The sequence below is a fragment of the Sminthopsis crassicaudata genome, chromosome 3, assembly GCF_048593235.1.
Source record: "Sminthopsis crassicaudata isolate SCR6 chromosome 3, ASM4859323v1, whole genome shotgun sequence".
Classification (NCBI taxonomy): domain Eukaryota; kingdom Metazoa; phylum Chordata; class Mammalia; order Dasyuromorphia; family Dasyuridae; genus Sminthopsis; species Sminthopsis crassicaudata.
In genome coordinates this window covers 371,807,603-371,951,781 of record NC_133619.1, presented here as the reverse complement: position 1 = coordinate 371,951,781, position 144,179 = coordinate 371,807,603, and the positions used below count along the sequence as shown (strand labels likewise).

The 144,179-nt window shown below is 33.7% G+C and overlaps 1 protein-coding gene and 1 pseudogene across 3 annotated transcripts; one reads left to right on the top strand and one right to left on the bottom strand.

Moving 5' to 3' along the window:
• Positions 1-12,010: 12,010 nt before the first annotated feature.
• LOC141562160 (fructose-bisphosphate aldolase A pseudogene) lies at positions 12,011-18,753 on the bottom strand (annotated as a pseudogene).
• A 30,374-nt stretch (positions 18,754-49,127) lies between these two features.
• Positions 49,128-116,981, top strand: ACTR3 (actin related protein 3). Of its 3 annotated transcripts, none has more exons than XM_074301858.1 (12): positions 49,128-49,489; positions 89,868-89,923; positions 94,700-94,824; positions 96,191-96,301; positions 97,433-97,528; positions 99,802-99,909; positions 103,110-103,253; positions 105,602-105,775; positions 110,260-110,352; positions 110,543-110,668; positions 112,897-112,980; positions 115,621-116,981. In XM_074301858.1, the coding sequence occupies exons 1-12, from the start codon at positions 49,446-49,448 to the stop codon at positions 115,714-115,716; spliced, it is 1,257 nt and encodes a 418-aa protein (XP_074157959.1). In that variant the 5' UTR covers positions 49,128-49,445; the 3' UTR covers positions 115,717-116,981. The 3 variants fall into 3 exon arrangements, with proteins under 3 accessions (XP_074157959.1, XP_074157958.1, XP_074157960.1); XM_074301857.1 differs by having other exon boundaries at positions 49,191-49,489; positions 89,868-89,978; positions 94,679-94,824; XM_074301859.1 differs by having other exon boundaries at positions 49,353-49,489; positions 89,868-89,969; positions 94,654-94,824.
• The last annotated feature ends 27,198 nt before the right edge of the window (positions 116,982-144,179 follow it).

Below are 144,179 nucleotides of genomic sequence, written 5' to 3'. Positions count from 1 at the left end.
TGAGCTCTTGGAGATAGAACAATGTAAGCTGTTCATCTAGCCATTGACTCCCTACTTCTTGGACTCTGTTCTTGTTCATACACATGGAAACCTAAGCCTTTGTTACAATTATCATTCCCTAAATGTTATTATATGCTGTATTGCTGCCTAATTGTAATATTTGATTTGCTGGAAAAATCAGCTAAAGATGTCCTATATCAAGTTGGATAATGTAAAAGTAACCTGTAATCTAGATTGGATTCTGGAGGTACATATGGAGAAAACAGTATTATGGGCCAGAACTCTGAACTTGAAATAAAGATTCTTACAAGGTACTAATTCAATGGAATTGATAAAGACAATGTGTTTAACTAATGGTTGTTGCTTAATAGTTATCTAGTTCAGTACATGTACTTAGTACTTAATATAGTTCTACAAGATTCACACCTATAATAAGAACACATATAAGGTGGGACAAACTCAGCCAGATTTAGAGTCAGAGAAAACAAGAGAACTGGAGGCAGGAGCTTAAGCTGTCAGAGGCAAGGAGAGAGAGAGCTACAGAAGACAAGAGGACTGGAAGCATAAGCCCTTGGACTCAGATTCATTCATCTCATCTCATACCACCTTGGTGGCAGGCTCTCCTCCTTTATTTTCTCCACTGAAACCAAGACTCTGGAAGGCCTTTAAGAAAGTTAACTGGGCCTCAGGAAAGGAGACAAGACTTTGAAAGAGATAATAAAGGATTTGGACTTTAACGCCTGGATACTCTTGTGGTGATCTACTCTGGCTACTCCAGAAAACTGAACCAGAGAACATTACAAAATAGCTCTTCTCAAATTGGTCAGTGTAGTATACATTGGGCCAGTTAGACTGAGCATCTTCCTAAAAATGTTACAATTTATCAACTTTATTTTTCAAAATCTGTTGATCCATAAAGTTGTCATTTACCTTGATAACATTTTCACTTACTCTAAAAACTCCATTCAGCATTTCCAGATTGTTCAGTCTTCAAGTATTCATATCAGTCTCAGTCAAACACCAAAATGGAAAGATATTAATTTCAAAGGGCAAAAATTAAATGCCTTAAAATATCTTATAGACTAATAGAGGATAAAAATGGGTCAGTAGAAAGTAGGTTCTCTCTTACATAATTGACTTCAACTGTAATACTAAAACATGTATAGCATAATCTTTATATATGGTCTAGAATTTTTCAGATATTATTATTGATTCATCCAACATTACAATTCCTTGGTGTTCCTACCAAAATATCCCAGAATGTCTCACTGAACAGATATGAAAATACTTTCCAGTGATGCTTTCCCAGACTCTCACAAATCCTTTGTCATGGAAATTTTTATTTCTAATATCATGAGCTGGGTTATCTTTTCTCAAATTTTCATTCAATCTAACAAAGCTCTGTGTCAACATCTTAACAAATTAACTTCAGAAGAACAAAATTACAGCATTTGGATGAGATAACTCAGTTCAGGTAATTTACATTGTTTCAGTGCCCCATATTCACAAGGCCTGAAATCCCCAAGAGAATGCAAATGATAGAACACAAAAACTTAAAACTTCTCAAAAATCTCTTGTAAATGCAAAGAAGTGGGACCTACTTTTCAGTCATTTCCTCCTCCCCCCACCTTTTCCTATGTCCCACATTGTGGAATTTATAAGTTGATGTTTTGTCCTAAAACCTTGACTTTTGTTCTGGCCAGATACCACCACAATCACTCCTACCCCTAACCCTGTGGCTAAGCCAACTAAGTAGACTTCCTACACCTGATCTGTCAGTTGCCAGGTTGACTGGCAATAGTTAACTGGCTGCTCTTTACACTACCACAACCTTCACTCCCAGAGGGGGATTAGTTTACAGCAGATTCCTGTAATATCTATTTCTAGTTCTTTATGCCTGGTCAAAAACTGAAAGGGATATGTTCTGATAGATTGGCTTTGGAGAATAAGATGTGGTTTCCGGTCCTGCATAGTTACTAGGATTTCTGACAGTCCCGGGTTAGGAAGGACCTAATATCAATTTGCTTTGTAAGAGTCTATAAAACTGGCTCTGTGTATAGGAACCTGTATGAAAATCATCAGCATTACCACAATCCCTTCCAAGGATCTTAAAGTTGTTAGTGAAATCATATCTGTGGCAGACCTCAGACCTGTGTTCAGCATTCAGTTCTTTTGCAAACGAGTCTGGGTTTCTTGACTAAGATAAAAAATTTTAAGTTTATTTCAGACTCAGCTCTCAGTTTCCTCCTTCATCTCATCATCCTTATAATAGTTATTTTAGAAGAGATCTGAGCCTTCATTTGGTATTAGGGTCTTGATTTTTTTTCCCTGTTTCTTTTTTTTTCCTTTTTAAAAAATTAATTTTATAATTATAACATTTTTTGACAGTACATATGCATAGATAATTTTTTACAACATTATCGCTTGTACTCTCTTCTGTTCCGAATTTTTCCCCTCCTTCTCTCCACCCCCTTCCCTAAATGGCAGGCATTCCCATACATATTAAATATGTTATAATATATCCTAGGTACAATATATATGTGCAGAACCGAATTTTGTTGTTGTTGTTGTTGTTGCAAAGGAAGAATTGGATTCAGAAGGTAAAAATAACCTGGGGAGAAAAACAAAAAGTACAAACAGCTTACACTCATTTCCCAGTGTTTCTTCTCTGGATGTAGCTGATTCTGTCCATCATTGATCAATTGGAACTAGATTAGCTCTTCTCTATGTTGAAGATATCCACTTCCATCAGAATACATCCTCATACAGTATCATTGTTGAAGTGTATAGTGATTTCCTGGTTTTACTCATTTCACTCAGCATCAGTTGATGGAAGTCTCTCCAAGCCTCTCTGTATTCCTCCTGCTGGTCATTTCTTACAGAGCAATAATATTCCATAACCTTCATATACCATAATTTACCCATTCTCCAATTGATGGACATCCATTCATTTTCCAGCTTCTAGCCACTATGAAAAGGGCTGCCACAAACATTTTGGCAAATACAGGTCTCTTTCCCTTCTTTAGTATTTCCTTGGGATATAAGCCCAGTAGTAGCACTACTGGATCAAAGGGTATGCATAGTTTGATAACTTTTTGGGCATAATTCCAGATTGCTCTCCAGAATGGTTGGATTCTTTCACAACTCCACCAACAATGTATCAGTGTAGGACCTTGATTTTGGCCCAATACTCAATCAATGTTGCAGGACTTTTACTCCATCTCATTCTGCATTACCTTGATCCTTAGTACCTGTTTCTGGATCATGTTTGTATATTCCAGATCCTTATCTTTGTTGTCTTTTTCCCTGTATATCACAGAATATCCATATAGGCTGGTAAAAAGATATTGAATTTACTGAAAAGGGAGGATGGTCCTGACATCCTGAGTTTAATTCCATAATTCAAAAAGAAGCTCTCCATTCTGGGGATCATCTACTGGAAGTTGAAAGATTGAAATATGAACATCCTCAGCCTCATTTTTGTGAGGAACCAAAAATGGATTTGGCTGGAGGGGAGTATGAATAATCAATAGAAAACGTAAGGTAGGCCTTGAAGTAGCTACCCTCACTGTAGGAGGTGGGTGGGCAAAGATGACCACTTTCCAGCCATACAGATCATCCCATCTATTAAGTTTACTTGGAAGTCCTTGATCAGCTTTTCTCACAGCCACTGCATATATACAAAGACACTGGGAAAGACTTCTTCTTTTTAATAGTATTTTTTCTAAATACATATAAAGACAGTTTTCAGTTTCATTTTTTTAATGTCTTTTTTTTTTTTTTTTTTTTGAGGCAATTGGGGTTGTGTTTTACCCAGGGTCACATGTCTAGGAAGTATTAAGCGTCTGAGACCAGATTTGAACTAAGGTCCTCTTTCCTGACTTCAAAGCTGGTGCTCTAGCCACTGTACCATCTAGCTGCCCCTCAACTTCATTTTTTGAATGATTTTGAGTTAAGATTTTTCCTCCCTTCCTCCCTTTCCTCTTCCCTCTTCCTTTCTCAAGACAGAAAACAATCTGATATAAAATATACAAGTGCAATCATGTAAACCTGTTTCCACATTAGTCATGTTGTGAAAGAAGAAATAAAACAGAAGGAAAAAAAAAACACAAGAAAAAGAAAATGCGGGGAAAAGTGAAAATAGTATGCTTTAATCTGCATTCAGACCCATCACTTCTTTCTCTGAATGTGTATAGCATTTTCCATTATGAGTCTTTTATGATTTTCTTTAATCATTATATTGCTGAGAAGAGTTAAGTCAATCATAGTTGATCATCATATAATGTTGTTATTACTATGTACAATTTTCTCCTGGTTCTGCTCATTTCTCTCAGCATCAGTTCATATATGTCTTTCCAGGTTTTTCTGAAATTATGCCATTTATCATTTTTTTTAATAGCACGTAGTATTACATTATAATCATATACCATAACTTGTTCAACCTTTCTCCAAGTGATGGGCCTTCTCTCAGTTTTCAGTTCTTTGATACCTCAAAACAACTGTTATAAATCTTTTTTGCATATGTAGGTCCTTTTTCCTTTTTTATGATTTTTTTGAGATATAGACATGGTAATAATACAGCTGGATCAAAGGGTATGAACAGTTTGATTATTCTTTGGGTATAGTTCCAAATTGCTCTTCAGAATGGCTGGATCAGCTTACAACTCTTCCAAAAATGCATTACTGTCCTGGTTTTCTAGGAAAGATTTCTTGAAAGTTTAAGAAGTATGCTTCAATCTACATTCAGACTCCATCAGTTCTTCCTCCAGAGGGGAATAGCATTTTTCATCATGCATCCTTTGAAAGTGCTTTGAACATTATATTGCTGAGAATACTAGTTATAATCGTGGGTTTAAAATTTATTTATTTATTTATTTTTTAGTTTATGAAATAAAACAAGCATTCCCAATTGTAAATCTACTATGTACATTTACTATTGCTTTAAAATATATATTATCAAATACATTGCTTTTTAAATTTTTTTCTTCTTTTATCTCTTTCCCCCAGCCCTAGAGATAGCTATATAGTTATATAGTAGTCACTGACATCCTGAGATGTCATGCTCCATTTATTGTTGCTAAAGCCATTCCAACAGTTCCTCTGAGTAATTCTTTGTTCTACACAGATTCCTCAATCACCTCACCTTTATTGGAATCCCCAATTAACTTCACCATGTTTTTAATACAATTATTATTTAATAGTTTCTGACTTTTTATGATTCCATTTGGGGTTTTCTTGGCAAGTGATACTAGAGTCATTTCCTTCTACAGTTCATTTTACAGATAAAAAACTGAGGCAAATAGGGTTAAATGACTTTCCCAGGATGATACAATTAATAAGAATTTGAGGTCATATTTGGACTCAGGAAGATGAGTATCTCTAATACTTCATCCACTATACTGCCCAGGCTGCCCCTGCTCTGCACTGTTAACTACCTTTCCATATAAAGGCTTATTTCTCCTCTGCATATTATTCCCAGGATTTTGAAAAATATTTACTCAAGTGCTGCTTAAAGTCTTACATGACCTATCTCCAAGATAACTTATTGTATTTATTAGAAATGGCTGAATTTTTCCATATAAAGTCACTTTATATTGACAACATAAAGTTCACTGCTACATCTGTAATATCCCATCTCACACAAATTCTTGTTTCTCCCCTAACCTCACTCCCAACATTATAGTTATAATAGTAAACAGTTTTTAACTGGAATTATTGAATGACACCCAGTGTGACTTACAAACATCCTTCCAGAGAGCAAAGTCTACATGAAAGCAAGGAGTTTATGTGCATACCCTTGCCCCCAGCTTATATCCCAAAGAAATCTTAAAGGAGGGAAAGGGACCCACATATGCAAGAATGTTTGTGGCAGCCCTCTTTGTAGTGGCCAGAAACTGGAAATTGAATGGATGCCCATCAATGGGAGAATGGCTGAATAAATTATGGTATATGAATGTTATGGAATATTATTGTTCTGTAAGAAATGATCAACAGAGGCTTGGAGGGACTTACATGAATTGATGCTAAATGAAATGAGCAGAACCAGGAGATCATTATACACAGCAACAAGAATACTATATGAGTTTCAATTCTGATGGATGTGGCTCTCTTCAGTAATGAGATGATTCAAACCAGTTCCAATTGTTCAGTGATGGAGAGAGCCACCTACACAGAGAGAGAGGACTATGGGATCTGAGTGTGGACCACAACGTGGCATTTTTACTCTTTCTGTTATTGTTTGCTTGCATTTTTGTTTTCTTTCTCAGATTTTTTTTCTAGATCGGATTTTTCTTGTGCAGCAAGATAACTGTATAAATATGTATTCCTATATGGGATTTTAACATATATTTTAACATATTTAACATGTATTGGAATACCTGCCATCTAGGGGAGGAGTGGGGGGAAGGAAGGAAAATTTGGAACAGAAGATTTTGCAAGGGGTTAATGTTGAAAAAATTACCCATGCATATGTTTTTAAATAAAAAGCTATAATAATAATAATAATAAAGAACATAAGGAGTTTGTCAATACCTTTCATGTTGGTAGGTAGACTAGAAAACTGTAGAGCCCAGAAGTAAAAAAGACACAGGTGGTTCTTGGCACACACATAGCAAACAAGAATTTTAGCTGAGTATCCCATGTCACCAGGGTTATGGGAAACAGCTGTATATAAAGAAAGCTGATGGTATCAGCATCTCCACTAGAATATTTACGGAGGCTGATAATGAGAAGAGGCTAGACTATCGTGGATCAGACCAGCTTATATGTGGTGATGAATAGAGCATCTGGAAGGAGTGAAGAAGAAAATCTTCTTGAAATTGACAGTTTAGCTATCTTCTCTAGGTTCTCCTCTTGCATTTCTTTCCCTTGAATCATCAATACTGTGAATGTTGTGTCCATGGTCATCTAGAGGAGTGGCTCTCAAAGTCTGGGCTGGGGATCACTCTGAACTCTGAGACCCTTTTAGGGATTTATGAATTCAAAACTATTTTCAAAATAATACTAAACTGTTTTGATTTTGATATGGTAAATGTCAATAGATATAACCTATCTAAATAAAAATTCTTTGGGGGCTCTTGATAGTTTTTAAAATTCTGAAAGAGTCAAAGACCAAAAAGTTTGAGAGCCCTGATTTTGAGTATGGGTATGCAGAACCTGTAGAACAGAGTCAAAGCTTATACTTTTCAGGAGCTCATATGCTATTTACATCAGTTAGGAAAGTAAGCTATTAAAAATTAAATCTATTGTCTGATCATATCTAGCACTTCTTTGAATAGTACTCGAGTTTATCCACTAAAGTAGGTAAGCAATGGCTTCGTGATTATATCACTTGTCCAGGAAGAGATTATAAGTTGAAAACTACCAACAGTAGTCTTTATTTAGATTTGTTCTATTTTCCATAACTTTCGATCTTTAACCAGTATATTTGGAAATCAGTCTATATTTGTCATGATTGTGGTTTTTCCTGGGAGGAAGCAATTTTTGGCTTTCAGAAGCCAAGGAACTGGGAGAGCTGTGGACCAAGGAAGTAACCTAGGAGTCTATATGTAAACTTTGGAGTTTATGAAACAAAGCTTACTCCACTAAACCAAAATCTGCAAGCCTGTAGGTTTCCAATAAGCAATTGTAATAAATATTTATTTAGTGCCTACTGTGTGCCAGGCATTCTGCTAAGTCTTGGGGATATAAAAAGAAGCAAGAATGATAGTTCCTTTCCTTAAGGCAGAGGGGCTACATCAGAGCTGATTATAGCACAGCAAAGAAGAGCAAAAACAAACAAGAGGATCTAAAAACCTTTAATGCAATGCTAAATTTGAAGTCAGAGTACTTAAGTCAAATCCTGGTTCTAGGTCTCCCTCTCTTAATTTGTAAAATGAAGGGGCAAGCCTTTAGTTGTTGTTCAGTGTTGTTTTTTTTTTTTTTTTTCAGTCACATCTGACCCTTTGTGACATCATTTGGGGTTTTCTTGGCAAAGATACTAGAATAATTTGCCATTTCCTTCTCCAGCTCATTTTACAGAAAATGAGGCCAACAGAGTTAAACAATTTGTCCAGGTTCAAGTAGCTAATAAGTATCTGGGGCCAAATTTGAACTCTGGAAGATTAGTCTTCCTGATTCCTGGCCTGGTTCTCTATCTACTACATACTTAGTTGGAATAGAAAACTCTAAAATCTCTTCCAGTTCTGAAGCTAGGATTCTATTAAAGGGAGGAAAGTATACATTCATCATATGAACAGATGCTTGTAGCAGCTGATTGTGACTCAGGAACTTCTTGTTGCTGTGACACTATGAATTTTGCTTAAACCACTGAGTTTCCCAGAAATTCCATTTCTGTTGATATCTTGGTCTTTTCACTAGGAAAAATTTTATTCTAAATTCTTTTTGCCTTACTTAAATTTCTTTCCTTCAGGGTGGAGTCCTATAACCTGCACTCAGGGCTTATCTTACTAAACTCTGATCGCTTTATCATAAAGACTGAGTTGAACTAGGAAATTATGAAATTTTGTTGTCAGTTCCTCTCAATTGGTTCTTGAATTTCAGAAGAGATACTACCATTTAGACCTACTTTTGGAAAGCAGTATTCCTTATCCTCAAGACACAGAGTAGGACCTGTCTTACATCATATTCTATTTTCCTTTTTATGGAGTATGCATTTGTTGGAACTAAAGATCTGAGTTTTATTCCCATGTAACCAACTAACTATAATCTTCTTTAAAAATCAGTAGGACAAGGATGCCCACTATCACCATTATTTTTCAACATTTACTAGAAATGTTGGCTTTAGCAATAAGAAAAGAAAGAGAAATTAAAAGAATTAGAATGGGCAATGAGGAAATAAAACTGTCACTCTTTGCAGATAATATGATGATATACTTAGAGAATCCTAGAAAACCATCCAAAAGCCTCCTGGAAATAATTAACAGATTTAGCACAAATCAGTAGAAAAGAATAGCAAAGCTTACATGTGAAGCCCAAGGACTTTATACAAGAGAAAATTATTAAACTTGAGAGAAATCTCAGAATAAACCAATGGAAAAAGGGGTAAAAGATATGTATTGTTTTTCAAGTCTCAGTACATATTGCCCCAACTTAAAGAATTTCTTTTATTCTCTCCCTAAAGTCCAAAATATCTTCAAAGAAGTTTTCCTTTTTTTTTTCCCCCTCTTTTCCTCCCACATTAGGTCTACAAGCTTCCCCTTTAAATGTTCAGCATACAATATCTCACCATTTCTTATTGTCCAAATTCCCAAATGCTTATAATTACATTTCTCTTTTAAAATTTAGCTCTGGCTCAGTAGGGTACAAAAAGCTTTTGATGGAACACACTGATTTTTTTTTTTTTTTTTTTAAGATCATGCAAAGTTAATGGTATATCAAATAAGCAGCTAAAATATGCACAAACTTGTGTCAGAGGCTCCCTTCTGACTCCAAGGCTCCAGCTGTACTTGAAATATCTTCAAACTTCTTTGACTCATTTATTTTTGCACCAAAATTAGCCTGGTGGATGCCAAAGTGTGGTATTACTTGTAAGAATGACCATGGACTACACTTAACAAGCACTCAGGCTACAAGGTTCTATTCACTTAATACAGGACACTATTTGTGTAGTACAAAAGTTATACCCAAGTTAAAAAACAGCCAAGGGAATCTCTTTCTTCCCTTTCAATGAGTGCTTTCTCCTCTTATTTTCAGAGAAATATGTAATTTCTATAATTCAGTATTACTCAGGGTGAGGCTCAAGCAAGAAAGTCAGGGTTTCTCCTCCCATAACTGAATATAGTATCTCTGTTCCCAGTCAGCATTCCTAATCCATCTTGATTCCTCTCTATTCCTTTATTGACTTCTCTGTAGTCTTTGGTACTGTTGATCTTTCTCTTCCTTTATACTCTAATCTTTCTAGTCCTTTGAGACAACATTCTCTCCAGATTCTCCTCCTACCCATCTGACCACTCCTGCTCTATCTCTTTCTGATTCTTTTTTCAAATCACGTACTCTAACTATAGGTACTCTAAAAGTTCCATCTGGAGCCTCTCCTTTTCTCCCTCTATACTGTTTCACTTGGTGATCTTATCAGTTACTATGAATTTAATTACCTTCTCCAAGTTTCCTCTCCTGCCTTGTCAAAATGGAGGGCATTGCAAAGCTCAATGAAACTATGAGCTATGCTATGCAGACAGATCATAATGGAAAGTTCTGACAAAAGGTGATTCATTGTAGGGAAAAATGGAAAACCACTTCAATAAAGCCAAAACACTCCCAGAAAACTCCATAAGCAGCATTAAAATGGTAAAATATGACACCAGAAGATAAGCTTCTCAGGTTGGAAGGTTTATAACACGTGACTGGGGAAGAATGGAGGACAATTACAAGCAGCTCCAAAAAAAATGAAGTGGCTGTGCCAAAGCCAAAAGGAAGTTTATCTGTAGATGAAAAAGAAAAAGTCCAGTAATGTAAAGGTCAATATTGCATAGGAATCTAGAATGTAAGATCCATGAACCAAGGTAAACTTGATGTTATCAATTGGAAAATGGAAAAATTAAGCCTCAACCTCTTGGGTGTCAATGAACTTAATGAATGGGAATGGGTGAATTTAATTCAGGTAACCACAACATATACTACAGTAGGCAAGAATTCTTTAGAAGAAACAAAGTAGACCTCATAGTCAATAAAAGGGTGAGAAAAAACAACACTGAAGCATAATATCAAAAATGACAGAATGATATCTGTTTGAATCCAAGGTAAGCCATTCAATATCACATTAACACAAGCTTGTGCTCTAACTGCTGATGCTGAAGAGGTCAAAGTTGTTCAGTTTTATGAAGATTCACAACATTTTCTAGAAATATAAAAAAAAAAAGATGTCACATTCATCATAGAGATTAGGAATGCTAAAGGAGGAAATCAAAAGATAATTGAAATAGCAAGCAAGTTTGGCCTTGGAGTAAAAAAATGAAGCAGGGCAAACCATCAGATCACATAAGTATGACCTAAATAATATTGCTTATGAATATGAAGTATAAGTGCTGAATAAATTCAAGGGATTATGTTTGGTAGATAGGATGCCTGAAGAACTATGGACTGAGGTTCCAAATATTGTACAAGAAGCAGCAACAAAAAACATTCTAAAGAAAAAAGGGGGATCAAGGAAGTAAAATGGATGTCTGAGGAGGTTTTACAAATTGAGAAAAGAAGAAAAGCAAAAAAAGTGAAGAGATAGGGAAAGATATGCCCAACTGAAAGCATAATTCCAGAGGACAGCTAAATGAGCAATGCAAAGAAATAGAAGAAAATAATAAGAGTGTAAAAGACAAGAGCACTCTTCAGGAAAATTTGAGATAGCAAGGGAATGTTTCATGCAAAATGAGAATGACAAAAGTAAAAATCAGAGTCCTAAGAGAAATATAAGTGATTAAGAAGAAATGGCAAGAACAAACATAAATATACAAGAAAGATCATAATAACACTGATAGTCACAGTGTTATGGTTACTGATCTAATACCAGACATCCTGGAGAATGAACTCAAGTAGACCTTAGGAAGGCTAACAATAAGGCAAATGGAGAAGATGGAACTCCAGCTGAGCAATTTAGAACCCAAAAACGATGGTGTTAAAGTGCTGCATTCAAAATGCCAGTAGATTTGGAAAACTCAACAGTGGTCACTGGATTGGAAAAGAACAATTTAGGTCCTATTCCTAAAGAAGAGCAATGCTAAAAGAATGTTCAAATTACGAAACAATTGCACATACTTTCATTTGCCTGAAAAGTTATGTTTAAGAGTTAGGCTTCAGCAACATGTGAACTGAATATTACAAGAGCAGGCTGATTTTTGAAGAGGCTGACATTCTCTGGACAGTTGTTTATTGGGGAAAAAAAAAAGTTGCTTATTGGAAAAAGTAGAATGAGGAGGGGTCAGTAGATTCACCACATAAGTTAGGAATGATGGGAAGGGTCAGCACAACGCTCTAGGATCTCAGCTTCTTCCTGGACTATGAAGGATGGCCTAGAGTGTTAGGGCATATCCAGGTGAAAGACCTTGATATAGTAGGCGTGGTTAGAGACAAAAAGCAATTCGATGGCTGCAGCTTCTGACTTTCCACTTGGAGTTTACTTGCCTTGGGCAGCTTGGCTGTTAGTCATGACCTGCACAATATATTCTTCTTGGGCAGCTTGGACATTTTCATTCTTTCCATCCCAGGTCTTAAGGGCAGATGCTTTTAAGGCTCAGCCATAAAAAAAGGTCAGGGCCCATGGCTTATGCAAGGGGCAAGTATTGATGGCACTGAGGCTAATGGAGGCATCCTCCTCCCTCTGATCCCCAGTAAGGAAGGTGATACCAGTGACTGCAAGAAGCACATTCTGGTGAAGGACAGTTATAATTGCCATTGCCATCTCCTCAAGTGAATACGTCTAGGTGCAGCATGGCCAGCAGAAACCATGTTAAGCTTCAGCAAGGTCCCTTCCAGATAAACATGGTGGTCACTCCATGTTGAAGAACATTCTTAGTGAAATACTGAGAACATTTCAGATCATGATCTCCATCAGGGAGGATCTCTGGCTCCACAATGAGACAATACCATTTGGTTGACAAATGCTGGCATATCAGACCAATCTCCATGGTAGCAAGTGGGGAAGGTGTAATATACCAAAGACAGCTTCATCCTTCTTATACTGGGCATAGTGCTCATTCAAACCATCCAGAACTTAGGTGATAGCTTCATCATTGGTCCCTGCCAATAGTGGGGTATTGATGCCCACAATGTCCCCCTTTGCCTTTATGACTTTGGGGAAGGGACGACCATCATCAGCTTTTGGGTAGAATGTCTCATGGAAAAGGATAACACCTTTTAGATCATAAAAGAGAGAGAAAGATTCACATGTGTAAAAAATGTGTGTAAGCAGATCTTTTGGTAGTGGCAAGAAACTAGAAACTGATGGAATGCTTATCAATTGGGGAATGGCTGAAAAGTTATGGTATATAAATGTAACGGATTATATTGGTTTATAAGAAATGATGAGCATGCTGATTTCAGAAAAGCCTGCAAAGACTTACATGAACTGATGCTGAGTGCAGTAAGCAGAACATGGCAAAAATTGTACACAGTAATAAGATTATGTGATGATCAATTGTAAAGGACTTGGCTCATAGCAACAATGAAGTGATTCAAGGCAATTCCTATAGACTTATATTGGAAAGTGCCATTACATCCAAAGAGAGAACTATGGAGACTGAATGGGGATTAAAGCATAGTATTTTCACATTTTTGTAGTTGTTTGCTTGTTTTTTTTCCCCTTTTCTTGTAGTATTTTTTTCTTTTGATCTGATTTTTTCCTTTATAACATGACAAATATGAAGATATGTTTTTAAAAATTGAACATATTTAATCTATATCAGATTGCTTGCTATCTTGGGGAGGAGGAAGGTAAGGGAGGGAAGAAGAAAAATTTGGAACACAAAGCTTTAAAAAATGAGTGAATGTTGAAAACTATCTATTGAAAACATATATGCTATTGGAAAAAAATGGCCTAAAGCTTATTTAATATTAAAAATATAAAAAAAAAAAAACAGATGACAATTGGTTCCACCATTTCCTTGCAAATTGAGAAAGAAAAAATGGAAGCAATGTCAGATATTATATTTGTAGCCTCAAAAATCACTGCCAATAATGCCTACAATCAAGAAATTAAAAAATTCTTACTTTTTAGAAGGAAAACTATGACAAATATTGAAAAGCAAAGACACCACCTTGCTAACAAAGGTCCAAATAGTCTAAGCTATGGTTTTTCCAGTAGCAATGTATGGCTGTGAGACTTGAACTACAAGGAAAGCTGAGTGCCACAGAATTGACATTTTTTAATTGTTATGCTAAAAAAAAAAAAAAAAAAAAAAAAAAAAGACTTTTGAACTTTTGAAGGTCCTTTGGACCAGATAAACATGGTGGTCATGTTTAGGAGATCATTTCAGTGACTACATTGAAAAAAAAAAATTAATTCAGACAAATCCTGAAGCTAAAGCTTAAATACTTTGGCCCCATAATGAGAAGACAGGCTTCATTGAAAAAGACCTTGATGTTGGAAAAGATTGAAGACAAAAAGAGAAGAGGATGAGATGAATAGCTGTCAGAAGCAATGAATATGATCTTGGACAGACATTGGGAGATGATGGAAAATAGAAAGGAATAGTGTGCTATGTATGGCCCATGGGGTCACTAAGAGTCAGACAAGACTGAACAAATAAATGACAATAATGAAATACTACTGATTCTCAAAGATCTATCTATTCTGCCCCAACCTCTCTGCTAATCTCAAAATCTCAGATCTCCAACTGCATTTCAGATGTCAGGATCCCACAGATCAAGGCGATTTCTCTCTTTTTACTCTTCTCTTTTTATTGTTAGGAGGTATCCTATTTTCCAGAGCTAAGACACAGAAAGCAAGCTGTCTTGAGTTTGACATAACAACAATTTACACTCACTCTCTGATGAAATGAATAGTTCTAGGTGGTCCCTGAGCTCAAACACCCTCAGAAGCCATGTTTGGATCATGAAATCCTGCTATGAATCAAACTTGTCTCATTGTTGCTAAATGGCTATAATTTATTACAATTCCATTGCTACATGTATCAAGGTTTGGCCCTACTAAAGTGGGTCTTCTCCTAGAAGTCCTGGCACAAGTATCTTTTTCTCACCTCCACTGGAATAACGAAAGCTTTTTGCTTATGACAGCATTTGGTTTTATTTATTTTATTTTTCAGAGTTAACTCTGGTTGTGATAACTAGTGTGACCTCTTTGGTGTTTTCAGAGTTAGCAGCAGTTGCATAAAGGCTTTGGTTTCATAAGCTCTGGGACTCTTGAGTCAATTGTTTTCAGAGTTGACACAGACATCTCAAACTGATGAGCAGTAGACATTTCGTCCAAAACGAACTCATTATCTTTCACCCTAAACTATATTTCTCTTTGTTCACAAGAACAGACCCTCAAGTCTGAAATAGTTTTAAAAAGAAACATATTAGATCATTTGGTACAGGAGAACACACTAGAAATGGAGTGGTTCTTTCTCCTCAGAATCTGGAAGATTTGCATTATTAGGATTTTGACAAGGTTTACCACACAGGAACCCTACAAGCACACAGTTAAGCAATTTTATCAGTTAAGCAATTTTGCCAAGAGGGAAGCCAGAAAGCAAAGTAGATTGAGATAGATATGAATAACTGAAACCCAGAGCAGAAGCTTAGACTGGATCCCTCAGGATTTCCTACCTGTGGTAAGCCAAAACAGGAATGCTTTGGATGGGTCCAGGACTGGGGGAATCAGAAATAGTAGCCATTTTTGGCATTCCTAGAGTTACTGGAAGGAAACAACAATTTTGGGTGTGGACAATTTTGAATCACATAAAGTTGGATTTAAACAGTTAATAACCCTTCTCCCACAACAATAAATCATTTCCCCTACTCATGCTACTTTTTCCATTTCTGTAGAGGGTAATACTATCCTTTTAATCCTTCAGACTCATGATCTAGGAATCATCCATTGTCTCTAATCTCCTCACAATCAATCTGTTGTCAAAGCCTTCTGATTTCACTTTTGTAACATCTCTCCAATATGCTCCCTTCCTATTGCTACTCCTACTTTATTGCATGTCCCTATCCTCATGCCTGGATTATTTTAATAGCCTATTGGTGGGTCTGCTTGTTTCAAGTGTCTCCCCATTAAAGTGATTTTCCTAAACTATAGGACAACCCACCACCTCCATTTGCAAAAAAAACTCCCTCTATTAGCTTCAGGATCAAACACAAAATGTTCTGTTTGGCATTCAAAGTTCCTCATAACAGAACTCTCTATCTTTACAGTCTTCTTATGTTTTCTTTGCTGTTTTTTTTTTTTTTTTTTTTTTTTAATTTAGTGACAGTAGCCTGTTAGGTGTTTCACAAACAAGACTCTGCATCTCTTGGCTCCAGACATCTTATCTAGCCATCCTCCAAGAATACTGTGCTTCCTAGCTTCCTGTCTTTTACCAGAAGCCTTCCCCAGCAACTCCCATGTGCTCTACCTGACCGGCAGGAAGTAGAACGCTGGTTAAATAGCAAAAGACTCAAGCCTTTTTATTGGATAGTGTCCTCTTCCTGTAGGTCACATCTCTTCTTGTAACTTCACTAACTTCCTGCATCCCAGGGTTAAAGACCTCATCTTCTGGCTCTGGGAATAGGGATCATACTGTTTACAAGGGAAGGTTTTTATTTGGAAATAAAAGAATTTTGGGAGACAGGAATTGTTGTAATGTGATAGTTATGTAAAAAGGAAAGAAAAAAGCATCAATAAAACAAAAAAAGGGACAGATATGAGTAGAAATTCAGAAAGGCATAAGTCAAGTAGGGCAATTTTGTTTTATCCTGCTAAATTTAATATGAACATTAAAACTTTATGTAATGTATAACCTATATTAAATTGCTAGCCTTCTCACTGAGGGAGTAGGGGAAGAAGAGAGAAAATGTACAAATTAAAAACATTTTTAAAATGTTAAATATTTTTAATAATTGGAGAAAATATTAAATAAATCTTTTTAAACAATGTATAACAGAAATTTAAATTTTAACATACAATCTTGTTTTTGTTCCTTTGTGCAAACATTTATATTTGTTAATGCTTAAGTTAATAATGAAAAAGAAAAAGAAATAAATAACATTTTATATTTTTCCCTGAGATAAAAGACAGAAAGATCCTATATACACTAAAATATTATAGTAGCATTTTTTTACTAATCAAAAATAATAAATAAAATAGTGGAAATAAAGTAGATACCCACTGATTCACAAAAGGATAATCAAATTCATACTAATATGATGGATTACTGTATGATAAAAAAAAAGGATAATTATAAAGAATTCAGAAAAGCACAAAAAGCCTTCTATGAAATGATAAGCAGAATTAGAAAGACATACACAAAGACTATCCGAATAAAAATAGAATGAATAACAACCAAAAATCCTGAATGCTGCATATTTACACTTAGATATGGGATGCTGAATATCTTTTCAATTGTCAGATATGGTTGATGGATTGTTTTTGTTGAACTGGGTTTTTTACTTTTAGTTTTCATTCCTTTTCTACTCTTCATTTAAAAAAAGGGAGGGGAGACATGGGAAAAATATTTTCGGAAATAAATGTAAAAAATAAAGTAACATTTAAATAAAATGGTTATTTTTTCTTTTTTCAACTAAATGTATATGTAAATATATATATATATATGTGTGTGTGTGTGTATGTGTGTGTGTGTGTATGTGTATGTGTGTATATATATACTTGTTAGTTTAATTGATCTGTGTTATTATTGGTGTATGCACCCCTCTTTTGGTATAGATGAGAACCTATTCATGCTTTCTTATCCAGTGTGATTTGTATTCAAATCCATATGCTAAGTCTCCCCAAAGGAGCTACTAAGCACACTAGAGACTTTCCTTGTGTCAAGCCTAAAAATATGTCAGTAAGGAGAACAGAAAAACAAAGTACAACATTGTATAGAGGAAGGAGAAACAAGTAAAGAGGGAAATGAAAATCTGAAAGTGTCACATTTACAAGGAATGTATATATGCAATTTTCTTTTGACTTTGGAGGTGAGAGATGAATTGCACACATACACAATCTATAGATACCTTTTGTAGTTTAAAAATGATAATAAAATGAGATAAAATATATGATGCTACTTTTAAAAGTATAAAACACTGTTCAAATGAGAGATCTTATGATATGTTGGAAAAAAGGTTTTTCTCCTGAAACATAACTTATATTAGAGTTATTACTATATTTTATTTTAATTTTTTTGAAATCTTGAAAGGTGGCTTCTCAGCAACTGATTTGAATTCAAAAAGCAAATTGTATTAATTTTCTTAGTTTGACAGGACTGCCATAAGGAGTGGAAACATTCTAAATATATGTGCCAAGAAAGGTTTGCAAGATTTTTTTTTTAAAGTATTTTGGGAAAAAAGTCAGAGTGAGCATGAACAAGATAAGTAATATTAATTAAATATTTATGATATGTCTGCAGACATTACGCTGGCAATTTTTTTTAATTTACAAAAATCAATGTTCTTTTTTTCCTCCTAGCAGATATTTTGCTTTCACTTCATTCTTTTGTGCCCTTTTTTGGTCCTCTTACCTCTGTAGCCCTTCCTTACCAATGAGTTTTCAGGACTTGTATTTGAGATCCTAAACTTTCTGCCACAAATGAAGGAATATATAATTATACAACCATCAAATTATGGAGAAAAGCAACAGAGGCTTTTGGGCTTTCCATGATGTAGTCAATTTCTATTTTGCCATGAGAGTTAAGTGAGGTGAAAAGCTAAAGCACTAGCCTAGAAAAATGAAATGTAGGTCCAAATAGTCTGACAGTGCTAAACATAGAGATCACAGGAACAAATTTAGGGAATACAAGGTTCCTGGTCATAGCTGAAACTTTCAAAGATGTTCCACAACTAGAACTATACTAGCTCTTCCACTAAATTCAGAATTTTAATCTTTCCACAGCTCTCTATACACATCAAGTACCTGGATACTGAGTTTCTTATTTCTGGTGATCCTTCTCAGAACTAGAGCCTCAGATGCTAAGCTTCTTACTGCCTAAATTCTGTCTAGAAATAAAGGCTCCAGACAGCAGGCCTAAGAAGAAGCCAAACACAGCTTCTGACTGTTCATCATCCTTTACCGTCTTGGAATGAGGCAAAGGAACTGATGCTGAATGTGAATTCCATCAGCATGTTGGATATCTCATTATGATATACTTATTGCTTCAAGTGCCCATTCCACCTTGTTATCTTGGTGTTGAATGGGGAAAAACAAACAGATACCATTGCCATCCTCTATCACAAGAAGAGATTGATCCAATCCAGTGATACTTCCCTTCCCTATGGCTAGCAAACTCCTACTTTCTCTAATTGTTATAATTCAGAATCACTGGCTGCCTAGATAAAAAAATTTCTTATGCTATCCATGCCAGCTCTATTCCTCCCAAGTCCTTTACCTATTCTCTCTTCCTTTTCCATCTTCCCCTCAGGAACAGTTCATTCTATTATTAATAATCTATAACTCTTCCTATAACTTTACTTTCATCTTGTATTTATTCAAACTTGCAGTGAATCTCTAGCTGCCTTCTCCAGTACTGGGTGCATGTGCTTTCACTCTCTCTGACTCCTGGAAAAAGAGTAAGCATTCTTATTACATCTTAAATCCATTTACAAACTACTTTTCTTCTATTCTGCAATTTCTTCCCTTTAAGTTTATTCCATTCATTTATATCACCTCCATCCAGATCCTTATTCTGTATCCTACCTGGCCCTATGTCACACAAGAAGTTCATAGCCTTTCTCACCTCCCCAACTCCTGCTGCATATTTGGGAACTTCAACATCCAAGACAATATCTCCTCAAACAACTGGTATTTCAGTTCATCAGCCTTTCACCTTCTATGATTTGCAACTTCACATTATTTCAGTTAGGGATGGCTGAATCCTTGATCTCACCACCATTATCCATTACTGTTTATCGCTATAATCCAGACTTGATATTCTTCTATCCTATTAAAATTTTTGTCTTCTTCCTTTTTTTTTTTTTTTTTTTTTTTAATCAAGGGCACCATCATCTTTACAGTCATCTATCTTTCCAACCTTAAAGTCATCCTTGACTCTTTTCCCCTTAGCTCCTAATTAGTTACGAGGTCTTGTCAAACTACTTCCATAACATAAATCACATCTATCCCTTTTTCTCTACTCACATAGTCACTAACCTAGCTTAGAACATTTCTGGGCCATTGCAATAGCTTCATAATTATTCTTCCTACCTCTAGTCTCCCTTCTTCTCTACTATATCATCCTTACAACTGCCAAATTGTAGAAGGACAGATTTTTAGAGTTGGAAGGGAGCACCTCATCCAAAGCATTCCCAGAAAACATAATGGTATAACATAGACAAAAAGCGGTCATCCAGCCTCCATTTAAAAAAACTATAATGAGAAATAATGTATTTCTAATCTTAGATCACTCTAATTGGAAAGAAGTCTGTCTTTACATTAAATTCAAGTGTACTTCTTTACAATTCTGTGAATTGCATTTCATTCAACCCCTTCAATCATCATAGAACAAATTTGGTCCTAAATGATATTCCTAAAGTTCACAAAGCTCTCTCTCTTCCAGCTACCTCTTGGTTTTAGTTAAATATAAACTCCTCTGACATGTGAAGCTTTTAACAATCTGACTCAAATTTACTTTTCTAGACTTTTATATCACTCTCCTTCCTTCTATGTTTCAAACTGACAGTTACTGGTCCCCTCTCCTCTTACTGTTATTTACACTGATTTAGTGCCTTATCTGGAATATATTCCCTCTGCACCTTCACCTTTGAAATTCCAAAGCTTAAAAGGGGAAGTGTGCCCCTAAAATAATTAAACTTCAATGGACGTAGCTCTTCTCAACAATGAGATAATTCAGGACAATTCCAATGATCTTGTAATGATGAGAGCCATTTATACTCAGAGAGAGGACTGTGGAAACTGAGCATGGATCACAACATAGCATTTTCACTTCTTTTGTTGTTATTTGCTTGAATTTTATTTTATTTTCCTTTTTGATTTGATTTTTCTTGTGCAAGATAATTGTATAAATATGTGTGCCTATATTCTATTTACATATATATTTACCATGCTTTTTTTTTTTTTTAAAGAATTCTGATGAATATAGTGGCCAGCCATAATTCCAAAGGACTAATGAAATATGCCTCCTGACCAAAAAGAAGTATTAGATTAAATCATTTAACTTTAATGATATGTAAATATTTGTTGGACATGACTAATGAAATAATTTCTTTTGCTTAACTGTTCATATTTGATTGAAAGTTTGTGTTTTTCTTTCTTTTTTTTTTAAATGGTGGGTGAGGAGATAAAAATCGAGTTTTGTTTATTGAAAAAATAAAATTGAATTAAAAAAAAAAAAAGATTTTCCAAGGCTAAATTCAAATGTCAACATATATATGAAGCCAATTCTGATACCCATTGTTAATATTTCTTCTCCACATTTCTTTGAATTTATTTTACATTTGTTTTGTATCTAGCTATGCTTATACATATATGTGTATATATGTATGTATATGTTGTCCTCCCTCCTCCTCCCTATCTCTTATAGACTATAAACAGCTAGGTGGTGCAGTGGATAGAGCACTAGCCCTGAATTCAGGAGGACCCGAATTCGAATGTGGTCTCAGACACTTAACACTTCCTAGCTGTGTGACCCTGGAAAATAAATAAATAAATAAATAAATGAAATTTTTAAAATAGACTATAAACATGTTATACTTCCTCTCTCTTAACCAAGAGCACACAAACAGCTATCTACAGCTTGATATCAGTTTCTTACCTGACCAAATGACCTCAATAAAAGGAAGAAGAAAGGCAGAGCAAAGTTTATGCAAATCAACTTTATCCTACTGCTAGTTTCTTTTGCATTTCATCCTTGTTCTTATAGGAAGGATTGTCTTCAGGGCAAAATTATGAAGCAATCAAAATATTTCAGGGTTTTTTTTTTTATTTTTTCTTTCTTTATGCCTCTTCTTTTCTCCATTTACTGCTATATGTGCAGGACTATTTTCATTTTCATCATTGTATTCTTAGTGTCTGAATGAGAAACAGCATGCAGTAGTGCATAAAGTTGAATGAGATGAGGTGAGATCTTTCAAGACAGTTGTGAAAATCGAGTAAGGCTTCATCTACTTCAGAGTTTGAGTAGGCCTGAAGGACTGTGAACATCGAGTCAAGGGCATAATTGCGTTCCCCTCTCATGATACCTCCTCCCTATTTCAGCTAAATATGGGCAACTATGTACTTATTGGTCAAGTTCAATTTCATGGGCAGATCTCGCGTTTAGAATGTAAGACTCTCAGCCAATGAGGATGAGGGTCAGTGGTGGGAGGGGGTGTTTTGTGTTAGGGATTAAAGGGGCTGTCCTGGCCACAGGAGGTGCTTCCTCTCTTCGATTGTCTGCTCGAGGGGTGGGACGCCCTTCTCACGAGAATGTACTATAAACTTTGCTTTTCTCTAAAGCTCTCTCCAGCTTTTTTATTAAATGGTGACCCCTCACCATTTCTGTACCACACAAAGTCATCCTTGGAACCTTAAAGATCTAAGTTCCAAGTTCTGACTCTGATATGTACTAATATATAACCCTTGACCTTCTCAGTCCTCTAGACATCATCCAAGATTATATAGATTACAAAGACTGAAAGTGTAGTATGATGATAAAGAGGAAATTCTAATAACTGGAGAGTCAAAAAGGGAGTTTCCTCAACAGTAAACTCACATCCCTATATAGATATGATACATATGCATAGATAGTGTATATACATATGTATGCCCTCAAGCTGGGAAGTTAAGAGATTGTAACCTTTCTAGGACTTCATCTTCCTTATCTGTAAAGTGAATGAGATTAAACTAGATGTTTTCTAAAGTCTCTCCTAGCTCTAGTAGTCTATGGCTCTTATTCTTACTTTCAGGCAAAGGCTTGCCTCTCTTAATACATCTTTGCACCATTAAACATAGTCAGTTTTAGGTGAGGTAATGGACCTAATTGGTATTGATCTTGTGTTATTAGAGAATCAACCTTTAGTAAAAACACACACACACACACACACACACACACACACACAAAACAATTAGCTATTGTGACAGAACAGCTGATGATCGGCATTTGAGTTCAAATTACAAGGTGCTGGAAATGACCACAATGAGATTTATAAAACTGGAGTTGTTCACTGAAGAATTAAAAAAAATCAAGGGGAAAACCAATGGTTCATTCTCTCTAGTCCTGAATGACAGTATAGATACCCATAGCCTTAGCTCCCTCTACTCAGAGAAGTGCTTCCAGCTTCACCAAAGGTGTGTAACAATAAACAGGATATTGTCCAGTGATGAGCAGAGATATTCTGGGGAGCAGTTCCATTCTAGGAAGAAGTATTTTTATCAGTAGAGGTTGGGGAGGGGAGGAAATATTGCCAGTGCCTTTATGATTATCTCCTGGGAGCCAATATATGAGATATGGTGGGATGGAGGGAGAAGCAGAGAGAGGCCAGAAGAAATTAGGACTAATCATCTCTTGTTTGCCTTATTTCTACCTTGTGTAAATTTCTTGTTTTTGTGTCTAGGAATTTAATACCAAGACTGTTATATGGTAAACTTAAAATATTGTTTGATTAGGCTACAGGACTTCAAAGAAAGACATTGTTAGGAAATAGAAATATTAGGGGAAAATAAAAACTTTAGATGTGAATGGCATGCAGGGTATGCAGAACCTCAGGACAAATATTACAGACTACCATACTGGTATTTCATCATGAAACTTTAGCCATTACATAAAGCAAAGAAGACTATTTTTTAATTTAATTTAAAAAAATTTTTAAAAAGAGGAAAGATCAAAAGAGGTAGTGACTAACAAAGGCAAGCTTTGAATTCAGTTTTGTCAACTGCAGATGCTCTTGTTTTTATTATTTATTTTGCCATTTTATTGTTAATTTTCTAAGCTAATAAAATCACAAATCAGATTTTTTTTTTTTAAAGACTACTTTCTGACATTTCTCTCAAAAGGTGCAAGCTTTGCCTAATCAATTTAGATATTTTGCAACTGCTCTGGATCTCACCATAAAATAAACCATGCATGATAGTTCTTACTTAGTGAAAAAGGTCAAAACTGAATAGCAAGGGAGTGGAGTCCCTCATGGAGTGGCTGGGGTCAGCAGGTAAAAGCTGACTGAAATGCATTAGCTTTCATGATCCTTACCTTGAACAAATGATTGGATCTTTCATATTCACTGGTAAATCTAGTCGGAACTATTTTGGGCACAGTAAGCGTGGGCATAATTTTCTATTCCCTCTGTTCTATTCCCCATGGCTCTTCTACCCATGGGGGAGGAACACAGACAAAGCTTTAAATGAATTGCTAAAGGCCCTCTATTTAAAAAAAAAAAAAAATTTAAATGGTTACAAGTGCCTCTTTTGTGTACTTTGAAGTAACATATAGATGAAGCAATTTTACTCCCCCTTAGGACATCAGTGGGTCTGTGCCACAGTATCTCCACAACTTCCTATATAGCTGCAACACTGAGCTCTTTTGCTTTTTGCCTGATAATTACACCGGATTTATCAACAGCTCTGTCTTAGCCTTGGGTGAGTAGAAGTAGGCAGACCATAAAAAGTCCAAACTTGGAATCTGGTTAAACAGGAGAAGTCTGATGGATATTTCTGGTCTGGGCAGCAAGGGGACCAGTTAAGATGCTGAGTAATCACTCCAGATCTAAATCTAGTACTCTTTAAGAAAGTCAGTTACAGACATGAAAGTCCTAGACATAGAATTTGGAGTTGAAAGAGACCTTAAAAGATCATCTGGTCCAAGCTTCTGATAAAGATGAGAAAACTAAGGCCTCCAGTGGTTATGTAACTTGCCCAAAAACACATTGCTAAGCAGAGCTGGAATTCAAACTGGGGTCTTTTGATTACAAAAACAGTGATTATTCTTACCACAAGGGCAGCTGAGTGGTGCAGTGGATATTGTACTGGATCTGGCTTCAGGAAGACCTGACTTCAAATCCAATATTAGATATTTATTAGCTGTGTGACTTTAAGCAACCTTACTAGATTTACCAGGTACTTAACCTTCTTTGCCTCAGTTTCGTCATGTATAAAATGAATTGGAGAAGGACCAACCATTCCACTATCTTTGCCTAGAAAACCTCAAATATGGTCACAGAAAGTCAGACGTAATTGAAAGGACTGAACACTACCACTACCCACAACAAAAATTATTACCACTACCATACTATGCTTCAACAGCATAAACATTTCTATGCTCTCTTCCTGGTTCCTTAGTATATATAAGTAATGTGCTCAATACATATAGAGAGAAAGAAAGGCAAAACTCTGCATTTCAATATATAATTTATTGCTTAGGATTTGAAATAAAGAATATGGAATTAAAAGTCTAATACTGATGCTTACTTATGTGATAAGGCATTTAACCTTAAATCCTCAATTTCCTTAGCAGTAAAATGGGAACAAGACTTAGGGACATCCTTTAAAATCTCATTCGATCTTCCCAAACAACACTGTGAGGTAGTTACTAATATTATCCCTAATTTATGTAAACTATTATCTTCTTATATGAAAAAGGCTTTGCAAACCTTAAAACAACACATTTTTATCATCATCATGGTTGTAGTTATTAACAAGTAAAGGTCTATTCTAAAATATATAGAGAATTGACTCAAATTTATAAGAATCCAAATCATTCTCCAACTGATAAATGGTCAAAGGATATGAATAGACAATTTTCAGATGAAGAAATTGAAACTATTTCTAATCATATGAAAAGATGCTCTAAATCATTATTAATCAGAGAAATGCAAATTAAGACAAATCTGAGATACCACTACACATCTCACAGATTGGCTATGATGACAGGAAAAGACAAGGATGAATATTGGAGGGGATGTGGGAAAACAGGGACACTGATACATTGTTGGTGAAGTTGTGAATGGATCCAGCCATTCTGGAGAATGTTTTGGAACTATGTTCAAAAAGTTATCAAACTGTGAATAATCTTTGACCCAGCAGTTTCACTATGGGCTTATATCCCAAAGAGATCTTAAAGGAGGGAAAGGGACCCACATGTGCAAAATTGTTTATGGCAAGTCTTTTTGTAGTGACAAGAAACTAGAAACTGTGTAGATGCTCATCAGTTGGCGAATGGCTGAATAAGTTATGATATATAAACCTTATGGAATATTATTGTTCTGTAAGAAACGACCAGCAGAATGACTTCAGAGAGGCTTAGAGAGATTTCCACGAACTGATTCTAAGTGAAATGAGCAGAAACAGGAGGTCATTGTATATGACATCAATATCATACAAGGATTAATGCTGATAAATATGACTCTTTCCACAATGAGATGATTGAGGCCAGTTCCAATGATCTTGTGATGAACAGAGCCATCCACACTCAGAGAGAAGACTGTGGGAACTGAATGTGGATCACAACATAACATTCTCACTCTTTGTTGTTCCCGTGAATTTTGTTTTCTTACTCCTTTACTTCCTTTTTTTTGATCTGATTTCTCTTGTGCAGCAAGAGAATTGTATAAATATGTTAATACATATTGGATTTAACATATATTTTAACATGTTTAATATATATTGAATTGCTTGCCAGCTGGGGGGGAGGGAAGGAGAAAATCTGAAACACAAGGCTATGCAAGGGTCAATGTTGTCAAATTATCTGTGCATGTGTTTTGAAAATAAAAAGCTTTATTAAGGAAAAAAAAAAAGGGGCAAAAATCTGTGGCTTCCTGGGAGTAATCCATTAATATAACACATTAGAAATGTTCAAAATGTCTCAAGAGGAGTTGGTTAATCCTTTTTTTTCCATTTTATTATCTCTTGAACAAGTATGGAATTCTTAGACAAATTGAAATCTTGAAAAGTTGTAAACTCCAACCTGTACAACTTTTGTTGATATTGAAGTTCACAGCTAGTTACCACCTGAACAACACTCTCATATCTGTCTTTAAAAAGGGGGTTACACATGTACTACAGGCTGGAGAGGTCAGATACAGAGGAGAGGAAGTCTGACTAGGTTCTCTGGTAAGAATACTGAGCAACCATGTATTCTCTACACATGGCCCTTGGATAGCAGTGGAAGGAAATAGTGGCGATGTGGCAAGGAGTTTCTGAAATAACATAGTGTGTGGTACGGAAATGGTGAGGGGTCACCATTTAATAAAAAAAAAGCTGGAGAGAGCTCTAAAGAAAAGCAAAGGTTATTGTACTTACTCGCGAGAATGGGGAGTCCCACTCCTCGAGTAGACAATCGAAGAGAGGAAGCGCCTCCTGTGGCTAGGACAGCCCCTTTAATCCCTAACACAAAACACCCCCTCCCACCACTGACCCTCATCCTCATTGGCTGAGAGTCTTACATTCTAAACGCGAGATCTGCCCATGAAATTGAACTTGACCAATAAGTACATAGTTGCCCATATTTAGCTGAAATAGGGAGGAGGTATCATGAGAGGGGAACGCAATTATGCCCTTGACTCGATGTTCACAGTCCTTCAGGCCTACTCAAACTCTGAAGTAGATGAAGCCTTACTCGATTTTCACAACTGTCTTGAAAGATCTCACCTCATCTCATTCAGTAGGGATTTCAGGAAATTATGCTGGTAATAGCAAAGCAGCAGTGGTATAACAAGATATGACTTATCTGACCAAACTATAGAGTTCCTTAACCAAAGAGAGGTGTTTCCTCACCTTTGATTCTCAAAGCTCTTGGTTTCAGGACCTATATACACACTTAAAAATTGTTAAAGACTTCTATATACTGTTGGGACCCTGGATATCTTAGAATCAGCAGAAGTCAGGATAAGCAAAAGTCTTTATTCTTGGTCTTTTGAGGTCCCTGTCAGGGGATTAGATCTAGCAATCTCCACACCTCCTTCCTCTCCCTCCACCACCATGAGAATAACCCTCCTCTTCCTATTCCACCTACTGATATCACTTCCCTTTCTTTGTCCACACCCACCCATCGAGCCAGCAAAAGTGAGAAGGTTCATCCTCCAAACATGTTAATAGAGAATTGTCCAATTGGTAATTAGCCTCATGTACTCAGTTGTCCAAGTGCATCTGCTCAGTTCTAGCCCTTTACAATATACAGTTAAAAATTATTGAGGACCCCACCTATACATTCTGAAACAAACAAAAAACATTTAGTAAGAAGTGACATTGCTTTACTTTTTGTTGTTGTTGTTGTTGCAAATCTCATTAATTACTGACAATAGAAGACAGATGGATTCTTTATCTGCCACTGCATTCTAACTGTGTGCTATGTTGTTTTGGTTGAAGTATATGGAAAAAAAAATCTGGCCTTATACAGATATTTAATTGGGAAAATAAGGAGCATTTTTAATAGGAAAATAATGTCTTAGTTATTTATCCCTATTCCTAAAAGACCTCAAGGTCACCCAGAAAACTGTGGACCACACTTTGAGAACCACTGATTTAGATCAGAGGGGTCAAGCACATGGCCTGCATTGTTCTGAAGTGCTACCTGAATCAGATTAAAATATTGTTGGGAAATATTTAACAAATATTTAATAACAATCATATTTAATGATAAAATATAATAAAACAGAGACAATATTACATTTTAAAACTAAGTCAATATGTGGTCCATTGGGATCCTTATGTACAGTTTAGTGCTCTCTTCTATTTGAGTTTGTCATTACTAATGTCTAAACTAGACTAAATCAAAGGCCTGTTAAAGCTCTGCTCAAGCTGGAATTTTAGAACAATCAGACACTTGTCAAATAGATTCTAAAGATCTGAGAGGGAGAGTAAAATTTTTTTTAGTGACCTTAAGTTCTTCTCTTATTTAAGGAGACCTCAATCCCAAGGCAGAATTAAAACTCTAGAGAACTGTATAGGAGGCTCCCAACCGTAGGCTTCACGATAGGGATGTGTTGCCTAGAAAACGTGTGTTATTTCCCTTTGTGGTCATGGGAATGGGATGGGTTTAGATGGGGAGAAAGTCAGGCAGTATATTTATGCCTTCCACATTGAAGAGATTAGGAAATGCCCTTCAAGGTCTGGAAAATCTGCATAAAATTCTCTGGCCCTCCCTTTGTCCCAAAGTCTGTACTTTAATTTTTTCTTTTCCTTTTACAAAGTGTTTCCAGCAACTTATTGTAAAATTTGAGTTAATACTATACAATATACAATATTTTAGGCATTTCTGAGTTTTTAAAAACTTTTTCTATGTCATCTGCTGGCCTTCAAGTGTTGTTTGCAGCTGCAGCTTCCACAAAATCTCAAAATTCCTATTTAATTTCTTATGCCAACTCTTGCTGTATTGAAACTATAATGGGGAAAGTTGCAGTATGGAAGGGATAACTGTTCTGTTATGTATGGAGTACAGTATAAGTCTGTGGGAGGCAAAGACTCACCAGAGAAGAAAGAAAAGTAGTTTTCATTATGAGACAAGGTAAATCCTTTACTTTTTCCTATCTCACATTCGATGATTTATTAAAGTACTTCCAAGGAAACTGAAGGTCCATTTCTTTTTCTGTGCAGAAATTTGATGTTTCTGGATAGGACATTGGCAAAAGGTGTGAGACATAGGAGAAACTTTGTAGAATTCCCTCCAAAATTTCACTTAGTTCATATGAATTCAGAGCTTTTGTAATGGACTGACCATTGGTCAAAATAAGTGTAAGCCTTTGTAAATTCCTTGAGAATAGGGATTATGTTACATTTTAATTTATATAACCCTTGACTTAAAAAGTTATTTGCATGACTCTTCTCATTGGTGGAAATTATTATTTAAGCACTTCTAATGCTCATTACATAATGACTTTTCTTTTTCTTTTTTTGCTGAGGCATTTGGGGTTAAGTGACTTGCCCAGGGTCACACAGCTAGGAAGTGTTAAGTGGCTGAGACCACATTTGAACTCGGGTCCTCCTGATTTCTGGCTGGCACTCTATCCACTGGGCCACCTAGCTGCCGTTACATAATGACTTTTAGAAAATGAACTAGTACAAGTATTGATAACATTTAAGCAGTCTCTTTTAACTAGTTAACAAACTAATTTTAAAATCTTTTGATTAATCATCTGGACAATTTCGGTGCACTTTGAATCTGAGCAGTAGAAGTAAGTGGAATTATGTAAGCATGAATCTATTTTTAATGGTATTCAAGACTTTACCAAAATACAGGTGATATGCAAAAAACATTAATAACAGAAAGATGATTATGTAATTTTAAAAACATGAATCTCCAATAAATAATAAATCTCTAGTAAAATTCAACCAAAACTTCTAAATAAAAAAACTTCTAAATAAAAAGTGACTATTAGAAACTACTAAAAAAAAGAGGCATCTAGATGGCAGAGAGGATAGAGTGATGACCCTGAAGTCAGGAGAACCTGAGTTCAAATTTGACCTCAGACACTTAACACTTCCTAGCTATGTGATCCTAGGCAAGTCACTTAACCCCAATTACCTCGGCAAAAAAAAGAAGAAAGAAAGAAAGAAAGAAAGAAAGAAAGAAAGAAAGAAAGAAAGAAAGAAAGAAAGAAAGAAAGAAAGAAAGAAAGAAAGAAAGAAAGAAAGAAAGAAAGAAAGAAAGAAAGAAAGAAAGAAAGAAAGAAAGAAAGAAAGAAAGAAAGAAAGAAAGAAAGAAAGAAAGAAAGAAAGAAAGAAAGAAAGAAAGAAAGAAAGAAAGAAAGAAAGAAACTACTAAAAAATATAAAGTGAATGTTTCCCAAAAAAGGAGATAAGCTGAGCTGAGAATAGCAATACAGAAGTTAGCTATGAAACTTGAACATATTACAAAGAGCATATAGACATTTAAATTGTCTTCCCTTTTTCCCATCCTCCCATCTTGTCATTTTTATAGTCATTGTTGCCACCCTGCCCCTTCCCTCTACCAGTATCCGGAACATGGGGCTTCCAGAATTGATTTCCCTGATCTGAAGAAAAATTGATCTATTCAGCTTTGAAACTATCCCTAAGGCTGAACCATCTCAATTAGTGACTGAGAAAGTACAGATTTACTTATCCTTTACAACCTGTTCAATCTAGCCCTTCCCAGATCTTCTCTCCCCTACCATTGCCATCCCTACATTTCCCATCCCTTGTCCTAGGTACAATAATCAAATAAAAATTATCATTCCTTCAGGAAAGGTATATAAATTGACTGAGCTATGAATCAGCTTACCATCTTTGTGGCTTTTGAGCCCAAAATTTCCATTCTTGGATACCATTCCTCCATCTATGTTGTCTCCTTCATTACAATGTAAGCTTTGTTGAGGCAAACACCTTTTCACTTTTAGAATTTATATCCCCAGTGCTTAGCAGAATTCTTGGCATATATATGCACTTAAATGCTTTAGCATTCATTCATTGACTCAATCAATTATTCAAAACAATGTATATAGGAAATAGAGTTAAGAGAGATCTCATTAGGAGTCTCACCCTTTGCTTAAATATTGATAGGAAATAACAAGTTGTAACTGCAACTCTGAAAAAAGAATGAAGAATATCTAAATAAGAAGAATATGATAATATACTAAGCATACAGAAAAAGTTTAGAATATGAAGACTGTATATACTTGTTTTTAAAAATATCCATTGAAGATAAATATCTCAATCAAAAAAAGGAAATTTTATAACCACAGGTGCTTGAGGGTTTGGACTATTTTGGTTTTTGTTCAGTTTTCAATGTATAGCAATATAAGGTATTTAATAATTCTTTTTTATGTTGAACAAATAAAAGAATTTCAACATTTTGAAATACATACTGTACAATGCACAATAAAAAATGAAAAATGCATTTGGCAATAATCCAGTTCATTTAATTTGTGTACACAACCAGACTATTCTTTTTGCCTGAAATTTTATTTGTTTTCTGTCTACAAAAGGATATTGGCAATTACTAAAATATCATTTGGAACAATGTAGAACCTTCCTAATAACAGGAAGTATTTTGATGTTTTACTATTTATTTCTATTTGTGTCTACTTTTTTAAAAAAAAATCAACAACTTGTCAGTATATTTCTGCCCTTCAGACTTATGGAGACAGTTCAATCCAATATATGTTTATTTAATGCCATTCTGTGTAAGGCATTTTAAGTTAAACATACAAATAAAGCAAAGGCTTACATAGCTGTATGGCACTGGGTAAATCACTTAAACTCTGTTTGCCTGAATTTCATCAACTGTTAAATGGGGATAATAAAAGCATTTATTTCCTAAAGTTGTGAGGATCAAATGAGATAATAGTTTAAAGTGTTTACTTAGCACAGCGCCTAGCATATAGAAGGTCCTATATAAATGCCTATTTTCTTCCTTTTTTCCTTTTCTGCTTACATGATAATGAGAGGAAACAAGCTGAACACATGATATAGAGTAGATAGTGAAGGGATCAAGAAGGATTTAGGCAAATAACTAGGAATATTTGAAGTAGAGAAAAATATCCATACTTGGATTATGTGGATTAAAGGAAAGAAGAACAGGGGAAGCTTCCTAAAAGTAGTCCACAGGATCTGGGTTTTGAAGAAGGATAAAAATTCTGACAAATTGAAAGGAAATGACTTTTTTTTTTCTTCTTTTAGTTAATAGGGTTAAGTGACTTACCCAGGGTCACACAGCTTGGAGATGGCATTCTAAGGATAAAGAAAAATGGCTTGCTTGTGCAAAGGCATAGGAAGGACATGAATTGAGGAAACAGTAAATAGTTCTATTTGGCTGAAATGGCTTGAAGTCAGGGAAATAAAATAGTACTAAAGTATCGAGCTAGATTGTAGAGGCTCTTAAAATGACAATCTAATGAATCTGTGTGCAGTAGGGAATCTACTGAAAGTTTTTTAGCAGGGTGTTGATATGGTCAATTCTTTACCTTAGAAAGATAATTTTAAGAGTTATATGAAGCATATATTAAATAGAGAAAAAAACTAACAATAGGAAGAACAACTAGGAGGCCATTGTGATAGTAGAATTTAGCAAAATTTGGAACTGTTTATGAGAGATGAGGAAGAGGGATGCATTAAGATGATTTTAGGTTCTGAACTTTGAAGTCTGTGAAGAGCCCTCAAGAGAAATAGGAAAATTTATAGAGACACATTTAAAAGATGGACTCTATTTTGCATTGAAGTCAAGGTGTCAATGGAATATCTAGTTGGAGGTATCCCATACTTATCTTTCATATTCACATTGTAGCAAATATTTTCCATTCCGCTATTTCAGAGCAAGTCTACATCTACTTCTGAGAGTTCTGGAGATACTTCAGAAAATGTGGCTTTTTTCTTCTCTAATTTTAATCAATTTGAGCCCCAATATAGGTTTTTGTTCCTACCCCCTTCACCCCAAACTGTTGGGTTCCAGGGATTACCACTTCAGTGCCAGTTAACTAATTAATATCAATTAGATTTTATAAAGTTATCATTGACTTCAAAGATATACCAAGAACAGAAGAAGTATATCCTCCACATGCACAAGTGCACACACTCATGTCATTGGGAAACCCAATTCTCATTCTTTATAGAGAGTGAATTCAGACTTAATTTAATTAATTTCTACATTAGTCTTATCAAGTTCACTCCAAATTCCCATTGATGCTAGATAAATCTTTGTCTTAACTACTGATGGGCTCCAGAAAGTTGCTCTTTATTTTTCAAGGTATAGAAGCCATAAAGATTGCAAAATCTTGGCACAGATTTTCACCCCTAGATATGCTCATGGTTTCCCTTAAGATCTTCCAAAGCTCATAAAGTCATAGTCATGTCTTACATGCTTACCTAGAACAAAAGAAAACAAAAAAGTAAAAAAAAAAACAAAAAAAACAAAAAACAAAACCCAAAGAATTCAAGGGCTGTATTCTTGGGGCCCATGTTGGCCTAATATAGGGAAGGTTAAAGGTCTCTCATTCCATAGAATTGACTTTCTCTTCTCTTACCAGATCCTATCAACCAAGAAGTCACACAAAGAAAAGTTGTTGAGGCTTTCATGCACATTGAATGTAACTTCAGTTCTGACTACACAAGTAGAACCAAAGAAATTCTTAATTTATCAAAGGTTAGCAGATCAGAATTGGTTATAGAACACTTAAGGACATCCCAAATCTCTCCATTATATATCATTGTGACTCTCCCAGAAGCAGGTTCCCTAGGCTGTATCAGGGAGTAATTGCACCAGCAGCAGTTGCTCATATCCATAGCAATAGGGCTCCATGCTAGTCCTCTGTTATTCCTTAATTTTTCTTCATAAATCGTTTATTTTTTATATGAAAATTTCTCTATTTTAAAAATTACATATTAAAACAATTTTTAACATTTGTTTCTATTTTTAAATTTTTAGGTGGAATTCTTTATTTTTTAATTAATTTTATAATTATAACTTTTTTTTTTGACAGTACATATGCATGGGTAATTTTTTACAACATTATCCCTTGCACTCACTTCTGTTCTGAATTTTCCCCTCCTTCCCTCTACTCCCCCCCCCCCCCCCATGGCAGGTAGTTCCATACATGTTAAATATGTTATAGTATATCCTAGATACAATATATGTGTGCAGAAACAAATTTCTTGTTGCACTGGAAGAATTGGATTCAGAAGGTAAAAATAACCTGGGAAGAAAAACAAAAATGCAAATAGCTTACACTCATTTCTCAGTGTTCCTTCTTTGGGTATAGCTGATTCTGTCCATCATTGATCAATTGGAACTGAATTAGATCTTCTCTTTGTTGAAGAGACCACTTCCATCAGAATAGATCTTCATACAGTATTGTTGTTGAAGTGTATAATGATCTTTTGGTTCTGCTCATTTCACTCAGCATCAGTTCATGTAAGTCTCTCCAAGTCTTTCTGTATTCATACTGCTGGTCATTTCTTACAGAACAATAGTATTCCATAACATTCATATACCATGATTTACCCAACCATTCTCCAATTGATGGACATCCATTCATTTTCCAGTTTCTAGCCACAACAAAAAGGCTGCCACAAACATTTTGGCACATACAGGTCTCTTTCCCTTCTTTAGTATTTCTTTGGGATATTTTAAATTTTTGAGTTCTAAATTTTCTCCCTCATTGCCTATCTCCTCCTTCTTGAGAGAGCAAGTAATTTGATATAGATTATATATGCGTAGTCACACAAAACTTACTTCCATAACATCCATGTTGTGAAAGAAAACATAGACCAAAGCAAACAAGAAAAATAAAGTTTTAAAAAGCATGCTTCTATCTGCATTCAGATCCCACCAATTCTTACTCTTGAAATGAATAGCATTTTTCATTATAAGTCCTTCAGAATTTTTTAGATCATGTTTGTTGCTGAAGACTAATTAGATAAGTCACTGACAGTTGACCATGGTATATATAATATTGCTATAATTGCATAAAATGTTCTACTGATTCTGCTCATTTCACTTTGCATCTGTCCGTGTATGTCTTTTCAAGTTTTTCTCAAAGCATCCAGCTCACATAGATCCTATTTTCAAGTTGCTTAATCAGCTAATTACTTGCTCTCTTTCCATCATTCTCAAAACATACATGGAATTTAAATAAAGGTCTTTAGAAAATTTGTATGGAAGATTATTAAGCTGCTAAAAGAAGTAAAGATTAGAATAAGGTCCTTTGAGTAGATGACCTTAAAATTCTCTCTATTTCTATCATTTCATAACTCTAAGGATGTATTAGCAAAGTTAGTTATTAAGTGTGTGCAACAGTGACAAAAATTCTGTGTAAGAATGACCTGATTTGTTTTAAAAAAATAGAAAGAAAAAGAAAAGAAAAAAGAAATCAACATGGGGAAATATAAACTTTAAAAAAACATATAATTATATGAAGGATGGGTTTTCCTACTTAAAAAGTTACTCAACTTAAAAAAAAAATCATTCATTAGGTAATCTTTTTAGGTTGTACATGCTCTCAATGTATTAAAATATATTTTAATTTATAGGAATTTGGGGCAGCTAGGTGGCACAGTGGATAGAGCACCAGCCTTGAATTCAGGAGGACCTGAGAAATCTGGTCTCAGACACTTAACACTTCCTTGTTGTGTGACCCTGGGCAAGTCACTTAACCCCAGTCTCCAAAAAAAAAAAAAAATTATAGAAATTTACGCAAATGATACGCAGTTTCTCTTGAACTTTGTATCAAATATGACATACCTATGCTTGACTGAGGATAAGTATGCTTTCCCTACACTATAGAGAGGATTAAGCTCTGTAACCAGGACATTATATTTAATGGATTGAATAATTTTTATCTTTTAATATAATTTTTCTGATAGGAGTAGCTCAAGCTCATAAGTAGTGTAGATGAAATGGATACAGAAATAATAAAAAAGCTACTGTAATTATATACTGATTGCTTCTTGTCAGAAGTGCCTTTTCCAGTTCAGGGTAGATTGAATCATTAAGTACTTACTTTAATGCATTGTGTGGAAAAGGTCCAAAGGCTTAGTTTGTCTTTATGCTAGTATGAGTCTATGGACTGATAATATGGAACAGCAAAGGAGAAAGAAAAAATAGCATATCAGTTATTTCTTGTAAATCCAGCAAAATTTTCCAGTCCATTGCTTTTGTTATCTGAGAACATTGTATTCTATTGCTAATAACTGTTTTATAAGAAAATCCTCTGTGCAGAGAAATTTTACTTTTAGTTTTTATTAGTTTACAAGCAAATAATAAATGCAAATAGCCTCCACCCCAGTTTATCAATGTAGCAGGATTTGCTTTATATATATAAATATTGCATCTCTATTGAATGAGGTTTCACTTTTTGTGATATAAACTAAATGGCACAAATTTAATTTTAAAATTCCTTCAAAACAAAACAAAAAACACTGATAATGGATGCTATGTAAGTACTAAATCCACCTAACTAGGAACTCCAGTTTAGGGAAGGAATAAAATAATTTCCTCTAAGTTTAAAAAATAAAGCCAGTATTTATTATATTAGCATCATTAGCTTCCCCCATGAATTTGTTCTAGAAATGGAAGCAACTGTCGCTGGCTGTGCCAGTTTGCAAGAGGATGAAAATAGAAGATGTGTCAGAAAAATTGCAACCACAATCCACAAAGGCAGTTTCCCCTTCCCCCCATCACACTAAACTAGAACTGACTTCAAGTTTTTAGAATGATACAAATGACTTTCATATTTTTCAAATGTGTGCCCTGGATTGGGTAGTGAAGTACAGGAAGGAAGTAGACAAGTAGGATTTGTTCTTAATGAAACTCACAAAATATTAGAATTTAAATGACTCTTTGCAATAATCTATTCCTGTTCTCTTGTTTTACAGATAAAGAATACGAGTCCCAGAGAAGAAAAGGGGGTTGTCTAAGGTCACCTAGACAATAAGTTTACAGAACTAGAATCTGAAACCAGATCATCTAAATCAAGTGCAATATGTTTTTCATGGACACCAAACTTCTCCATTTCTCAAATTAGTGAGCAGTATTTTGAGACTGGAGCCTTGGAAAAACTTTGGTATAGGAAACATAGCAATTTGGTTCCTGGTTGGAAAGAGGACAAAGGTCACCAGCTCTACCAGTTCCACCCTGCCCAGTTTCACCTTGCTCCAAAGTTGATTTGCATATTAACCAGCATCTTTGCCAGGGCTGGGAAAGAACCTCTTCATTCTGGCCCCACCCAGCTCCCTTTTAGTTAAGTCTCATCTCTGGTATGATTTGAAAGGGGCCCAGCGGCACCGTAGTTAAAAGGAATTTTGGACCATGAACCAGATAAGGATTTAGGATGAGAGACTTTTAATATTGATTATAATTTCTATATAGATTATCTATTTTGTCTATCCTATATTTCTCCAGTTGGAGAAAATTAATTGAAAAGAAAAACTTAAAAGACTTCACTAGCTTAATGTCTGGGTCAGACTAAGTGGAGTCTACTTTCAACCGGATGAGGATAGAACCCACGCCTATAACTAAAGAGCTAATAGACCATCTCCCCATCCTCTGTGAAGAATAAAGAAGGTCAGAGGAGCAGAGAAACCAGGGAAGCCAAGGTCCCCCATTTTGTGGAGAAAGCAGTTGGTCTGATAATATCACCAAAAGACAGAAGGATGTCTGCTTTATTGGATTTTGCTGGGGAGGAACACATTGCCTACGCATGCCCCTTTATGAATGTTCTCTGGACATATGTGTTCCCTTATTTCCTCTCCCGAATTGGTAGTGTGATAGCTTGTTGGAGAGCATGCTGTACCCACTGTCTATGAGAGGAAAAAAGTCTTTCCTACCACTTATTTTGTTATGATGTGTAATTAAATTACTTTTGAACTAATATGTTCTCAGGTTGACTTAATAAAAATAAATATTTGTGGGGAATATTTTAGCTTTGATTTTTAGTGGATGCTGCCCCACAAGATATCTCAAATTTGGGGTAATCCTCTGGAATCTGTGTGAGAGGTTTGCCAGAGACTGTATTTAGTTTAAAAAAAAAAGAAAGAAAAAAGAAAGGAAGGAAGAAAGGAAAGAAGGAAGAAAAAGGAAAAAAGGAAGGAAGGAAAGAAGGAAGAAAGAAAGGAAGAAAGTAAGCAAGGAAGGAAGGAAAGAAGAAAGGGAGAGAGGTAGGGAGGAAGGAAGGAAGAATTCATTTTCACAATAGATACAAATCAGAAGACCTCTTTGAATTATATTAAGTAAATGATGATGATGATGAAAATTTGTTGGTTGAGAATAGGCTGGAAATTTTAAAAATCACAATGTTTTTAATGATCTCCCAATTTTCCCTGAGACAGAGATGTTTATATTTTAATATTTGTTTGCTTCAATTTCTTCAACTAGAAAAGGCAATAGAATCTATTTAACAGTGTTGCTGTGAAGATCAGAAAAGTTATTATATGTAAAGTACTTAGTTCAGTGCTAGCAAATAGCAGATACTTAATAAATGCCTGTTCTCTTTCCTTCTTCTGGGTATGCTGCATAACTGTGAATCAATGAAGAATTAAAGTTACAGTTCACCTAAAATGCAGGTAAAAGACACATGACTGGTGTGTCCAATCTGTAATATATTGCTAATGCAGAATTGTGCACCAAAGGCAAGTCAGCAACAACAACAACAACAAAAAGTAGGACCAGAAGAAAAGGTAGGTTGGTCATATAGAAAGAATAAGTGATAGCCCCTTTATATGTTCCACTGATAATTAATGTCCAGCAATCTCAGTTCTTTTTTTTTTTATTAATAATTTTTTATTATATATATATTTTTTATAATATTATCCCTTGTATTCATTTTTCCAAATTATCCCCCCCCCCTCTATTCCCTCCCCCCAATGACAGGCAATCCCATACATTTTACATGTGTTACAATATAGTCTAGATACAATACATGTGTGTGAATATCATTTTCTTGTTGCACAATAAACTTTAGATTCCGAAGGTACATGTAACCTGGGCAGACAGATATTAGTGCTAACAATTTACATTCACTTCCCAGTGTTTCTTCTCTGGGTGTAGCTACCTCTGTCCATCATTGATCAACTGGAAGTGAGTTGGTTTTTCTTTATGTTGAAGATTTCCACTTCTATCAGAATACATCCTCATACAGTATTGTTGTTGAAGTCTACAGTGATCTTCTGGTTCTGCTCATTTCACTCAGCATCAGTTGATTTAAGTCTCTCCAGGCCTCTCTGTATTCCTCCTGCTGGTCATTTCTTACAGAGCAATAATATTCCATAACCTTCATATACCATAATTTACCCAACCATTCTCCAACTGATGGACATCCATTCATCTTCCAGTTTCTAGCTACTACAAAAAGAGCTGCCACAAACATTTTGGCACATATATGTCTCTTTCCGCCCTTTAGTAAGCAATCTCAGTTCTTGAGGAAGATTCCCAGAATGTTTAAAGGTCTCCCTGTGGACAATAGGAGTACATGCACAAGAATCACGGGGTAAGTGAGAAAGAATCAGTAGATTATGATTTATGCTATCTATTAATAAGTTATATCAAATTAGAATTTCAAAAATCAAATAATAATCCTTATCCTTTCTCTTTTTATATAAAAGAAAAAGAAGAGAGAAACCTAATAAACAATTTAGAACATTTTTTTTAACTTTAAAGTTACCTTAAATTATTAAGTATATCTAGTGAGTGAAGAAACTTCAAATAGGTATAGCATAGATTACAACTTTCATTCAGCCCCTAAATAAAGCTCCTCTCAAGGCAGAAACACATTTTTTAGACTAGAATTTATTTCTCAGCTATAGCATGGTAAATACAGGAGAAAAAGAATCCAGACTTCATTTTACTATGATAGTCCTCCTATTTCTCAGTGAAACTGGAGTTGCACAGTTAACTCACAACCAGTTTCCTACACCAATCTTTTAGGGCTTCTCATGGTGAACTTCTAAATGAGTAATAGAAAAGCAGAAAGCCAATCTTAGAATCTCAGGAACTCCTCTGCTACTCTGTTCTATGGTCTACCCCAAACCCTCTAGCACTGAAATGGGAGGGAGGAGAAAAATGAAATAAACATTATTCAGTGTCTAATATGCACAAAGTACTTGGTTATATAACAAGTATGAATTCATTTGATCTTCACAAAAATGGAGGTAATTACTATTATTACCCTAAATTTACAATTGAGGAAACTGGCAAACAGTGGTTAAGTGACTTGACATGGGTCATACAGCTAGTGTTTGAGGCTGCATTTGACTCAGATTTTCTTAACTCCAAACCTAGCCCTCCATTCATTGCATTTGGGCATTTGCCAAGTGTTCTAGAGCCAAATCTAATATGCTTGTTTGACTAAATTTTCTATTTCCCTTCTTGATTTTCTACTTTCTTCCTTTCTCTCGGCTCCTCACTCCTGAAATTGATGTTAAACATTTGCAAATTCTCTATATTGTTCTAATAGTGTATTAACTTTGCTTGTGCTCAGCAAGAATGCAACAGAAGGCTCAGGGAATGAGGGAATCACTCTACTGGAGATACAATGACCTTCAAGCTAACAACAACAACAAACTCGCATTTCTATCATATTTTAAGGTTTGCAAAGTGCTATACATGCATTATCTTAATTGAGCTTTATAACATCATTGGTTAACATCCAAAGGGTACCTCCTGACTCTTACAAATATAATTCTGATAATGATAAGGGACATAGATGCTCCCTAGCTACTACCGTGTCTCTTTCAGTACCTATCTTTTGCTTGTTGCCTTGTCATCTTGCTTGGCCTCTGTTCAATCACCCTGGCTAGTTGATTTTATTGTATTTTTTAAGAAATTGAACTTAAACATACAAAAAATTTGTGAACAATAGAACACACATAAAAAGAATTTTATATGAAATCATAAATATTTATTTCATTTAAAAAACACACAAATCCCATATATTACTTTCAAAATTACTCTTCTTGCCTCTGCTTCTTTCTGAACTTTTTTCTGTTTTTTTCACTTCTTTCAATTAAAACAACTAAGAAAAGAAATCCATTGTAATTTAAAAAAAAAAAGATCAAGAAAAATGATCCATGCATAGTCAGGTTTAAAAATATAAGCCTTTTCCTATACCTTTAATTCATCATCTCTCTATTAGGAGGTAGATTATGTTTCATCATAAGTCCTTCAGAGTGGTGGTTGGCCATTGCATTGATGAAGTTTTTTTTAGTCATTAAGTTTTTAATTTTATTTTTCTATATACAAGCATTATTCTCTCCCCTTCCTATACCTCCCCTACCCACTGAAAAGGCAAGCAATATTAGAGCAATTATATATGTGAAATCATGCAAATCATATTTTTCATCTTAGCCATATTGGTTAAAAAGAACAAGAAAAATAAGTAAGAAAATTATATTTCAATGTGCACTCAGAATTCAACATTTTTCTTTCTGGAGGGGATGACAGCTTTTCATTATGAGATCTTTGGAATTGTCTTGGATCACTGAATTGATCAAAGTAAGCAAGTCTTTCATAGTTAATCATCATTACAATATTACTGAAATCAAGCACAATGCTCTCCCTAGTTCATCTTCCTTCACTTTGGATCAGTTTATATAGGTCTTGACATCTTATTTTTTATAACACTCCCCCTCCTAATTTGTAATAGCATAATGGTATTTCATGACAATCATATGCCACAATTGAGCATTCTCCAATTGATGAGAATCCCTTTGATTTCTAATTTTTGCCATCTCAAAAAGAGCTGCTATAATATTTTTGTATATAGTTTTTTTCCTTTTTCTGTTTTAATTTTTCTTTCTCTAATCAATAGTGACTTCAAGCATTTTGTCATATGATTATATTTAGTTTTACTTTCTTCTTCTGAAAACTGCATGTTTATATCTTTAAGTATATATCAGTTAGAGAATGGCTCTTTTCATAACTTGACTCTCTTTTCTATAAATTTTTTTGAGATTATAGCTTCATTGTTTATGGTATCTTTTTGTAAAAAGTAATCCCTCTGGTTATCTTTAAAATTAGGTCTCTTTTTGCTTTTGCTTTGTCTGAGGTCATGAGTGCTACTCCTCCCTTTTTTAGTTCAGTTGAAGCATATTAGACTCTTTTCAAGCCCTTTAACTCTGTGTCTCTGTTTCAAATGTGTCTTTTGTAAACAACATATATTTGGATTCTAATTTCTAATCCAGTCTGCTTTTATGTTCTGTATCATGGGTTTCAATTCATATTCACATTTATTATCCCTATGTATTTCCTTTTATTTATTCTTTTCTTTGATTTTCTCTCTCTCTCTAATCCTGTCCCTATTCAAAAGTCTGTTTTCTTTCTGACCACTGATTCGGATCAATCCTCCTTACCTTTTATCATCCCCTTGTTTTCTTTTATTCCTTTTCCTTCCTATTTTTTTTTATTGGATAAGATAGATTTCTGTATATAATTAAATGTGTGTGTGTGTGTGTATATATATATATATATATTTTTTTTTTTTTCCCTCTTTGAACCAATTTTGATGAGAGTAAGGTTCAAACATTGAATGCCACCTCCCTCTTTATTATAAAAGCTCTTCCTTGTGCATCAATTTTATGTGAGAAAATTTTCCCCTTCCTGTCTCTTCTTTCTTCCAGTGCATTCCTCTTTCTTACCACTTCATTTAAATATATATATATATATATGTATATATATATATATACATATATATATATATATCATTCCAATATAATTGACTTACATCTATGTCCTTTATGTATACAGACTCCTTTTAACTGATCCTCAAATGAGAAAGTTCTTAGAGGAGTTAAATTATCATCTTCCCATAAAGGAATGGAAAACAGTTTAACTTTATTGAGTTCTTCATGATTATTCTTTCATGTTTAATACTTTTCTTGCGTCTTATGTTTGAATGTCCAATTTTTTATTCAGCTTTGGCTTTTACCCAAGAATGTTTGAATATCTTCAATTTCGTTAAATATCCATTCTTCCCTCCCTCTCTACCCCCAAAAGGATAATATTCAATTTTGCTAGATAGATTATTCTTTGTTGTGATCCTAACTCTTTTGCCTTCTGGAATATCCCATTCCAAGTCCTCCTCTTCTTTAACATGGGAGCCACTAGATCTTGTGTGATCCTGACTGTGGCTAAATGACTTTTAAGTCGTTTCTTTCTGGCTGTTGGCAATATTTTCTTCTTGATCTGGGAGTTCTGAAATTTAAATATAATATCCTTGGTGGTTTTCATTTTGGGCTATATTTTAGAAGATTTATCAATAGATTCTTTCAATTTTTTACCCTCTGGTTCTAGGCTATCATGGCAGTTTCTTAAAATATATCTTAGCTTTTTTTTTTGTTTGTTTGTTTTTTATCATGGCTTTAATTCTTATATTCTCTCTCCTTGATATATTTTCCACGTTATTTTTTGAAAATATATTTCACATTTTACTTTTTGCATACTTGGGAAAAAAAAAAGAAAATATATTTCACATTTTTAACATTGTTAACTTTAATTCTTGATATCTCATGGAGTTATTCCCAAATTTTAATTTTTAGAGAATTATTATCTTCACTGTCCTTTTGTACTTCCTTTTCTGTTTGTTCTTTTCTGCTTTTTAAGGAGTTTTTTTTACAGTAAATTTTTGTATATTCTTTTTCATTTGGCCTCACCTGTTTTTTAAGGAGTACTTTTCTTCAGTGAGTTTTTGTGCTCTGTTTTTTAAGTTGTTATTTTCTTCAGTATTTTTTTTTTTTTGCTCCTCTTTTATCAAGTTGATTCTCTTTTCATAATTTTCTTGTATGATTCTCATTTTCTTCCCAATTTTTTTTCTCTACTACTCATCTCTTCCTTTAACTCTTCAAGAAATTATTATTGGGCTTATGTAAGTTATTTTTTTCTTTGAGGATTTGTTTGAAACTGGTTTCATGTTTTTATCTTCAGAGTTTGTATCTTTGTCTTCCATCATCATAGTATCTTTTTATAATCAAGTTCATTTTTTATCCTTTCTAATTTTTTCAACTTATTTCTTGACTTTGAAGTTTATGCTGAAGTTGTATTCTGTTCACCTAGGGTTTGAATTTTTTTTGGTGCTGCTGTTATTAGACATAGTTCCAAGAATCTGCAGGTTTTAGTGCTTCCAAGGTGCTATCATCCAAGTAGAAGTATAGTCATTGATTTCTTGGTCTGCTCTCTGACCTTTACTCAAGGAGGGCTGCTATTTTCCTGAAACCATAAACCTAACTCTCCTCTCTGCCTAAGAATTGCCATCAGGCCCTTGATCCTTTGTGACTGATCATTAGAATTTCTTTCCACTATGGAACTGAATAAATTCATATGTACAATAGAATTGCCAAATAGCACCAGAGCCAGCAAAGGATTCCCTGTAATCTTTTTCTGATTTCTGACCTCCTTGTCATCTGGGCTGAGTTCCTTCCCAATGCTGCTTTTGTGGCTACTGTTCCCCCCTCTTCCTTAAAAAAAAAAAAAAAAAAAATCCAAATTCTTATAGCATATATATCTTTGTCTATGTGTGCATGTGTGGATGTAGTTATTTATGCATTATACCATAGTATATAGAATAATAAAGACAAATCTTCACTTTTTTTCTTCTAAAAATGTGTGTTTTATAGGAGAAATATCTCCTCTTTGACTTCATGTGATAGGTTATTGATGACAAGCCTACCACAACACAGAAATTACAGAGGTTTTCTTATGCTTAAATATAGATTGAAGAGGTAGAAAAATAATTCTGAACCCTGATTATTGTAGTGTGACAATCCTTTCTAGAGAAATTATGTCTGAGAACCAGAGAAACACACACACACACACACACACACAGCTGCTTCAACCATAAAAATCACACAGGCCTAATCAAACAAATTAATTATCTCATGCTTCCTTTATTAAGGTTGAACAACTAAGGCCAAATTAGTAAATAGGATAAATTGCATGTTTAAATACTGAGTTTGCAAAATACTGCATTTATAAAGCTTTGAGGCTATATTTCAAAGAAGGTACAATGGGCTGTCACAAAGTTAATCCAACATTCAGAATCAAGGAAATTCTTTCACAAATAGTTAACTAGGAGAGTCCTTTCACAAATAAAATTTTTGGGAAGTTTTTAAAAAGACTGCATTTCCTTTTTTGACTTCTTAATACTATTGTTAATACTATCATTCCATGAATCAAGTTTCAGCCCAGTAAGGTGTGTAGATATATATATATATATATATATATATATATATATATATATATATATATATATATATATATATATATATATATATATATTACATGTGAAATTAATATTAATAGGAAACAGGCTTCAGTCAACCAAATGTTCCAAGAAGAATGGCATAATAAAATTAAATAAAAGGAAAATTAAAATCTTCATTAGTTTCATTTTGTATATGGAATCCATCACTTTTCTGGAAAGAGGTGGGTATTATAGGTCATTATCAGTCCTTTGGAATTATGGCTGGTCATTGCACTGAATAGAAATCTTAAGACTTTAAAAGTTGTTTTTATAGATCTCCCATAAATTGTTCTTTGGGTTCCTGTAATTTAAATCTAAATTAATTTGTACTATCTAAGATTCCTTATAATCATCTCTACTGTCATTTCTTACAATGCAATAATATTACATTTCACTCATAGATCCCAATTTGTTCAACTTTTTCCATTTGATGGACCTCACCCCCTTTAGATTCTATATTTTTTGTTTGTTCTTTTCTTTTTTTTCATTCATTTCTTTCTTCCTTTCTTTTTTTATTTTTTCCTTCTTTCTGAGAAAGAGATACATTTAAAAAGGGGACTGATTGAGTGCAATGAGTGAAATGTGACTTGGGTTTTTCTAAGAAGAATTGGATGATGGCTAATGAAGAAGTGATAGGAGAGCTTTTGATGGTGAAAGGAAAAGGCACAGGATAGAGGAAAAACATATGCCTTCTACTGCTGTAAATATGCTAAATTCATAACTTTAGGTGGCAGCCACATGACTAAAATTGGGAGGCTTTCTCTATACATCTGATTATATGGACAAATTAAGTTTATTAAAACTTTAGCTCAGTAACAGCAACAAATGTGAAAGAAAAGATTATTGACAATCAGTAATGAGGGAGATCCAGGCCTTTTCCCTGCTGTATTTCCTTGAAGGGCATTTCTGACCTCTGCCAGTAATTTATCCCACCTAAGCCATTTTATTTAAGAGAATTCCTGTCCATTGTGTTCTACTAAGATTTCAGTTTCTACTAAGATTTTTATTAAGTTAGTCAAGGCTGGGAGTGATTTGGAAGTAACAGTCAAGATCAAAATTATGCCTAACAACCTCTCAGAATAGGTCTGTCTCTCATTATTATATTCATTCTCTCTCATTACTTGATTACTAGTCAGTCTTTCAAGGGCATATAAGCATTAAGTAGGTTCCATGAGGGGTCTTTGGCATTCTAGAGTGTCACTGACGTCTTTTATTAATAATATCTTAGCATTATTAATAAAATGATTAACCCAAAACGATATATCTCTTGAACTTTTAAAACATCACAAATGGAGATAACAGATGAGAGGCCAGTGCTATAGTTGGTTTTGCTACTTTGAGTACAACTAGTGGAAATACTTGAGTGCAACAGAGTGGATACTTAACTTACCATGAAGTTTGATTTTAAATGGGAAAGTCTTTGAGTAAACACATTGCTACTTTCCTATGGGAGTGGTTGGGGAAGGACCTGAGTTCCTGGGGTTTTAGTATTTTTGCCAAAATTGATGGTTACTTTTTGTTCAGAAGAGGAATATATGGACTAGGAAGTGAATAAGATGGCTTGGCTAAATAATTTTTGCCTATTTTACACTCATTAGAATTGATGGTGTCTTCTCCCTTGGAGAAGCTATTGGGGAGCCTGCTTTTGGGGGAATCATGATGATATAAAATGGAAGTACCTTTGAACATATACAGGCATTTTATAATTGGTTCTGGTCAGGCACCAAATAGTTAATAGGAGGCTTTTTGTTCAGTGGAATAGCCAGAACTGGGTTTACCTTCAAAAACCCTCAGCCTTAGCTTTGGCCTTTTGATTCTTTCACTGATTGCATCTGATAAATGACAACTACTACCATTACCACCACCAGCACTGGCTGAAGTGGGAACTGGAATTTCATTGTCAAAGAAGATCTGAGAAGACAAGTCAAAGATTTGTAAAATGGCTCTCTATAGGGGCACCTTATTTATTTCCTTTCACTTTCATTATATTTAATAAAGTATATAATCACAGCATGTTAAGCATCTGAGTCCTATTATTTTGAGTTAGTAATAACCTGAGAAAGCAAAAATCCAGATGCAGGGTGGGATCTGGAGAGCTGTGGACAACGCTAGATTTCATTCAGACCCTCACTCCAGAATTATTGCAGTAGTATCTTAATTGGTCTCTCTGCTTCCTCTTTCCACTCCAATCCTTCCTCTACATAGATTCTAAATAAATTTTCCATAAGTGCAAAACTATGCCACTTTCCTACTCAATAAACTCCAGTGGCTCATTACTGCCTCTGTAATCAAGGATAAATCAAGGATAAATTTCTATTTGGCATTTAAAGCTGTTCATAACTTTGCAACAACCTACCTTTTCCAGGTTTAATACCCCATTCTTCTTGCTCCAAGGAAGAGGCATTTAATAAATGCTTGACGCTTGCCGGAGCCCCAACACTACTGGCCTTACTCCCTTTTCCATTTGGGGGACAGCACAATGAGCCCCCTGTCTCTCTTCCTTGGCACAGTCCTGGAATACACTTCCTCTCTCAGAATTCCTAGTTTCCCTACACGAAGCCTTGTCAGCACACCAATTGCTATTTTTTTTCCTCCATGTTACCTTATATTCCTTTCTGCAGGTTATAAGATCCTCTAGAACAAACTATTTCATTTGTCTTTGTATCCAGGACATCTAGCAACCTGTGGGGCATATTGTAAATAATAAAATGCTTGCTTAATAATCTTTTTTTACTTTTCCTCACTTTTTTATTTTTCTTCTCTCTTGTCTTAATTTGGACAAAAATCCCTATCAGGAAGATTTGACTATTTTTTACAAGAAATGTGTCCTCGGTGGGATCCTGAGCATCCGTGTGATCACCACCACCCTCATCATTATCACATCATTCCTTGATTAACTGCTCAATTTTATGAGGTGGTGCTGTACCAGTGGTCCTCACACTTTTTAAGTAGGGGGCCAGTTCACTGTCCCTCAAGACTGTTGGAGGGCCAGACTACAGTAAAAACAAAAGCTCAGTCTCCGCCCCTCAGCCCTTTTGCAAACATAACCCTGCGAGTCCCATACAAGTCCTCAGCCCTCTGCTTATGGCCCACGGGCTGTAGTTTGAAAACCCTGGTCTACACCATTGTGACCTCCATCTGGCCCCGTCTTCTAGGGCACTATTTTGGAAAATAAACCACAATAATTCAGATGAATTTTGATAAATGTCAATACAGTTGATGTTCCTGGTAATCTTGTTTTATTTTATGCATTTAAAAACAGTCTTAGAAGGGGTCCGTAGGCTTCACAAGACTTTCAAAGAGAGTCTGACATACAAAAAAGGTTAAGAACTCAGAACAATAGAACACTTAAAATAGACAGTTTTTCATATTTTGCCTGTTTTTTCTTATCCATAATTTTTCTTTTTCCCGTAGTGAAAAGTAGCCACTTAAGCCCCGGGAAGACGAGAGCTGCTGATTTTGCATTAGAATACGTTTTCCTTAGGACTCCCGAGAAAGCCCACGCCCTCTTTTCCAGCTTTTTTAAGACTGAGCCATTCCAGGTGGCTGGAAGAGCGGCCTCGCACCACAAAGCTGTCGCAACCTACAGAACTAATAACTGAGGAGGAGTAAGGAAAGTAGGCGGCTCCTCACGTTTGTAAGGCCCTCTGCTGACTTCCCAGCTCCGCCTCCCTTAGAAAACCCGGCGTTGGATTAGTCAGAGAGAGCTCAGACGGGAGCCAGAAATTAGGGTGGGGAAGCTGCCACCGCCTCCGCCGTGTGCGCATGCTCTTTGTCCTCCTCCTGCTGGGTGGGAGGAAGCTGTGGCAGCGTTCTCCGCTGGGCCGGGCCGGACTTGGGCGTCAGCGCCGGCGGCCATCTTGACTTCCCCGAGAAAGAAATTGAGAGAAGTTGTAGAAAGGGAGGGCCGGAGTGGGGCGGGGAGAGGGAGCGAGGGAGAGCGGGGAGGCGGTCGCGGCGGGTTGGGCGGGGACTGCCGGCCTGACTGACTGGCTGGGTTGCGGAAGTGGAAGCCGCTGGCCGAGGCTGCTGCCCTCCCTCCGCGCCCGCCCGCCGCTGCCGCCGCTTCAGCTTCCTTTCTGCCTCCCGGGAGCGCGAGGCCGGCTCGGCTGTGGATGATTAGATAGCCCCCGCCGCCAGCCCCCCGTCCTCCCCGCATCCAGCACGGACCCGACGGCGGCGGCGGCTGCAGCGAGAGGAGGAGGAGGCGGAAGATGGCGGGACGGCTGCCGGCCTGTGTGGTGGACTGTGGCACCGGGTGAGCGGCAAGGACGGGCCCCTCGGGGACCGAGCGGCGCCCAAGGGGTGCGGGAGAACTCGGGCAGAAAGGGAAAATGGCGGGGCGAGGGGGTGTGAGAGAGAAAAAGGGAGAGGGTGTGGGGGAAGAGATGAATGGCGTGGGGAGTTGCCTCCGCCGCGGGTCGGGGTGTCTTGTCACCGGCTCTGCTGGGTTCGAGAGGGGTGGGGCCCCAAAGAGAGAGACCCTCCCTCGGCTCCCTCCGACCTCGCCCTTCTCGGCCCCGGCCAAGTACTGGGGGAGATGGCGGGGGAAGCACCTTTCTGGGGTTCAGGGTCGGGGCTACAAAGGAAAGGTTCTGTAAAGACCCCCACCCCCACTCCGATTTCCTCGGGCTGCTCCTCCCCCACCTTTTGCTCGGAAGACCTGGGGACCCCCTTGCTTCTCCAAGGTTGGGGGGAGGGTCTTCTCTCAGATCAAAAGCCCACACCCATTTCTTTCTGGCTCTCTCACCCTCCCTCCTTCTTGAGGAGAGCCTGAGAGGAGGGGTGGGGACCGGAGGAAGAGGACTAGACAGAGGGAAGGGGGGGAAAGACTAGCCCACGTTGTGGCTTTTGCAAGGTTGCTCTGACAAGACTCATGCCCAGGGTGTGGGTTGGGGAAAGGGAGGAATGCGCTTCCTTCATGGGAATTGAGAACAGGGTTTGAGGGGGAAAAAAACCAAAACCCAGCGGGGGTGCCCCCCCAGCTCCTCAAAACTTGCTTACTAAAGCGCTGGATACCCCCCTTTCCTTCCCATCCTATCTACTGTAGCGTCTCCTTTCCCTTTTACGTATTTTGCTAGGGAACCAAGTCACATTTTAATTTAGAGTGAAAGATGTCATGTGTTACTTCTCTTGTCTGAAAGAAAAAAAGTCCCCCAATGAGCAAGCGCGCAGCAACTTCCTTAGTTTTGTCAAAGGCTCTTCCTGCTTTAAATCTTTTATATCCTTATAAGGTAGTTTTCGATTTCAAACCTGAACAAATCTACTAGATTTTTTTTTTTTAATTAAGCAAGTTTAGATACGTGGTAGGATGAGTTGCAGGTGTTAGGTATTTTTATGAAGTAAAATAAAGTGCATTTGTACCTCAGAAAAAGTAACTGAGAAAACATTTTATTAAGTATAGTCTCTGTTGCAATTTTTTTTTTTTTGTTTTTGTTTTTAAGAGAAGCTCTCTAGGTGATTGTACAAAAAGTGTGGTAAACTTGAAAGTATTTTATTTTCTATTGTGTAGTTTAATGCAATTTGGAATAAAGCAAGCCTGGCCAGTATATATGAGTTTTCAAAAAGTGGTTTATAGAACACTTTATATATTAAACATGCTTTTGTTTTAATAAGTTGTGATATCTCGAAGTAAAATAAAACTTTTTGCTATATTTATTTGTTTATATACGTGCTTCACAGTTTTCAAAGCACCTTTTTTCTACTCTAGCAAATCGGAGAGTAATTGGTTCAACGTATTTTTGTACCCATTTTATAGAATACAAAACTCAGGCCTTGCGGTACAGTGATTTGTCAAAAGTCATACACTGCAAAGTAAGTTTTGGAGCCTATAGTAGGCTATTTTGGAGTCATGTCAGTGCAAATCCATTTCTGTTTCCCATTAAATAGTATTTGTCATTTGTCTGACTTGATATCTAATTCCCAATATTACCTTTTGGTTTCCATTTTTTTTTTCTCTTCAGAATTTATTTTTATTCCTAAATGTTTATCCAGTTCCTATGTAGTACTACCTGTTACAGTAATATAAGATATCTTAAACCCTAATGCCCATAAACAGTGTCTGCCATAATTACAGTTTCAGAGATTACACTGTTAGAAGCAGCAGAATTCCTAATACTGGACTCTACTTTTAGAAGGCAAATAGGCAGTTCTGTAAATGAATGTATCTTTTTCTGATAAGATTTCTTTCATAATGAAAAGTACTATCAGTTTCTATAACATTTCAAATCTTTGAAATAGCTATGGCATTTTCAAGTTTGATGTAGTTCTAGAATTTTTGTTATTTTTTTGTAATAATTTTTTTGGTTATTTTATGCTGGTATAATGAGACTGAAGTTCAGTGTTCTCAAGACCCCATTTTTCAAATGTCAACCTTGAATTTAACCTGTGTGCCTAGCAGAAAAGGTCAGTTTATTTTGAATTGCAGAAGCATTTAATTAACATTTAATTTTAAAGAAACTTTTCCATAGAAAACATTTATGAACCTGGGTAATTAGGACTAGTTCATATTTATAAATTATGAAATATAAAATCAAGACTTCTGACTTCATTGGATGATAGAATTTGATTCTTGGCAGGGATGTTAATAGCCATTTCATAGATGAAAAGAATATGACATCTAGCAAATAATCATTCCATTTCTGCTTGAAAACTTTTAGGAGAAGTAGGGTGGAATGATCCATCATTCAGTTCTATTGTCTTCAATCACAACTCGATTTTATTTAAATAATTTTTTGTGGGGGGGAGAATAAGGAGGGTGGATTGAGGTACAACTCTATTTTCATCATTACTGGAACATCCACATTGAAACTGTCTCCACAAATATGCAACTCTTAAGTGAAACAGTTTTAGAGAGTTGCCCTGGAACTGGATACAGTAGAAAGAGCCATGATTCTAGAAATGGAGGAGTTGGGTTCAAATTCCATTTAAAAAACCCCATGGTTTATGTCAGAGGTCCTGGCTTCAGATCCTGCTTATGGTATTTAATATCTGCTTGATTTTCTGACAAATCATTTAATGTGGTAGAATTTGAGAGTTGGGACTTTGAACTGCCTAATCCCAAATTATACACAAAAGGAATCTCCACATAGTTGACAGGAAGTGGATATTATAATCTTCTTTGTAAGATGAGGAAGAGGGGGCTGAACAAAATGGTCTCTAAAAGTGAAGAGTTCTAGTTATATGACTCTGTGACCTGTCTATGATCTGGGATGTGTTAAATCCTGTACTTAAATCCAGGGTTTTTTTTTTTTTTTTTTAAATACCAAGGTACATTTTTTAGCTTCCATACCAGATATTATTTATATGAATATACTGTTTAAATAACTATGTGTCTGCATATTATTACCATTTAAAGTTGATATTGGCCTAGTGGAACAAAATGTGGATGTAATTGGATTAAAAATAATCCTACTTAGGTGTCTGACATTGGGGCATCTTCCCCTGAGAAGTGGAAAACCTTATTATTTTTACATTTTAGTTTACATTTGAGGACAACACTGCTGAAAAGAAACCGACAAGAAGAATTTTGGAGACACTTTTAAAAGGAGTTGCCAAGGGAACATTTTTCCTGTTTTGTAATATTTTTGCTACTTTTAAAGCCTTTTTTAAAATTAATTTATCCCATCTGATAGAAATAAAACATAATAAATCAAGTCCATCTTTCTATTATGTCATTTGGGCAAAGTTTGAATCAAAAAAGAGGAAGGACACTAATCTTTTAGAGACTGAAAGTGTTGCTTGCTATCTTAGAATAGAATTAGCAAAGATTCAGAAAAGTTGCTAGTTCTAACAAAATGCCTTGTCCTTTCTCCCTTCTACCCTCCTTTTTTGAGATTAGGTTTCTCTGTTTCTTCTAGGATGGAAATATAGTGGTCATTCACTGCCTTACCCTACTAATGACCATGTTGGAAGCTTTGGTCTGTTGAATTTCTGAATTGGTTGGGCTCACCCCTTCTTAGGCAGTCTGGAGGCTTCCCACTTCTGGGAGTTCATCATTAGTCAACAAGCATTTATTAAGCACATATGTGGCAGACACTATGCTAAGTTTTGGGGATACAAAGAAAGGCAAAAGTAGTTCCTGTTTTTTCCTAGGCACTTACATTCTAATGTAGAAACAAGATGTAAATAATATATATGTGCAAGACTTAGTTTGGCCTTACTGGGACTTGGAACTCAAGGTTTCTTCCAGCCGTAGGCATCCTAAATAGCAGAGATTACAGACTTGTGCCCACAAGCCCAGCCCCTTATTCTTAACAATTAAAACTTGGGAATTTAAACAGAAATGACTCTGACCTTCTACATTAAGAAATAATCAGCCAGGGCTCAAACTAGCCTAAAGTTTTATCCAGGACAATGATCATTTTTTAAACCATCCAGAAAAAAAAGTTAGATTATTCATCTTGTATAAGAATAAAATTAATTTTCTGTATTTTTTCATTGTAGATTGAAATTAGAACATAAAAGTATTCTTTATGCTATTTCAATTGTTCAAAGTTTTATTGATAATTAAATTCTTAGAGCTATAACACATTGTAAAATTTTATTTCCTATAGTACTCATGATTCTCCAACATTTAAGTGGAATGACTTGCTAATTCTTTTGTTTTAGATGCCATCAGTTTTAATAATATAATGATACTTTTTCCTTTTGTCATGTCATTTTAAAATTGTATTAGAATCTTTTTTCATTGGATAACAGATAATTCCAAAAATCTTTATTTCCTTATTGTGGGATTCTTAGTTGTTGAATTTTTTTTTTTTTTTTTTTTTTTTTTTTTTTTTTTGCTGAAAAGTTAAACTTTCCAAATATAGCATAGGAGCTTATATACATTTCTGAGTAGCGTAAAGAATTAAATAAAAGATCATAAAAACTTTTTTCCTTCTCCTTTGGTTATATTGCCACAGTCATTTTATCTACGGTGTATGGCAAACAATTAATGAAGTATGGGTTGTCACAATTTAGGGATTCTGAAAAAAATTTCTCATATACTCATAATATAGATTATTAGTTAATATTAATAAATATTTATTAATTAATGTTCATGTGCTCTCCTATCTCAAAGAACTGAAATATTTGTAGTCCTTTTTGTTGTCATCATTAAATGTATTTACTAGTATTTATCTGTACCAATGCTGTTTATAGTAGCTGTTTTACCAGTTAGGATATAAGTAAGTTTACAGTTTCCCCTGCTCTGTGGATTCAGGCATTCTTTCTAGTCCTTTATGCTCTGGTTCTTTTCTCCAATTCTAGGTAGACAGGATTATTTTAGATTGTATTTGTTTAATAAGTAGACATTACTATTTTACTCTGGAACCCACTTAAGGAATTCTTTTGTATAGAGGTGTTATTTTTTTTTTAATTTTGGTAGTGATGATCTTTAGGTTGCAATTACACCATTTTACTACTTCTACTTTGTCAAAACATAATATTTTAAAGTTTTTGATGCTGCATTTTGGGACTTAATATGAATGGAGTAATCTTTTTTTGACATAGGCTGTGAAATTGTATAGAGTTTTGGGCCTTGATATTTTGGATGTATGAATCCCACAGTACTTAGTTTTCTTTTTGAGGATTCTGTTAATGAAAAAATGGAATTTTGGGAAAGAATTTTAAATAGATAATAGAACTTTAGAATTCAGTTATATAAATAACTTGGTAATTGTAAATCATGCAAAAATGATATGCTTGTAACAGCTAGCAAAAATGGCATTAATTGTACAGTTGAATTGAGTCTTCTCTATTCTTAATACTCCTAAATACTCTGAAGAACTAAAATGCATCTAATAACATTTTTCTCATAAAATTATGATCCTAATGGGAAGGTAAAACATATATATAATGCTATGTGAGAAAGTGTCTCTTGCTGAAATGTATACATACTACAGATAAGTATTATGGGGATTAGTTAGGAGAACTAAGGTGGTGTAGTTAGGAAAGACTTCCTGATAGGGGAGGGATTTTAGTTGAGCCCTGAAGCATTTGAGTACTTATAAATTTCTGGGAAAATTGTGAACAAAGATTTAGAAGGTAGGCAAGAGTTGATCTGCCCCTAAAGGGATCAGCTGACATGAGTATATATGTTATTGATAGCTAGATTATTGAAGACCTTGGTTTTGAGGCTGAAGATTTGAGCTTGATCATGTGATATCTTCATAAGTACTGGAGAGAACAATTGACACTATGAAAGTGGGATTTAAAAAAGATTAATATGGCAAAAGTGTGCAAGATAGATAGGTTGGGACTGGAGGGACAGACTTAGATATTAATAGTATTTTAAAGACACTACAGAAGAAAGGACAAAGTAATATGGTGGAATAAGAAATAGAAAAGGAGTAAATCTGGGAGAAATTTTAAAGTTAAAATGGTAAAAAGAATTTTGTAACTTTCAAAATCAGGACGCTGAGGCTTTGTCACAGAAGATCCCAAGATGTAGAGATTTAGGTGGAATAGATGGGAGAATGAAGGAATTTGAGACACAAATTATAAATTTTGTGATCCTTTGTAAAGAGACCCTCAATGAAGGTTTAGGTTTACTGATAGCCTAATGCTTCCTCTCCAGTCCTTGCTGAGCCTGAATTTCCAAACTATCTATCAGAAGAAATAAAAAGTCTAGGAATTTGGAAGACAAAAGGAGTATGCTTTCCCTGTTGGATTCAGTGTGGGTAGCTGACTCAATATAGAGAAGCTAGGCGCCATTTTTTTGTTACTGTTCCAGTGACTAGCAGAGGTAGAAATACAGTAAACTCATTTAATAACAAGAATCTTTTATAACAAAAAGTATTTTGAAAGTGTCTTTTAGACAACTCTGAGATACCACTATACACCTGTCAGATTGGCTAAGATGACAGGAACAAATAATGATGAATGTTGGAGGGGATGTGGGAAAACTGGGGACACTGATGCATTCTGGAATTATGCCCAAAAAGTTATCAAACTGTGCATAGCCTTTGATTCAGCAGTGCTACTACTGGGCTTAGATCGCAAGGAAATACTAAAGAAGAGAAAGGGACCTGTATGTGCCATAATGTTTGTGGCAGCCCTTTTTGTAGTGGCTAGAAACTGGAAAATGAATGGATGCCCATCAATTGGAGAATGGTTGGGTAAATTATGGTATATGAATGTTATGGAATATTAATTGTTCTGTAAGAAATGACCAGCAGGGTGAATACAGAGAGGCTTGGAGAGACTTAAATCAACTGATGCTGAGTGAAATGAGCAGAACTAGATCATTATACACTTCAACAACAATACTGTATGAAGATCTATTCTGATGGAAGTGGATATCTTCAACATAGAGAAGATCTAATCCAGTTCCAATTGATCAATGATGGACAGATTCAACTACATCCAGAGAAGGAACACTGGGAAATGAGTGTAAACTCTTTGCATTTTTTGTTTTTCTTCCTAGATTATTTTTATCTTCTGAATCCAATTTTTCCTTTGCAGCAACAACAACAAAAATTTGGTTCTGCACACATATATTGTATCTAGGATATACTACTAAATATGTATGGGAATGCCTGCCATCTAGGGGAGGGGGTGGAAGAAAGGAGGGGAAAATTCGGAACAGAAGGGAGTACAAGGGATAATGTTGTAATTACCTATGCATATATATTGTCAAAAAATGTTATAATTATAAAATAAATAAAAAAAAGAAAGTGTCTTGCAGAACTATTATAAAAGATTTCAATTCCTTCAAAGTTCAGAAATGGCATTATTGAAATAAAGTATAATTAGAAGCATTGAGACAAGAATAAATTCCCTTAATAAAGCAATTAAAGTGAGAATCAGTGAAATTTCTGGATTATCTGTTTTATTTTATGAATTGTTACTTTATAACATAATTCAGTGGACTTTTGATCTCACATATTTATTTTCTCCAGTAATGTAATTTGCAACTTATCTTAAATGATTTTTGACTGTGTCTTTTAAAAATATTTATTAGAGGATCTGCTCTAGATCATTTAATAGACCATAGATACCAGTGATATAATTAGGTTGAATATCTGTTATTGTTTTTACATAATAATTGGCTAGCTTTCTCAATCTCCTTTTAAAATCACATTTTCTGGATAGTTTTGTGATACTTTTTATGTACAGATCATTGTAATATGCTGTAACCAAGTGAAATCCACCATATGTCATCTTTCCATTGCTTTTGGGTCATCTCACATTTTCTTGAGAACCTGTGGTATGCCTTCTTTGAAATTTGAAATTACAGATTTTGCCTTGGGAAGCAGTTTGTCTCAAGTTTCTCCCCATTCCAATCCATCCTCAAATTTCTCTCCATTCTAATCCATCTTCTACTCAAATGGTTTAGGCTGACCATGTCATCTTTCTCTTACAGTAGCATCAAATATAAAAACATCTCTTGACATTTACAACTCACCTTAAAATGACTTCTTTCTACCTGTTTGTACTTACTCTTCACACATGATAGACCCATCCTCCTGTCCTTTTGTGCCTTGGCATATCTTGTTCTCTTTGCCTGGAATTCCTATCCCCCCTTATATACTCCTTTTCTTTGATTTCCTTTAATTTCTAGCTCAAATCCCACCTTCTGTAGGAAGCTTTTCTGGGTCCCCTCAGTTGCTGCATCCTTCCCTTCTGAGATTTTTCACCATCTAATTTTATATATTTAATTATTTACATGTTGTTTCTTCCATTAGAATATGAGTTGCTTAAGGGAAAGGGCAGTTCTTGCCTTTTTATCTTCAATGTTTAATACCGAGCCTGGTACATAGTGTTTTAAAAATGTTGTTTGATTGTATAGTATTTTCATTGATAAAAAATCAATTTCCCAGATGTATTTCTGCTTGCTTTTTTTAATCTTCTATTTAATTATTCATTGGCCCATTCCTTATCTTTTTCTTTTTGCTGAGGAAGTTTGGGGTTAAGTGACTTGCCCAGGGTCACACAGTTGGAGGTGTTAAGTGTCTGAGACTAGAATTGAACTCAGGTCCTACTGACTTAAGGGTTGGTGCTGTATTCACTGAGCCACCTAGTTGCCCCCATTCCTTATCTTTCTATGGTGATAGACTGATTCATTGGATTGCCTGTGTGGCTTAATATCTGGGAAATAAGCAGCTCCTTCTCAATCTCCTTTGTGGTATCTTCATTCAGATTACTATTTCCATTCTAAAGTATCCCACAGAGTTCTAACCTGGGCACTTTTTTCTCTTCTTCCTGTATAATATTTCATTTGATTATATCATTTGTTTCATGGATTACATTTTCATCTCTAAATTGATGTTTTACAAATCTACCTATTCTGCCTAACCAATCTCACAATTTCACCTACATTTCAGACTTGAATTGTATGTTCAGCAGACATCTTAAACTCAACTTGTGTAAAACAAGATTTTATTTTCTCCTTTTTAAGCTTCCCAATAACTATGGAGGACATCAACATCTTCCCATTCCCTAAAACCCAAAACTAAGGCTTCATCCTTGATTCTTCACTATCTTCCCTCCAAAAAACACAAAAAACTGTCATTTCCTGGACCAAATTCAAAATGATGTTTTTCAAAGCCCTTTAGATCTTCTACTTTGCTAGTCTTACACCTATTCCTCACCATGTACTATTTTTTTTTAATGTTAAACATGGTAAAAATATATGTAAATCAAATGTAGGCAAACAATATATAATTATTGTGCTGCACAAGAAAAATCTGATAAAAAAAGTAAGAAAAATGAAAAAATAAAATAAAATTCAAGCAAACAGCAGTAAAAGAAGTGACGATGCTATGTTGTGATCCACACTCAGATCCCATAGTCCTCTCTCTGGGTGTAGATGCCTCTCTTTATCACAAGACCATTGGAACTGGCCTGAGTCATCTCATTATTGAGAAAAGCCACATTCATCAGAATTGATCATTGCTGTTAACATCTACAGTGATCTGGTTCTGCTTATTTCACTTAGCATCAGTTCATGTAAGTCTCTCCAGGTTTCTGAAATTATCCTGCTGATTGTTTCTTATAGAACAATCGTATTCCATAACATTCATATACTATCATTTATTCAGCCATTCTCCAACTGATGGGCTTCCACTCAGTTTCCAGTTTCTTGCCATTACAAAAAAGGTTGATGATGGGGGTGAAACTGTGTCCCCTTTAATCTGAAAAATAATCACTCTGCCCCTTTGATTCCTGGCCTTCCAACTCCATAGAGTCTATGATAGGGAGCATATGTCCCAATATGTTGAAGCTTCTAAGGTCCATTCCCAATATGTCTCAGGCTGGACATTTCTAAGGCAAATCACCCCCCCCCCTTTGATCTTTTGGATAGCCTATCCCATTCAGGAAGACTTCAAAATGATTTTCAGTTGGGAGATCTGGGCCTGGGGGCATTGGCTTCTTCCCTTCCTTCCTCTCTTCCTCTCTCCTTCTCTCCCTCTTTCTCTCTTCTTTTAAGCATGGATAAATTTTCAGCACTGACCCTTGCAAAGCCTTGTTATTCCAACTTTTTCCATCCTCCCCCACCAGATGACAGATAATCCAATAAATATGTTAAAGTATATGGTAAATCCATTATATGTATATAGTTAGAGTTATCTTGCTGCACAAGAAAAATCAGATCTAGAAAGAAAGAAAAAAATCTGAGAAGGAAAATAAAAATGCAAGCATACAATAAAAGAAAGAGTGGAAATGTTATGTTGTGGTCCATACTTATTTCCTGTAGTTCTCTCACTGGGTGTAGTTGATTCTCTTCATTACTGAACAGTTGGAACTGATTTGGATCATCTCGTTGTTGAAGAGAGCCATATCCATCAGAATTGATCATCATATAGTATTGTTTGTTGAAGTGTATAAATGATCTCCTGGTTCTACTCATTTTGCTTAGCATCAGTTCATGTAAGTCTCTTCAAGCCTCTCTGAAATCACCCTTCTGGTCATTTCTTACAGAACAATAATATTCCTTAACATTCATATACCATGATTTATTCAGCCATTCTCCAATTGATGGACATCCATTCTATTTCCAGTTTCTAGCCATTACAAAAAGGGCTGCCACAAACATTTTTGTACATACGGGTCTCTTTCCCATCTTTAAGATCTCTTTGGGATATAGGGCTTTAAATACTAAATAGGATTTTGTATGTTACTCTAGAGGCAGTGGGAACTTATCAAGCAGGAGAATGGCTAGATCACATGTGCTTTAGGTAGAATATTTTTGTTTCTGTGTGAAGGAGATATCTGAAAGAGTTTAGAGTGGGAGCAAGGAGTTCATTTTAGGAGGTGATTGTTATAGGGCAGCTATGAATACTTGAACTAGAGTGGTTGCAACTTGAATAGAAAAAGAGGAACAGATATATTGTGGAAATGGGAGCTATAAGATTTGACTACTCATGTGAATGTGCTGTGTGAGGGAGAGGGAAAATACTTTTATCATAGTTCAGGATTTAGGGCTTACTATGCAATTTAATTCATTAAATATTGCAAGTATCAATTCTGCACAGACTTGTAGAGAGATAAATAACAATAGAGCCTCCATCATCAAGAAGGTTAGGAGAACATGACATCTAAATAGGCACTTTACAAATATTCCATAGCAGAGAGAATATGCCTTGTGGAAGGCAAGATAATTCTCTAGTTGGAGAGAGAAGGGGGTTAAAACTTTGATTTCATTTATCCATGAAACTTGATATAATATCATAAAATTAATGGTTCAGTAAAGTTAATGCTATAAGACTTTTCCTGCCAATTTAAGTAATAGAATTTAAGTAATACAATCACAGATTATAGTAAATATGGGAAAATGTTTTATATTTTTCCTAACAATGAACTTTATAATGCATCTGGCACAGTAAAAGGTGTATAAAATTTGTATGCTATATATAAATTGTGAACCTTGGTTCAGTAAATTTAGAGATATAACTAGTAGCTAATAGACTAAAAAAAAAGCTCTCAGAGCTGAAAGGAACCCTGTATTTTTTCCAGTCTTGTTTTTTAGATGAAACAAAGTGTAGAAATAAGATCCATTTTAGTATAATTTCTTTGGTTTAATATTAATTTCTTAAGTTTTTATTCTAAACATTTGTGCCTCTTTATAAACTTTTCACTTTATACTGTAAAAATTTTTGCATATGTAGTTGGTACTATTTATAGTTAGAAAAAGGAAGTGTGGTTGAAACTCAGCATGGTACATTTGAAATTCTGTATTATATATATATATATATATCTGTTGCAAAACAGAAACCTAGTGTATGGTACAAATGAAAAATGAATATTGAACTCTCAGAAAACTTAGTAATAATAAATAAAATGTTCTGTGGATTCCAGGAAAACTAACATGATTTTGAACAAATGTACTATTTAACTCAAGGATTTAAATTGCACCATTTAAAAAATTAGGCTGGAATCTTGGCACCTTATATATTTGTTAATAGGCAATGATGAATAGGAGCATTTTTCAAAATATAGTATGAAAATTTCAAGGTAATCTAAAATTGACATGACTTTTATTTGTAGCCACTTGAGGTATTCTTAACAGGAAAAATTGTAGGCCAAGTATATAATGAGTGACAACCCATCTTGAATAATTAGTTTTAAAGATCTCATTATCTTCAGACCCAGTTTTAGTACAAATATAGAACATGTAGGGAGCTTACGATTAGGTTAGTTTTTATTAATTTTGATCTCCTGAGTTGTTAGGACAGTTTTGCCAGTTTGAATACCAAGCAGTTATTTTACAATTAAATGTTAAATTGATCATTGCTGATTGTTAATGTTACAGTATTAACTATATATATGTATAATGAAGAATATTGAAGAAATTTGAAGAAAATTGACATCTTTAATTTTGATCTGATTTTTTTTTATCATTTGTCTTTGATAGACATTCTCAAACATAAAAAAGTTTATAAAGACAAAATGATATTGACTAATACTTCAACTCTCTTTTTTTTTTTTTTTTTTTTAAACTATATGGTTTTATTGCTTTGGACAAAAAAAAAAAAAAAGGGATTATTTCTGTTTTGGGGTCCTGCAATACTGTGTGGTTGTGATGAGGAGAGTACTATATTGGTTTGCAGGGACTTCAATATTTTCCTTACATTTTTTTTCTCACTCTTCCATAGACTTTGGATCTCTTAAGGTTGTTGCAACGACTATAGTGTCAATAACCTATTAGAGACATGAGAAATTTAATCATGCTTAGTCATGGAATTTGGGATGACTAGTTTAAAAAAATTAGTTGAATGTGATTATTACTAGGTCTTCCTGGAGGATAGCATTCATTTTTCATTTGCATCATAACAATATGCTTCTTCATTACAACAGATACATAATACAGAATTTGAAAAGTATTTCATTGGACTTCATCTGAGATTTCTAAGTAATTTTTTAAAATGTAAATTCCTTAAGATGAACTTTGAATGGTTTTCTGTAAGGATTGTATAGATTCTCTGGATACTGTTATTTTTGAGATGTTAGGTTAGAAGTCAAATGTGAAAAGGAAGAAGAGCATTGTTTTCCTTTTCCAAGAGAATTTGCCCCTGTGATTTCAGACTAGAGAAAAAATAGAGTATAAATTAGGTTGAAATTGAAATCTGAGATCTTGGATTTAAATCCCACCTTTGCTTGTAAGACTTTGGGCAAGTCACTTAACCTCTCTAGGGATGAGATTCTTCATCTAGTGGTTGAAGCTTCTAAGGTCCATTCTAATTCTGAATTTATGATTCTCTGGCTAATTTGGAAATGTCCATATTTTTCATTTTTATTTTTCAAAGGTGGTATTTTCACTGATTCATAAGATAGAATTGCAAATAATTTTTTTTTTCTAATTTATATTGAAAATAGAATTTATAGGCAATTGCCAGGGATTTCTGGATCACAAGACCAAACAACATAGATATCAGACAATTTCTTGGAGTCTCAGGACTTCTGAAATTAGGAATTTACATAAAAGATGAAGCAATTTTAACAGTATAGGGCACCAAAAATACTAATGAGGTACAGGAAGTTAGTACCTTAGAAATACTAACAAATAGACTCTTACCTTTTGCTGAGTGTCAAGGGGATTGGGAGGAGACAGCAACTTTTTGATGGTCTAGAGAAATCAGAAGGAGGAAAGAAAATGTAGGAGAGAGGAACAACTCAAGAAGAGCTCTGTGTGTTGGGGGTAGGGGTTCCTAAATTTTCTTTTATAGTCAACAAGTGTTGATTAAGCATCTGTTATGTACTAGACACTGTTCTAAGCACTGAAATTGCAAGGACCACATTTAAACAATGTTTGATCTTACAGAGCTTTAAATTCTAAGGAGGGAGATAACATATATAGGGATGTATAAGATTCTTTACTGGATAGAGACATTCCTGTGAGAAAGTTAGATGATGAGCACTGGACTTAAACTTAGGAAACTTTAACATTCTTGTCTTGGTCACTTGCTGGCTGTTGGATCTTCCTGGGCCTCAGTCTCATTTCCCTCATCTGTCAAATGAGAATAATACCACCTGCCTTATATAGTCATTATAAGGAGCAAATAAAGTAATAAATGAAATGTACATTACAAACCTTAAAACACTATGTAAATGTTATTTCATTATTTTTGTATAACTTTAGAGGAGATGATAGAAATGGTTGGAGTGGAGGGAAACTCAGCACAAGGAGAAACTATTAAAAAAAAAAAAAAGACTTCACAAAGGATGATTCTTGAGATGAATTTTAAGGGAGCCAAGGGATTCTGAAAGAGAGAGTATACTGTCCATGGACAGCCAGATCAAAAGCACAAGAAAGCATGTGAAGAATAAAGGTAAACCAGTAAGGCCGAATTGTAGAGTATGTGGAGGGGAGTAATGTGTAAGAAGATTGGAAAGTTAGGAGCCAGGTTGTGAAGAACTTTTAAATGCCAAATAGGAATTAGGAATTTATATTTGATCCTAAATGTGATAGAGAGCCATTGGAGTTGGAGGGACAGGATATTGTCAGGCCTGTGCTTTGAGAAAATTAGTAATATTGTGGAAGATGGATTAGAATGGGAGAGACCTCAAGGAGGGAGATTGTTAGGTTAATGCAGTATTTCAGTGCCTTAACTAAAATGATGGCTATACAAGGGAATGAATTACAAAGTGTTTATTAAGCTCTTAATTCTTTGAAAGTACCATATTGCTAAGTGTTAGGGGTGCAAATAGAAAAGTAAGACAGTCTTTATTTTCAGGAGTTCACATTCTAATAGAATTCCAACATATATGGAAGATTTTATCTTTAAGTCAGATGGAAAATTTCATTGTCCTTGTGCAGAGGCAAAGCAGATAGTAATGACTTTTAAATGCCATTTCTACTGATGAAATGATATCACTTTCTGATGTTCAAACATTTGGCAGGGCCATCTACTGTATTTGCATGAACTTTTCTAAGTAAGTCTAATGCATATGAACCACCCACTCACTTGCCATACCATCCTCATGTATATCCTCCTAACCCTTCTCCACCTGTTCCACCTAATCCAGCATCATTTCCACCACCCAACATTCCCCCACCAACCCCTGGATATCCTCCCCCACCAACATACAACCCCAACTTTCCACCTCCACGATTGCCTCCAACTCATGCTGTTCCTCCCCATCCTCCTCCTCCTCCAGGGCTTGGGATATGTCTCCACAGAGGTTGCTTCCCAGGATGATGGATTGAGAGCCCTGGGCTGAAAGCAGGGCTCATAAGTTGGGTCTGAGGTCCATCTTGTCCAAGCAGAGATGTGGTCAAATTAGTGGTGGTAGGTTGAGTTGCTTGGCACATAGTGCTCCATTCTTCCCCAGTTCTCACCTCCTTATCCATGGGAGCCCGTGAGTGGCTGTTGCCCGGAGGAGGGGTGGGGGGAAGGAACATGGTTCACTTTTCCACAGGAGTTGCTTTTCAGGATGATGATTATGAGAGTACTAGAAGCAAAGTGGCTATGACTTTCTGAGCTTTTGAGTTTATCTGTCTTTTAGTGGCAGTTGGTCAGTAGTTGTTGCTAATGGGGAGTGGAGAGACTGGCTTGTTTCTGAGAGGTGTGGAGAGAAAATTCACAAGATTTGGCAAATGATTGAATATATGAGGTAATGGAGTCAGTCTTCTAGTGAAGATCAGAAGTAAATGGTGTTAAAGGTACAAGTAGAGAGAGGTTGGTCTTAATAGTATGAATTATCTCTTCAGAGATTGAAAAGGTTTGGTAGTAGGGCACTGGTATCAAGAAAATGGTGGGGGAGGAAGTTTCAGTGAAATGGTCTGTTTTTTCTGTGAGCTGAATAATTAGGTCTTTAGCTAAGAAAGTAGAGAGAGGGAATACAATAGGAAATTTGAGGAGAAAAGAAGTTTAGAAAACCCACTTTAATAAATGAGATTAAAGATTATTTAGGGAAGAGAAGCAGTACTTTTCAATTAAGAGAGCACAGTGGACACTACATAACAAATTTGGAGTGGATTCAGTTATTGGCTTTATGGCTTCTTTCAGCTCTTATTAAGAGCATGTGATTGGGAGTAATCTAGTGTCAGTTTGGTAGGGAATGATCTATAAAAGGACAGAAAGGAAGAAAAGGATTAGATTAGAGAATGGTGTAAATTTGTATTGGTTTACCAAGAGTTCAAGATTGCAAAGAATAGAGTGTAGCCAGGAGCAAAAGCAAAGCCTTGGAAAGGATCCTGGGATGGAGGGATTAGATCAGGATGAGAAGAGAAAGTAGAATTTTTTTTTCTCAATATTTTATTTTTCCAAATATATGTAAAGATAGTTTTTAACTTTTAGTTTTGTAAGACTTCGCATTCCAATTTTTTTTTTTTTTTCTTCCTTTTTTACTTCCCCTCCTCCCCAAGATAACAAGCAGTCCAATACAGGTTTAAAATGTTCAATCCTTTTAAACATATTCCCGTTTTTCATTTGTGCAAGAAAAATCTGACCAAAAGGCAGGGGGGAGGCCATGAAAAAACGAAAAAACAAACAAAAAGGTGAAAATACTATGCTTTGATCCACATTCAGTTTCTGTAGTTCTTTCTCTGGATGCAGATGGCATTTTCCATCCTAAGTCATTGCCTTGAATTGTTGCATTGTTGAGAAAAGCCAAGCTCATTCCTGTTGATCATCACATAATCTTGTTGCTACTGTGTACAGTGTTCACCAGGTTCTGTTCATTTCACTCAGCATCAGTTCATGCCTTTCCAGGATTTTCTGAAATGAGCCTGCTCATCATTTCTTACAGAACAATAGCCCATCACATTCATATATCAGCCATTCCTCAACTGATCCCACCCAGTTTTCAGTTCCCTTGCCACTACAAAAAGAGCTGCTACAAACAAAGTGACATTGTGGAATCAAAGAATATGCACAGTTTTATTGACCTTTGGACAAAGTTTCGAATTGTTCTCCAGAATGATTGGATCATTTTGCAACTCCACCAACAATGCATTAGTGTCCCAGTTTTTCCACATCCCCTCCAACATTTATCATTATCTCTTCCTGCCATTTTAGCCAATTTGAGAGGTGTAAGGTGGTAACTTGTCCTGATTTGTATTTCTCTAATCAATGATTTAAAGCAGTTTTTCATGGCTAGAAATGGCTTTAATTTATCTGAAAATTGTCTATTCATATCCTTTGATCATTTATCAAATGGGGAATGACATGTTATTATAAATTTGAGTCAGTTCTCTATCATAAAGTAAAATTAAAAGTAATTAAAGCATAGGATGGTATGGACTGGTAGATTATGATTGGATAAAGGAATTTCAGATTTTTTGCACGTGGAAGTAGAATATTTATGTGTGATAGCAAGATGAGGGTATCTCTATTAATGGAGGAATAGGTTATGAGAGTTTGGTAGATTGGGTAGAATTTTCATTTTATTTTGATAGCCTATTAAAATGCTTTCAGAGGTTCTTCTGAATTGTTATAAGCTGTGTGTGTGTGTGTGTGTGTGTGTGTGTGTGTGTGTGTGTGTGTGTACACCTAAGAAGGTTATGGAATTAATAGCTGTTTGATAATTATTATTATTATTATTTTTTTTTTATTATATATATATATATTTTATAATATTATCCCTTGTATTCATTTTTCCAATTTACCCCCCCTCCCTCTATTCCCTCCCCCGACGACAGGCAATACCATACATTTTACATGTGTTACAATATAGTCTAGGTACAATACATGTGTGCGAATATCATTTTCTTGTTGCACAATAAACATTAGAATCCGAAGGTACATGCAACCTGGGCAGACAGATATTAGTGCTAACAATTTTCATTCCCCTCCCAGTGTTTCTTCTCTGGGTGCAGCTACCTCTGTCCATCATTGATCAACTGGAAGTGAGTTGGATCTTCTTTATGTTGAAGATTTCCACTTCCATCAGAATACATCCTCATACAGTATTGTTGTTGAAGTGTACAGTGATCTTCTGGTTCTGCTCATTTCACTCAGCATCAGTTGATTTAAGTCTCTCCAGGCCTCTCTATATTCCTCCTGCTGGTCATTTCTTACCGAGCAATAATATTCCATAACCTTCATATACCACAATTTACCCAACCATTCTCCAACTGATGGACATCCATTCATCCTCCAGTTTCTAGCTACAACAAAAAGAGCTGCCACAAACATTTTGGCACATATATGTCTCTTTCCGCTCTTTAGTATTTCTTTGGGATATAATCCCAGTAGTAGCGCTGCTGGGTCAAAGGGTATGCACAGTTTGATAACTTTTTGGGCATAATTCCAGATTGCTCTCCAGAATGGCTGGATTCTTTCACAATTCCACCAGCAATGTATTAGTGTCCCAGTTTCCCCACATCCCCTCCAACATTTGTCATTATTTGTTCCTGTCATCTTAGCCAATCTGACAGGTGTGTAGTGGTATCTCAGAGTGGTCTTAATTTGCATTTCTCTGATCAGTAGTGATTTGGAACACTCTTTCATGTGAGTGGATATAGTTTCAATTTCTTCCTCTGAGAATTGTCTGTTCATATCCTTTGGCCATTTATCAATTGGAGAATGGTTCGGTTTCTTATAAATTAGGGTCAGTTCTCTATATATTTTGGAAATGAGACCTTTGTCAGAACCTTTGTTTTTAAAAATATTTTCCCAATTTGTTACTTCCCTTCTAATCTTGTTTGCATTAGTATTATTTGTACAGAAACTTTTTAGTTTGATGTAATCAAAATCTTCTATTTTGTGATCAATAATGATCTCTAGTTCTCCTCTGGTCATAAATTCCTTCCTCCTCCACAAGTCTGAGAGGTAGATTATCCTCTGTTCCTCTAATCTATTTATTATCTCCCTCTTTATGCCTAAATCATGGACCCATTTTGATCTTATCTTGGTATATGGTGTTAAGTGTGGATCCATATCTAATTTCTGCCATACTAATTTCCAGTTTTCCCAACAGTTTTTTCCGAATAATGAATTTTTATCCCTAATGTTGGAATCTTTGGGTTTGTCAAAGATTAGATTGCTATAGATGTACCCTTTTTTGTCCTTTGTATCTAATCTGTTCCACTGATCTACCGGTCTATTTCGTAGCCAATACCAAATGGTTTTGGTGACTGCTGCTATATAATATAGCTTTAGATCAGGTACACTTAGACCACCTTCCTCTGAGTTTTTTTTCATTAGTTCCCTTGCAATTCTCGACCTTTTATTCTTCCATATGAATTTTGTTGTTATTTTTTCTAGGTCATTGAAATAGTTTCTTGGGAGTCTGATTGGTATAGCACTAAATAAATAGATTAGTTTGGGGAGTATTGTCATCTTTATTATATTCGCTCGGCCTATCCAAGAGCACTGAATGTCTTTCCAATTATTTAAATCTGATTTTATTTTTGTGGCAAGTGTTTTGTAATTTCTCTCATATAATTCCTGACTTTTTTTTGGTAGATGGATTCCCAAATATTTTATACTCTCAACATTTGTTTGGAATGGAATTTCTCTTTGTATCTCTTGCTGTTGCATTTTGTTAGTGATATATAAAAATGCCGAGGATTTATGTGGATTTATTTTGTATCCTGCCACTTTGCTGAAATTTTGAATTATTTCTAGTAGCTTTTTAGCAGAGTCTTTGGGGTTCTCTAAGTATACCATCATGTCATCTGCAAAAAGTGATAGTTTGATTTCCTCATTTCCTACTCTAATTCCTTGAATCTCTTTCTCGGCTCTTATTGCTGAGGCTAGCGTTTCTAGTACTATATTGAATAGTAATGGTGATAGTGGGCAACCTTGTTTCACTCCTGATCTTACTGGGAAAGGTTGCAGTTTATTTCTATTGCATATTATGTTTGATAATTATGATTAGTTCAGTGAAGTTGTTTTCCTGGTAACAGCTGAAACCCAGCTGCATTGATGAAGTGGATCTTTTATATAGTGGGGAGAATGAAGTGCATTTCAGAAGGGGTTAGATAGGTTGAAGGAAGTGAGGGTACAGCATTGGAAGTTTTTAGAGCAGTATAAGACACTGAATAGGCAGTGTTTCTGGGTTTAGAAAGCTAGCCATTTAGTCAGGAAAACCTTAGTTCAGTTCCTACCTCTCTGACATCTGTTGACTTTGTGACTTTGCCACTTAACAATAGGCACTGTCTAAGATTGAAATTGCAGATCTGCATTAGTTGATGAAATTTCTGGTCCAGTTTTCTTTTGGGGGAAAAAGATGTTAATTGGGGAAGGATATCTTTTAGTGTATAGGAGATTGGGAAGGACAAATTGAGAATTTCAGAATTTTACCTTTTGCCCAGGAAATTTCATGTTTCTTTGCTCCAGGACCCAGACTTTGGGTAGGCACTGTACCTATTTAAATTTTCCCTGACCAATATAATTTGACAGTTATGTTTTTTTTTTTTTTTTTAACACATTATAATTAATTTTTTGCTAAAACAAGATTCTTTTCTGTGATGAAGGGCTTTCAATCTGTTCTAGGAATTTAACCCATTTTAGCCTCTGTACATAGTTGGAATCTCAGTGTATTACTAAAGTTTTAAAATATCACAGAGAAATGTTAACTATTTTATTAATTTAGTTTACCAGTAAAGTCATTGTCCCCCCCCCCCCCCCCCATGTGTAACTGTCCTTTGCCAAGGTAGTCATCAAGTCAGCTAGGAGGTACAATGCATTGAATATTAAACTTTTGAGTTAGAGGGAGTAATGAGTCCCTGAGTTCCCTCTCTCAGCTTCAGTGTACTCATTTATAAAGTGGAATAATAAGCTCCCAAATTTGGGGGATAAAATGTTGTATTTGTCAAGTGCTTTGTAAACTTGTAAAAGCTATATATTCTATTTTCAGTAATTATAAATTAATTATTCCACTTAGCTTGTGAAGACCTTTAGAAAGTTTGATTGAGAATTCTTAAAAAGCTCTGCTGTCCTTTTCAACTCTGAAATTCTGGGTGGAGTAGGGAGTTAGGAGGATAGATCTCAATAAAAAATATTTAGCCTGGAATCTGCAGTCTCAGCATCACCATTGTTATTTTTTTGAGACTCTTGAAGAAAGTAAAAGGAGGGCATGGAAGGTCAGGGTAGGCACTTGGGAGATTTGATTCAGGCTCTTCAGCACCTGCAAAAAGAATTACCTATACTTTCCACCTGCTAGTGTAAGCTTGTCATTTTTCCATTGTTCTGTTCCTTTAGTTAGATTGATTATAACTTCTCTAGATATGAACAGTTTTTGGAGGGATAAACATTTTATGAACTTCTGAGAGTTGTCATCTCCAGGTAGATCTTAATCTAGAGATAGAGATTATTGGAGAAAAAAGGTGTGTTTTTTTTTTTTTTTAATTTATTTTTTTATAATATTGGTAGATTATCTGCCTCCTTCAACCATGGGGAGGTCCCATTTACTGTGTTTACTTTTTACTGTCAAGCTGGCCTCTTTTCTTTAATCTCTTTCCCACACTTTCATTTATTCTCTCTACTTTATACATACAAATTAAATTCCTGGTTTTCTAGTATCTTGAATTTTTTCCCGAATCACCAAACTTTTCTTGGCATGCACATTCACCCATGACACTTAGTGGTATAACCTTTGGCAGGTCATTTAATCTGAGTCTCAGATTTCTCTTTTGTAAAATTGAGATAAAATCTATAGGACCTATTTCAGAGTTATCATATAGCTAATATGATACAAACTCTAAAGGGATTGGTGTTAATCTTTAAGGTGTTAATGCAAATGTGAGTTACCATGATAAATTTCCTCATAAATATTTCATTGATAACTCAAACTTGGTATTTAAAATTGAAAAAGAATCTTGGAGATTTCAAGTCCAAAATCTTCATTTTGCAAATGAGGAAAAATAATGCGTAGAGAAGTTAATTAAGTGACTTGTTCTGTCCTTCAGATTTGTCTATTTCTCTTTCTGGTCACCTAGGTTCATTATCTAGGACTCATTGACAAGCAGTTACTAAGTCTTGTAAATATTCTCTTTCCAATATCTTTCACATCTTTTTCTCTTTTTTTCCTCCTCTTATCTAGAGACTTCAGTAGTTCAGGCCCTTATTACCACTAAACTTGACTGTGTTATAATAGCCTCCTAATTGGTTTAATCTTTTCTTAATCCCTCAACAACTGCCAAAATCTTTCAGAGGTATAGATTTGATTGTAATTAATCTGCCAAAAATCTTTGTATTTTTTCTGTTGCCTCTGGGAAAAAATTACAAATTCTTTAGTTTGGCATTAAAAAAAAAAGTTTATTTATGCCTTCTCCCTCACAGAGAGCCATCTCATTTAATAAAGAAGAAAAAAAGAGAGGGAAAGCAGTTCACATCTCTAGTGTTCTTCACCCATGTTTTTCTTCTTCAGCATAGAAGCTAGGAGAGGAGATACTTTATCATACTTTTTTGGGGTCAGACTTTGTTGTTAATTTTTTTCTTTTACTTATATTGACATTGTAGATATTTTCCTGTTCTCACTTTTCCATTTATTCAATAAATCTTATTCTCTATATTTATCATTTTTATTGTTTGTATAGCATAGTACAGTAATTCATCATGTTAATGTACATCACCTGTTTTAGCCATTTGCCTTTCAATGAGCTTCTACATTGTTTCTGGTTCTTTGCAACTAAAATAAAAGTTTTGCTAGGTATTTAAAGGGCTTTTCATTTTATCGTGTCTCCCTGAAGTTTGTCAAGTTAGTCTCTTCGGGTCAAAGAATATGGACATTTTAAATCACTTTTCTTATAATTCAGCACTAAAGATTCTTCAAAATGTATCTCCTTTTTAACCTTATGTCACAGCACTCCCCCTCATGCACTTTTATCCCAGGCAAGCTCTTTTTTGAACTCAACATATTTGCTGTGTCTCATTTCATTTGCACAAACCATTCTTCATGTGAGGATGATATATATTCCCTCTTTACCCTCGCTTTAGAATCCTTTTCTTTGAGTTTCAACTTCAGATGTCTGGGAAGCCTACCAGTTCTGGGGAAAAACAAAACAAAACAAACAAAAAAATCCTTCCACAGCATCTCAGCCCATCTCTGCTTGTCCTGATATTTATCTTACCTGTAGACCCAGATAACTGGAGAAGAGTGAGGTTGTGACCTTGCACAGCCCTACCTCATTTAATTCAGTTTACTTGCAAGTCATGTTATCCCCTTCCTGATCTTCATGGTCCTCTTCAAGAACCAAGGACAAAGTTCTTAGCACTTAGTTCTTAGCTTTCATCTTTTCCTGGAGCCCTGTGATCTCATCTTCCCTTCCCTTGCCCCCAATCTTGCTTTGTATTATAATTTATGAACTGTGATGGAAAAAATTGAATTTTTTTATTTTTGTATTTTCATTTCATATATAATTGAATTAAATTCCTCAGCTCTCTGTGCATAAGGAATATATTTCTGGCACCTTCTCTGATGTCCTGTGTTAGCCATGAGTTGCAATTCTCTGTAAAGACTTTAAAAAACTTTTTAGTTAGAATTTTCCCTGCCCTGAACAGTATCTTCCTTCCACATGTGGAACATTTTTACTTTGAAACTAATTCTTCCTCTTTAATACTATTGAATCTAAACTTATGTTTCTTCAGAGCTAATTAATGGTACTGTCTGGGTTATTCCAGTATTGTTTATTTACATTAGGAATTAAGTAAATTTTGGTAGACTGGCTCTTGGAGCCTAATGGATATTTTTTTATATTGTTTCTGTAGGAAAACATTTTGGTTGTTACTGTGGGGGAATAATTGAAAACCTATACAAATAAGACAAAATTTACCTTTTAAAACAAATATAATTAAATATTAAAATGACCATTATTCTTATTTTAAAAATTTCTGTACTTTATAAAAATAATCTTGAAATAATTGACAGTTTTACTTTTAGGACTTATGATCTACTTAGGGAGAAGATGAGAATGTTAGCATTTATATAACAATTTGTTTGCAATTTTCTGTTTTATTTCCTTTGATCTTCACAACCCAGTCCTTTAACATAGGTGGTATATCATTTCCATTTTAAGGATGAGGAAAATGATGCTGAGAGAAGTTGACTTGCCCAGAGACAGAAAGCTATTTGAGATGTCAGAGGCATAGGAGTCAGTTTTTCCTGATTTTAAGTATGGACTCTAGTACATATAGCAAACATTCACAAATGATATTTGTTAATAAGTTCTTACTTGTATGACATGTTAAAGTATTTAGGAGTTCAGAGAATGGGAACATAGGTGAGATTTTGAGTAGAGAAGAGGTATAGTATATAGAACTAGATCAGGGTCAGGAGAAATTGATACATTGTAATGAAAAGCTTTTCAGGCATATCATTGCTATAAAAAATGGAAGAAGAGATAGTGATATTTATATATTTGCAATCCTCTTAAGATATAGTCTCATTTGAATTTCATGACAATCTTTTTTTATCTTTGTTATATGTGACCTCTTGGGACACTAAGGAGATTAATTTGAATGGTTCTCTGTGCATAATAATGAGAAATTAGAGAAGGTACATCTACTTTGGTAGAGTTCCTCACAGGGAGCTCCCTATAACTTATTATAAGATAGTTTTTAGAAGTCAGAAGAAAACGATAGAACAAAAATGATATTTAAAACTCCATCTGGCAGTAGAATATGACTTGTAGATAGCTGAGGTAGAAATTAGAGTCAGAGAGGTAAGATTGTTGTACCTTGTTGATTGTTGTAAAGTGATGAGCATTTAAAAAAGTTGGTGGCCATGAAAATAGACTCTGATTTAGAGCTGGAAAAGATCTTACTTCATTTTACTGTATACATCAGGAAATTGTGACTTAGACTGACCAGTCACCTAATAGTAAGTAGCAGAATTGGGATTTGAATTTAGGTCCTCTTGATTCCAGAGCCAGAGGAATGATATCTACATCTATAGTATTCCTCTGGTTTACCAATCTTGTAACCCCAACATAAAAGGATATTGAGGTTAGCTTATCTTGATTTGGCAATGAAAGCATACTGGCTCTTTTTGATGCTGCTTTCTTTTCCAGATCTTTCTTAATTATCCTTTTAGTAATGCATTCTAGAATTTTGCTAGGAATTGAAGTTAAATGAACTGATTCATAGTTTTCAGATTCTATTTTCATCCTTTGCCCATTTTTGAAAATGAAGACTTTGCTTTTTCCATTTCTTCTATTTATTCATGCATGCATTCATTTATTCATTCACTCATTTATTTATTTTTTAGAGAGCCTTTTATTTTCAAAACTTATGCATGGATGACTTTTCAACATTCACCCCTGTATAGCCTTTTGTTTCAGATTTTTCCCTCCTTCCTCCCACTCCTTCCCCTAGATGGCAAGCATGTAGGGACAAGCAACCAATATGTGTTATACATGTTAAAATATATGTTAAATCCAATATATGTAAACATTTATATAATTCTCTTGCTGCACAAGAAAAACCAAATCAAACTGGAAAAAATGGAGGAAAAAAATGCAAGCAAACAACAACCAAAAAAGTGAAAATGCTATGTTGTGATCCCCACTCAGTTCCCACAGCTTTCTCTCTGGATTTAGATGACTCTTTTCACAAGATCTTTGGAACTGGCATCAATCATGTCGTTATTGAAAAAAGTCATATTCATCAGAATTAATTGTCCTATAATATTGATGTTGCTGGTTCTGCTCATTTCACTTTTAGCATCAGTTCATGTAAGTCTCTCCAGGCCTTTCTAAAATCATCTTCCTGATCATTTTTTATAGAACAATACTATTCCATAACATTCATATACCATAATTTATTCAGTCATTCTCCAACTGATGGGCATCCACTCAGTTTCCAGTTTCTTGCCACTCTGAAAAGGGCTGCCACAAACATTTTTGCACATATGGGTCCCTTTCCCTCCTTTAAGATCTTTTTGGGATATAGGCCCATATAGAAAGCTTTTTCCATTTCTATAGTACTCCTTTTGTCTATAGTCTTTTAAATACCACTGACAAGTTAGTAGTCAGATTTGCTTGTTCTTTCTGAATCCTAGAATATTTTTCTTTTGTGTTAGAGGACTTGGAATTAGTGAAGAGCCACTAGATATTCTCTTATCTTCTTGCCTATTTTGAGTTTCAGCAACCTCTTAGATGTTTATTATTTTGCCTTTTCCAGGTCAAAACTTGTTCTCATTGGCAGAAAAAATAGAAGCAAAATAAAAGTTGAGTTTTCCCCCTGTTGCTATTGTTATTGTCCAGTTCATCCTAAGCAGAAATCCTATTTCTTCTTTGATTTTGATCGCTTCTTTTCCCCGTTCAGTTAAAAACAAACTCACCTCATCATCCCTCCCTCCCCCCCATAGTTTGTCACTTGGTAGACTGTTCACCTTTAGCTGTACTTCTAAAACAACATTAATTGCCTGTGCAGCTTTTGTCTTTTTTTAAAATTAAAGTTTATTGGTGAATGTCCTGAAAACAACTTTAAATGCTACCCCTTCAATGAAATGCCATAAGTTTTCATATTAAAAATAACCTTTCACACCCTTCACTCACAACTTCCTTCAATATTATTTTTATTTTTTTTAAATTAATTTTTATTGATTTCTTTGGTTTTTCCATTAAACTTATGATAGTACTTTATTTGTAATTCTTTAATGTGTTTATTGATAGTTATTTTATAACCTACATTTATTACCATAAATAGTGCTTATTTCTCTGTTACAAATTATTATCTATGTTACAAATGAGGAAATAGGCAAAGAAGAGTTGAATAAAGTGACTGAGTATAATTAAGTATAGTAGTAGCTGAGTAAATTCCCCAAGGTTGGCCAGCTACTAAGTTCTACCTCAGGTTTTCCTGACTCCAGGTACAGTGAGTGGTATATGTACTACCTAGATGTCTATTACAGATGCTGTGAAGGCAGAATCCTATTTTGTTTTTGTTTTGTATTCTCCCTCAGCTCCTAACAAGGAATTCTGCACTTAATAAGTAATTCATAACTATTGCTGAATGAAAATTCACTCTTTGAGGACTGGGAACTCTGTCTCAGGTACTTAATAAATGCTGATTGAATGCACATATATATTACAGACTGCTATGTGCATTTTGACTGGAGAAGAATTAATTTTATATGATTACTTTAACCTAAAATAATTATTTTCCATTATTATGTAAATGATTTACACTTGTTTTGGAAAATCTGAGTTCTAAAAGATTTATTTTTTGTTATGAAAAACATTTTTATAATTTTTAAAATTGCTCTTTTTTATCTGTACATAGGTGGGGGGGTTAACGTGTTTAGAAATAGGCACATTCATTTTCAAATGAAGCTTAATGTTGCTTGAATGTTTTTGTTTAATTGAGGTTTTAAATATTATGAAGTGTATTTTATTTTTTGCATTCAGAATGTATACTTTGCATTTTATGTATACATTTAAAATATAATTTGTCATTCATTTAAAATAAGTTTTTATTGATGTCTTCTGTTTCTTATACCATCATAGTTATTAATCCAAATGTCTGTCTATCTGTCTCCTTCCCATCCCCCCAAGAGCCATCCCATTTAACAAATTATGTATATATTTATATAAACACATATATACACATATATGTATATATATATATAATTTTTGCTGAGGTAGTTGGGGTTAAGTGACTTTCCCAGGGTCACACAGCTAGGAAGTGTTAAGTGTCTGAGGCCAGATTTGAACTCAGGTTCTCCTGACTTTAGGGCTGGTACTTTATCCACTGTGCCAGCTAGCTGCTTCAACAAATAGTATGTTTAAAAGAAAAAAAAAAAGTACAATTTATGGGTAGATTTAAAAAGTCCAAAAAATGTGCAATATATAAAACTTGTGGGGGCTTTAAACTCACAAAGATGTGGGTTAGGAATGTTCTTATTTTTTCACTTACATACTGCTTAGTAGTATGATTTTGTTACATTCATTTTTGATTGGGGGGGTATAGCTTTTTTCATTTACATTGCTGTATTATATTTTGTGTTGTTTACTTGATTCTGCTTATTTCACTTTATCAGTTTATGTAGTTCTTCCCATGTTTCTATACAGTATTCATCACACATAATTTCTTACAGCACAGTTCCATTAAATTCATGTATTATGGTTTGTTTAGCCATTATCCAAACTTCTGTTTTTTCCCCCTAATTCTTTGCTATCACAAAAAAATGCTGTAAATATTTTGGGGTATGTGTGTGTGTATGTATGTATATATTTTTTTAATGAGGACTTGGGTTATAAGTGTAGTAAAGGAGTTTGTCATTCAAAGTATATAGACATTTTAATCGCGTTGTATTATCACTAAGTTTTGACTAAATCATTTTGTTCAAGTAGTGGTGAAAATGTATGGGAGCCAACAAAAAACTTTGCTTTTCCATTATAACAGGGGCAGAAAAAGTCAGAGGACCTAAGCTTGAATGTCGACTCTGTGAGACTAGGATAGAGGTACTTCCAAAGGCAATTTGGATATTTATAACATCATTTGCAGGCCATATAAAATTATCAATTTACAGAACTCAAACTGCTGTGGGAGGTAGTTGAATCTAGCTTTCAGCTCATCATTGCCTGTGGTTGCCTTAGCAAATGATTTCGCTAGCACACTAGATGTTCCCTGTTCCTGGACTAGACAAATGACAACTTTTATGAGCCTTAACTTTCTTCAGCTCCCAAATTGTGACCCTTCTAGTTCAAAATCTATAGTTTTATGAAGGGCAAAAATTGATGGGAAGGGTTTTTAAAACTTGAAGATAGCTTTATTTTCTGTTAGAGGCATAGTCTTTCTTTTTTTCTGTAGAAATGAAGTGTATTTTGAAATCTGATAATTTCTCTGTGAGTTTTACTTTTCTGTTTGAAAAGTTATTCTTTAATTTGATTTAAAATCATTTAATAGGGCATAGCAAGCTTTTTCCTCAGTTTGAAGAATATGAATATATTCTTATGCTGCATTTTTTTTCCTTTTGTCCTAAGCAACTTCTAGAATGTGATAAATCAGGTTTTGCTCACTTACATATTCGCAAAAATTCATAAAAAAAAACTTTCTAATTTTATTTTTAAGTACTTTTTCACACATTAAAAGCCTATGATCTTAGTGACATGGTACAAGTTTTAGGCTTGAAGTTTTGCAGAACCAAATTCTTCTCCTTTTCTAGCACACTAGAATGTGAATGTGCAAATCATATCTTTAAACCTGTTTCCTCATCTGTAAAATGGGAGGAGTAATAACTATTATCTATTTTCCAGTATTTTGAGGAGAATCAAATGAGATAAATCTTATGTAAAGTGCTTTGCAAACCTTACAATGCTGTAAAATGTTAACTCTCACTGACCTATTATAATTATTGTGCTTTTGCTGGATATGTGTAGTGGGTTGTCACAAATACTGTAGCGTTTGAATTTGGTATTGAAGGTAGTAACATGATGTTTGTCAATGTATTTGAAGGACATTGGCTTAAGGTAAATTTTCAAAGTTTTTTTTTTTTTTTTTTTTTCCCTGCCACATTAAAAGCAATTTAAAGCTAAGATCAAAGAAAGCAAAAATTCCAGAATAGGGAAAGGTTATTAAGTTTGAAAAAGACTATACTACCATAGACAAGAATTTCACATTTATATAATGCTTTCATTACAGCCTTTTTAATGAAATGAAAGCCACTATTGTGATTTGTTCATAAATGGGAAGCCTTACCTTGAACTCACATCCTGACTCCATGAATAGTATGCTATCTATTGCAACACATTATAGGAAATATATTGAATTTATGAAAAGTTAAAGTAGCAATGATTTACAACTATTTTTCTTTATCCTGTGTATTCTTGTAAAATGGCTTCTTATGAATTATTCAAATGATATCTACTCAGAAGATTGGAGACTTTTACCTAAGTCTTTTACTATTTTGTAGGTTGTATTACAACCTACAAAATAGTGTGGAATACACAGCCTTTGAATGATCCACCTGTTAAAGTTATACATCTCAGTGACATATTTATTTCATTTCTTGTGCATAAATCAGTAATATGTTTGCAGTTTGCTTACACAGTGTTCCTTTATTCATTTTGGATCACCTAAAATTTTGATTCTTTGGAAAAAAGGCATTTCATGATTTGTAGCCATATAACATAATTAGGAGAATACTAATGCTGTCTAGCTATCTTGCTCCAGGGTGTAGTTCAGGGGCGTTGAAAGTGTCAACTTATATTCATTCTGTCTTACTTTCCTCCTTTTTGATTCTAGCTTCAGTCTTGTAATAGATAGCAGCTAACTACTATAATATCTATATAAATTATCTGTCTATATAAAAGATACTGCTTTCAATGAATTTAAATCTTTTGATAATGTGCCACTGATTATGTACAAATACTAACAACCTTTGTATGGTATTACACAGTTGAGTTTAAAATTAGGAGTTTGATAGAAACCACAGCCAAGTTACACATCTCCGTGATATCTTTATTTTACTTTTTATGCTCCTTTGTTCCTTACTACAGACTACCAGTTTGGTTGATATATGCATACCATCAGTAAAAAGGGAGAACAAACCTTATCTTCCTAGTCTTTATTAAATTTATTAAATTAAAAATCCCCTTTTTGCCTTCTGGAATTTTCATTATTACTAAATGTACCTTGCTCATTCCAACCCTTTTTTATGCTGTTGTTACTAACTGGACATCAGTGTGCCCAAGAGAAATGTAGTTTGGGGGCTCTTTTCCTTTTTCCTCTAAATCTAATTTTTCAGGGCTCTGTTTATTTTTACTTTTCCTTTTCTGGTTACTTTGGTCAGGAGCTCTCTGAACTTCAATTTTACTTAATAACCATTCTGTCATTTAAATCATATACTATCCTTTGCTTAGGAGTTTTATGACATTGTATATTCTGAACAGCATGTTGTATCACAAGTATATTTTTCCCTTCCCTTTACCCCCAGACATGGGAAATATGGTTTGCATATTTACAAGTATATTATAAGTATTTGGGAAATCAAGAACTATATTTTTGTATTTTTTTGGTATCCCTTCACTGTTTAGTAAACAGTTTAAATATTTGAGTCAGTGGACAAAAAAAGATTTAGTTTCATTCCTGGATTAAAACATGTATATATTTAATAATTTATATACACATGCATATACATGTACATATACATATACATGTGTGCACATGCATATAAGAACTATATTTTTGTATTTTTTTTTGGTATCCCATCACTGTTTAGTAAACAGTTTAAATATTTGAGTCAGTGGACAAAAAAAGATTTACTTTCATTCCTGGATTAAAATATGTATATATTTAATAATTTATATACACATGCATATACATGTACATATACATATACATGTGTGCACATGCATATACATACATCTTACTGATTACAGAAATAACCATCATCTTTGCATAGGAAAGAATAGCTCAGCATATATCTTGATTAGGAAACTATTTGAGAGGAACTTTTTAATGGTAAAAAGAAAAGTTGATTATCTTCCCAAACTGAACTCATAATTTTTCCACCTTATCTGTGCCCTTCTTGCTTATCGGTTTCTGTGGATAGGTCCATTTTTATTTCCTAGTCAGCGAGGCCCCAAATTTTAATAAAATTCTCTATCACTTATGTACATTCTGTTGCCAAGTCTTGTCAATTCTAGTTTATTGTAATTTCTTTAATATTACTCTCTCTTACATCCCTACTGTAGTCATCTTAGTTCAAATCTTGACTGTCTTGGACTTGGACTGTTGTACTTTTCTAACTGGTCTCCCTGTCATCAGTCATTCTCTTTCTAGATAATAGAGTGACTATATACATTTAGAAGCATTGTAAATTAATATCTCCTTTTCTTTCTCCTCTAAATTAAAAAGTTAATGTGTACTAGTGCTTGACCTTTCCAACAATGATTTAACGTATGTGTGTAAGAATAATTTTTCTACCTATTGCTGTCTTTCTTTGTACAGTTTTTTTTTTTTTTTTTAAGTTTTTTCCTACAGTTACTATTTAGAAGAGGATGTGATGGCTTTTGTCCAAAAATTTTTGTAAGGGTTTTTTTTTTTTTTTTTGGCAGAGATCTTGGACCCTCTAGAACATAGCAGTAAGTAGTCACATAGGTTTTATTCAAAGACTTCAAGGGAGAGGGGAATCTGCTGCATCTTGTGGCAGCCCTTTCTATTTTTGGGATACAATATTTGTAGGAAGTTTTTCCTTATTTCAACCTCAAATTTTATTCTGCCATTTTCATTTTCTATCCATTGCTCCTAGTCCTAGTTCTGGATCCAAATAGAATAATCCGTTTTCTTCATGATTGCCTTTCATATATTTGTAAACAGATATTGTATTCTACCTAAATCTTTTCTTCTTTCAAGTATATTATCTCCATTTTCATCAGTGGATTCTCATGTAATCTTACCTTAAGACCCCTCATTTTCTGGGTTGTTGTCATTTGAATATTCTCAGGGTTGTTAATATCTTTCATAAAATGTAATTCTTAGAACTGAACATAGCATTATAATTGGGATCTGACCAGGGAAAAGTATAACAGAGGACTGGGCATTGTCCTAAGCCTAAATGCATTTTTTTTTCTTGCCTCATTGAGTTTGATAGTCCACTAAAACCTTCAGATCTTTTTCAAACTCTTCTCTAGTCATACTTTCATCATCTCATATTTAGTTTCTTGAAATCAAGTGGAAGATTTTATATTTCTCCATATTTAATAGATTTGGCTTGTGTTCTAGCTTATCATGATACTTTAACTATCTTTCCAGCTTTGTGTTGTATACAGATTTCAAAAACTTAACATCTATAACTTTCCAATTTGTAATCCTGCTATTCACGCACTTTTGAATTTACCTATCTATATTATATGTCCCTATGAGAGTTTTGTCAGATGCTTTGCTAAAATCTAGTTAAACTCTATAGTGTTTGCCTGATATACTCAGTTTAATAACCCTATCATAAAATGAAATGAAATTAATCTGGTGTGAATTTATCCTTAAGATAAAGCCTTTCTATCTCTTTGTCATTAGTGTTTTCTATATGGTAAGCTTAACTATAGTCTTAATACATTCTAGAATTGTGGCAGGAATCAATCAAATTCAGCTAGCAAGTTCATTTTCTTTCCTTTTTGTGTAAATTGGGACATTGTACTTTTCAGGTACTCAGAAAATTGAGGTTCTAACTGCAGAGGGGAATAGGAAGGATAGGGGTATCAACTGGTCCTGTGTATGGGGAACTCCTAGGTGAGGGGAAACTTCCTCTATTCATGAAAATCAACACATAAATCATTGAGAAATCATTGATCTTAATTTGTGCTTCTGTTATAGAATTATAAATTTTAGAGAACTTAAAATATCATTTTTATGAGTGATACTACTTGAATCTTTGTTGACTGGAGAATTTTTCTAATGGAAATTTTAGTTCAAAACAGCTTCTTGATTTGAAATTTTGTTTTATGAAACAGATTTGTGTCTGTGAAACATTAAAAGTTATGTTTCTCTTTGTTTTTTGTATTAGCATAGTAATAGCTATATAATCTGGTTAAAGTTATTTTTCTGAACTAAAATCTAATCTTAGATTACGTTTCTCTTCATTTTATGTTACTTTGTTTTCTCAATTATTTTCTAAAGATTTTCTATTGGGAACAAAAAAGAATAAAAATAGCTGTTGTAATTCTCTGAAAGATGGAGCAAGGTGCTTGTTTTCAGTGACATCTTAGGTCCTTTAAACTAATTTTTTAAAATAATAGATTTACAGGCAAAGTTAGTTTTCAGCATTCACTCTTGCAAAACCTTGTGTTCCAAATTTTTCTCCCCCCCTTCCTCCTACTCTCCTAGCAGCAAGTAATTCATTATGTTAAATATGTGTAGTTTTTCTGTACTTATTTCAACATTTATCATGCTGCACAAGAAAAATCAGATCAAAAAAGGAAAAAACGAGAGAGAGAAAAAAGCAAGCAAATAGTAACCAAAAAAAAAAAAAAAAAAAAGGCAAAAATGCTATATTATGATCCACATTTAATCCCCATAGGCCTCTTTCTGGATGCTGATGGCTCTCTATTACAAGTCATTGTAATTGAGCTGAATCACCTTATTGTTGAAAATAGCCACATCCATCAGAGTTGATAACCACATAATCTTTTTGTTGCTGTGTACAATGTTCTCTTGATTCTACTCACTTCACTTAGCATCAGTTCATGTAAGTCTCTCCAGGCCTTTCTGAAATCATCCTGTTGATTGCTTTATATTAACTTATTATCCATTCCCCAACTGATGGGCATCCACTCACTTTCCAGTTCCTTGCCACTATAAACATTTTTGTACATGTAAGTTCTTTTCCTTTTTTTATGATCTCTTTGGGATACAAGCCCAGTAGAGACACTGCTGAATCAAAGGGTATACAAAGTTTGATAGCCCTTTTGGCATAGTTTGAAATTGCTCTCCAGAATGATGCATTAGTTTACAACTCCACCAACAATGAATCAGTGTTCCAATTTTCCCACATTCCCCTCCATCATTCATCGGTATCTTTTCCTGTCATTTTAGCCAATCTGAGAGTTGTGAAATGATACCTCAGAAATATCTTAATTTGCATTGATTACAATAGTGATTTGGAACATTTTTTCATATGAATAAGAAATGGTTTTAATGTCATCTGAATATTGTCTGTTCATATCTTTTAATCATTTATCAATTGGAGAGTGGCTTGTATTCTTATAAATTTGAGTCAATTCTCTATATGTTTTAGAAATGAAGCCTTTGTCATCACCTTTGAGTATAAAGTCCCCTTCCCCCCAGTTTTTTGCTTCTAATCTTGGCTGCTTTGTAAAAAACCTTTTTAATTTAATAAAATCCATTTCAACCATATTTTGGTATAGGGTGTTAGGTGTTAGTGCCTAGTTTCTGCCATACTATTTTCCAATTTTCCCAGCAATTTTTGTTAGACATTCAGTTCTTATACCAGAAGTTGGAGTCTTAGGGTTTTTCCAGCACTAGATTTACTATAGTCATTGACTATTGTGTCTTATGAACTTAACCTATTCCACTGATCCAACTATTCTATTTTTTATCCAGTGCCAAATGGTTTTGATAACCACTGTTAAGCTATAATTTTTGTAAAAAGTCATTTTACATATATTAAAAATGCTATTCTATTGCTATCTTGCATTGTAATGTTAAATTTTTAATGTGGAATATTTTTTTTTTTGACTCCCATACCTTCCCTATGCTCTCTCCTCCCCATCCACAAAAGTTTGAGAATTCATTTATCATCTATTAATTCTAATGGTAATTCCCCCAAATTACTCACTAACTTAAATACAAAAATAGTCCATAGAAATCGTAAACAAACAAACAAACAACCATCCCTTCACTGAACTGCAGTTTGCAAGATGCTCTTATTTTGATCTTAGTTTTCAAATAGATTGTTTCCTGCCCTTAGGGACCTTGGGTCTAATTGATATGCGGGAAATTATATTGTATTTGTTAGTTACCTTTTACAGTTTGAATTGTACCTTGGTGGAGAAGAAACTAGGTCAGTGGGACTTAACTTCTATTTTAGAAGGGAAAGGGTACAACTGAAGCCACTTTCTCTGTTGTTACTAAGGATCTCTTAATTGACAAATATAATGGACTTTTTCTAGTTCTCATCCTTCTTGATTTATCTGTTGCCTTTGTTACTATCATTCACTCTCTTTTTTTGATACTCTCTTCTCTCTGCTGGTTGGGACATTGCTCTCTTGGTTCTCTTCCTATTTATCTGTTTCTTCTGAAATATTTTACTAGATCTTCATCCAGGTCACTTTTGTTAACTGTAGGTTTCACATAGATCTTTCTGTCCTAGGCTCTATTTTATTCTCCTCTATATAGTTTCACTTTGGTTATCTCATAAACTCAAATTCACTTATCATCTCTATACTGATGACTCTCAAATCTCCTTATTTAACCTAAACTCTGCTTACCTCCAATCTTACATCTCCAACTGCTTGTTAGACATATCCAATTGGGTATTCTCTAGATGTCTCTTGCTCAGCATGTGCAAAACTGAACTTCTTAGTATCTTTATACCCAAAACCTTTTCTTGCTTTTTGAGTTCCCAATTATAGTTTACCATATTTATCCCAGTCTTTAGGCTGGTAGCCTAGGGATTATCTTCTATCCTCAATTTCTTTCAACACTCCCATCTCTAATCTGTTGTCAAGATCTTTCGATTTTTATAATCTTGTAATTTATGTCTTTTTCATATTCCCCTTCTCTCCTCTTAAACTGCCAATTACCTGTGTGAGGTATGTCTCACTCATATATAGTTGGAATAGTCTGTGGAAAAAATAGTCTGCTTGTTCTACCTGCCACAAGTCTCTCTCCACTTTAGTCTGTCCACCGCTTAGTTACCATAAGTGATCTTCCTAAACCACATGTCTGATTATGTCACCCCCACCAATTCAACAAATTCTAGTGAGTCCCAATCACCTCTAGAAACAAATAAGCAATTCTGTCTGGCCTTCAAAACCCTTCATAATTTTCTCCTACTTTTCCAGTCTTATTTATATGTTACATCCCCCATGATGGAATGCCATCCTTCATCTTAATCCCCTGGCTTCCTTTAAGTTCTAGCTAAAATTCTACCTTGTATGAGAATAGGAAAAAATTGATATTTCTTCAAAAGCAAAACTACAAGTTAACCAAGCTGTGGGATCAAGTTCCTATTTTCCCCTGCCTTTCCTCACTGGCAAATAATTCCCAGGATATAGGTGGATAGAACAGTTCTGGGAAGGTATAGAACAGATTAACTCAGCCCTTATCTACCTAGTCCATATGTTGAAAGCACATGTCTCAGTCAGTAAAAAGCATGACATTGTTTAAATTTGAATTTATATGTTGCTTCCCCATTTGCTATAGCTTTTGTGCTTAGAATGTAAGGTCACATTCTCAGTCATTGAGGATGAACCAGTGTAAAGGGTGTTAATGTTGTGGCAGGAAACATATATATTGCCCCTGCCTTTATGTTCAGGGCCTCACTTCTACTTCTTGTATGGTGGGGATGATGCCTGCTTCTCATGAGAAATGAATAAAACTTTCTTTTTATTCCTTGAGAGATCTTATCTTAGATTTATTGGGTGGGTTGAATACTACACTTATGGAAACCTTTCTTAGTCTTTAATTCTAGTGACTTCCTTCTTATTATTTCCAATTTATGCAATGTATAGCTTTATACATAATTGTTATATATCTTCATGAAATTGTGAACTTGGGACTAGGGACTGGCTTTTGTCTTTCGGTGTATCCCCAGTGCATAGTGCTTGCCGAATGGTAGTTGCTTTAAAAAAATATTGACCAACTGGATTGAAATTATGAAGCTTCAGTTCAGACCTGCCTCTGAAGCTGTGTGAGCTTGAGCAAGTCACTTCAACTCTTGGACCTTAATTTCTTCATAATGTGAGAAATTGCAATAGAGAGTCTCTAAGGCTCCTTTTTGTTCTAACTCAGTCTTTGATTTAGTGATCCTATCATCCTTTTAAGGAGGAGTAGAACTTAATTTCTAAGTGGAGAAAGTGAAACAAAGAAACATAACAGTTTTCCAGTTCATTTCATTATGTTTTTGGAAAATAAGTAGAATATTTTAGTTGAAGCAAAAGTTTTGTACAGGGAAATAATAGGTAATAAGGTTAGAAAGAGAGAGGCCAGATTATAGATAACTTTGAATGCTAAATTAATGCCTTTTGCCCATAAGGAGCTGTTCATGATTTTGAATAGATGTCAGTACCTTTACAATGTTTTAGGAAGATTGAGCATTTATTCCTTCAACAGGCATTCATGAAGTTTTTTACCTTATACAGAATACAGTGATAGTTACTAGAGAGAACACTTTGAAATACCTTTGATCTGTAATCTCATGAGTACAATTGCCTATGGTAAAGTTTTTAAGGTTTATTCCTTATGAATCTTGCCCCTATGCATTCTCTCATAACTTTCCATTGTGGATTCATTTGATGTATTGGGCATCATATTGCTTAGGGTCTGACCATTGGTTATCCTTTGCTCATATTGTTTGATTTCTGTCTTTTGTTATCTTTTTTTTTTTTTTTTTTTTTTTTTAAATTAAAAATATAGTGCTAGCTATTTAAAACCATTATGTACTTGTCGATTACCATTTAGTTGACTTGAAACTTTAATTTGGAAGTTTTGGTATTTCATAGCTACACTATCACATGAGAATATGGATAAATGGAATATATTGATATAAAAATATGAAATATTGATATAGAACTGTGTAGTCATTAAGTGTACCGTTTAGTAGCAATGCTATGTAGGATAGATTAAAAAAGAAGGGATAGGTACTTTTAAAAGATACTTTTATAGTAATTTTGATTTGATGAGATACGATGATGGCAGCTAAGTAGCATGGTGTATAGAATCTTAGGCCTAAAATGAGGAAAAACTCATTTTTTTCTGAGTTGAACTCTGGTTTAGCCTCTCTGTGACTCTGGGTAAGTCACTTGACCTTGTGTCTTATCTGTAAAATGAGCTGGAGAAGAAAATGGCAAAGCACTTCAGTTAGTATCATAGCTAAGAAAAACCCCAAATGAATTGTTGAAGGGTTGGACATGACTAAAGTGACTGAACAGTTATGATGATGGTATTAATGGTGTAGATGGGGATATTGGATGTGGGAAGTTAAGGAAGAAAATTACAGAAGATGCTGATGATGTGTGTTGCATGTGAGGAGAGAGAGAAGAATGAGTATAAAGTGACTTGCTTAGAGATTGCTAGTCAGAACATTGAGAAAAATAAGAATGGTGAAAAATAGGGTATTACTTAGGATACTTGAAAATTATTTTTTAACTGGAAGAAGGAGAAGAGGGAGAGGGTGGGGAGGGGAATGGGGAAGAATGAGAACATTACACAAGTGTAATAGCTTCACCACTCTGTCTTTTCTTTCCTTTCTGATTCATCCTTCATACAGCTCAAAACACTTTCTAAACCATTGCTCTTGACTTTGTGATTCATTTGCTCATTAACTTCCATAACTTTCTCCATTGTTTATAGAATAAAATATAAATTCTAGTCTGTAATTTAAGTACTTTCTCTGATTCTAATTCACCTATCTCTATTTCTCTTCACTCATTCCACATCTCAGCCAAACTGAACTCTTTGTGCTAGTTATTTATTTCCTACCTCTAAGAATTTGTTCAGACTTTCTTCATCCCTGCAATGTGTTCCATCCTCACTTACAGAATTTTCCTCTTTTAAGGTTTGACTAGTGTGCCACCTCTTTCAGCAAAGGGTCTCTGATCATTGTCCTCACCTAAAAGTTTCTCACATCCTTAAATATGAATGTAAACTCACTGAGGGCAGGACCTTTCTTTTGTGCCTTTTATATACATGGAAGATACTTAGAAAAAATAGATTTAGAAATAGAATAGAAATAGAAAAAATACTTAAAAAAATAGATTTATTTCCGGATTAGGTGTTTTATTTTTTTAATCTATGTTTTTTCTATGAATGAATGAATATTTATCAAACACATACACAGTTCCTGGCACTGTATTAAGTGCTGGGGATACAAATAGGAAAAGAAAGACAATATCCACTCTCAAGGAGTTTACAGTTTTATCAGGGGAAATAAGATATAAAAGAAAGTTCAGCTTTTTGGTGCATTTTAAGGTTCCAGAGTCCTTAGGTCATATAATGCAAATAGTTGAAAATGATAGAGCCAGAGGACTGTGGAGTACAGAAATAAGATGGATAATAAAGGTGTGGATGTCTTTATTTGTCTTCTATCTTAAAACAAACAAACAAACAAAAAAAACTACACACACACACACACACACACACACACACACACACACACCCCCAAAAAAAAGGAAGTTTGGGGGTAAAGAAGGAAGACAAAGAAATAGGCCAACCCAGGTGGTAGAGGTTTTTTCGATTGCTTAGCTTTACTAGTGAATTCTGGATATACAGAAGAAAGACAAGAGAGAGCAGCCTTTCTTCTTCCCAATATGTAACCTTCTGAATAGATTTGTGGATATTGACCCCAAAACAATTCATTTCTAATCTTAGACATATAGTTTAAAACACTCTATTTATTAAACTTCAGCTGTTATATTTTTACATTATAATAGTCAAAAGTTCTTTTTATATATTTAGGAAGATAATGAAAATCCACTATGGCAAGCAAAATGATACTTTTCACACAACTTTATTATAGTACATATCATTATCCATTTCCTTTTCCAAGGACAGATGATTATTAAATTTCAATAATATAGTGGATTAGCTTCAAATAATAATAATGAAAGCTTTAACAGAATGTTACTTATTTTTCAGGTATACAAAACTTGGATATGCTGGAAATACAGAACCACAGTTTATCATCCCTTCATGTAAGTACTGTCTCAGTGGAACACATAAATAGAATTAATATTGTTTGTGCTAGCTGTAAACTTCTGTCTAATTAGGAAATAATTCAACTAAAATAATAGGCATAAAGTTTGCCACATTTGAAGTGTGCCATGTTTTTCTAAGACTGAATTGAAGAAATGACTACACTTCAAATAATACATTTAACATTAAATTACATTTAGAATTGTAAGTTCTTTTAAAAGAAGGAAGAATGCTATTAGTAGTTGTTAGAAAATATTAAGCCAAATATTTCCCCCCTTTTTTATTCCCTGCCTGCCATTTAAAAAAATTTTAAACAATATTTTTTTCCTATTACATTATTGTAAAGGTAATTTTTAACACTCATTAAAAAAAAATTGAATACCAAATTTTCTCTCTTCCTCACTTCTCTCCTCCTTCAGACAGCATTTGAAATAGGTTATATATGTGCAGTCATGTAAAAACATATTTCCATATTAGTCATATTGTGAAAGAAGAAACAAGAAGAAAAAAAATCCACCTCCCTTAAAAAAAAAAAAAAATCTTCCTCCAGGGCTGTTGACATTGCTCTTCATGAGTGTGGGTAACTGATTACTTTTCATTATAGACATGTGGAGGATTCTTCGTTGATTCATAGTTTCTTAACCATTGTTTATAGGACTTGTATCTGTTGGCATTCTTGCAGCTCTCTTTGTAGCCCCCACTTAGTTCAAATGAGGTATAATGTAGTGTTCTGTTGTATCCAGAAACTGCTGATTGCTCTCTGGGAGGAGATCGGCTGTCTCAATTCAATCTCTCAGCCAGATTCTTCTTCCTGTAGAGAGCAACTCTGAGCTATAGTAGAGACTCCTCTTCCTCCAGAGAGCCGCCCCAGGTCTGGCCCAGACAAGACCTTGCTCAATGGTGTCTTCTTTTATCCTCCCAGAGAATGGGTGTGGAATAACTCAGGGGCTTCTGGGAAAAAATACTTCAACCAATGAACTTGCTCCTCCTAAACATGTAAGCTCCTCCCCAGGAGTTCATAGGGGTAAAATTCCCCTAAAGGCCAGGGACTAGAGAATTGTTAAGTATCGACTTAGCACTTAGTAAGAACCTATCCTCTCATTATCTCATTGGCACTTAGTAATAACCTAACAATATAATATTTCATTATCATTATTTTCTACCATTACAGGTTTTGCTGATTATTTGAAGTGGTTTATTAGTATGTCTCTAAAGTATATTTGTTGTTTGTCTCTTTTGTGCTTATAGCACCTCAGCTTTCCTGATTTCTTATACCCTCACATATAACCTTGTGGAGCAGTGCTGCAACAAGCATCCCTTGAGTCTTGATAGTTTGTATACCAGGACTATTATGGTGATAAAGCATTGTTATTTAATATTGTATAATATGTTGCCATTTAATCTTAATAATGACTCTTAGGTTTAATAACATCATTTAATATTAACAATGATTTTTAAGCTTAATGATGCTTGTAGTTGTTGAATCATTTTTCAATTATGTCCAACTTTTTGTGATCCCATTTGAGGTTTTCTTGGCATAGCTATTAGAGTGATTTGCCATTTCCTTCTCCAGGTCATTTTGTAGAGGAGGTAAACAGGGTTAAGCATATTACATGGGATCACATAGCTATTAAGTTTCTGAGAACAGATTTAGATTCATGAAGATGTCTTCTTGATTCTAAGCCTGCTGCTCTATCCACTGCATCACTTAGCTGCCTCAGAGATATCTGTCATAAAGATCTCTGTATAGTTCAGTCATTTCAGTTGTGTCCAACTCTTCATTGACCTCATATGAGGTTTTCTTGGCAAAGATATTGGAATGGTTTATTATTTCATTCTCTAGCTCAATTTACTAAGGAAACTGAAGGAAGCATGGTTAAGTGGCTTTCCTAGGGCTACACAGCTAGTATATATTTGAAATCAGATTTGAACTCATAGACTGAATGATAATAAAACTGTCTTTTCAAATGGATTTGTTACTGTTTTCTTGAACTTTGTCTCCATACTTTAGTGGTGACAAGTTTTAAGTTTTAATAAAGGATGCACTGGTTTTCTTTGTCTTTATTTTTATATATCATATTATCTTTTAAATTTGTGATAGATTTCATTTCTGTCACTAAATGTCTTGAGCTACATATCTATAGAGTAGTAATATTTATATATACATATAGGTAGTTTCTTTTATATATATGTGTGTGTACATATATAATATATAAAAAAATATAATATAATTGACCTATTAATATATATAATATAAAAGTTTCTTCCAAAATTTTATTTTTTGATCCAGTGAATTTAGTGTGATGGTTATAAGTGTATTACAGGAAATCTATTAGAGTGTAGCTTTTTTACCTGTGTGACTTTTGGCAAATCACCTAACTTCCTCTGGACCTCTGTTTCTTCAGTTATTAAATAAGATAAGACCAGATGAACTGAGATTCCTTTGAGCCGTAAATTGTAATAGTAAAATCTCTGTGTAATTCCTTTTTAAAATTTTTTATATTTATTTATTTATTTTATTTTATTTTATTTTTTTCCCCCCTGAGGCTGAGGTTAAGTGACTTGCCCAGGGTCACACAGCTAGTAAGTATTAAGTGTCTGAGACCAGATTTGAACTCGGGTCCTCCTGAATTCAAGGCTGGTACTCTATCCACTGCACCACCTAGCTGCCCCCCCCCCTTTTTTTTTTTTTTTTTATTTTTAAGTAACACTGAGGGATTGGATATACTTCTACCTTTCAGGATTTAGAAGGTTTAATTTGTTAGAAAGCTACATAGAAGTAATCTTTAAGACTTTTCCATTCCCATTTCTGGAACTATAGATTCTCAAGTTCATTTCATTTAAAAGTCCAAACTTGACTATCATTATTTTTTTCCTTATGAAGATCTGAAATATTTATAATTTATTCATAATTATTATAATAATTTATTTAAAGTCTTTCTCACCAAACTAGTTCTGAGGCTACTAAGTGTTGTTATCACTTTATGGTATTTATAATTATTTTCATCATTTAATTGTAATAAGTATTCAAAGCAGAAAACCTGTTAGTAATACTTTTGAATAGCCTAATTTATTTTGAGCCATATGGGTATCATATTATGACTTAGAAATATTGCTTATGATAATGTAGAGCACGTTAATTGATGGTACAAATCTTAATAAATCACTGGAGTTGCTGAAGGAATATAGGGAGTTCTATAGGATAATTGTATCTTAAAAAATTTTTTCTGTTTTTAAAACTTTAGTGGGGATAAAAATGTGTGTATGTGTAGATATAGATAGTTGAAGATCTCACAAGATCTCAGTAGTAGTGATCATTGCTATTATATTTCATATGGTAATAAAGTTGGCACTATGCTAATTATTCACCTTCCCTCCATTTCAAAATACATCCATGAGGTATTGGTAAGCTAAGCCTTGTTACATGTTTTTGTTTATAATGCCAATCTCTTGGAGCATCATTTTCTGTATGAGGTCTGAAAGTACTAAGACCTAGATGATGAATTCTTTGAGTTTTAAATATAATTCTCAATTTTAAACAGTAATTTTAAAACAGTAATTAATTTTTGATAAATAATTTTTAGCTTCCACTGTCTGAATGACAAAAACATAGAATAAGCATGACTTTTTAGACTAAGTAGTATTTGACAGTTTTGCATAATTTCAAAAGCCTACCAATTACATAATTTTTGTCATTTAGCCCTTTTGGATTAACATTTTATCTTCATGTCATATAGTTCTTCGTTTTTACAATATATCATTGGTTCAATAAAGATGAACTTTAAAATATATTTTACCCTGAATCCGTTTTAACCTACCTTCCTGAATTGCCAGAAAAACTAGACCTGGAATATGCAATTGTAATATTCCTTTATACACATATACCAGCAAACAACTTAGAAATATACTAAAATAAATTCAAGATAATTGCTTTCCAATTGGTTTTCTGAATACTTAGCAATTTGGGCAACTTTTTGGACAAGTTTATAAGGAATCTTGGGCATTTCATTCTTTTCTGAGTTACAGGATTTCCTAATTCTAGTAGTCAGAAATTTATGTAAAAGTTAGAAGGAGCTGACTTTGGATATAGAATTTTTCTCTTTCAGTATTCTCTGCCTTACTTATTAAGGATATAACTTTAAAAATGATGGTACCACACAGTTCAATGCCAGATCAACCTAAGTACATTCAGATAAGGACTGTTCTGAATGAAGAACTGTTTAACTTGAAGGATTCAGAAATTTCATAATTTAAGTAAGTTTTAGTTGTGATGTGATATGTTTAATTTGCTAGTTTGAGGATTATTGTTGGTTTTGAAAAATGGTTTAATTTTTTAAAAAAGTGACATTTAAAATTAAATGCTACCAGTATTTTTAGTTTATTGATTTGTACATTAATGTTTAGAAATGTTTGAAGAGGAAAATATTTTTATATTTCCTTTGCAGTTCTTTTTTTTTTTCATCTTTTCCTTTCCAGACTTTCAGATGACTTTTGAGATAATGATAATACTGTTGTTTAAAATTGAAATAAATCTCATAATATTCAAAGAACATTCTATGTATATTTTTAGCTTTTCATTTATATTTAAATTTTTTTCATGACATTATTTATCTGTTTAAAATTTCATATGTGATCTCAGATAGCAGTATTGGTGATAAAATGAAAGATTAGATTTGGTTTATATCCAAGATGGAAGAGATGAAAAATATTATTTAATTATAATTTGAAGATTGCTAACTTGTAACTTGTGTAAGTACCTGTGTTCCTTTTTAAAGGTATTGCTATCAAGGAGTCTGCAAAAGTAGGAGATCAAGCACAAAGGAGGGTGATGAAGGGTGTTGATGATCTAGACTTCTTTATTGGGGATGAAGCAATAGAAAAGCCAACTTATGCAACAAAGGTATGTTTATGTGGGTAGTCAAGATACATAAGAAATTTTGTTTAAAAATTCTATAGTGTTTCTACAAAGATTTGTTTTCTATCCTCATGAATCCTCGTTCTTGTCACTTTCTGCTTAAGTCTTATCTTTTGTGATACTTAGTTTCCTTCTCTGTAGGATGAAGGATTTATAATAGGTTGGCAGCTAAGGTTGCTTCTATTTCAAAAACTATAATCCTATGATCTACATTTCTTTAAGTCTTTTGTTGCCTTAAAACCAGAGTAGTTACATCTCACCTGTTGTCCTTAAACAACCTTCAGAATAATTTCCTAAGACAACTGCAGGCATTGATAAGCTGAAAGCTAAATAAAACAACTTCTCACTGCTTGAGTTCCTTTATGATAAATTTATATGGCCCTTGTATGATATTAAAAATATCCAGATGGCCCTTGGCAGAAAAAAGGTTCCCTGTCCCTGCTTTAAAGGCTCATCTAAGGTGCCCCACCTCTTGTGTGCAGGCCAGTCCAGTCTTGCTTAGTTAATAACACTTTTCTTTTAAATTACTTTATTTTTACCCATTTGCCCCATGTATGCCACATATCTTCTAATAGAATGAAAACTCTTTAAGGGCAGGGACTATTTAATTTTTCCATTTTAATTCTAATTCATAACTATTCAGAATCAGTAAATGCTTTAATAGTTTTTGAGTTGAATCAAATATTAAAATCTTTTTAAAATATTGCTTTTTGAAAAATTGATTAAAAATAAATAAAAATTAAAATTAAAAAAATTGATAAAATGAAAAGCATTGTTTTCCTGAAGGTATCTAATTATCAAACATGTTACATGAAAGTATTAATGTAGGATTAAAACATCCTTAGGAAAAAGATAAACTGAAATGTTAGCTCCAGGAAATAGTTTTAGGAGTTAAAGATTGGAAGAAATGGGAGGATGGATGCATTGAAATGAATGTGTGTATGAATACTGTGAATCGTGACCATAGCTTACTAGTTATTTGGTTCTTTAGAAAATGTATATTCATTAACTACTGTACATATTAAATCCTGCCATGGCTCTTTTTAAAAATGTAAAATAGGATTTCTGCTTTCTTGAAGATCATACTTAAAGATTTTGCTGAAGTATTTTTGGTTTATGATTTTTCATGTTCTTTAACATCAAAGTGCATTGTTCATAGTAGTTTTTAAGAAATAATTTATTAACTGGTTTAATGATCTAACAAAATACCTAAATACAATTTTGTTAACAGTATTATTGTGGATTATTACTTGTGGATAAGAGTTCAATTGGATGAATTTTTTATTCTTTTAAAATATTTGGTGCTATTATAAAGTAGAACTGGGCTTTATTTTGTCTGTTTATTTAACAGTGGCCAATCCGTCATGGTATAGTTGAAGATTGGGACTTGATGGAGAGATTTATGGAACAAGTGATCTTTAAATACTTACGCGCAGAACCTGAAGATCATTATTTTCTTTTGGTGAGTTCAAATATCAGTTTTGATGCACGTTAGCAAAGATTTATGAAAGATTTTTTGACTTGCAAAGTACATTTTTTTTTTTGAATTAAATTTTTCAGAGCAATATTCTGTTTTTATTGGGCTATTAAAGGTATCTAAGAATTGTTAAGGTAGTTTTACTTATAAGACACTTATATTTTAGATTACAAGAATGGTGTAAGAAAGCTCTAATTTAGGTGCTTAAAATTATTTTATTATGAGGTGATAACATAAGTAAGTCTTGTGTAGTGCATTTAGATTAATAATGCTTGATTTCTTTTCATCCAAGTTTTTTCTAACCATGTAGTAAAAATTCTGTCATTTTACCTCTGTAATCATCTGCATCATTTTTACTCATCATTACTACTATTTCCATTCTAGTTGTTCTCCCATTATCTCTTTTTCTTCTATATTCAACTTTTAAAATTCTATTTGGTATTTAAGACCCAATTGAAAAACGCTCTTCTTCTTTAAGTCTTCTATTATTCTTTTACATTCTCAATTCTTCCACATCTTACCTTTTATGCATGTTCATAGTATGCTGCTCTTAGCTCTCTTATACCTATTTTCTATTTTTATGTATGTTCATGTCTTCTCTATGTTAGATTGTAAACTTTCTGCAAGCAGTGAATGTGTCTTATTTATTAACTTTGTCATTTAGTGTCAAGCAGAGTTGCTTGAACATAAGGGGTATTTGATAAGTAATTGCTGAGTAGATAACTCATACCTTATAACTTTCTAAGGTTTCAAATACATTTTTCTTGTAACTTATGTATGTCCAACAAAGTGATATATCAATGTGTTATCAACTATAACTTTGTAATTATTTATGTTAAACATATTTAATTGAATTCTCAATATTTAGAATGTTTTAATTTATGCATATTCCATGTGGTAACTTTCTGTTGATCATTATATCTGGTTAATTAGAATACTCCATTCCATAACTTTGACAGATAGTTGAAGTTAAATGAATCTCAGTTAGTTATGGTTTATGCAAAATAATAAATTCTTACTCATTTGTATTTATTTACTTAGGAGAGATCTCTTCATTAATGGGACTATTTGAAATTTTAAAATTTGGCTTATTTTTAAATACTCTTTATCTAATAGACTGAACCTCCACTAAATACACCAGAAAACAGGGAATATACGGCTGAAATTATGTTTGAATCCTTTAATGTACCAGGCCTATACATAGCTGTACAGGTAAGCATATGCTTATAGATCTCTAAATCTGAATCTTAAGAATAAAAATTTGGAATATTTAAAAATTTCATATTTTAAATGTTATTTTCCCCATGTTTTTCATAGCAAAATTATTTCTCAGCATAGTATATTTAATAACTTTTAAGTTGTGACTATTAGTATTTCTTATTCTTTATAATGGATATAATGTACTATTTCATTGTTTTATAAATTTCTTGTTTTTGCTAATTGGTTATAAAAATAGCCATTAAACATAAGATTATTTGTCATTCTAAACTATTTAGAAAATTTGTCTAAGCGTGCTGTTTATACCATTAGCTCCTCCTAATACTTCAAATTGGTACAGATCTCTACCTATTCATGCTTTTTTTTCCCCCATATATTTATCGTACAAATTATGTTCTATAAAACACCTTCATTATACCCTCTAAGAGAGTTGAAGGCCTTCCTGTAAGTCTTTTTATCTGGGGTCCTTCACTCTCCACGTTAGGTACCACATGATAAGCTCAACTTCCCTTTCCCTTTATATATTGCCTGTGTAGGCTTTATAACACTTTTTGGGCCAAAGTCATCATTGGAAATTTGATCTCTTTATATAGATGGGGGAATTATGATTGGAGTTCTGTGCCTGCTGTCTGGAAAATTTGATTTAAATCTAGCCTTAAAAATTTTCTAGCTGTGTTAACCTTTGCCAAGTCTTCTATTTTTTTTTTTTGGGGGGGGTCCCATTTTCTTCAACTGTGAAATGGGGAAAACTATAGCACAAGCCTCACAGAGTTTTTGCAAGGATCAAATGAGATACTATTTGTAAAATTTTTAGCACAGTGTCTGGTATAAAGTAAGTGCTTAATAAATGCTTATTCTTTCCCACCATATCCATTACTCCATTGCCTTTTTTTGGTCAATTGTAAATGTATTGAATAGAGAAATAGCAAAATATTAATGTTCCAAGGGAAAAAATATTTGTTTCAAAAATTAAGAGCAATCTTTTAGGTTTCTTTCCTGTTAACTTGATTTTTTTTTTTTTTAACCACAAAATTGAGTATTTTCCCATTGACCCTCTGAGATCCTTAATTTGGTATCCTTTTAATTCTTAATGATAGCTAAATGTTATTAATTTTATCACTTGGCATTTTTATAGTGAAGGTCAGTCAGGTAGCAAAAACTTCTGGACTCCTACAGAGTACTGAGTTACTAGAATATAAAGAAGAAATAGAAGGTTTCCCTAGCCCCCTAGTTGAAAATGTATATATGTGACAAAAGAAAAACATTTAGAAACAAATTCCATGACTATAATTGAAGTAATTAATAGAGAAAAGAATGTTCGTTCCTTTATAGCATACTTCAAGGACTAGGAACTGCTTACTGTGGAAACATAGGGAATCTTTCCTTTAAGATTTTTAAAGCTCGGACTAGTACTAAATGTTCAAATCTGTAATGATTTTTTTGTGGTCCTACTGAAAGGCAGGGATTAGAATAGAAGAGATCTTTCCATCTCTTTCAGCTAGCATTTTGCAAGTGAATAAAAAAGAAGCTGATGTTTCAGCTTTCTGAAAAACGTTTTGTATTTGGCATATACTCATTCAAGTGTACTTTTGTTTTTTTCTCACAAAGTTATTGTGAATAGCTTTTTAATGTTAGTTGTTAGAGTTGGACTTATTTGTAAGATGACTAGATTTCAAAATTAAGTAATTATATACATTTCCCATTTCTTATTTTAGTATTAATGTCCCCTGATCCATTCTCAGGGGGAAAAAGGGCAATTTGACCATTGATTATGCCATCATTACAATTTTGAGACTTGGAAGAGTTTTCTCATCCTCCACATTGTGATAAACTTTGCTTTTTTTTTTTTTTTTTTTTTTTTTTTGTTTTTAACTGTTTATTTTTTCTTATACGTGATCATTTCTCAAGAAACAATTTCTTCTTTTCTCAAAGAGCCTTTGGAAGGAACTGTAAATTTCTTTTTAAAGTGATTTTTGTATAAGGATATGACTAATTAGAACAATAATTTATACATATATAATATAGCACATATAAATATTTTGAAGGATTCTAGTCTCTTTTGCACTGTATTATTTCCTTATTTTATAGCTATAGAAATTGGTAAGATGGAGTGAATTTAAATTTTTTTATTGAAAAGAAAAAAAACTGGGTAGTTTTGATTTTTCTCATTTTGGGGAAGATTTTGCTTTTGAGATTATAAATGAAACAAAGCCAATATGCTTTTTTGATATTTCTCATTGACTTTTCTTTTTTATATTTTTGTCAAGGCTGTCCTTGCCTTAGCTGCATCTTGGACATCAAGACAGGTAGGAGAGCGGACTCTGACTGGTACAGTTATAGACAGTGGAGATGGTGTCACTCATGTCATTCCTGTGGTAAGAATGTTTTTTAAAATATTGAGTAAGAGAATGTTAGTGTAAAAAGACTATCAGGCATAAGTAAAAGCCAATCTGCTATATTTAGAATGTGAAAATTTACTTTATTAAACTCCCAAAATGTCCTCTCTGAAAAGTTATTTGAAATTTTTTTCAGTTACTGATATATTCAGATAAAAATGTTGGAATGTGTTTTTTAAAAAAATATATATCTTACTCTTGCTGTAAGAATACTTTACATTGTGGACAATTACACATTGCAAAATCTACAATTGGAATATGTTATTTTGTATTTTAATCAGCAAGAAATTATCTTGTTTTGTTTTTAGACATTTTTATAACTATTTGATGACTATCCATTCATAATTTAGCAATTTGAAGATCCAAAGGATATTTTGCAATTAATAGTAAGCACATCACTCTAAGTGAGTTTTCATAGTGATTTTTTATTTTAATAGTTGTGATTATATTTAACTATTTCTGATTAGTAAAACATTTTAATAAAAACTGGTAGAAGAAATTTCTTTTGGGAAAGTATATATTTTTTTCTATCAAAGTTTATTGAATTATTGAGTTTCTAATGCTTAAAGATAAATTGCATTATTTCTCATTATGCCAAATGGATTTAAAGTGACTACTGAAAATGACTGAGCTTAATAAGGACCTTAAATTTTTAATATTTTTTATAGAGTTGAAATCATCTTTTAAATAACTATATTTTTAATACATTAAATTACTTCATTAAACATGATTTATTAAAATACAATTGTGGGAACATCAAAAGACAAGATATACAAGATATCTGAACATTGGAAAGATTGTAAAACTGTGAAAAAATCTGGGACACTATTGATGTGAAAATGAGGACCAAAAGTACTTAAATAAGTATTGACTCATGTGCCTACTCCTATTTATATAAAATCTTTATAAGGGTCATATATTTATGAATTGAATATGAATTCAATGAGTTTATTAATAAGGATGGAACACACTTTTTCTAGTTTGTCAACAGTGGACCACATTTTTGCCAAGTCAAATTTACTGAAAAGTTGTAGAGAATATAAGATCTCACTGGACTTATGATTGATTGCAAAAACTTAAGCAAGATATCTTTCATTCATATATCAGGATCTCCTAAGATTCCTCGGAAGATTTTATTGTTCAACGACTTACCTGATTATAAGCATCACTTAAGATATAAAACAGATATGTACTCATCAAAGATATTTGGTTCTGTGATGGAGGAAAATCCAATGCATAATTGGGGTGGAGAAAAGGTTCTTTGTGGATGCTGAGTTTCTCCAGATAGTCCTTTTTCTTAAAAGACACTGTGTTGATTGCATCAAGTTCCAAAATATTGCAGAACCTTCAAGAAAATATCAAAGGAGTTTAACCTATCTATCCTTCTAGAAAAGACCAATATCAGTATATAGTTACATGAATATTCAAGGATTCAAATTTTGCTTAGGCAATTACTAGCTAGCTGTTTGACTTAAGGCATATTACCTAACTTCTCTAAGCCTCAGTTTTATTATTTGTAAAAAGAAGGTAACAATATTCTTTTTATCATTGAGTTGTTTCATGAGGATAAAATGAAATATATGTAAAATATTTGGCAAATCTTAAAAGTTCTGAATAATTCTGGTTACTGCTGGTTCTTTCTTAAATCAGCAAATCATTGTTATGATCTTATTTTTGAAAGCAATATTTTTAACCTTTTTCTATCATGGACCCCTTTAGAAGTCTGGTGAAGCTTATGGAATACTACTTGGAAAGATTTTAAATATATAGAATTGCAAAAGATAACAATTATACTGAATTATTTTTTAAAGTTTGTGGACCCCAAGTTAAAAATACTTATTCTAAATTGTTGGCAGTGCTATTCACTTACAAGTCACATATAAATTCAGCATATATCTTATAGATGAGAATCATTGGACCTAATTAACTTCTTATGAACACCATTTAAAAATTCTAATTCAATAATAACAATCATATGAAATTTGACTCATAGGTCACTTTATATTGTATTTCTGTTGATTTAATAAGCTGGGAAATTTTGGAGTTGGAAATAGACTTGGTCTCATTCTGTATGACATTACAGACTTACAGAGAGAGTGATGCTGCCTTTCTTGTATTTTGGAAAGTTTATTCTATTCTGGACCAGTAGTTAGCCAAAAAATTTGAATCATTTGCTTTTGGTTGAATAAAAAATATTAGTGCTTCTTACTGAAACATGTGTATGTACATTTATAAAATCCAAGAGCTTTAAAAACTGTCCTATTTGAGAAAGTACATATAAGGAGTTGCCAACTTCTCGCCCCAGTTGACTATGTGGCATGTCTTGAGATGGGCATGAAATGGGTGTGATAGTACCTGGGAATTTAGTATTGAGGTTTTTTTTTAAAAGCAAACCCATGGGGTACTGTGAAAAGTTTGCTCACGCCAATGGGAACTAGTCTTGTCCAGAAGGGTAGGGCTCCTTCCCAGCGCCATCTTGTTCAATCCTTAGGGCAACGCCTTCAATTTACCTGAATTGCATTCCGTGCAGTTGTCCAAAGATACCCCTTACAATATACTGTGCTTGCAAGTACACTATCCTTAAGTTTAATTTATGCTTAACAGACATCTTTTCAACCTTTTTTTAGTTGATAGAGATGATATAGTTGTAAATTCTCATATTAATAGAAGAAAAAACTTAGAATAGTTAATTACCTAGTTAAAAAAATTGAATTTCTGCTCTGTCTTAATTTTGAGTTTCACTACTTTTGTTAGAAGTAATGAATAAAAAATGATGTTACAGCTTTTTTAAAAGGAAAGTTTTCTCAGACTGAGAGGGTGCATAAATGGAAGTGTAATATTTACATATTGAATCATACTAATTTTGCTGTTAAACTGTTAATAGGAAACCTTGTATTCATCCTTTAAAGCCCTATTCTGATGCTACTTTCCTGATCTTTTCTATTAAAAACAACTTATCCCTTATGTAGCAGTTTATATTGCATCTTTGTAATGCCTTTGTGTTGTTATGTCATATATTTTAGTTGTCTTTGTATCTTACTAAATGAACAGTAAAACAATTGATTTTGGGTTTTTGTTCCCTAGTTTATATCACCAGACTCTAGATCTAAAAGTTATGTAATAAATAGTTATTTAAATTTGAATTGGCCTTTTTTTAGTTTTTGCTTTTTTATTTCTAGGCTGAAGGGTATGTTATTGGCAGCTGTATCAAGCACATTCCAATTGCTGGGAGAGATATAACATATTTTATTCAGCAGTTATTGAGAGAACGAGAAGTAGGAATTCCTCCTGAACAATCTCTGGAAACAGCTAAGGCAGTGAAGGTAAAATGGAAATTTATTGATTGGGATAGGGGTGAAACTTACCTAGGAATTGAAGATTAAATATGTAGCATAAAATACCCTAAATGGTAATAATGTTTGTTAATCTTTAAAGTTATTTACCCATTAAAACTAGTTATTGATTACTTGTATTTCTTACAAATAGTTCTTGAGAGTTACTAGCACCTTTATGTTCTTTCTCAGTACTAAAACAATTGTTTTAGAGCATATTCTTTTTAATGAAGTTTTTCATAGCTCATAAAACTTGGAAATGAAAACACTTATATACAAGTATCATTACATTATTTATATGTGTTCCTTTTGATAAAAGTAAAAAAAAAAAAATCCCTTAATGCAATTTCTTTCACATCTGATTGTTTAGTAAAATTTTTTGTATTCTTTCTAACATTTACATGTTTCCTTGATTAATGTCATACTATTCTCATCATCAGATTTTAGAGCTTAAGAAATTACATAAGTCTAAATAAGTTATATTTTGGCAAATATAAGAGAAGTACTAGTTCTGAATTAAATATTTTCATTTACCATAAGTCTCCTTCATGCCTGTTTTATTTAACTTATAAGAACATTTGTAATATGTTTGCATATCTGAGTTATGTTCACTTATTTCAAAAATGCTAGGAATAATTCTCTTACCTGAGCAGAAAGTCCTTCCCTTTTTTTCCTCCCTTTCTCTTGCATATGACAAAGTTCTTCAGTTATTCCCTCTACTATCTCACAAATGGAATACAATCCAAGCTATGTAAATACCATTTTTTTTTTTTTTTTGCTTCATTTTTCTAATGCCTATTTTGGGAGCATTAAAAATTGTAATAAATTTTCCATGAAGTATATTGTATGAGTAGGCAAGCTTTAGTCTTGTTTGCTGTTTCTTATGATGACTGTGGCTGGCCTATGTTATATTTGTTTATAAACTCCCTGTAAGGAAACCAAAAAATTACATACATCAGGTTGATTTCAGAGCAAACAAAGAACTAGGACAAGACTAAACTAAGTTCTTATAAGTGAGTCTCTTATCTCCTTGTGATATTTTAGTCTGCTTTGAATCTAAAGCTTATCTTTACTTGGGCTCATATCCTTACAGAACTTATTGAAAGGCAAATGACCATTCATTAGTTCCCTGCTTCATTCTTTTATTTACTCTCTATAAAGGTAGTTATACTAGTTTGGGTAGGGACCTGAAATAAAATTAGTAAATGTGTCTTCTACATTCTTTCTTAAAATAAATTGTTTTTGAACCTATTTAAAGCAGTTTTGCTTCATTGACATAATTTTACATCTTTCACTAGATTGAATTTTTAATACACACTTTATATTAGTATTCATAATACCAAGATGTAGACTGCCACTGAAAATATAACATCTCTCTCTCTTTTTTTTTTTTTTTTTGTTCACAAGTAGCTTAAAGAGATTGGTTTACATCTTTTCCCTTTTTTTATTTTATAAAAATCTTATTTAAGCAGTGTTCATTTTAAAAATGTTTACTTTAATAAATATCAACTAAAACAAGCACACAGAGGTTGTATGTCAGAAGAGTTTTATAATTACAAATTTCACAGCTTCTGTTTTTTGTGAAGTATAATAAATTCAGCATGTTACTTTTTGTAATTCTTTTTGGCTTTCTTTTAAGTATTTAATAAAAAAATAAAAATCAAATCAAATTTCAAAGCATTTAAAAATATATTTCTTTCCTTTATCTTTTCTTCCTTAGGGGTACAGCCATATTCATAATTTTTCCTTTTCCCAATTCACTTTCTCTCAATTTTACTACTCAATTGAGAAAAATGGAAAATAAAACCTTTGCAACAAATTTATTTGCCCAGTAGCTTATGTTTTCAGTTTTTTTTCATATTGGGATTCAAAGGTCTGTATTGATATATGTTATTCTATTACCTATTGTAATGGATTGAGAAATTTTGAAGATTTTTTTTTTTTAAACATGTAGTATGTACTTCATCCTTGCTGTATTGTAAACATTTATTATTCCTAACTTGTTCTACAAAAAGAAGATGTTCATGATAGGAGGCTGGTTTAGTTTAAGTATTATTTTTATGTTTCATAAAGAAAAATAGAAATCGAACTATTTTTCTTACATATTCCATTCATACATGTAGATTATGAAAATTAAATATTTAATTTATAAACTAATTACGAAACTATCTGGCAGTCTTATTCATTTTCCTATGTCCTAAATTATTCTCCAAAGTATTTCCCCCCCCTTTACCTATTTAGTTCTTTCTTATTGATAATGCCTGTCTTTATTCCAGTTCATTATGTTTCTTATTTTGGAAATGAAATACCTTTTTTTTTTTTTTTTTTTTTAAACTTAGGAACGTTATAGTTATGTCTGCCCAGATTTAGTCAAAGAATTTAACAAGTATGATACAGATGGGTCAAAATGGATTAAACAGTATACTGGAATCAATGCAATCTCAAAAAAAGAATTTTCTATTGATGTTGGTTATGAACGGTTTCTGGGTCCAGAAATCTTCTTTCACCCAGAGGTAAGTTTGTGTTTTTACATGTATGAAAATGTTAACTTTAGTTTTAGATAGTCACAATTTGTTGACAAATATTTCTTATTGGGAGAGGAGTAATCTTCATTTAGAGAAATAAAAATAATTCATAGGTTTATCATAGTCACCTGAGTAAAAATATGAAGTATATGATATATGATTTATTTTATGTTTTTAGAGACTGAATATTGTTTTCTGAAATAATTGTTGATGTCTAGTTTTAAAATTATTATAAAGATTTTGAAATGAGTATGTAAGAAAAATTTTCTGTATTAAAGTTGGTGGTTTTTTTTTTTGGCATTTCAAAACAACGTTTTAATGGTACAGCTCTTAATATGTGTCCTTCTGTTATTAAAATATTTTTTTAAGTGTCTGCTATGTATTAGATATTCTGCTAAGTACTGGGTTTATCCTGCCTTCAGGGAGCTCACAATTTAATTAGGAAGAAAACATGCAAACAACCTATACAAACAAGGTAAATAAGTATGAAATAGAGGAATGGCACCAGAAATAGGATAGATCAAGAAGGCATCTTGTAGAAGGTAAGATTTTAGTTGGGTTTTGAAAGAAGCCAAGGAAACTGAAATGAGGAGGGGGGGAGGGCATTCCATACATAAGGGACAACTAGAGAAAATGTTGGACCCCAGAAATGGAGTCTTTTTCCTTTGTCAGTCCAGAGGCCAGTGTCACTGGATCACACTACATAGTGGGAAGGGAAGTAAGATATAAGAAAACTGGGAAGAGAGGAGGTGCTAGATTATGAAGGACTTTGACTGACAGACCTCTGATTTTGAATTGTTCCAGAAGTGAAAGGGACTACTGGAGTTTTTTGAATAGGGGGTGACATGTTTGGACTTGTATTTCAGGAAGCTTTGGTACTTTGGCAACTGAAGGATGCATTGTGAGAGACTTACGGCAGTCAGAACAATCATTATGCTATTATTATAGTAGTCCAGGAGTGAGATGAGGACCTTTGGTAAGGTAGTGGCAGTATCAGAGGAGAGAAAGAAGCATATTTGAAAGATGTTGCAAAGGTCAAATTGATAGGTCTGGACATCAGTTTTGATGTGTGTGTGTATGTATATGTTTATGTGGGAAATAAGAGATAATGAAAATTATATAGTGGAAGAGGAAGAAGATCCAAAATAGAATCCTGTGAGACATTTGTTTCTCCAAAGAGACAAGGTCTCGACCTGAGACAAGATCTACCAAAGGAAACTGAGAAGAGGTCAGGTAAATAGGAGAAGAGGAAATTGTGTTGTCACAAAAGCCTAGAGAGAAGATAGTATGAGGGGGAAAAAAAGGTGATAGATTTGGTCAAAGGCTGCAGAGAAGTTAATTTAAGAAATTCAATATCTTGCAAAATTTAAGAAATAAAATAACTATATGACAAAGGCAGAATTACATCTTTAGGACTCCTGTTCCCAATTTAGCACTTTTTCCATTTGTAAAATTTAGAGATTTTTTTTCCAGTCAAAATGCCCCCTTTTTTATCTGTTCTTAAGTACCTATTCTCAAGGATCTGGCATTCTGAGGAGAAAATATGTATTTACATAAAAATATACCAAATAAGTAAATACAGAGTGGTTCAAAAGGGAAGGAGCTAGCAATTGGAGAAGCCGGAAGAGATTGTCTCTTGAGCTAAGTATTGGAGAATGTAAGGAATTTTAGGATTTGTAGTGAGGAGGGGAATGCATTACAGTTATGAACAGTTATCAGTGTAAAAGAAAAATATGATGATCACCATCAATTGCTGATGGAGTGCTGCAAATGAGGAACTAGAAGGCCACTTTGGCATTTTTATTGAGTTAAGGAATTTGTATAATAATACCAACAGAGTAGGTTTGGGTTTGGTTGTGAAGTCTTTAAGAGTCGATCAGAAGAGTATACATTTTATTATAAAGATAGTAGGCAACTTTTGGAATTTGATTAAAAACAGGACAACTGTGTGGAGGATGTTTTGGAATAGGGAGAAACTTGTGGCAGGCAGAGCAAATTAGGAAAACGTTTTAATAGGTCTGGTGAGAGAGATAATGAAGACCTGGAATGATGTGAATGGTAAGTCAACAAATTGAAAGATGTTGTCAAGGTAGAAATCTCAAGACTAGAAACTAATTAAATACTTTTAGTGAGTAAAGAACCAACCAAAGATGACAGAATGTTTCAAACCCGAGACACTAAACGATATCGGTACTTTTGGTAGAAATTTTTTTAAAAATGGGAAAATGTTAGTAGATATTTCAAATTGTATAGTGGAAAAGGAAGAAGATCCAAAATAGAATCCCGTGAGACATTTGTTTCTACAAAGAGCAAACATGATCTGAGACAAGATTCACCAAAGAGATTCTATGGGACATCCAGTTTGAAGTATCCAGTGGAAGAGAACTCAAGTAAGAAGAGATATTTTAAATCTCAGAAAGTATTAGTACAGAGATAATTATATCAGTAAGGATTAATGAGCTCATCAAGTGAGATCATATGTAGAGAGAAAAGAGAAGAATGTCCATGTTAGAGCATTGTGATAAAGGTTAGGGTATATGAAATGGATTATAAGGCAGCAAAAGAAATTTAGAGTTAGATGTGTAGGAGAACTAGTAAAATAGGACAGAAATAATTTGAGAGAGGAGAGAGACTGTTCATATCCTGGTTATAAATTAAGCAAAAGTAGAGATAATGGTTTAAGAAAGTACTGAGTGAGGAAGAGATTCAATAACATAGGAGGATAAAGAATAAATTTTGAAAGGATAAGATATAGGAAGAGATTGAATGATAAGATACTAAAGGAATGATAGTTTTTGGTGATGGAAGTTGGAAACAATGAAAGCTAGCTTTATGGCATGGTCCATCCCAACATAGTTGAGGTTGAATGGAATAGCAAGTCACAGGCTTGGGGGGGACACTGAAGAACTTGAGAAGATGTTTGAGAGGAAACATTATCATGAATGTTGAATTCTCTGAGAAAAAGGAAGACAATGAGCCAGATTGAAAAGATGGAAGAGAAAAAATGATAAACAACCTAATTTTCCCAATTATCTGAATTTGGTTGATACATTTTGATAGTAAGATAAGGATGCCTGAACTTTATTTTTATTCTCCTCTTTCTTTGTTCCAGATATGTCATGGTTTTCCTCTATCATGGACATCCCAATAATTTGCTCTGCAAAGTCATTCTGCTTATATTTTCTTACTACAGATCATCTCTGTGATTTCCTTTTCTCCCTCCCATCTTTTATCATGATAGTAGAATATCATATAATTTAATTAGAACTTTTATATTCTGCATAAAGCCATTTTCTTCATTATGCTTCACAGTCTTAAGAAATTTGTATCGCTTAGTACCTTTTGTTACTATATAATAAATAGCTCTAAAATTTCGATGAACAATAACATGTTCTGCAGTACATTGGGAGTTTTTTGGCACTTGTTTAAGAAGTACTAATCTGATTTGTAGATCTACTATTGATTGAAATATGGAATAAAACTTGAACAATTTCATTTATTCAACATTCTTCATATTTTATATTTTAAAATAAAGTCTTTAAAAATGCATTATTTTAATTCATAAAGATCCAACTATATATCCACTTGGAGGTTTTGTTTTTTGTTTGTTTTTTTTCCCTTTCCAAAAGTTCAACTAATTGAGATTATCATCTTCTGTAGAATTCTTAATAGGAAATTAGGGAGGCATTGGATAGGACACTAGGCCTGAAGTCAGGAAGACCACATTTCAAATTCAGGATACTTGATAATTGAGGGGTTCTGGACAATTAGTTAACCTCTGTCTGTCTCAGTTTCCTCAATTGTAAAGTAGAGATAATAATAGAACCTGTTTGATAGGGTTATTGTGAAGGTTAAATGAAAACCCTATTTGTAAAGTGCTTAGTATAGTGTTTGGCACATAGTAAATGCTTAATAATACTTATTTCCATTCCCATGCTGAAAATATCTGATTTCTAGAGGTAACTTATAAAATAAATAGTATCTTTCAGTATAAGCACATAGAAAAAGAGGGGAACCTGTTCCCCATTTCATTAACAAATGAGATTTAAAATTTTTTCTTCTATCTTCTATCATATTGATGAATGCTTTCTTTTAAACTAAAACATTGATGACCATTCATTAGTTATTTCTCAGTTTACTTAAATTCAGCATAATTTCCATTGCTGTATATAAATTGACTTCTCTATAATCAATATTTTCTATGTGACAGTTGATTATGAAACATTTAGTTACATAATGTGATGTTTGGGTGCTAATTTATATTTACAAATAAAAAATAAAATTAGGGACTTAAGTATTTAGTCAAGTATATTTTCACTGAACAGCAATTATATTTATTATTTATCAGTCAAATACTGTATTTTTGTTGTTCATAAAATTTCTGTTATTTTGAAACTAAAAACTTTTGTTTCCTAACTTTAATGAGTAATTCTAGTAATAACTGTACTTGTTCAATTTGTCTTATTTTTCAGTTTGCTAATCCAGATTTCACACAGCCTATCTCAGAAGTAGTAGATGAGGTAATACAGAATTGTCCCATTGATGTCAGACGTCCTCTCTACAAGGTCAGTATTTTAGTGAAAGCGTCATGCAAAGTGATCCTGTAGTGTTGGTATCAGTTTGTTAAATATGGAAAAGTATTTTTAATACCATTAAAAAGTAAACATTTTTGGGAAAAGTACAAAATGGGATTTCAATGTTAAAGTGATCTCATTAAAAAAAGTTTTAAAAATCATTTCGATTTTTCCAATATAGAATATTGTACTCTCTGGGGGTTCAACCATGTTCAGGGATTTTGGACGTCGACTACAACGAGATTTGAAAAGAACTGTTGATGCAAGACTGAAACTAAGTGAAGAATTAAGTGGTGGTAGACTGAAGGTTGGTTTTCTTAATTGCATTTTGAGTAGAATGTATGTACGTAGTATTAATGCATAGGTTAGTTATGTAACTCAACTGTTTACATCCTGTTAAAATTCTATAATTATTCAGGTTGTTAGAAGAGTTATAACTTATGATTTCTCAGCTTTTATGACTTATGATCTCTCAGCTTTCAGTATATATTCCGTGTAATTTTTATGAATTATGAATCATGTAATGAATTCTTATTCTTTAAAATAGATTGTTTACTTACATTACATATCTGTGGTAAATAGAATATCAAATGACGTTATTATAACTTGCAAATTATTGTAGTCGTGACTCTTAGAGAACAGGTACACAGATACTATTAAATAAATGCATATAAAAGTACACACACACACACACACACACACACACACACACACACACACACACACATTTATTGGGTCATATTTTTCATTTTATATTTATTTTCCTGGAAAATAATTAAGAGATCTTGAGACAAATAGTAGTTAATTGTCTCAATATAGACTAAAACAATCTGAGATATATTTGGCGAGAGATTATTTTATCTTTTCTTCATGTAAGCATATTCCCTAGAGTGCTGTGTAGTAGAAAAGTATAGGGTGGATTCAAGGCACAGGTTAAGTATTATTGAATTATGAAACCATAATGGCATAATCTGATACTAAAGTCAGTTTTATTGTTCTCTGTAATAGCTTTTATCTTGAACAAAAAAAATTTTCCTCCTAAGGTTCTTTGACATGGGAAATATGCTAATCATGTTAATAATTTGTATTAATCAGAATTGTCTTTTCCTTCAAATACTACGTACTTCAAAATTTCCCTATTTGTTTTTAAGACATTTCCATTCTTCCATTTTCCTGGATTCATACATAACTTCAGAGTTGAATGCTATTGAATGACTGATTGACTCCTCTTTTACTCCACTTAGTCACTTGCCAAATATTGCTCTTATCTTCACTCTTATCTATCATCTTAATAGAAGATGCTTTTAGTTCAAAACCCTTATCATCTTTTGCTTAAACTTTTTTATATACTATTAAATAGTATACTTTCTCTACTTCATTCCATCCTGCTGCTGACAAACTAATTTATCTTCAGCCAAGATTTTACTCTAGTGGCTTCCTAATGCCTCTAGCTTAAGAATATAAATTCCTCTGGTTAGCTTTTAAAATACTACACAACTTAATTCCATCCTATTTTGCTGAGATATTCTCCATGTACAGCACTCCATCTCTTAGCTCTGTCTTTGCACTGACTTTCTCACATGATCTTAACTCTGCCTCAGAGTCCCTTTCTTCCTTTAACATATACAATGTGCTACATGAAATCTTTCTTGATTTCTGCATTTGCTAGTGCCTTCCCTTCCAAACTGTCTTGTATTTAACTACTTTGATCATACTTGTATTTATCATTTGTCCTTTGTATTGTTGCTGAATATTTATTTATTTATTTATTTATTTAATTGTTTCCCCCATTAGAATGTAAGTTCAGTGAGTTCTAGAAGTTCTTTTCATTCTTTGTACTTGAATCCCCTGCATCTTGGTGTGTACAAGATGTAAGAAAATAATTGGTGATTGTTTGGTTGATTGACTGATCTCTATTATGCCAAATAATTGGATATATAATTTCTACAGTCATACTACCTTTTAATATTGAAGTAACATATTACTGTAACTTCATAATTATTCTGTCATAATTACTGGATTTTGATTTTCACCAACTCACTTTTTGGAGGTCTAACAAATCAAAGTGAATCTCCCCAGAAGTCATATTTGTATTTTCCCATCTCCATATTGGGCAAAAAAAAAAACAAAACAACAATGATTTTTGACATGTTTTTTAAACTTTTCTCTTATTTTGGGGGGGATAACTGCACAAGATTTTTTAAAAGTTTAGAATAAAAAACAAATATTACTAATATTTCCCCAATAATATACTGTAAGTAAATGGTTTTTGAAGACCTTGTAAAATTTGGTTTCATTTTCACATTTTAATCATGATCTCTCATATGAAAAATACATAGATTCTCACCATAATGTCAGCCTATTTAATGGATTTATCATTTTTCCTTTTTCTCCTCCCGTCAACTGTAAGCATTGACTTTTAATTGCATCTGTTTTAAAATATGTAGTTTTTGCCTACATAGTTAGGAGAAATATTGACATTTAAATCCTATATTGGCTTTAATACCTAAAATAATTTTTTTTTTTCTGTTTTAGCCTAAACCTATTGATGTGCAAGTCATTACACACCACATGCAGCGATATGCAGTATGGTTTGGGGGATCAATGCTAGCTTCCACAGTAAGTTTGCAACACATATTATCCTCATTTTTCATTTTCTATTGCTTTTCTTCTTGATGCAGATATGGTGGTACAATTTAGTATTCTGTCACTAATATACTATAAATTCTTACTAGTTAAGTAAATTCCTTTTAATTTAATTAAATACTTGTAGCCTTCACATCTTTTAAAATCATACATTTTGGCATTATTTCTTTACTTTATTAATTTTTAATGTAATTTTAAAATTAAATTAACTTTTTAAAGGTATGCTTTCTGCTATAGTAACTGATAACTTGTTTCCTTATAGCCCTGAAAAGATTTATTGAATTTATTGAGTTTTGTGGAAGTGTAAGGATACACACATATTAATATTTTCTCTTCTGAAAGTTCAGCAATATAGTAGAATAAGAATGAAATATGAATTAAATTCCCAACTTAAACTTTTATTTTTAGCCATGTGACTTTGGTCAAGTCACTTAACACTCAGTATGTCATCTTCCTCAAAATTAAATGAGGTTATTTTGTGTTTATTACATTAGCTGCTTTAAGTATTAAATTTAGTATATAGTATAATATTAAAATGGGAATTTTTATGGATAGAACATGAGCTTATTTTGGATTATTATTTTTCACAACAGATTTTGTTCCCTACTTATTCAAGAGGCAGATCTGTTTAAAACAAATTTAAAAACTCATTTAATATTATTCTAAAGAAGAGCCTAAAAAAATTATACATTGAGGAGAAACAACTTAAAACAAACATCAAAATATGGAGTTTAAAAGGCACTGGTTCTGGAGTTAGAGGACTTTGGTTCAAACTATGTCTTGTATTACTATTGATCTTGAACAAGTCACTACTTGGGCTTCAGTTTCTCATCTGAAGGTCCCTTCCAGATCTATATTTCTAATATTAATTTTAGCAAACTAATTATCTTCTCATTATCTTCAGTTAGATAATGAGAACAAAGAAGGAAACATAATTTGTTTCCAGGAGAGATTTTAAGTCATGGATTTCAAATTTTATTAATAGAAAGGTATCTCAGATCTTGTTTCAACCTTTTCATTTTACAGGTTGTTTTCAGTTGGGATACAATCTAATCAACATTATTTTCTAGCCCGTAAGAAACAGAGACACCATTTGCACTTACCTGGCTTTGAATATAGTACTATTTCTGTCAAAACTAATTTGGGGCCTAAATAAAAAGTTTGGAAGCTTGTTGTACCACTATATAGAATCTCATTTTTAGATTGATGATTCTATCTAGATTTGTAGAAGTGGCCTTCAACCAAGGTAGCCAAAATATTAAGGGACAATTTTCCTTCCTTACCAAGTCCTTAGTTATCAATTAAAAGAGCAAAGCCAAAATTTAAAAATCCAAAACGAAAACTTCATGCCTCAATTGCCTGACATTGATGCTAGCTTACAAAATGTTTGCGGATGAATCATATTACCCATCTCCTACCAGGGAGAAGATGGACATAATATTTTTATTCATTTTGAACTTAAATATAAAAACACCAAAAAAAAAAAAAAAAAAAAAAAAAAGATTTCCATGTGCACAGCATAGCACAGAATTGAGGAACTGATGTGAAACTATGAGTCTGTTTCACAGTTTACTTTAAAAACAAAAAACTGTACAATAAATAATAGCCATTGCTTTCAAATCTACTTTGCTTTTCTATGCTTCCTTACTTCTGAGTTTTCTTTTATTATCTATTGTGTACTTTTCCCTCCATCCCACACTGGAGAAAGCTGTCATTAAACACATATTTGCATGCATATATATGTAAAACTGTATTATACATATTCCTATTTATTAATTCTTTTATGGGTTCTTTATATTTGATTTGAATATTTATAACACTCAATATTTTAGTCGTTCATAGTTCTTTGAACAATATTGCTATAATTATTTCATCTCTCTTTAAAATTAGCCCACTCATCACTTCTTATAACAATAGTAGTATTCTACCAGAATTATATGCTAAACTTCTTTAACTATTCTTCATTTGGTGGGCATCCCCTCAATTTCCAGTTCTTTGCCACCACAAAGAGAGATGCTATAAATTAGAACATATATAAGTTATTTTCTTTTTTTCTCTGATTATCTTGGTAAAAAGATCCAGTATTGCTTTTGTTGAGTCAAGAGAGTATTATAACAGTTTTATAGCTCTGTGGACATAATTCAAGATGATGGACTTAAATTCCAGAATGGATGCAGTTTTAAATGTGGCCATTGGAATTTGTTGTTGTTGGAGTAAGTGTTACCTGTGAGAGTTTTATTTTGTTTTTAATTGTCTGTAACAGGGAGGGATAGTAGTATAGAGAGCTAATAAATGCTTATAAAAATGAAAAATTTAAAATAAAGTAAATATTAAAAGTTTTTGGAGATAGGTAAATATTACAAAGCTTTAATGAGAAACTACAACAGCAGAATGCTTTGAGCCAAGTTTCTTTTTGACCTACATTCTTAATTTGTGAAATAGATCTTTTCACAATAGTAATACTAATTATTTGATTCAGAAATTTTTTATCTCAAAGCAACCATAGTAGACCTGGATGAACTAGATGATGTAGATTTAAAAAAAAAATACTCATTTAAAAATATATTGTATGGTAACAAATGTTACTGACAATTTTTGTATTTTCTTTTCCAGCCTGAGTTCTACCAAGTATGCCACACCAAAAAGGATTATGAAGAAATTGGACCTAGTATTTGCCGCCACAACCCAGTGTTTGGGGTTATGTCTTAAAATTGACTTCATAGTTATAACAGTTAGGGAAGTGGGGAAGAGCTCATCTTTCTGATTTACCTGTTTTGTCTGGATGGCTGGCTGATAATAAGATAGCAAACTGACTTGACAAGAAAAAGACCAAACATAATTCAACAGGAATATTTTAATTAATGTATCAACAAACGAATGTAGAAGAAAGCCAAAATGATTAAAAGTGTTTTCCTTTAGATAATATTTGAATCTGTGTGTAACAAAAAGAAGTGGGTTTTAGTTCTTTCTGTGACCAGATATTTTGTACATTAATGGATTATCCAAGATTTGATGGAATTTAATGGTATGTAGATAGCTCTATAATGCTTGAATTGTACACGCCAAAGTGTATAATGCAAGAGCTTGTTTATATTTCATACTTTTTTATACTTTGAGGAAAAAATGTCAAAGAAAAACTGTTGTATTTGAGGAAAAGAGAGACCAACTCTAAAGTAAATTGAAAAAAAAAAAGCCTCATGACACTTGCTTACACACTCATGTTATCCTAGTTATTAAAATTTTCAACCATCCAAAAAAAAAAATCTGGTTTTCTTTGCAAGTGCTTTTTGGATCTAAAGCTAGTATCTTGGATTAACTGATGCCTGCTAGTGCTTTCTGAATACTATCATTCTGTTTCTTGCTTTAAAAAAAAAAAAAAAAAAAAGTAAAGACAAGATGTTGGACCAGTATTGCAGTTATGTAGTATCATTTCTGATTTTAAAAAATCTGGATATCAAAATTGGTATATATAAGACCTAATACCATTCCAATAAAGACACAAAATTTCTTTTGATATTTGTTTGAAGCTCTTCAATCACTTTATAAGCTAAATGATAAATTTTCTGAAGACCTCACAATTAGCAGTTGGGTTAGCAAGAATTTTTTTATGTGCTTTGTACAAACAAGTGTATAATTTTAGAACTAAAATATCGACTGCTTTCATTTTGATAACTGCACCAACATTTGATATTTTTATTTGCATAATGAATATTCACAGTTTGATTTTTTTTTTTTTCTCCCAGTCACCAACTACAGTAACTATCATGCGAGTTAGATTTTCTTGCATTTTTAAATCTCTGGATCATGCAAAAAAAAAAAAATAATAATAATAATAAATTGAAACAACTACCTTTTCTAATGTTTTTTAAAAAGCAATATAATTTGATTTTATGTATATTAGGTGTAATTTCTTCTACATTCTATGAAATTGTGGAAATCCAAATCTTTATAATGTGTGTGTGTGGTGGGAAAAATTATCTTGAACTCAGTTATACCTGTTATGTACAAAAGACCAGAAGAGGGAAATCTTTTAGACACTTTTTTGTTCTACAGTATGATTGCATCAATAATGTCAATATTTGAACTGTAAAATGTGTTATCCTTGAAAATAATATATAGTTAGAACATTAAAGTAAATCTATCCAAAACATGAAGACCAATTTTTAAAAAAAAGTTGCAGTATGTTTTAGTCTAGGTTAAAGAATTTGGGAGCAAAAATTAGTTTTCATTTGGAATGATTCTGAAATGTGAGAATTTGCTAAATATATGTGAAATTTCATTCTTTGAGAATGGGAGTAAATGCTAATAGAATATTTGTCATGTATACTTTGTAGCAATCATTTTTCAAAGATCATGTGGTTTAGAAATAAATTGATAAACAATGAAAAAGGAATTCTCTCTCCCCTTTTCCCTTCCAACTTAAGAATTGTTTAAATCCCTAAATTCATAATCTGGACAAATGAATTGGAGCTACATGGTTACTAATTTGTGGATTGAATGTTTTTATGGAAAAAAAAATTCTTTAGAATGTAAAAAAATGTCAGAAATGAACTTTGACAGTTGTTGCAAATGTTGAAGCCAGATGAACAAATCATTTCATTGCACATTGTATTTATAGTGGCCTTTTGAAGAGAGCACTGGAATCTATACCTTTCCCTCCCTGTCTTCCTCTACACTTATTTCTTTTTTCCTTTTCCCCTTCTCCTTTGTTTTTTTGAATGTAAGAAACTAAACCATTATTTCCACTAGTTTCATTCATAGTAATAATTGGCAACAATTAAAACTTTTCTTTCTCAGTAGATAGAATTTGAAAACATGGGGGAAACTTTGAGTACATTTAGAAAAAAAAATTCCCATATATAGTACAGCCCATTTACTTTATTTGTTTTTTTCTTTAGCACCTTCCGATAAAGAATTATAAAATGGAAATACATTTACATGGCCAAGAGTCTTTTCTTTGTAAAGCCTGTTTCGGTAGAATTTGAAATGGCAAAAATCTAGGAACTGTTCTTCTAAATATTTGTAAAAAATGAAACATTTAAATCATCTTTAAAAACATGTTAAGGATTTATATATCTCATTTATATTTGAATTTATTATGAACCTTTCCATATGTTTTTGTTTTAGTAGTAAATTAACTTAGAAAAATTCTTTGTTCTTTTAAATAAACTTAAAAATGGAATCAGTGTGTTTGTAAACTTATCAGGTAATAATTTGTACGGTTAGGATTGTTTATGCTCTTATATGAAGTAGTATCCCCTAAATATTATTCAGTTCAAATAATATATCTATACACACAGATATATGCATATATCCAGGACATTTGACAATTTTCTTTTATTCTTGTCTACATAACTTTGACTAGTAGCTTATGTTCCTAGATAATATGTATATTTCCATCAAAAGTACATATGTTATCCTGTGAGTGCCATCATTTATTCTAGTGCCATCTCTTTGGCTTTTATGGGATTTTCTGCCTGCTCCTGGGAAAGAAACTTCAAATCTAATTGTATGGGTTAGAATACTTGTAAACAGATAACCAGCTGATAACTGTATTGAAATCCTTTGAAATACTTCTGCAGGGCATATTAAAATCCTTTAACATGGAGGACATATATAGTGTTGATTGTGACATTCCAGGTAGCATGAACATAGTGATAGCAGGAGCTGAAAATATTGCCTTCAAGTCTCGTATGAAGTTGGTTCCTGTTGCCGATGTATATGGATCTGTGGTAGATCTAGTTTTATACTTTAATAAAAGAGGCTCTCTATGCATCTGAGCTCAATATTGCTTATGAAGAGTTGCCTTTCAATATATCTTATAATTATATTTTATTTGAAGGAAAAAGAACTCAAGTTCATTTTCTTCATATAATATGCCTTCAATTAAAATAATGAATTTTGAATGTGACATGATTACAGCATACCTGAATTGCTTTCTTGCCTTACTTAGGATTTTAATACTTTACAGAGTGCCACTTCATAACTGAGAAATTGATTTCTGATATAGTTAATGTGAATAAGCCTCTTAGCGAAATATATTCTAACCCCTCCCTTTCACACCTTCATTGCTCTCTAATGTATTATGTATTATTTTTATTTAACACTTCAACTCTGTACTAAGTTGGTAATATGTTGTCTTACCACCACTGGGTACTAAATCTAACTTGAAAATATAAGTTATTCAACTACTTAATGTGAATAAGCAGTTGATTATACCTATTTTCAGATGTCTAAATATGTATTTTAATTTTTGATAGATATTTAAAATATTAAGTCTAGTGATTGATTTGGGCTTTATCAAGAAGTGGGTGAAGGATCATTGTTTTTAGAATCAGTAACTGAATTTAAATGTATCTCAGATCTATCTAATCTTGGTAAGTAAATGAGCATTTTTTTTTTTTTAAATTGTATACTGTATGCTAGGCATTGGGTTAGTTGCTGGGCTTACCTGTATGAAAGTAATCATATAGAGTGTACATTTTAATAAAAGAATGCAGAGAACATTGGGAATAGTTACTGAGAAAAGGCAAGTAATAAATACCTGTATTATATAAGCTCTGGTCTGTAAGGTGAATAGGATGTGAAACATTGTCTAGGGTTGGCTAAATGTAGTAGGTTAGATAATTTTTTTACTTTCCAGGTTAGTAATAATAGTGGTTGACATATAATAGACTAAGATTTACTGAGTACATTATGTGGGAAACTGTGATATGAGTAGTGCTGAGAAGACTTTGGTTCATATTCCACCCCTGGAATTAACTTATCACAGGCATATAACTAAACTGAACCTGTGTCCTTATCTATAAAATAGAGATGATGATTATTAACGGGGTTGTAATGTCCAAATAAGTTCATATGTATTTGACATACTTTGAAACTCTTTAAGATGTTAAGTAAATGTCAGTTTTAGTTCTATAGAAGTGTATGTAGCCATCATAACTAGTCACATAGCTAATAAGTATTGGGAGATATTTAAACTTATATCTCTCATAACTCCAATCTCTATTATGCCATTTAATTTCCCTGGTACTATAGTTTCTTTATCTAGAAAATAGGTAAAGAAATGTAATAGATGGCATGAGGTTTATCTCAGAACTAATTCCTACAATTTCATCATCATAATGCATTTCAACTTTATTAGAACAAGGAGAACTTATTTTTCTACAAATATAATTTGAAGTAATTATGCTAGGATAAATATTTGTATTTTGTAGGATTCATTTTTATATACAGGTCAAGTTTCACTTCATGAAAGTATTTGAGCTCTAAGAAGGAAAATAAACTCTCAACACTATTCTATCAATTTCAAATATATTTAGATAAATGTCAATCCATTGAACTTTTTACTTGTTTGATACGGTTATACTTTATGGTTTGCAACCCATCCAAGCTTATTCATCCTATATGCCTCTCAGCCATGAAGTTTTTCACAGAAATGATCAATATTTTGTTCTTCACATGTGTTCTTCACATTGTGAGAATAACAATGTAGCAAATGAATTGTACATTGTATATTCTTTGCTCTGTGTGTCTTACTTTCCTGGTCTCTCCCCTTTTAAACTTAACTGCCTTTGATAGTCAATTACTATCAATTGTAGTTTGATGCTACAATTTACTCATACCCACCATTTGCCTCTTGGTAATGCTCAACTTTAAACCTTAGAGAATAATGTCCTAAGACACAAGGTCACACATTGCCTTGGAAGAAATTAATATGATAAAAATAGGGACCTTGGGATTTTAAAAAGGATGTTAATCTATCTCCTAATGGAAAGTAAGCTCTTTTCTTCAATTTATTGTAGCATAGCTCATTGTACATTTGAAATATCTGGCCAAGTAATACTTGAAGAAATTTTTTTTTTCTGAATTTCAACACCAAGTTAACAGATACATGCTTATATATAAAAACAGAAAAAGTTTATACATGAAGTTCTAGCTCTTACGCACAATTTTCTGTTACTTTTGCCATTAAAAAAGACAACCTAAGGGACCCTCTTTATTTTTATTTTGCTTTCTTAATACTTTGACTCCCTCACCTCTATGTTGCAGGGTATTGGGATGGAGGAGAGGGAACAAATACTGTAACCAAGGAAGGATAGAAAGAAATATTCTATTAAGCAACTACTCAGTCACTATGGCAAATACTGTATGAATATTTGATCCTCAGATCAATCTTTTGAGGATAGATGTCATTTCCTTTTACAGTTGAGGAAATGGACAGACAAGTGCTTGCCCTGGGTTGCTTAGTGTCTACTGGATTTTGAATTAAAGACTTTTAAGATTTCATATTCAGTGTTTTATCCACAGTGACACCTGGGTGGTCAAGCAAAACAAATTGCTACTTTGCTCATACCTGAAAATATACCTCATTCTGTGTCTTGAATCCATTCCCTGCCTAGGAAACTTCATCATCAGCCTTCTGGAACTGTAATTAATCATTGCATCGATAAAAAGGTCTTTAAAATTTGTTTTCCCTCATACTGTGGTTAGTATATACATTGTTCTGATTATACTCACTTCACAGAATCAATACATAGATGAAGTTTTCCCAAGTGTTTCTGAAACTGTCATTGTCTTAGCATTCTTATACCCCCAAATTAACTGGTCCTCAAGAGATGGACAACTCTTTGGTACTACAAATTGTTGCTATATATGGATGCTTCTCTTTATTTGATCTTGAGGTATATACTTAATGATATTTTTGGGTGAAATGCTTTGGACAGCTTAGTGACTTTCACACATTATTCCAAATTGCTTTATAAAATGATTATGCCAATTTACAGTTCTGCCAACAGTGCATTAGTGTTCCTGTCCTTTGTCATTGTCCTTGTCCTTTTTTATCACCTGCTAAATCTGATGTGAAACCTTAAGAACTGCCTTAATTTGCATTTCCCTATAAGTGATAGGGAACAATGTTTTGTGTTTGTTGATGGTCTTTATTTCTTCCTTTGGAAAATACCTGATCATAGTTTTGTGACCACTTATTGATTGGGAAGTAACTATAATTCTTGTAAATTTGAATCAGTTCCTTATATTCACTCTGCACTGACAAACTCAATTAGATTGCCCATTAGCTATCCAATTAATTTAGGTTGTAGATGTCATTTATTTTTCCTTTATGGATAAACAATCAATTTGATGCAGACAGCATGACGTCATTCACAAAGAGTAGCATCTGGAATAGCATTTACTGAGAACTGAATCTTTGTTTCCCCTGAATTACTCCCAAAATTTAGTGTCACCTTTAGCAAATATCTCTTTATGATTTTCCCTCAATTAATAATCAATTGAACAAGATTGTTCCATATTTGAAAATTTATAATTTTGACATGTATTGGAGACAGAGGAGAGGCTTTATGGTGATACTTTGCTCTACTGAATCAAATCCTTTGTCATAGTCAACAAACAATGCAATCCTGTATTTACTGCATGTCTTCAGTAAGTTGTGTGATAGAAAAGATGTTTTATATTATGATATACTGCTTGTGAAAGTTTTATGCAGTCACCTCTTAAAAGGATGGCTCGGATATGTGTGTGTGTGTGTGTGTGTGTGTGTGTGTGTGTTTATGTGATTATTGTACACACATCTATACAGATATTCTTAAAAATAAGAAAATAGGTTATTAGATTAGTCAGTATTTAATTTCCTATTATGTGCTGTGTGTTATGCTAGGATTTGTGGGTATAGACAATATATTATCCCTGCTCTTAAGGAGTTTACAATCTGTTAGAAGAAACAATGTACACAAGTAAATACAAAATGCAAGATAATTCAGAAGTGAGAAGACTTTTTAGCTGATGGAGGGATTAATAAATGCCTCATTTAGGAAATGTTTTTTGAAGTTTCCAAAGAATTTAAGAATTCTACCAAACAGATGAAAAGAAAGATGGCATTTATGGTGGAGGGCTAGCTTATACAAAAGACATGAATGGTGGTGTGTAAAAAGCAGCTAAAATGCAATTTTGGTAGGGAGTTAATAGATGATAAATTTGTATGTGTAGATTAGTGGCAGTATAAAAAGGGAATTAAATAAAATAACATGTATAAAAATGTGTGATTTTTATCTTGAAACCAGTAGAGACATATTGGAGGTTTTTGAAAAGGTGAGTCACTTTTGTCAACTGGAGAATGAAGTAGAGAGGAGAGAAACTGGTGTCAGGGCAATTATGGTTAGGCTTATTAGCAAGATTGACTAAACATTTTCTGTGTGCCCATCTAAATGAGAGCCCCAGTCAGGTTTGTGGCTGTGTGAGTAGAAAGTTAGGAATGGATGTAAGAGATGTTTTATAAATAAGATTAACAGCATTTGTTAACTGTTTGGATATAGGGAATAAGGTAGAGTGGGAGGTTGAGAACAACTTTGAATTTGTGAACTTGAGTGAGAAGAGAAAGGTAATGCCATTGAGATTTTTAAAGTTCAGAATAGGGGTGAGTTCAATAGAGAAGATGAATTCTGTTTTAGATTTGAGATGATTACAGAACATATATTTATAAATATTCTGGTATAGATGGTTGATACGGATCTGAAAGTCATCTTCATAGAGATGATGGCTGAACTCAAGTATGATATCACTGAAGTGATAGATTTCTTAACCTTTTTTTGCATTGACATACAACTCTATTGGACTCCTGACAATCTCCATTGGAAGTCTGGTTCCTTTTTCAGAATATTGTTTTTAGGGGCAGTTAGGTGGTACAGTGGATAGAGCACTAATCCCTGAAGTCAGGAGGACCTGATTCAAATGTGACTTCAAACACAATATCTGAGTGACTCTGGGCAAGTCACTTAACCCCAATTGCCTCAGGGAAGAAAAAAATAGTTTTTAAAATACATTAAATAAAACATATAGGATTGATTACAAAGGAAACCATGTATACTGAAAAGTAATTCCAAAATGTTTTTAGTTATAAAAAGTTCGTGATTAAAAACTTGCTATAGAGAAAGAAAAGGGCCTCAGAGCTTTACAATTGGGAGGTTAGACGGATGAGATTCAGTGAAGAAAGTAGAGTCAGGAAAATCTAAAGTGGAATGTATATACAAAACAGAGTAGTCAACAGTAAAAGGCTGAAGAGAAGTTAAGAAGAAGGAAAATTGAGATAAGACCATTGGTTATTTTTTGCAAGATTAATTTCAAGGTTTTTTCCATTCCTTTGGTATTTTATTCCCTTATCCAATACCTTGAGAATCAACAGCATCAAAACTGTGTTATGTTCAGCCCAGACCTGTTATGGTTGTACATAATTAATTGATTTTATCTAGTCGCTTTCTGTTTTATTTCAATATGACTTCTATTACTTCAAGAATATCTATCTAGGACTAATCATGAAATGGTGGTTCCATGGTCCTTGATGCAAGAAAGTGTGTCATAAAAATCTTTATATTTTCCATCTTTTGTCTTCCAGTTTCATTGTTAAATGACTAATGACTTCTTAATGCCTATTAAAATGGACTTAAGGTGTGGAAAGTGGTATTTGTACATATATGAATTGCTTCCTTTTTTTTTTTTTTTAAAGTATGTTTTTGTTGCTGGTTAGAGTAAATAACCAGTTAAGAACTGCCTTCTCTTATGTTACCAAAATTTTGGATCATTTGAGTGTAATAGTTTGTGACCAATTTTTATCTTTTGAAAATATCAGTTTATAAAAAAAAAGAAAAAAAAAGGTAGCAGTCATAATTCTGTAAACTGGAAAATACTTTCTTTTAGTATCATTTATGGAGGATCTTTTTGGTTGGAATAAATTTCATAGGCCCCATCTAGCCCCTTCCAGACTTTTCCCCCTACAACTGCCACGCCTTCAGGTTGGAGTTTTCACTGATGAATATCTACTATTCCATGCTCAGCCTTTTGTGTGTTTCTTTCAAGCTTCCCATTTGTAATTACTTGTACTCATTTATATTTAAATGACTACATCATTTAAAAAAATAAATGATGGCAATAATATATATATATACACACACACACACACACACACACACACACATATATATATATAAAACATATATATTAAATTCACTATTTTAGTCAACATCAAAATATTAAGCCAATATTATCAATGTTATCTCCAAAGTCATCTCAGGTTCTTGAAATATAATTGGTTGACTACATTTATCTGGAAACAGTATATTGTTTAAGGTAAGAAATCTCTTCCCAATTCCTTTTTTGAAGATAAAGTTGAAAGTAATTTCCCCCCCCCAAAAAATCTTTTTATTTCTCTTCAATGTCTTTATTTATTCTCCATTAATGAGAAGAAATATCTGTCTTCTCTCAAACTAATAATTGTGTCTTTTCACAGATTGTTGAGGAATCTTCACAGATAAAAGGTCAAAACACAATTAAAAAGATATTTCATAGGGAAACTTCATAACAGTATGAAATCTCCTTATGTATAATGGTAAACCCACCTCTAACTATAGGGTGAGATATCCACTAAAGTGGTAGATTTTTCCTTCTCTCCCTTCTCGCTTCCATTGGTAATTTTTTCTTTCATCAGAAGCATTATAGCAATATTCAATAAAACCATGGAGTCCAATTTGCCAGTCAGTGAAAGGAGAGAGAACTTGATGCCAACTGGTGTCCTATCGAAAAATTAAAAATCTTTGGACTAAGTGTTCTCCTGATCCTGGTGTGTGTGTCTGGTTCCTTTGGCAAGAGCATAGTATCTTAAGCTAGGATTTCACATGGGTTCATAGAGAGAGAAAATAGAAATTATGACCAGACAGTAGTGTTACAGCAGGGAGCAAATCTGGGAATCCCAGGAGAATATGTCCCATAGAGACATTCATCTCCCAAAGGGTTGTTTTACATTACTAGAGGCACAAGTATTAGTCACATGTGTTCTGTGCATGTGACTAATTTTTAATCTATGAGTTTCCATTCTTCCTCCAGCACTGTGTGGAAGAGTATACCTCAAGCTTATATGGACAGTGTTGTATTCCTACCCTTTTTATTAAGGCATATCAGTAAATGCTTTTGCCTTGAACTAATTTTATCTTTTGGTAAATTATTAAGAATACTCACCCCAGTAAGATCTTATGAGCTATAAATCTTAACAGTATGGACTCACAGTACCTTGAATCTGGAATAGCTATCCCTTAGTAGGGAAAAAAAAAACAAACAAAAACAAAAAACAAAACTGCTATTATGATCTTTTTTTAAGTTGTTTAGTTATGTTTGACATTTGTCATCCCATGGACCACAGCACACCGCCTTTCTGTCCTCCACTGCCTTCCAAAAGTCTGGCCAAGCTCATATTCTTTGCTTCTATGACACTATCAACTTCTCCTTTTGCTCTCAGTCTTTCCCAAGTATCAGGATCTTTTCAGTGAGTCCTGTCTTCTCATTATGTGTCCAGAGCTTTTATTTTTATTTGTCCTTCCAATGAATAGTCTAAGTATTGACTGATTTGATCTCTTTGGTGTCCAAAGTCGAAAGTTCTCTTGAGCACCACAATTTGAAAGCATCAGTTCTATGGCCCTCAAACTTTCCTTATAGTCCAATTCTCACAGCCATATATTACTACTTGCAAAATCATAGTTTTGATTATATGGATGTTCATTAGCAAGGTGATGTTTCTATTTTTAATATGCTATCTAGATTTGCCATAGCTTTCTTTCCAAGGTGCATTTTCTAATTTCATGGCTGTAGTTGTTGTCTGCAATGATCTTTGAGCCTAAGAATATAAAATTTCACATTGCTTTCATTTCTTCCTCCTCTCTTTTGCCAGGAAGAGTTTTGACGTTACCTTGCTCTTAGTTGTGTTTTTTTTTTTTTTTTTCTTTTTAAATGTTCAGCCTCAAGCCAGATTTTTATGCTGTTTTCCACCTTCATCAGGAGGCTTCTTAATTCCTCTTCACTTTCTGATATCAGTGATATGTCTAATTATTTGAGATTATTGATGGTGCTCCTGGCTACCTTAATACCAGCTTTTAATTTGTCCAGTCTGAATTTCACATAATATACTCTGCATGTAAAAGAAATAAGGTGACAATATATAGCCTTCTTGTACTTTTCCAATCTTACACTGGTCAGTTGTTTCTATGTTTGATTCTAACTGTTGCTTCTTGACCGACATTTGGTTCCTCAGGAGACAAGTAGGATGACTTCCCAAATTTTGTTGTGATCCACATAGTCAAAAGCGTTAGTATTGTCAATGAAGAAATAGATGATTTTTCTGGAACTCCCTTTCTTCATAAGCCACAGAATGTCGGTCTTTAGTTGCTCTCTGTCTCTTTGAAAACCTATCTGCTTTTTTGGTGATATTTGTCACATATCGCTGAAGTCTAGTTTGCAGAATCTTAAACATAACTTTGCTGGCATGTGAAATAAATGCAATTGTTTGACAATTCTTTGACATTGTCCATTAAGATAGGAATATAGATTGATCTTTTCCAATCTAGTGTCCAATATTGATTGCCAACCTTTTAGGATTTTAAATAGTTCAAATGGAATTCCAGCACCTTTGCCAGCTGTATTGTTAGCAATGTTTCCTAACCCCTTGACTTCATTCTCCAGGATATCTTATTCTGGATCAGTAACCACACCATTGTGTTTATTGGTGATGTTAAGCTTTTTCTTGTATAACTATACAATCTTGCTTACCTCTTCTTTTTTCTCCTATTCTGTTAAGTCCTTATCATTTTTGCATGAAATATTCCCTTGATATCTCTTATTTTCTTGAATAGAGCTCATTTTTCTCATCATACTATTTTTTTTTTTTCTGTTTCTTTGCATTACTCATTTAAGAAAACCTTAACTCTTGGCTATTTTCTAGAATTCTGCATTCAGTTTATAATGTTCAAATTTTTTTTTTTCCTTTTACTTTCCTTCTTGCCTTAGCTATGTGTAAATCAAACAGTCATTTTGTTTTCTTGCTCTAATTTTTCTTTGGGATGTTTCTTGTTGCTGCTTTCTTTACATTATTAATATTGTGAATCTGTTCATAGTTCTTCAGGAACTCTACCAGAATGAATCCCTTAAATCTACTCATTACTTCCATTTTATATTCATGAGTGTATTTAGGTCATACTTGTACAGTGTGATGGTTTTTTCCTACTTTATTCAAAATAATTCTAAAAATTTTGCATGAAAAAGCTTATCATTTCAGCCACAGTCAGCTGCCGGCCTTGTTTTAACTGACTTCATAGAGCTTTTCTACTGTTGTCTGCAAAGTATATAATTAATCTGACTTATATATTGACCATTTGATGATGTATTAGTGTAGATTTGCCTTTTGGGTTATTGAAAAAGAGGATTTGCTATGACTAGCAAGTTGTCTTGACAAAACTTAGTCTTGGGGCAGTTAGGTGGTGCAGTGGATAGACCACCAGTCTTGAATTTAGGAGGACCCGAGTTCAAATCTGGTCTCAGACACTTAACACTTACTAGCTGTGTGACCCTGGGCAAGTCACTTAACCCCAGCCTCAGAAAACAAAACAAAACAAAACAAACAAAAAAACCTGTTAGTCTCTACCTTGCTACATTTTGTACTTCAAGGCCAAAGTTGCCTGTTATTCCAATTATCTTTTTGATTTCTTACTTTAGCATTCCAATTTTCTATGATGAACGTGACTTCTTTTGCAGGGGGTGGGGGGGCAGCTGATTTTTAGGAGATGTAAGTCTTCATAGAATGAGCAACTCTGGCATCTTGGGCATCAGTGGTTGGAGCTTATACTTGTATAATTGTGAGGTTGAATTTGTCTTGGATTTAAATATATAGCATTCTGCCTTTTTTTGAAATTATTTCCAAGGATTGCATTTTCATCCTTTTATTGACAATGAGGGCTACTCCATTTCTTTTAAGGAATTCTCTCCACTATAATTTGTCCATTTGGGGTAAACCCACACCACAGAGCTTATGGTTTCATCAAGCCATTTTCCTCTGTCATGATCAGGCGGTAATCCAGGATGGGTTCACTAATATTAAAAAAAAAAAAATTAAGTATTTACACATTATTGAATAGATATTGAAGCAGCATCATAAGACTTAGCTATTTACACCAGATCTCTCATGCTGAACCAATAGCCCAGGCTGAGAGCTGATAAATGTCCTGGAATAACCTGAAGCCCAGGTAGGTTCTAAATCCTGCTTATGTTACTAGTTATGAAATCTCGGGCAGGTAGGTCATTTACCCTCTCTGTGCCTCAATTTCCTTATAAAATGAGGGTATTGAACTAGATAGCCTCTGAGATCCCTTTTAGCTCTCTAAATATGATCCTAGATTTTTTATTTTACAATGGAGGACAAAGAGATAAGTTAATTGCTCTCAGATATGGAACAAAAGGCAAGAAAGAGCCCAATGAGGTGGTTTTCTAATCCCTTGGTCCAACCACTAGATGTCTCCCTGACCCTTTGTTCCTAAACATGATCATTTCACCTAGGCTCATAGTTTCCAAATGCAAACTGGAACAGAGAAAAATGTCCACTTTCCTTCTCCCCCCCCCCCCCCCCGTTCCTGCCTGCCCCCCCCTTCGAGATGCAAGATTTTTAGAGACTTTTAAGTGGAAGAAACAAGCTTCATTCTTCATTTTGTTTAAATATTCTAATCTCAAAAACATTGCATAATGACATTTTAGAGTAGATTTTACTTAAGTAAGCAAGTGTTATTTACAACTTTGAATCTTTAAAAAAAATTATTCAGTTATTTCCATTAACAAAAGAAATTGTTCCACAAAATTTTTAGTACATGGTATCATAAAATTTCAAGTTCAATTTTTTTTTTTAACAAAATACTGTGATCTAAAAGCTTCTCTTAAGGTTGAACTGTTCCTTAGATGGTATAAGTATAAATGATTGAAGTAATAGCAAGGTTAATTGCACAACTGAAAAAAATGGAAGTTTAAATGGAATGATTTTTTTTCTGAAAATTAGATCATATGACACTATATAATTATTTTAATTTATCATGTAGCTCTAAGATGCCAAATGAATTTGTATTTTAGAGCTTTCCCTTCACTGGCCAGGGAGAGAAGAAAAGATTGGTAAGATAATTTTATTTGCAATTAGCTCTTCTCTATTTTTTCCCAGAAGGAAAGAAAATACTTTATTCTACCCAGATTTGTAAGATATCTAGAATGCTTATTATCTCTGAATATTGGGGCCTGGTTACAGAAAGGAATAGAACAGTTAATCTACTCTTAATAGCATCTGTCTAAAACAGTCCTTGTTTCTAAATTTTTATAATTAGGGCATTTTGAAATAAGGTTAGATGAGCCTGATCTATCATGATTCCTTTATCATCAGAATCATAGAACTAAGTTTGCTGGGAGAGTTCAGACTTTGTCTGATGGAAAGGCCACTGATAATAAGTATGTCAATACAGCTCAATTACAATATCAGAAAATTTTAAACCTAGATTTATATCCTAATTCAGATTTACAGTTTAAGGATATAGCCGACAACTCTAAGCCTGAAAAACATTTTTCCCCCCCTAGGCATTGGCCTAGGAGAGAAATATGTTACAGTGGGAAGAACATTTTATATAAATGATAGCAAATATGCAAGTTTGTTTTACATGATTATACATATGTTTAACATGATTTTTTGCCTTTTCAATGGTCAGGGAAGAGAGGAGAATTTAAAATATATATGAAAATTTAAAATATATGCGTGTGTGTGTATATATATATATATATTTATGTACACACACATATATATGTATAATATACATACATAAATACAAACCTGTGAAAGAACTTTGGACTTATTTGAGTTTGAATCACAACTCTACTAGTTACAAATGGCTGACTTGAATAAGTCTCAATCTCGCTGAATCTCAGTTTTCTCATTTGCAAAATTAGGGAGGGAAACTAGATGATCTTGAAGTTTTTCTTCCAGCTTTAGATCTATGATCCTATGATTTTTAACACTTATATTTTCTATGAAAAAAGAATTTTTTCAAAGAAATAATACTAAAAGACTTCAGAACTCTAGCCCAAACACTCCAGAGTTGCTGTTGCTGAAGCCTGTCTTGTACCTCTTGGAAAGAGGTGATAGCAGAAATGCATTCTCAGACATGGCCAATGGGTATATTTGTTTTTCTTGACTTATGTTTGTTATAAGAAAAATTTTCTACTAAAAGGTGAGGAGAGGGTTGGATTGATGGTAGTGATAGATGCACACACACACACATGCTCATACACAAAAAAACCATACATGTGTATATTTTACAAGGTATATGGAAGAAGAGTGCTAAAGAGGGCACAACAACACTTTGAAACTACTTTGATAAACTAATATATGTATGTGTATATATATGTACATATATACACACATTTCTTTTTTAAACAATGTTGAGGAAGTTTATAATTGGGTTTCTTTTTATTTATAAATATCTTTTGTATTGTTTCTTGAAATGTTTATGATTGTTGATGACTATTGAATTCACAATAAAAAAGAATTTTTTTAAAAAAAGAAAGAAAATAGCTTTCTTGTTCAGTCTATATGACTCTTTGTAACCCCCTTTGGAGTTTTCTTGTCAAAGATGTTGGAATGGTTTGATATTTCCTTTTCCAGTCATTTTAGAGAAGAGGAAACTGAAGCAAATAGGTTTAAGCTAGAGTAACATAGCTAGTGTCTGAGGCCAGATTTGAATTCAGTAAGATGAGTCTTCCTGATTTCAGGTTTGTATTCTATTCACTGTATCACCTAGCTTCCTGGTGATTTCAATTTTATGAGTAACCAAGGGATGTCTTTAAGGTAAATGAAATCTGGAGTCCAAATTTTATCATTTTAATGCTATCACTCAGACTTTCATGTACTCTGCACCTCTCACACCTCTGAGCTAGAACAATTCTTTTCCATAAGTTATCTTCCAGGTCAGTCCTATTACATCCTCAAAAGTGAGTAATGGTAGCAAAAGGAGGTAATTCAACTCTCTTGGAGAAGCAGACGTGGTGAAATAGGCCTTGTTAGCCAAAAATGTCAACTAAGGATCAAGAACTAAGTTGAGAGTGAAGTATATGTACAGGAAAATAAGACTTTTCACTTCTACAAAAGCATGTGCCTGGCAATTGTATTTCCCCACAGTGTCCCTGGGAAGCATTCCAAAATTAATCTAAAACCAAAGCAAAAACTTAAAGCTAACCATGTGGAAGAATAATTCCCACGTCCTTTGCTTGGGAGTTTTCTGTATTGTTATAGAAATGTGGGGTCTTAGGTGTTTCAAAAGTAAAATAGAAGTCTATGGGAGTTACTTTGAAGATGCTGAGTTGCATTGTGTGTGAAGAAGAAAAATGGAATTAATCCAGGGTGTTTAAATAAATGTAGGAGGTTTGATATTGCCAGCTCATTGATACCTTAGGGATAAAATGGTGAATTATTATAGGGATTATGAGGAGCCTGAAAACTGGAAGAAAGAATAAAGTTGGAAACTTCCTTCAAAAATAGAATACAAGAGGGAGGAGAGCAATATGGGAGATTTGTGATTTTAGATTGACCAATTGTCAGGTGAGGAGAATAGATTCAGACGTGGGTCTTTGTCACAGCGGGAAAGTATACAGAAGAATGAAAACTAATACAACTAATTCATTACTTTATAGCTAAATAGCACTTTACATACCAAATTATCTTCCTGTGAAGTAGGCAGTGCTGGACTTAATATGCCAAACTTTAGGTGATTTGCCCAAGGCCTCATAGTTAATAAGGAATGAAGCTAGGACTCAAATGTGGATCTTCTGACAAAGTCCAGGGTTCTTTCCACTGTACCTATGTTTAGCCCTTTACCAAAGCCTATCAGCTACAGCAAGATTATGCTGGTGTAAGCAAGATGGGAAATGTGAGCTAAATTAGCCAAACAAAAGGTTGCTAAATCAGTATGGTAGGTCAGTGGATACAAAGATGAAAAAACAAAACAAACAATCCAAACCAAACCAAAGACATCCAAGAGTTTACATTCTCCTGGAAGAGAGTGGTGGTGATTGTCGTCACGTGAACAAAGAACTTTCAGCAGGGATAGAATACTAATAGCCAGGTGAGGAGATCTCATATATGCAGAGGCACTTGAATTGAGCCCTGAAAGAAGCTAGAGATATAAGAATTACACAAAGTTCTAGAATCAGAAAGAATTTAAGAAGTCATCTTGGATAACCCATATTTGCAAAAATATTTCTATGCCAACATAACCAAGTATCATCTAATTTTTGTTTGAAGGTCTCTCGTGAGATCTTCTTCCTCACTACTTCCTAAAGCAGCCCATTCTATTTTTGAAAAGTTGTAATGTTTTTGGAAATGTTTCCCAATCTCAAGCCTAAATTTTACTCTTTGAAACTTCTGTCCATTATTCCTAATTCTGTACTTTGGAGTCAAGCAGAATAGATGAATCCATCTTCTGTATAATGGCCCTTTAAATACTTGACGAAATCTATCACATACTCTATAACCTTTCCCATGCTAAATGTCCTCATTTCCTTTAATTGTTAAATGTGTGAATTCTAGGCCTTTTAACTCTTGGTAAACCTGAATGTTTTTTGGTTTATCAGTGTTATTCCTAATTGATGTACCTAGAATTGACTATAATACTCCAGGTGTGGTAGAATTAGGACAAAAGGCAATGTGACCATCATCTCATTTCAGAAATGTATTTTTCTTTTAATGTAGCTCAAGATTATGTAAGGGCTTTTTTAGGGAGTTGAGGGTGAGGGAATTAACATAGCTTATTATTGACTCATACAGAGGTTGCAGTTTATTAAAACTTTTTTTTTTCCTCAGACAAATCTGTCTAATGAAGTTGGTTTCTTGAACCTATATGCCAGATTTTCTAGTAATACATTAAATTTCATCTTTTAATTTCATCAATTAATTTTAGTTCACTGCTCTATCAAAATCACTTGGCATCTAAATATTCTTATTCGTGATGTTAGCTAATTGTTTTATCTTTGTGTAATCTATAATTAAAATATTGATATCTTTCATTTTTTTCACTTCCTTCATTTCCCAAACTATCATTCCCCTTCCCAGAGTCATCACCTATAACCAAGGATAAAAAAAAAATGAGAAAAATTCAGCAAAATTAATGAACAAATTTATGACATCTGACATTATATTGCCCACATCTATAGTCCTCCAACTTTGCAAATTGGGGAAGGAAGTATATTCTTATACTTCTTCAGAGCAAACATCATTGTATTTTCACAGCATTCGATTTCTATTTTTTTTGGTTGTTTTTGTTTACATTGCTGTAATCAATATGTATATCTTTTGCTGGTTCTGTTAACTTCACTTTGCATCAGTTCATAGAAATCTTCCAGTTTGTCTCTCTTAATCACATTTATTATTTCATACAGCACAGTCGAATTCCATGACAATAATGTACTATGATAAGCATCTTTGTTGCTGTTCAGTCATTTAGTTGTATCCAACTTTTGGTGACCCTAGGGACCATACAATCCAGAGGGTTTTCTTGGATTTTTTTCTCTAATGGATCACTTGGCAAACAGAATTTAAGTAATTTGCCTGAGGATTACACAGCTACTAAGTGACTGAGTATGGATTTGAACTCACATTTTCCTGACTACAGGACTAGCACTTTATCCCAGGAGCCACCTACCTGCTTTCTACACAGAGGTAGTGATTTGGCCAAGATCACAATCTAGTAAGTTTCTGAGGCTGGATTTGAATTTATGTCTTCCTGGTTCTAAGTCTAGCTCTCAATCTACTTAGCTTTCCAGCTGCCCGTGGGCACCTACTTGTTTTCTAATTCTTTGGTACTACAGAAAGTGTTATAACATATTGGTGAATGTGGGACTTTTTTTTTTGTCTTTACCTCCTTAGTATATATGCCTAGCAGTTGGATCCCAGGGTCAAAAGTTATGGACCTTTTAGCTGCTTTCTTGCGTCATTCCAATAATTGCATAATTGAATCAATAATATATTTGTATGTTCATCTCTTTGTAACCCCCTCCCCATTCCCGGCATTGATTATTTCCATAATTTGTCATCTTTGCCAGTTTGCTGAGAAAGAAGTGAAACCTTAAGAATTGTTTTGATTTACAGTTCTTTTACTATTAGTAACTTGGATCAGTCTTTTCTATGATTATTAATTATTTGCAATCCTTATTTTGAGAACTTTTTGTTTATATTTAATCACTTATCCATTGGGAAATGGCTCTTAGTGTTATGTATTTGTGTTACTTCCTCTATATTTTGGATTGTTACAATTTTTTTTTTCCTCAATGATCACTTCCACTTAATCATGATTGGGTTGATTGATCAATTTGGGAATGGCTAAACAAGCAGTGGTATATGACTGTGATGGAATATTATTGTTCTATAAGAAATGACAAGCAGGATAGTTTCAGAAAAATCTGGAAAGACTTATATAAACTTATGAAAAGTTAAGTGAGCAGAATCTGGAGGATGATGCACACAGTAATATGTATAATGAAGAACTATCAATGACTAGCTATTGTCAGCAATACAGTCATCCAAGACAATTCAAAAAACTAATGATGAAGCATATTATTCACCTCTAGAGAACTGATATTGTCTGACTACAAAGCAAACCCTGTTATTTTTCACTTTGTTCCTTTTATTTTTTTAAAAAATTGCTTTCTTGTACAAAATAATTAATATGAAAATGTTTTACATGATTGCATATAACCTGTATCTGACAGATTACTGGGACGCAAGGGAGGGAGAAGGAGAAAGGGAAGTGTAGAATTTGGAATTATAAATTTAAAAACAGGTTAAAAAGAAAGATTGGGTTGATTGATCAACTGCTATTGGCAATTTGTTACAGAATTGCTTTGTCAGAAATTTAGTCCCTTGCCATTTGCCAAAATCCCAGTCAATTTTTTCTAACATTATCAGGTACACCAGTAAACCTCTGGATAACTCATCTTTTCATCCCATCCTTGTGAATAACAGTTTCTTATACTGTGTTCTTTAGTTTACTCCCACACAAGCCAATTTACAAACAATCCTATGTGGTATGTTAGGATTTCATTATGAGACACAGCTCTTCTGTGCTAAATGGTTTTGGGAACACAAAAGAGCCTTACTTAGTGGGTAGTGAGGGGTTAAGATGAGTTTACCACTCCAAATAGCTTCATTATGTACATCATATAAGTGATGTGATTGTTAAATTACTGCAGATTTGAGCAGAGATGATTGAACATATATTATTTGAGTAATAAAACATGACAGGCTATGCCTTTCTAGGCAATTAATGTATGCCTGGGGTGGGATAAGAAGGCAAGAAAAGGCTAAATGACTTTAACCACCCGAGAAGAGCAACAATTTAGGAGCTACACTGGGCACAAAGCAGCTTTTTGTTTCTTTGAAGTAGGATTTACAAATGGGAGTCACCCTATGCCCTTTGCAATTGCTGGCTATTTCCTAACAAAACTCCCTTTCCATCTGCAACTTTGTTGAATGGATTTCCATTGAAATCCTATTAAAACAATGGTGCTTCCAACCACTCTCCAAAGACAGCAGCAACCTCATTTAAATTCTACTGAGCAAAGGGCTTTTTGAGTTGTGATCCTTAGGTTTTGGGCCTGTCTATCTGACTTTGGCAAATACTTTATGATCCCTTGGCTTCTTTTCCTCTGATGAAATTGGAATTTCACCATTTGTTAGACAGGTGGTTTGTAGAAGACCTTGTTCTTTACAACTCCATGACTAATTGGTTAGTACTGTTATTACGATTAGAGTCAAAACCAGCAAAAATGGCACCAAATGTATCTAAGATAAGAAGCACATGCCCCCAGAACTTAATAGAGGGGTGAGGTAGTGATTTTGTCCCTCTGGTCAGACTTCAGACTGCTGGGAAAGCTGCTGTCAAGGGAGAAAAGGGCCAGGTGGGCCACACCTAAAGAGTAATTTACTTGAAGTGTCACCCATGTGTGGCATGTGGAAACTTCCTATTTTAATACTAATAATAGTGATAATAAAAGCTAATGTTTATATAGTATTTACTATGTGCCAGACACTGTGATGAATGTTTTACAATTATTATTTCATTTGAGATACCTACCCTGGAAGGTAGGTGCCATCATCCCCACTTTAGAGATATGGAAATTGAGGCAGAATTTATTATTTGCCCAGCATCAGATATGTAGGAAATGTCTTAAGGTCAGTTAAGCTTTCCTGGCTTTAAGCAGGACACTGTCCCTTGCACCATTTAGTTGTCCACACAACTAAGTGTTCTTGCTAAATAAGTTCCTTCTTCAGTTTAGCTTTATTATAAAGTCTGATACAACCAGGCTCTAATCTATCTTTCTAACTTAAATGGAAACGACTCACACTCTGAAATCTAGTTAAAGTAGAATTCTCTCTTCTTCATATACAATGCTATTATCTTTCACATCCCATCTCCTATCCCTGTACCCTCAGATTGGGCATCCTACATGCTTGGAATGTGTGCCTACCCAACATCAGAGTTCCTCTCTTTTTTAAGTCTTATTCTGTACCAGGCATATATTAATTGTCTAGAAAGGCATAAACTGTCATGTTTTATTGCTCAGATAATGTATGTTCAATCATCTTTGCTCAAACTTGCAGTAATTTAACAATCACATCACCATCTTTGGCATGAGCCTTTCCTGATTCTTCAACTTCTAGTGCTTTCTCTTCCAAACTACTTTGTATTTAAATGTTTTATATACATTCACAATCATTTATTTTATATTTATTTTGTGTGTATATTTATATTTGTTGTTTTCCCTACAAGAATGGAAGTTCTTTGTTAGAAGGTATTATTTTTGTCTTTGTTCTTTAATTTTTGTATTCTTTGCTCCTAGCATATTGTCTGGCACCTAGAAAATGATTAGTGAATACTTGATTGACTATCATGCTGAAGGACTGCAAATTTTTATATAAAGGACTGCCTGTGTTGCTCAAACCCTCTATACCTCAGTGCCCTTAAGGCAGATGCCTGTTTAATTTGGCCTAGTTGGACATATAGTTACTTTAAAAGGAGCTTTAGATTTTGTTTAGAACCAGTGGTGTCAAACTCTCATAGAAACAGGGGCATTAAACCATAAATAAGGATTTTTTTTTTCCCTGAGGCTGGGGTTAAGTGACTTGCCCAGGGTCACACAGCTAGGAAGTGTTAAGTGTCTGAGATCAAATTTGAACTCAGGTCCTCCTGAATTCAGGGCTGGTGCTCTATCCTAGCTGCCCCCTCCTAGTTACATTTCAATCTGGTTCAGGAATGCTCAGTACTTTTGCTGTATGTATGACACTTTTGGGTAGACTAACCTCCTTTAATATTTGAATATTACAGATCTCTGGGCCATGTGGTCCCTTCTTGCTTGTGCCATATACTTTGGTATGGATTTTTGTGAGCATTAAATGAGATAACACATATGTAACACTTTGCAAAGTCCATCTATCTAAATATATACATATATAGCTTAGTTAATTAATATACAAAATAATTAATATGAAAATGTTTTACATGATTGCACATGTATAATCTGTATCTGACAGCTTACTGGGACACAAGGGAGGGAGAAGGAGAAGGGAGGTGTAGAATTTGGAATTATGAATTTTAAAAACAAGTTAAAAAGAAAGATTGGGTTGATTGATCAACTGCTATTGGCAATTTGTTACAGAATTGCTTTGTCAGAAATTTAGTCCCTTGCCATTTGCCAAAAATTAATTAATAATATTATTTATTATGTATATGTATTAATATATATGTAAATATATTAACCATGTGATCTGTTATTAGTCGTTATTGTGATGCCTATAAATAACCTTTATGACATCAGAGGGCATGTGGAAATCTTGTTAGATAAGCATTACTCTCTAAACTAGAAATGATGATATTAGATTAATGCTAAATTACATTAAATAGTTTCTGGAATATTGTTATCTAAAATTCAGGGCACAGAATTATTTTGTTTTTTCTTTGAGAAGACCAAAGACTCATAGGAACCTATAAAAAAGATTACACACACACACACACACACACACACACACACACACACACACACACAGAGCATTCAAGACTTTTGCTTTCCTCAGAAGGGAACTGATCTGGATTTATTATAATACCCTCTGAAATTCCAGTGAGTTCCTCTTTCCCACAGAATCCTACACAATTCCCCTCCTCCTCAAACTTTCCTTTCAAGATCCATAATGTCAGTATCTCTCTAAAAGGTAAATATGTTTTGAGGCTGTTGAACAACCACTTTCTTCTTCAGACCCTGAATCATCTGATTTATTCACATAGGATGTTACTTAGGATGTTTTGTTTTGTTTTTTCTCAGTATCATTTGGCATTAGGAAATCATCTTTTTCCTCTAGACTAGATCAAGATTTATTAATTATTCCCTGATTTGGTTTGTGTGCTGCCTGCTTATCACCAAATAGGGTTGATATGCTATGAAAAGGTGGGTTTTCCCATAGGTTGCATGGAAAGGTGAGCTTTTCCACAGGTTGTTTGGTGTAGTCCAGAAATGTGAGGGAAGCTAGGAACCCAACTTGCAAGTGCTGTTAGAGGATAGATGTGGTGCTGGAAAATGTCCTTGAGGAGAAAGCACCATCCTTGGCAGAAGTGGGAGGCCAGTACACCCCAAGAAAGTAGCATCAGGCTAGCAAAGTGGTCAATGTGTTATAAAGAGGTATCTGAAGGTAGCACTAAGCTGAGAGGTCTACCAGCTTTGAGAATAGTTCTTCGAGATAGTTTTAGTTGGAGACAGTCTGAAGCAGAAGCTAGTCTTATTGATAGTGTGACAAATAGAAAACTGAGCTTGGACGCAGAGTATCTGGAGTTCAAACCTCATTTTTTGCCACACTGTGACCTTAGGCAAATTCTGTCACTTCTCACAGCCTTATTTTCCTCTTCTGTAAAATTAGTGAATTGGATGATCTTTTGAATATTTTGTACCTTTAAATTTCATGATCTCTTTGAGAGACAGTCTTTTATACAGTGAACTATTTAGTTGTTGTAAAGAAAAGTTATAATATTTTGAGAGATTTAATAAAGAAGTAACAAATACAGTGAAAATCAACAAGGATCCTTGGAATTAGGATGCCTTAGATTCAAATCCTGCCTTGAACAGTGAGTCATTAAAACTTTTAAACTCCCAGGCAAATCCCTTAGATTATAAATTGCATGACAATTTTTGATCTGCATTGGTAGAGGGAATGTCCCTGTTGGGATTATACCTTGTAGTATAGATGTACTGTCAGAAGTACATTAAAATGCAATTGGAAAAAAAAATGCAATTGGAGGGGCAGCTAGATGGCATAGTAAATAGAGTGCTGGCCCTGAAGTCAGGAGGATCTAAGTTCAAATTCATTCTCAGATACTTAATATGGCCTAGCTGTGTGACCCTAGGCAAGTCACTTAACCCCAATTACCTCAGCCAAAAAAAAAAAAAAAAAGTAATTGGAAAACATTTAACACAATAAATAAAAGTACAATAGATCATAGATAATATCAGTGTATTTTTCTAAGTTAATGTGCATTCACAGGGTTCTTTATGTAAATTTAGTGGTCCCCATTTTTGAATTTGACCCCACTGTTTTATACAATGAAATAAATCACAAATTTAGATAAAAGGTATCTTTTATCTAAAAGTTAGCTCAGTAGTTAAAGTGTCAGATCTTGAGTGAGAAAGATCCATCTTTCTAAGTTCAAATCTTGTTTCAGATACTAGCTGTCATGCTGGACAAGTCACTTAATCTTGATTCCTCAGTTTCTTATCTGTAAAATGAGCTAAAGATGGAAATGATAAACTATTCTAGTATCTTTTTTAAGAAAACCCCAAATGGAGTCATAAAGAGTCAATCATGACTGAAGACAACTGAGCAACAATGAAAAGATAAGAGAGATAGAGACAGACAATGAGAAATGAAATAAAGAAAAAAGAAAGGAAGAGAATAAAATGAAACTGGGTGAGTTATATGCATTGAATGAAGAGAAATAAAGATACAAGAAGATTATGCTGGAATTTTACAAGCATACTTATTCATCATGAAGAATATTCAAAGAAACTGGTGTTAATTTATGTGTTGTCCCATCATTTGGACCTTGAGAAATATTTCCATTGAAATTCTAAGAGGCTAGCCGTTTTCACATCTTTTTTCCAATGTAGTACGTGAGTAGTTTCACAATTAGCCACCAGATGGTACTTTTCTACCATAAATAGGTTTGTGATCAAGTGAAGCCTGGCCAAAGTAATTCTCACTGTATGGATATCCAGCTAGAATGGCTCTCTGATTTCTCAGAGAGAAGACATCTATGGGTAGAGGATTTTGCAAAAAAGGCTGTTGGTGCTTTTTTTTTTTTTTTTTTTTTTTTTTTTAGTATTTAGCAAGTTCTACATTGAGATGGTAGCAATCACTAGAGACCTTTCAGTGGATCTCTAAAATTAAATTTGTGCAAGGGGTAAAAAGAATGAAAAATCAGCTCCCAAGTGATCATTGTCAAATCAGGCTTTTTTTTTTCCACTGAGGTCTTAAATCTGTTACTAAATTCAGGCCAAACATATGCTGAAATTGTAAGACCATCCTGCTTGATGGGAAGATACTCTATTAAAATAAGTATAACTCAAGTAGTTTTCTTTATTTGTTAAAACAAGTTTGCATTTTAACCATTTGGATCTAATTCCTCCAGGGACAGTGATCCTCTTTGATATATATTCAGACCTTCAGAAAGCAAATTAATTTATTGAGGCCAATCAGGCCTGCATTCTGAAAATTTCAAATCTTTATGGCAGAAATTTCCAACTTTCTTTGGTCACTATGCCACTTGGATTTTATAAAATCTTCCATACCTCCATCCAATATAAAAGGAAATAAATTCTATAGTTTGCCAAGTCAAACATATATATACACACAACACATATATACACACACACACATATACACACATACGTATATATAGGAAATAAATAAGAGATTAGTTACTTTCATTCAGATAATATAATTATTTTCTAAATATAGAGAGTAATTTATTATATTCAGTACTCCCTTGACAGGTTTCTTATACAATACTTTTAGAAACCTCTTTTCTATAATATAATGAGCTTGGTGATCATTACCCTTGATGCAGTTCTGTTTCATGTTACCTATTCCTGTGCTTTGTAATATATCAGGATGATGACTGCCAGGTCTGGCTCTGTGTGTAGATGCTTTGGTTTGGACTGGATATCTTCTGAGATCCCTTCCAACTCAAGTCCATGCAGCTATCCAGTGGCAGAACTGGGAATAGAATAAAACATAGGCTCCTTGTTTCCAAGTTCAGTGCTCTTTCTTTTATACCACACTATAATAGAAGCCATCTCAATCACAAGGCAAATGTTCTGTTAGGCTGTGCATTTCAGTATTAGTCACTAATCATTCAGCAAGAGGCCACAACCATCCTTTCAAATCTGAGAGTTCATCTCACACAACTGTTACCAACAAGTAAGAAGGTGAGCCTTTCTGTGACACTCATTTTTCTCTGTCCTTTCTAAGAAAAAAAGCCCTTCTTGACAGGCTGAGAATTGTACCTTTCCCCAAAACAACAACTGGCAATGAACATTCCGAGGAGTCAGCTTTTCTGTCAGCCACTTAACTACTAGGACCAGGGGAAAGTATGATGGATACACTGGATATGTACAGGTAGCAGAGGCTAATTTTTGAGGCCTTTCTGCTGGGTCAATGAAAGCCAGCTTGTGGACAGCCTAAATCCATTAGAAAGCAGAGTCATTTCTAGGCCTTGGAAAATAAAAATCATGGTACTGTATCTTTTTGCTACTGGGACAATGTATTTTTGACATAAGGACTTAGTAGAGAATAGCAGGAGGCAGAATGGTGTCATAGTAACAGAAGATTTGGGCTCAAATGCCATCTTAGCTATTTTCTACCTATGTAACCTTGGGTAAGTAATGATAATGATAGTAGTAGTAATAGTAGTAGTAGTAGTAGTAGTAGTAGTAGTAGTAGTAGTAGTAGTAGTAGTAGTAGTAGTAATAGCTAGCATTTATATAGCAAGTTTTGCAAAATGATTTATAAACGTTATCTCATTTTATATTCATAGCAACTGGAATATAGGTGCTATTGTTGTTCTAACATTATTCCCATTTTATAGATTAACAAATTGAGGCAAGTAGAGAGTAGATGACTTGCCCAGGATCACACAAGTAAGAAATATCTATAGCTAGATTTGAATTCAGGTCTTCCTGATTCTTAGTTTAATGCTCTCTCCATTCCAATATTTATCTGTCTCACATAATCTTCCAGGCTTCAATTTCCTCATCTATAAAATGAGGGGCTTAAACTTAGTGGCTTTTTTGGGTCCTTTAATTATGCCTTATGCAACTCCTATACATTGGTTTAGGGGTTAGATACCTCATTTTCTTTCTCCTTACACACATGCACAGATATATAGCTCTCTCTCTCTCTCACACACACACACACACACACACACACACACACACACACATACATACACACACACACACACACACACACTCTACATCCCTATTATTCTTTTGCCCCTCCCAACTGCCTTTGATGTTCTGTTTAGTTTTTTTTTTTTTTTTTTTTTGCTGAGGCAATTGGGGTTAAGTGGCTTTCTCCAGGATCACACAACTAAGAAATGTTAAGTGTCTAAGACTAGATTTGAACTTGGGTCCTCCTGACTTCAGGTCTGGTGCTCTATCCACTGCACCACCTAGATGTTCCTGATGCTCATTTTTACTAAATTTCATCTTTATAAAAGTGTCGAGGGTGTGGGGGTACTCATTCATACCTTTGTATCTCACAGACATCTCTGGGGGCGGTAGCATCTGATTGAGTCCTTAGCTTGGCTTTGGTTTAAGTTGCTAATAAACTTTAATTATTCCAAATATAGACTCATCAATCAATCATCAAATATTTATTCAATGCCTACTTTAAATGCAAAGTATTTCAGACATGTTTATCTCAGTGACACTAAGAAATGATGTTGCTTTTGCCACCTGTTACTGATATTTAATTCAATTCAATGAGCATGTATTAAGCACTTCCCTGTGCAGGCACAGAGTTACAAATTTAAAATGAATGATATTCCCTCATCTCAGATATCACCTTTTACATGAAGTTTTCCCACATCTCTCTCCAGTGCTTAGTGTCTTCCTCCCAAGTTCCTTTGCATTATTTATTCTCTGTATAGATACTTGTTTCTTCCATTGAGTATAAGTCACTTGAGAGCAGGGTTATTTTATTCTTCACATTTGTATCTTAACTG

Excerpts from the sequence above, each read along its gene's own strand:
- ACTR3 (XM_074301857.1), top strand. The coding sequence starts at position 89,885 with ATGCTGGAAATACAGAACCACAGTTTATCATCCCTTCATGTAAGTACT. Across the intron at positions 94,825-96,190 it reads AGCCAACTTATGCAACAAAG|TGGCCAATCCGTCATGGTAT; the intron begins GTATGTTTATGT and ends TTTATTTAACAG. Across the intron at positions 99,910-103,109 it reads TCACTCATGTCATTCCTGTG|GCTGAAGGGTATGTTATTGG; the intron begins GTAAGAATGTTT and ends TTTTATTTCTAG.